At 40.3% G+C, this 141932-nt stretch overlaps 11 protein-coding genes and 2 long non-coding RNA genes across 21 annotated transcripts in view; 10 read left to right on the forward strand and 3 right to left on the reverse strand.

The window, feature by feature from the left end:
* The first annotated feature begins 269 nt into the window (after positions 1-269).
* LOC119501579 lies at positions 270-14112 on the forward strand. Its single transcript, XM_037792030.1, has 5 exons — positions 270-315; positions 8196-8262; positions 8438-8882; positions 8987-9388; positions 9745-14112. The coding sequence occupies exons 3-5, from the start codon at positions 8439-8441 to the stop codon at positions 13645-13647; spliced, it is 4749 nt and encodes a 1582-aa protein (XP_037647958.1). The 5' UTR covers positions 270-315; positions 8196-8262; position 8438; the 3' UTR covers positions 13648-14112.
* Positions 14113-18096: 3984 nt separating this feature from the next.
* LOC119501586 (3-mercaptopyruvate sulfurtransferase-like) lies at positions 18097-22585 on the forward strand. The gene is made up of 2 exons (XM_037792036.1): positions 18097-18724; positions 21633-22585. Exons 1-2 carry the CDS (start codon positions 18136-18138, stop codon positions 21914-21916), a joined length of 873 nt encoding a protein of 290 aa, XP_037647964.1. The 5' UTR covers positions 18097-18135; the 3' UTR covers positions 21917-22585.
* A 2515-nt stretch (positions 22586-25100) lies between these two features.
* On the forward strand, positions 25101-29356 carry LOC119501583 (3-mercaptopyruvate sulfurtransferase-like). Its single transcript, XM_037792035.1, has 2 exons — positions 25101-25719; positions 27470-29356. Exons 1-2 carry the CDS (start codon positions 25128-25130, stop codon positions 27766-27768), a joined length of 891 nt encoding a protein of 296 aa, XP_037647963.1. The 5' UTR covers positions 25101-25127; the 3' UTR covers positions 27769-29356.
* Positions 29357-31238: 1882 nt separating this feature from the next.
* Positions 31239-37195, forward strand: LOC119501587 (SUMO-conjugating enzyme UBC9-like). Its single transcript, XM_037792037.1, has 7 exons — positions 31239-31571; positions 31834-31919; positions 32214-32297; positions 33110-33182; positions 34102-34211; positions 35283-35362; positions 35726-37195. Exons 2-7 carry the CDS (start codon positions 31854-31856, stop codon positions 35787-35789), a joined length of 477 nt encoding a protein of 158 aa, XP_037647965.1. The 5' UTR covers positions 31239-31571; positions 31834-31853; the 3' UTR covers positions 35790-37195.
* Positions 37196-37848: 653 nt separating this feature from the next.
* LOC119501588 (testis-expressed protein 33) lies at positions 37849-39738 on the forward strand. 2 transcript variants are annotated; one of them, XM_037792038.1, is made up of 4 exons: positions 37849-38053; positions 38140-38284; positions 39323-39433; positions 39552-39738. In XM_037792038.1, exons 1-4 carry the CDS (start codon positions 38018-38020, stop codon positions 39632-39634), a joined length of 375 nt encoding a protein of 124 aa, XP_037647966.1. In that variant the 5' UTR covers positions 37849-38017; the 3' UTR covers positions 39635-39738. The 2 variants fall into 2 exon arrangements, with proteins under 2 accessions (XP_037647966.1, XP_037647968.1); XM_037792040.1 differs by having other exon boundaries at positions 37861-38053; positions 38140-38272.
* A 4432-nt stretch (positions 39739-44170) lies between these two features.
* Positions 44171-53164, forward strand: il2rb (interleukin 2 receptor, beta). The gene is made up of 10 exons (XM_037792031.1): positions 44171-44484; positions 46393-46491; positions 47307-47451; positions 47584-47650; positions 47882-47975; positions 48429-48574; positions 49870-50068; positions 51302-51404; positions 51503-51581; positions 52143-53164. The coding sequence occupies exons 2-10, from the start codon at positions 46413-46415 to the stop codon at positions 52902-52904; spliced, it is 1674 nt and encodes a 557-aa protein (XP_037647959.1). The 5' UTR covers positions 44171-44484; positions 46393-46412; the 3' UTR covers positions 52905-53164.
* A 4016-nt stretch (positions 53165-57180) lies between these two features.
* Positions 57181-70175, forward strand: c1qtnf6a (C1q and TNF related 6a). 3 transcript variants are annotated; one of them, XM_037793434.1, is made up of 3 exons: positions 57181-57374; positions 66780-66983; positions 68445-70175. In XM_037793434.1, exons 2-3 carry the CDS (start codon positions 66788-66790, stop codon positions 68996-68998), a joined length of 750 nt encoding a protein of 249 aa, XP_037649362.1. In that variant the 5' UTR covers positions 57181-57374; positions 66780-66787; the 3' UTR covers positions 68999-70175. The 3 variants fall into 3 exon arrangements, with proteins under 3 accessions (XP_037649362.1, XP_037649360.1, XP_037649361.1); XM_037793432.1 differs by lacking the exon at positions 57181-57374 and adding an exon at positions 62346-62603; XM_037793433.1 differs by lacking the exon at positions 57181-57374 and adding an exon at positions 62479-62789.
* Positions 70176-75218: 5043 nt separating this feature from the next.
* LOC119501865 (carbohydrate sulfotransferase 12-like) lies at positions 75219-84205 on the reverse strand. Of its 3 annotated transcripts, none has more exons than XM_037792550.1 (5): positions 84032-84205; positions 79867-80561; positions 78312-78464; positions 76877-77056; positions 75219-76470 (listed from the first exon to the last, which is right to left on the reverse strand). In XM_037792550.1, exons 2-5 carry the CDS (start codon positions 80230-80232, stop codon positions 75922-75924), a joined length of 1248 nt encoding a protein of 415 aa, XP_037648478.1. In that variant the 5' UTR covers positions 80233-80561; positions 84032-84205; the 3' UTR covers positions 75219-75921. The 3 variants fall into 3 exon arrangements, with proteins under 3 accessions (XP_037648478.1, XP_037648476.1, XP_037648477.1); XM_037792548.1 differs by having other exon boundaries at positions 79867-80571; XM_037792549.1 differs by having other exon boundaries at positions 79867-80571; positions 84022-84205.
* LOC119501868 lies at positions 77070-95940 on the forward strand. The gene is made up of 3 exons (XR_005209941.1): positions 77070-77542; positions 87128-87366; positions 95803-95940. It is a non-coding gene; the product is annotated as an uncharacterized LOC119501868 (long non-coding RNA).
* On the reverse strand, positions 86897-115760 carry card11 (caspase recruitment domain family, member 11). The gene is made up of 25 exons (XM_037792540.1): positions 115383-115760; positions 106264-106463; positions 105392-105529; positions 104784-104960; positions 103500-103648; positions 102655-102834; positions 101171-101317; positions 99531-99656; positions 99253-99444; positions 98970-99125; positions 98290-98347; positions 97999-98201; positions 97721-97818; positions 97523-97563; positions 96134-96251; positions 95840-96041; positions 95424-95550; positions 95090-95333; positions 93804-93885; positions 93430-93525; positions 92859-92979; positions 91637-91819; positions 89847-89968; positions 87857-87972; positions 86897-87326 (listed from the first exon to the last, which is right to left on the reverse strand). The coding sequence occupies exons 2-25, from the start codon at positions 106451-106453 to the stop codon at positions 87122-87124; spliced, it is 3471 nt and encodes a 1156-aa protein (XP_037648468.1). The 5' UTR covers positions 106454-106463; positions 115383-115760; the 3' UTR covers positions 86897-87121.
* On the forward strand, positions 95932-96426 carry LOC119501869. Its single transcript, XR_005209942.1, has 2 exons — positions 95932-96073; positions 96178-96426. It is a non-coding gene; the product is annotated as an uncharacterized LOC119501869 (long non-coding RNA).
* Positions 115761-118681: 2921 nt separating the features above from the next.
* Positions 118682-129607, forward strand: ap5z1 (adaptor related protein complex 5 subunit zeta 1). 4 transcript variants are annotated; one of them, XM_037792544.1, is made up of 18 exons: positions 118682-118700; positions 121506-121643; positions 121969-122149; positions 123382-123532; positions 123639-123751; positions 123871-124045; positions 124133-124279; positions 125669-125809; positions 125974-126011; positions 126588-126750; positions 126920-127098; positions 127240-127382; positions 127504-127622; positions 128178-128305; positions 128416-128513; positions 128608-128740; positions 128938-129152; positions 129243-129607. In XM_037792544.1, coding segments are annotated over exons 2-18 (2379 nt in total). In that variant the 5' UTR covers positions 118682-118700; positions 121506-121641; the 3' UTR covers positions 129496-129607. The 4 variants fall into 4 exon arrangements, with proteins under 4 accessions (XP_037648472.1, XP_037648469.1, XP_037648470.1 ...); XM_037792541.1 differs by lacking the exon at positions 118682-118700 and adding an exon at positions 119575-119718; XM_037792542.1 differs by lacking the exon at positions 118682-118700 and adding an exon at positions 119575-119718 and having other exon boundaries at positions 124232-124279.
* A 2287-nt stretch (positions 129608-131894) lies between these two features.
* The window catches only part of LOC119501866 (monocyte to macrophage differentiation factor 2-like), an 11917-nt gene continuing 1879 nt past the window's right edge, over positions 131895-141932 (reverse strand). The window contains exons 2-7 of the mRNA XM_037792551.1: positions 139104-139185; positions 136885-137045; positions 134886-134960; positions 134709-134810; positions 134455-134524; positions 131895-133184 (exon numbers count right to left, since the gene is read on the reverse strand). Of these exons, the coding sequence (XP_037648479.1) occupies positions 132984-133184; positions 134455-134524; positions 134709-134810; positions 134886-134960; positions 136885-137045; positions 139104-139185 (691 nt within the window). The 3' untranslated portion in view covers positions 131895-132983. The remainder of the gene's footprint in view (positions 133185-134454; positions 134525-134708; positions 134811-134885; positions 134961-136884; positions 137046-139103; positions 139186-141932) is intronic.

Here is a 141932-nt window from a genome sequence, read left to right on the forward strand (position 1 = left end):
TCAACAACCCAACAGTAAGAGCTTTGTTCCAGTTGTAGATGCTCAGAAACACTGTGGAAAGCTCCATCTGAGGCTGCACGGCACAGGGACAGGGGGGTGAGTAAGGGGCTGATTTGAAAAAGTCACATGGTTTGCAGTAAATGAAGGGTTCCAGTTTCAATTTGACTTAGGTGGGTGGCTTTGTGTGTGTGTGTGTGTGTGTGTGTGTGTGTGTGTTGGTTGTGATGTGTATATAAAGGCTGGTATTATTATTAGAGAATGTTCGGGCAGCCGTATCTACCAGGCATCAGACACACAGAGACACCAAAGAAAAAAGTAAGTTTATTTCTATTGCTTAGACTTAGACTTTTTTTCCAATGTTTGTATTATATTATAAAATTAAATATTTTATTTTCTTGTGAAATACTATATATATATATATATATATATATATATAATAGTACTTTAATTAAAGAATGACATTTTATGACATTTTAATGAAAAATATATGTTGATCCCAAAGGCACTAGAAAATCTAGTAGGCCTACTGTAATGCAAATATTGTCATAGTTAAGATTAATTTGTAATGCACAATAAAAATAGATAGCTTGTATTTTTTTATTTAAAACGAAATCAAAATAAAATATATATTTTTATCTTGTGAAATACTATATATATATATATATATATATATGCATTTTTACACCTGTAATCTTTTACTATGGCCTTTAAATTGGATTCTGTCTTGATAGTATTTTAATTAAAGAATGACATTTCATAACATTTTAATGAAAAATATATGTTGATCCTGAAGGCACTAGAAAATCTAGTAGGCCTATTGTAATGCAAATATTGTCACAGTTAAGATTAATTTGTAACGAACAACAAAAATAAATAGCCTAAAATTTAAAAAATAAAATTGCCACTATGGTCACTATGGAAACGAAATAAACTTAATGAACACATTTCAAGCTGTTGGAGAGTCGTGTGCATATTTCTCCAGTTGTTATGTATCTACTTTTTTCCCTTTTGATTACAATTTCCTGCAGAAGCACGGTGAGGGCTCTGGTTAATGTGACTTTATCTTTATGGAAGTCTCTGAATCACATTAAGACTTGGGCGAAATCACTGAAAAAAAATGCACTGATCTATAATTATATCAGACTTGTCATTATTTGCATTAAAGCTGAAGCTATATGGCAGGACGAATTCACATATCAACAGTTTCATGAATCTATCTAATGAAACAGATTATAGTAATTAATGGACCTAAGTTACTCAAAAACAAAAATACTCAAGCTTAGTTACAATACAGCTGTAAACCTGCAGGTGTGATAAATTACCATTAATTCGAGGCTACAGGCACCACAGTGGCTGTTAGCTGGGTTAGTTATTTCACTGGGCACAGACTGATCTAAAATCACATTATCTTCAGTTGTGATAACTACTCGTGTGTATCAGTCTATCAGCCTGTCACTGAGTGATGTGACAGTAAATGCAGATGTTGGCTGATAAGAGAGAGCAGTAATGATAGAGATTATTCACCTACTGTGTGTGTGGAGATAATCTGAAAACTGACAAAGGAAAGTCTAATTTTTGCTCATTTCATCACAAAGTGTGGTCATTTCTAAGAATGCTGGAAGAATGTGACTGTTGTTACGGCTCCATGTGGAACCTTTTGCAAAATTTAGGTGAGAAATGTATATATTTTGTTTATAAGGCATTGCTTGACAAGTTACTCCTCTACCTCAGTTCTCTTTGAATTTGTATCCCTTCAAACTCCTCCTCAGATCCATACTGAGTTTAGTAAGTTAGCTTTTAGTTTTTCTGCACCAAATAAACGGAACAAACTACAAGAGGTATTGAAATTAGACTGGTGTGTGTTGGTAGATCTATTAAAGTGTATGCTAGATGATATGGTTGCAGTGTTCCTGCCTTGGTTAATTCACAGACATGGTTGTTCTTTATAGTTTTCAATTCACATCTCAACATTTTATTGTTTTTATTGCTGTTGAGGTATATCCTTCCTTCTCGTATATTTTATATCCTTCCTTCTCGTATATTTTATATCCTTCCTTCTCGTATATTATATATCCTCCCTGCTCGTTTGAATGTGGTTTCACGGCATTGATGTAAAAGCACTTAATGCTCAGTCAATTTTCCCTGAACAAACAATGGTTTGACTATGACATCATGATCATGTGTTCCTTTAGAAAAATTTCACAAGTCACTGACTCGTCCTTATCATTAAATTCATAATATAATAATGGCTCTCAAATAAATGTAGCGGAGAAGTAGCATGAAGTACTTACAGACGTAGGCAAAGTTGTTGGTAACGTTCCGTTAAAGAGAGAAAAACCCACAATGATCACTGAAATAACTTGAAACTGACAAAAGTAATAATAAATAAAAATTCACTGAAAATTAACTAATGAAAATCAGATATTGTTTTTGAATTATGGTTCAGCAGAATCATTTAAAAAAACAAACTAATGAAACTGGCCTGGACAAAAATGATGGTACTCTTAACTTAATATTTTGTTGCACAACCTTTTGAGGCAATCACTGCAATCAAGTGATTTCTGTAACTCTCAATGAGACTTCTGCACCTGTCGACTGGTATGTTGGCCCACTCCTCGTGAGCAAACTGCTCCAGCTGTCTCAGGTTTGAAGGGTGCCTTCTCCAGACTGCATGTTTCAGCTCCTTCCACAGATGTTCAATAGGATTTAGATCCGGGCTCATAGAAGGCCACTTCAGAATAGTCCAATGTTTTGTTCTTGGCCATTCTTGGGTGTTTTTAGCTGTGTTTTGGGTCATTATCCTGTTTGAGGACCCATGACCTGCAACTGAGACCAAGCTTTCTGACACTGGGCAGCACATTTCGCTCCAGAATGCCTTGATAGTCTTGAGATTTCATTGCACCCTGCACAGATTCAAGACACCCTGTGCCAGATGCAACAAAGCAGCCCCATAACATAACCGAGCCTCCTCCATGTTTCACATTAGGTACAGTGTTCTTTTCTTTGGATGTTTCATTTTTGCGTCTGTGAACATAGAGCTGATGTGACTTGCCAAAAAGCTCCAGTTTTGTCTCATCTGTCCAAAGGACATTCTCCCAGAAGCTTTGTGGCTTGTCAATATGCATTTTGGAAAATTCCAGTCTCGCTTTTTTATGATTTGGTGTCCTCCTGGGTCGTCTTCCATTAAGTCCACTTTGGCTCAAACAGTGACGGATGGTGCGATCGGACACTGATGTACCTTGACCTTGGAGTTCACCTCTAATCTCTTTGGAAGTTGTTCTGGGCTCTTTGGTTACCATTCGTGTTATCCGTCTCTTCAATTTGTCATCAATTTTCCCCTTGCGGCCACGTCCAGGGAGGTAGGTTACAGTCCCATGGACCTTAAACTTCTGAATAATATGTGCAGCTGTAGTCACAGGAACATCAAGCTGCTTGGAGATGGTCTTATAGCCTTTACCTTTAACATGAAGGTCTATAATGTTCTTTCTGATCTCCTGAGACAACTCTCTCCTTAGCTTTCTGTGGTCCATGTTCAGTGTGGTACACACCATGATACCAAACAGCACAGTGACTACTTTTCACCCTTTAAATAGGCAGACTGACTGATTACAAGTTTGAAGATACCTGTGATGCTAATTACAGGACACACCTTAGTTTAATATGTCCCTATGGTCACATTATTTTACATCTTTTCTAGGGGTACCATCATTTTTGTCCTGGCCAGTTTCATTAGTTTGTTTTTTAAAATGATTCTGTTGAACCACAATTCAAAAACAATATCTGATTTTCATTAGTTAATTTTCAGTAAATTTTTATTTATTATTACTTTTGTCAATTTCAAGTTATTTCAGTGACCATTGTGGGTTTTTCTCTCTTTAACGGAACGTTACCAACAACTTTGCCTACGTCTGTAGGTGAAGTACAAATGCCTGAAAATTGTAGCCTACTGTATATCTGTATGCCAAAAGAATTACATGTAAAGAAAAGGGTTTATTGTAATTTGGGTACATTTATCTTGAAATAATACAACATAGTATGGATTTGACTGTAGCCTACATATACTGTATAGTCAAATACAGTGGAGGTGTGAGATTATAAGATACAAATCCATCTGTTTAGGATATATAATCAACAACCCATCAGCAAGAGGTTTGTTCCAGTCGTAGATGTTCCTGCTGATGCTGCACTGCACAGGGCGTAGTGCACGAGTAATGCACTGATTAACAAGGAAGACAAAAGAAACATCACAAGATTGTGCGTAAATAAAAGGCTGAGTATATCGCTTGAGTTGGTGCTGGTTGTGTGTTTGTGTGTGCGTTCATGTGTGAAAGTGTATCATCTTTGCTGATACACAGTAGAAAGGTGTAACAGCACTGCAATGAGGAAGAGACTTACAGACAAGGAAGAACATAGGAAAAATCCAAGAATGTATGCAAATCAGTCACTTGAGCTGGTGGTGGTGTTCGGTGTTGTAGATGACCTTAGATAAGACTGCACTACAATGAAGAAGATCCTGATTTACAAGGAAGAGAAAAATGAAAGGTCAAGGGCCTTCACTTGATTGTGTGAATTGTGATGGAATTTGTGTGTGTGTGTGGGTGTGGGGGGGATCTGTAGCCTATATAAGGGCTTGGGTGTACATTACATTTACAAGGTGACAAAGAGCTGCACAGAGACACAAAAGAAAAATGTAAGTGTATTTCTATTGCTTAGACTTTTTGCTTTTTTTCTATTTGTAGTACAAATTTAGTTTTTGCAAAACTTCTGAGTTAATGTAAATTTGGGCTTTTGCAAAGTAAAATTACATTTTTCATTTGTGATTTATATGTAAATGGTCTTAGATTTACGGTGTATGACCATTCTAACAACAAATATATGTTAAAAGTAAAATATTTCTTGTAAAATTACAGTAATAAAGGCTAATTATATAAAGATAATTACTGGGGTTTTTTTTACAGTTTATTTATGTTAATTAACGGACAGTATTTTTCCGTTTTTTAACAGACATTTTCTGGCAGAAGAGTTAGTTTAGCTCTGAGAATATCTAGTGAATGCACAGGGGATGTTTGTGCAGAAATAAATGCTGCAGCTCCTCCAGACCAACAGAGCTTTCCCGTGTCTTGTGAAGTGACGGAGCTCTTCAGAGAGTTACGTTGCCTTCTCGTTACCAACCGGGTGCCGGTGTCTCCCTGCTCTCTCCGGCTGCGGGCGGAGAGAGCAGGGAGACACGCTGCAGAGCTCCGCTGCTTCAGCCTGCACTTAGGCAGGAAAAGCCAACACTAGGATCAGATCTAAATCATGTTCATGGAGAGACCTTCGTCTGGTCAGCTAACATTACTGCCAAGCAGCTGAAATATAGAGTGATATTGTGGTTTTAGCTGACGTGTGTCGCCTCACTGTTTTGAGCGATGCTCGTTCAGGTATATTTAGAGCGAGCAAGCGCGAGCCTGACGCTGACTTTCGTTGATTTCACGGCCACAGGTGTCGCTGTTAACAAGCAATTCTGAAAGTTACAAATAGTCCCTTTAAGAATTGGGCGAAATCACTGAAAAAAAATGCACTGATCTAAAATTATATTAGACTTGTCATTATTTGCATTAAAGCTATAAAGCTATGGCAGGAAGAACATATCACATATCAACTGAACAGTTTCATGAATCTGTCTAATCAAACTGATTATAGTAGTAATGGGGAAAAAAATACTCAGGCTACAATACAGCTGTAAACCTGCAGGTGTGATAAGTTACCATTAATTCGAGGCTACAGGCACCACAGTGGCTGTTAGCTGGGTTAGTTATTTCACTGGGCACAGACTGATCTAAAATCACATTATCTTCAGTTGTGATAACTTGAGTAGTTATCTGTATACATTATATGTATATATATATATATATATATATATAAAAGAAGAGAAGCAATGTCTTTTTTTGTACTATGAATACCTCAATAAATCCTGTGTTGAAAAACTACTTTTTTTCATGTTTAATATTGCTCCTTTATGGTACATATATGTAATAATCCTATACTGTTGGGTTATTTGTGTTTTAAACTTCCACATCCTTGAGGTGGAAGATCTGTTATTTTACCTTTTGTAAATTGTTTTTCATACTCAATTTGGATGTAAATACTGATCAATTTTACAATCAAATGTTATAATTTACAGATAGGCCTTATATATTTAAATGTTACATTGAAAGGTCTTAACTATACTGTGAAATCTGCATTACACAGGATTATCTCCACTGTGGTTTAGTGAAGTTTATATAGTACTGCATTCCAGAACGAGAATGTGACATGGGGATTCTTAATTCTGTGATGTCATGTATGACGTCACAGGGGATGTCAGCAGTACTACAAGTTATTGGACGGGGCTTTGTTCCGTGACGTCATATGTGATGTCATATGTGATGTCACGGGCCTCCCAAAAAAGTTTACTTATAGGACTGCTTTCTGTCATTAAAATAACCCGCTGATATATGCCAGGCATGTGATAATGTCTCACTGAGACATCCCTACAGTTTGGTTTCCACTGTAGTGATGGACTGTACGGGTGCCTTATTTAGGCACCAGAGTCTATCAGCCTATCAGTGGTTGCAATAGTGAGTCTTTCATGGCTTCAAGCCTGAACTCACAGGAACCACCCAGGGAGACGCTGCAGGGTGAAACTGGATACCCTGCAGATGAGAATCCGGCATATGGGGTCTTTACTCTGTCTCTCTCTCTCTCTCTCTCTCTCTTCTGTCTCTCTTCTGTCTCTCTCTCTCTCTCTCTCTCTCTCTCTCTCTCTCTCTCTCTCTCTCTCTCTCTCTCTCTTCTGTCTCTCTCTCTTTCTCTCTCTCACCCTCTCTCTCTCTCTCTAGCTGTCTCTCTCTCTTTCTCTCTCTCCCTCTCTCACTCTCTTTCTCTCTCTCTCTCTCTCTCTGTCTCTCTCTCTCTGTCTCTCTCTCTCTGTCTCTCTCTCTGTTTCTCTCTATTTCTCTCTCACTCTCTGTCTCTCTCTCTCTCTCTGTCTCTCTGTCTCTCTCTCACTCTCTGTCTCTCTCTCTCTCTCTGTGTCTCTCTGTCTCTCTCTCTGTCTCTCTGTCTCTCTCTCTGTCTCTCTGTGTGTCTGTCTGTCTCTCTCTCTCTGTCTGTCTCTCTCTCTCTCTGTCTCTCTCTGTCTGTCTATCTCTCTCTCTCTCTCTCTCTCTCTCCCTCTCTCTGTCCTTGATGTCCTGTCATATCTCTACTGTCTGTAATAAAGGAATACAAATGCCCAAATAAATCTATTTCAAGTTGTGTAATAAAAAGCTGTCCAAGGTCCGGGGTCCGGGAGCTGTCCGGGGTGCTAGTTGTCTAAACTGTCAGGATTGCCGCCAATAACAACGCGTTTGAAAACGATTATTATATTCTATAAATTTCAAAAAACAATACTGAGTCTTGTTGTGAGTCTATTTAACAGGTCACTGGAAAGAGTTGTAATAAACTTGAAATACAGTGTAATAATAATAACTAAAACTAACAATGATTTATATAACTTTCCTTCTGAGTTTAGTTTCTGAACTCCTTTCTTTTCTGAAGGTATTTCAGTATTGATTCTTTCCCATATTTATATATTGTATTAGGCTATTGGTTCATTTATTTATTTATGTCTGTGTTTCACTGGAAATTAACGAAGGAAAAAGTTACCAAACATGAAATTCAGTTCATTTACTCTCCCAGTATGAGGCAGGAGGCAGACAGACAGTGAGTCTGAGGAATGTCTAAAGGCGCAAAAAGGAAATTGGAGTCACTGGCTCTGCATTACGGGGACAGTTTTGTAGTAAAAAAACAACACATGTCCTCTCTGATGACTCTTCCTCCCTCCTTCTAACTGGATAGATCTTGGAGAAATATCCAAATTAATTTAAAAAGCTTGAGATGAATTTACAACATAGTATCTGATCATTTGGGCGCTCTTTTGTCCTTTGTAAGATCCATAGAAAAAGTAGTTTTACAGAAAACACAAGAAATATAATATATAACTTAATAATCTTTACTAAAGTGAGGGAGGAATGTAAAAGGACAGACCACAGGTTGTAGAGCACCTCCAAGACATTTGTCCTTAATCATTTAGGGGACATTATGTCTGCATCTATTATTATCTATGTAGATATATTTCTGTTTATTGCTTTCTATTTCTATTTGTATTTATCTACTTATGTTTGTCTTCCCAGGTGGTGAAACAGCTTTTGGTGATTTGTCTATTTTACTGCTAACTGCTACTGTATAGCTAAACACCGAGTAAGTATTTAAATGCATGATAATGTATGGTCACACTAACCTGGCAGACTTATGAGCCATGCTGCTGTCAGAATGTTTTAACACTGCTTGCACTGAAGTGCCATCGAAGCAAAGTGCCATCACAGTGACACAATCTCTCTCTCATTTTCTCTCAACCAAACCTCCACATCAACAGGATGGCCCTTCTCAACTACCCTGTCCCAGAGTTGGATGTCACCTTGCAAGAAGTGAGCCGAGTCCTGCAGCTCACTTTAAGTCCTGACCTTTACCCGGAGTTCAAAAGTACACTGGAACAGCAGAGGGAGCTCCTTCAAGAGGCCCAGCAAAAATTGGCAGCCATTGCTTCAGGTCAAGAGAACTGGGTGACGGAGCAGTTCAAGAGAGGTCTGCTGTCTTGTGCTGAACCCCTGCCGATCTCTACTGCCCTTCCTGTTGTTCTGCGTTCGTCTAAGGCAAAGAGATCTACCCAACTGGGGAGGGCAGCCGCTCTGCTCTGGGCAGCAGCAAAGCTATACAGTGAGCCACTGTTACTGGAAGGCAATGTGCCAACGGAGCGCACACAGCAGTCTGAGGTATTCGCTGCCACCAGGATTCCTGGAAGGAGTCAAGATGAGATTAAGGTGAGATTACTTGTGCGGTCAAAGCAAAATTAAAACTCAGAGGCTTTCAATTATCAATATGTCAGGTTGGCTCTATTTGTAATTTGTTGCTTTGTTATCTCCAGGTCTACCCAGATAGCCTCCATGCCATCGTCACCTGTGTTGGAGGAGTGTTCCCTGTTGACATACTGGAGCGTCCCAGCACTGGTGGGCCGGTTTCTGCTCGACCGTTCGTTGACATCTACAACCAGCTGGCTCAGGTGATGGATCAACCCAGTGCAGGAAAGCAGAACGATCCCTCTGTCATTTGCAGCCTCTCGGCTCTGGAGCGCAAAGTCTGGGCTGCCACCAGAGAAGAGATCCTGGGGCAAGGAGGGGACGCAGCAGCATCACTGGGGCTGATGGAGAGTGCCGTGCTGACGCTCTGTCTGGAAGACTGCAACGCACCCTCTGAACTGGCTGATATCCTCAATGCAGTGAGGATGGAAGAAGGAGGAGACCGTCCATGTCTGAGATACTGTGACAAGGTATTGGATAGAATCTGGATAAAGACTGCATGTGTCGACCATCTGCTTCATTTTCCATTTTAATGTTGCAAGCAGATCGCTCCTTTTTGTGTTCACATGTCAGCCAAACCATACAATTGGGTGACACAAACTCATCAAAACATATTTAATACTGCTAATATAGTAAAGCAATTTATAAAACATGTTACTTCTACTCCACTACAACAAACAGTTAGGACATCAAGGCTCAAGGCTGGATGTAATTAAGCTGAGCTTCCATATGTTTAAAATAGCAAGTGAAGACAAAGGAAAATGTTTTTTACTGATAGACCACTAATCACCATCAAATTATTTTTTTTTCTTCTATTTTTCAACAGGTGATGAGCCTTGTGGTGTTCAAGGACAGCACAGCTGGGATGGTGTTTGAGCACAGTGCTGTGGATGGGATGGTGGCTGGGCTTGTGGCTGAGCATGTGTACAATCTGTCTGAGAGTGCTGACTTAAACGTAGTCCATAATTACACTGAATATGTGAATGGGTCTGTCACTGTTAATGGTAATTCTGTTTGTCCAACTTCCCTTTCCTTCCCCTTGCAAGAAGTAAACATCCCGAAGTCAAGCACTTCCTTGCGAGCAACTCATTCAGTTCTCACTTTTGATGTTTCCGCCTATCCTGATGTCTTTTCTACTCTCAGAGAGCAAAGAGGCCTGTATGATGCTTGGATCAACTTCTCATTGCAGCTTTCCCTGAGGCAGACTCTTGGGGAATCTGCTGCCAAGCACATGCTTGTCACACCAACCCATGTTCGCCACTACAAACATGGCCGATGTGATCCTACATACTCCATCACCATGCATTCTCACAAGTTAGTAGGTGCCTTGGCATCTTGCATTGGCTCAGATAACAAAATCCAATACACAGCTGACCTCCTACGCTTGTTCCATGTTGCCTTTTTGGAGCATAAGAGCCTCATCAGAAACACCAAAAGTGGTCAAGGAGTTGGTCCCCATATAGCCGTCCTGCGTCGATCATTGCCATCTGACAACCCATTGAAGAAGTACCTGGACCCCTTTGGATGTCCATCTGTGTACCTCACAGGTAGAGATGTGTCGGAGGGCGTGGAGTGTGGAGTAGGGAATGTTTATGCCCAAGATCAGCTGGCTATAATCTACCTTGGGAAGACAGACAAGGTTCGCATTGCGCTTAATGGAAAAGGGAGCTTTGCTCTGGCACTGGAGAAGCTTCAAGAAAGCCTGAAGATAAACCTGAAGTTAGTGATGCTTCTAGCTGTTAGGTATGCCGTTGCATGCCAAATGGGAGCCCTGGAATGTCTACAGAATCAGGGTCAAACAGGGAAAATGAATGGAGAGACAAACCACTGTCCAGAGAGTCCAGACAATGGCAAAAAAGCTGTTGACTCCACCTCTGGCATGAGCACAGACCACACTCTGGTGATCCATGGTGGCGCTGGAGAGGAGATGATGCTGAACACCGAAGTCATTGGGGTTATTGAGTTTGCTCTACAGACAGCCTTAACCCTTGGATCCCAAGTGCTTCAACAAGGTGGAAGGAGTCTGGACGCAGTTCAGAAGTCAGTAGAAGCTCTGGAGGACTGCTTCCTGTTCAATGCAGGTAAAGGCTCAGTGTTCAACAAAGATGGAAAAAATGAAATGGAAGCAACCATTGTGGATGGCAATGCAATGAAGTCAGGATCTGTTGCTTGTGTGCAAAGTGTGAAGAACCCCATAAAGGCTGCCAGATGTGTCATGGAGAAAAGCTCACATTCACTCATTGTGGGAGATGGGGCTGAGGAGTTTCTGCAAGGGTTGGAGGGGAAGGAGAAACCTGTTGGGCCTGAGTATTTCTACACTGATATACGCCACAGACAGTTAGCTTCAAAGCTCACTGTTGGAAATACCTCAAAAAACAATCACCCACAGACAGTTGGAGCTGTGGCCTTGGACCGTTGGAGTGGGTTGGCTGCTGCATCATCCACAGGTGGGGTAGTAGGAAAGCTGAAAGGGCGAGTCGGGGATACAGCAGTAGTAGGGGCAGGAATATATGCTGATGACAAGTTAGCTATTACCTGCTCTGGAGATGGAGATGTATTTCTGAGGCAAACAGTTGCACAGAAAATAGCCAGTCTCTACCACCACACAGGCTGTAGCCTCAGGCAGGCATGTAGAGACGTGATGGCTGAAAATCTAGATGGGATCTGTGCAGGAATCATTGCTGTGGACACTAAAGGTGAAGCCATCATTGAAACAAATGCTGGTGTGATGTTTGTGGCCTCAATGGTAGATGGCATTTCCCGAGTAGAGGTCCTCAGGCCCCTCAAGAGCTTCTCTCATGTGATCTGGGAAACTGATGAGCTGGTTGCCTACCTGGATCCCAACCCCTGGATCCCTGGGTCAACCATTCTGACTAGAAAAACTCTTAGTGGGGCAAGCAGCATCTTCCAGTTGGCTACACCTGATTTTGTGGCTATGCTACAAGGAGCAAGAGCTGTGTCGCGGTTGCTTTGTGAGCAATTGGAAGTGCAGCGCTGTGCCTTGGTTTTCAAACCAACCAATGATCAGCCAGCACAAATCAGACTGCTCCCGCTTCATGGCCTACAGCCAAACTGGCAGCCCCATCTTGCAAATGAAGAGGAGTCCCACACTTGCGATCCTGGCTACTGCACCTCAAAAAGTGGCCCATGCTGGGATGATGAGGCACTGGCCCAGGTTCAAGCAAAGATTAGAAACGGACTGCCAACACCAAATGCACCTTCTTGCTTTGACTTTTTTGGAGACGCTTCCAATGATAACCTGTTCAGTCGTATTGTACGTGGAGAGCAGCAACAGTGGAGAGTCTGGGACGACAGCGAGCATGTTGCCTTCCTCACACCGTACCCAAACACTCCTGGACTAACTGTTGTGGTGCCACGCAAACAACTGTCCAGCGACATCTTCAAACTGGAGGAAGCTGACTACAAGGCGCTGATCTTAGCCACTTCTAAAGTTGCCCGACTACTAGAAGAGGGGATGAGAGCTCGAGGCGTTGCACTGATCTTCGAGGGCTTTGAGATTGATTATGCTCATGCCAAGCTGATCCCTCTGTTACCTTCACCAGATGGCACTAAGTCTGCTGATCTGCAACCAGAGTTCTTCCAGAGCTACCCTGGATATGTGTCATCACTGGATGGCCCAGCTGCTGACCCTGAGGCCCTCAAAAAGATACACTCAAAAATCACCCAGTGCAGGGCTCCCCGTTCATGGCAAGACCCTCAGTCTCACTCAACAATTGCCATCAAGAGCCAGTGGTATCACAACCTGTTCCAGATTCAAAACACTCTTTTCCACAGCACAGTGGAATATTTCCACACTTCCCGCCATTTCTCCTACGCTCTAACCCCTCTCACCACAGACACCATCTCCTCACCAATGGGCTTGGGATCTGACTCAGAACCAGTTTCTGTTGACCTGCTGGGCCAGGACATCTACCTGGCTGATTCAATGCAGTTTGTACTTGAATACTTCCTTCGTTTCCAGGAGAACCTGCCGGGAACGTACTACATATCTCCCAGCTTTAGAGGCGAAGATCCTGATGCTACACACTTGAACCAGTTCTACCACGTGGAGTGCGAACTGTTGGGTGACATGGACAAGGCCATTTCTACAGCAGAAGGATACTTGGCTCATCTCACCAAGTCCATGTTGAAGAAACACTCTGATATTATCCTCAACACTGCCGGGACCCTTGCACACGTCAAAGCCATGCTGAGTAAGCTGGATGGAAAAACTCCACTCCCACGAGTCCCTCTAGACCAGGCCATTCCCATGATGCCCTCTGCTGACTGCTCAGAGTGGGTACAAGATGGCCAGCCACAGTTTGGCAGAAAGCTAACACGCAAAGGAGAGCGGGTCTTGATAGAGAAATATGGTGGTGCTGTTTGGCTGACTGAGATGGACCATCTAGGAGTTCCCTTCTACCAGGCCTATGTGGAGGGCACTGGGCAGTGCAAAGCCAAAGCTGCAGACCTTCTCCTGGGGCTGGGTGAGACCTTGGGTCTCGGTGAACGTCATTCCACCCCTGAGATGGTACAGGAGGCCCTCAGGCACCATGCAGTGCCAGAGCAGTCCTACAAATGGTACATTGACATGCGACAAGTGAAACCACTCCTCACCAGTGGATGGGGCATGGGGACGGAGCGCTACTTGTGTTGGCTGCTTCAGCATGATGATGTCAGAGATATACATATCATTCCTAGGATGAAAGGAATGAAGTACTTGCCCTGATCACAAGTACTCCACAAGTCTACAGGCCATTAGATGTGATAGGATAGATGACATGATATGATTAGTTTAATTTGAGGTCAGAGCAGAACAAACTAGAGATGTAATCAGAAAAGAAATGTCTCAAATTCATTTTACAAGAAAATATTAATGGTGAATATTGATTATTTTCAGACGTATCTTCATATATATGCCTTTTTGTGTGATTCTTGGTGATACAGTATCATTGCTTTTTTTCGTTCAAATGCTACTAATCAAATCAAATACCAATCACAAGCAAATTGTCCATAGATTCACAACTAAGAAAATATGTTGGTATGCTTTGATAAATGTACATATCTGCTATAATTAGATCAGATGCATGACTTTTTTTTTTTTTTGCAAGCAGTTTTTTAAATTTTGATTCCTAATAATGGATGTATATTGTATTTGTTGGTTGTGTTGGTAGTACTGCAATGAAATCATCAATAAAATCAATCAATTAATCAAATTTTTGTCATTGCCATATTGAGCCAATTTTAAGAAAATGTTTCTGGAAAACTTTAACTTTGAAAGACAGTTCTTAAAATGCACATTCAAATTAAGATTAATTATGATTAACTCTTAAATGTTTTACGGTCAGAGAGGTATTGTTAGGGCTACTATTAAGGCTCTGACGTATTATCTACTTGTCATTTTTTATATATTCTAAATTACAAATATGAATCAATATTCTGTTATGCCTATTTCTCGCATAAAATGTTTTCAGAAACATCTTGTAGTGTACTGTTTAGCTGTAAAATGAGAAAGCTTACGACCCGGCAACCATGTTGAGATCAGTTGAGGAAATAGAAATGACCTGACCTGTGATTGGCCAAAGTCTTAGATTTTTTAAAGCCTGAAAACAGAGCCATGAGGAGGTGCAGAAGTCTAGTTATCTCTCAGAACACTTGAATTACAATATGCTGAAAAGTTATTATGAAATGTTTGCCCAATGATGCCAAAGACATTCTGCCTACTGCAGGTTTGATACAACATCATGCAAAGCAGGACATTTAGAAAGCAGGCAATTAATACAAAACAATGTGGGCATAAACAGTTAAAATCACATTACAGAAGACATAGCACAAGCAGACAATCAGCATAAACAGTTAAAACATTTTTGGGCAATTTTTGATATTATGTGCAAAGGAATGATAAGAGATGTTATATTTAAAGGTAAAAGCTGTAAAAGGTCGAAAGATGTTTTCCTCCTTGGGACAGCTCTTACTCTTGATCTGGTTAATCTATCTCCAACATTTTCTGACAGATGAATGTGGTAAATAGGGGAGGTGCTAATTCATTAAGAATTATGATTATTAAACAAGCATTGTGAAATTTGATAAGATTTTCCCAGCAGAGGAGACCATAACAGCGATGGTAGCTTTTAGGTTTATTATCCAGGACCTTGAGGGCTTGTTTACATCCATATTGTATGGGCTTTAGTATTGTATCTGTCGCAAGACACCAAATGGTTATACAGTATATGTTATATGCAAGAAAATCATAGCATGGAAATGTATCTTAGCAGCTTCAGGTACTTTTGTTGTTGTTATATTTGGGTTGAATTTTATTTTTTTTTCAACAACTAGCTTGACTTGTTTTTTTGAAGCACAGAGTTGAGTCTGAGATGACACCAAGGTATTTGAAACTGGAAACCACTTTGTAGCTTTTCACTTGATACATACACTGAATGTTGTTGTACAGACTGACTGTTTTTTTACAATAAGATCCAATATATATATACGTATATACTGTATATACAGTATATATATTACGGCTGTCAATCGATTACAATATTTAATTGAGATTAATCGCATGATTGTCAATAGTTAATCATGATTAATCTCAAATAAATTGCACATTTTTTATTAGTTCAAAACAAAATGTACCTTAAAGGAAGATTTATCAAGTATTCAGTCCTCTTATCAACATGGGAGTGGGCAAATATGCTAGATTTATGCAAATGTATGTATATATTTATTATTGGAAATCAATGAACAACACAAAACAATGACAAATATTGTCCAGAAACCCTCACAGGTACTGCATTTAACATACAATAATATGCTCAAAACATAACATGGCAAACTGCAGCCCAACAGGCAACAACAGCTGTCAGTGTGTCAGTGTGCTGACTTGACTATGACTTGCCCCAAACTGCATTTGATTATCATAAAGTGGGCATGTCTGTAAAGGGTAGACTCGTGGGTACCCATAGAACCCATTTTCATTCACATATCTTGAGGTCAAAGGTCAAGGGACCATTTTGAAATTTGCCATGCCAGTTTTTCCTCACCAAAATTTAGCTTAAGTTTGGAGCATTATTTAACCTCCTTTGTGACAAGCTAGTATGACATGGTTGGTACCAATGGATTCATTAGGTTTTTTAGTTTTATATGATACCAGCATCTTCACTCTAGCTTTAAAACTGAGCCCGCTGCAACCTAACAATCACGCTATTATCGCGTTAACGTTGACAGCCCTAATATATAAAGTATATATAATTATTATTATTATATATATATAATTATTATATATAATATAATATAATATAATATATATTTTAACTAAGGTAAACACTAGCATTCCCCCTAATAGTAATTAAACTTCTCACCATGCAAAATAGATTCTCTGAGTTTCGCCCTCCTGACACCAAATGTGTCCATTGTGAAAGTAATTCGGTAAGTGGATCAGTTCCATTTTATATTACAAAGTCAAATTTTTTACTTTAAACTGTAATTTCCATCAGCCTTTTTGGTGTTAACATTAACAATGGCTCTGTTCCATTCAGTAAGTCATGACAGTGTCATAGTGAGTCAGCAATATCAGAGGATATTCTTATGTGGACAACTTAGTAAAAACAAAAAAAAAACATTTTTATGACATGTTTCATTTGAAAAGTTGTATGGCTTGGTCTATAACCGAGTCCCCGCCAGTCTGTAAAATGTGTGCCTGAGTTTTTAGTAAGAGAGTGTATGACGGATTGAAGGTAAGGTGGCAAACGCAGTGAGAGGAAGAGTGAGCTGGAAGATGTTTTTATAGAGTTCAAAGAAAGGTTTTGTAAAAGGATGTACAGGAAGAAGCAGGGTTATATCAAGATTAATAATAAAAAAGCACAATATTTAAAGACTTTACACAGAAAAGTGTGACTTTCTGTGAACATAAAAAGATATTACACCATGTAGGCCCCCATACAAAAATCTGATATATGGCCATATATGAACATATATATTAAATACTGGTACATATATGAACATGCTTGTTATTCAGATATTTGTGTTACACATATATTTAAAGTTATATGTGCAAACATGCAGTAAACATATTTGAGGTCTCTCATATAAGGTGACATACAGTATATGTGCATATAGATTCCATTATTTATTTTCCACATATATGGAAAACTTTAAGTGTGGCATATATAATGTAATGTTTGTAAACACACGTGCATTTTAGATATATGTTTAAAATAAGATGTGCAATAGTCAATTATTTAATTAAAAAATATGTAGTTAACATATTAATATTTTGATGCATGTATTTTTAGGCAAACCAGTTCCCACAGGTTGTATATATACAACCTAAACTAAACTAAAATATACTGATTTATTTATGTCTTTATTGTATCCCATACAAAAATCTGATAAATGGCGATATATGAGCATATTAAATACTGGTACACATAACTTTACATATATGAACATTTTGTTCAGTTTGTGATTCAGATATTTGTTTTCCACATATATTTAAAGTTATATGTGCAAACATGCTGCAAACATATTTGACATATACAGTATGTGCGTATACTAGATTCCATTATTTATTTTCCACATATATGAACTTTAAGTGTGGCAAACATATTTGTTTTGCACATATATAATGTAATGCATGTAAACATACATACATTTTAGATATATATTTAAAATAAGTGCAATATATAGTCAATTACTTTTAGCTTATTTATTAGTGCTCTTAATTATAAGTTAATTACTTTATAGTTTTCACCAATTGTTTTGCACTGAATTTCTGAGTGGTGGATGTAAGAAACACAATTTCGTTTTTATGTGGAGCATAAAAATTACAAATAAAGGAATCTTGAATCTTGGATCTTGAATCTTGAATTATTTAATTCAAAAATATGTAGTTAACATATTAATATTTTGATGCATGTATTTTTATGCTAACCAGTTTCCACAGGTTGTATATATACAACCTAAATTAAAATATACAGATTCGTTTATGTCTTTATTGTATATATAACGGTAAGACACTTCTTTATTAGGATATTATGGTATTAATGTTTATATGTCTAAGATACAGTATGATGTTGAGAGACGAGAAATCAACTTAATGCTGTTTTCTATTGAACTCCAGACCAGCTGGTGGAGGTAATGCACAGACTCTTTGTCGTCCTGCCCACTACTAGGTATCAGAAAGAAAAGGCCTGTGTTCAGTTTGGATCAAACAAACATGGGGCTGCAAACTCAAGCTCTCGTTTCTGCCAAATGGCTCGCAAACATGGTGAACCGCAACCTGGTCGGACCTCGTCTGCGGATCCTGGACACGTCCTGGTACCTGCCGATGATGGAGCGAGATGGCAAGAAGGAGTTTGCCCAATCTCACATCCCGGGAGCGTCTTTATTCGACATAGACGAGTGCTCGGACCGGACCTCAGAGTTTGATCATACGCTGCCGACCGAGCAGCTGTTCGCAGACTATGTGGGCAACCTGGGCATTGGAAACGACAGCCATGTGGTGGTTTATGACGCCAGTGACTTCGGGTTGTTCTCTTGCACCAGAGTCTGGTGGATGTTCCGCTTGTTCGGCCATCCTCAGGTGTCGGTGCTGAACGGGGGGTTCAGGGACTGGGTGAGGGGGGGCTACCCGACCACAGGCGCCTCCAGCCGGCCTGAAGCAGCCCGCTTCACCGCCACCATGAACCGCTCCTGGGTCAGGTCGTTTGAGGACGTCACAGAGAACATTGAGTCTCAGCGGTTTCAGGTGGTGGATGTGAGGCCTCTGGAGAGGTTTAAAGGGAGAGAGCCGGAGCCAAGAGAGGGTAGGGACACTTTATGTACAATATTTACACTCTTTATTTTCACTATTTTTAAGACTTTCTTGTGAACTTATGGGAATGTATTTGATTTTTTAAACACCCTATAAATAAATATATATATATATATATAGGAGATGTGTCAAGTATTTAATATTATTATCAACTTGGGGGTGGGCAAATATGCTGCTTTATGCAAATGTATGTATATATTTATTTCTGGAAATCAATTAACAAAACAAAACAATGCCAAATATTATCATTGTGTAATATTTGCACTCTTTATTTTCTTTATTTTTAAGACTTTCTTGTGAACTTATGGGAGTGTATTTGATTTTTTTAAACACCCTAGGTTTTGTTTTAATCCATGTTTAAAGGACTGCAAGGTTTTATATATATATATATATATGAAGTGATGTGGAGGCAATTTCTGTAAAGAAGGACTCGAAAATGAAGAGAGAGTCTTTTAAAGGTTTAATAAACACTTGCAAGTGGGCAAACAACCATCAACATAAATGTTCAAGGCTGAGAGCCAGGAGGCTCTCCGTTTCGTGACATTTGTACCCTTGCGTGCAGGCTCACATTCATATATCTCACATTGTCTGTCTGACTGACACTTCTGTCCTTTTTTCGGGTTACTTGTCCTCAAATAGGATCTACAAGTTCGTTGACTATGTGACCGACACCGAAACAGAAATAGGCCTTAAGGGCAATGAGTGTCACCTTAGGAATGTGTACATGTTTGTATTTTTCCAACACAACTGACTAGACTATGTCAACCCTCGCTTTCTCTCTTATCCTGGATATATGTATTCTGCTTTTGTGAAACAGGCCCCGCACACACTTAACAATACACACTGATGGGATTAGAAAGAGAAGTAAGTGATCATTTCAATGTACACTGTAAGTATACACAGTAACACAATGTACTCATTGCTGTGTGTTTCTCTCCCAGCAGACCAGTGATCCAAGAAAAATAATATAATAAGTTAATAAGTATAATAAGTTCAAAGCATTGTGGTGTCCTCTCCCTGTTGTTTCATGAATATACAGTACACTATATAAATAGTTACTGGTCCAGTGAACTTTATCAGACATTTCTAATCAATAATATATTCCTCAAACCTCTAACAACAATATGAACAGCAGTCTTCATAAACACAATATAACTGTAATAATGATTATCACATGAATAATTAGAAAAATAAAAATGAATGATGATCACAATGTAAAAATAAAAGTACTGAACTGAATGGTGGTATGTATTCAGTTAGTACTTACTTTTATTAGCCTGCATTAAAATATGGTATTTTAATGCAGGCTAATAAAAATAAGGCAAAATACATGCATAAGAACGTGGACTAACTGTAAAAGACACACTGGTTTCTGATCGGGGTGGCTGCTGACTGAACAGATAAGACACCAGGATAAATGAAGCCTGGCTGTTAGCTTGGTCTGGAGAAGGCTAGCTGCACAGAATAAATCTCCATGGTAACTTATGTGCCACTGCGTTTGTGAAACCGAGTCAAGGCTAAACTGAGCCAGGGTAACTGGAAAACCCCGGTTTAATCCATTATCTTGGTTTTGTGAATCAGGCAACATCTGGTCCAACATCTGAGAGGGGTTAAAGCTCATTGCCTTTATTATTGACCATTTACAAAGTCCAGGTATTTCCCTGCTACTGAGCATACTTCGCCCCCCCCCCTCCCCCCCCCCCCCCCCCCCCCCCCCCCCCCCCCCTCCTTGGTTAATGAGACAGAGAGACCAATGCTCATACGTATGCTGCTACAGTCCCCAGTTGACCGAACCATACAGTCACTGGGAGCAAATCCGCAGATTTTCCTGCGCAGCATAAGAGCTGTTTGAATCCAATCTGCATCTGATGTGGGGAGATCGTACAGTGGTAGGGGATCACCCAAAATGTACAAACTAGGAGAAAATGGAACACCCTCACCAATGACCAATTTAATGTTTTCATGAATGGATGACCAATAATCCAACCAATCAATCATTCTCGTTACACGTCCTCCAGCACTCTGAACTCTCCAGCAAAGTCCAGTAAATGTAATTTATAATCTTAAACTGGACCAGTCTTGTTTTAATCTCCCTGGACTTTAAATTCCTTAGAATTTGTGTCCAGCACGCCTCCTCAGAAAATGACACAAACAATACACAGATTTAAATTTTGAACAAACACATCCTCATTAGTTGTTTTTTAGGGAGTTTAACAGTCATAAAGCGTGTTTGAGTGAGTTTATCTGTTTGTGTGTGCTGGGCAAAACACAGTTTTTTTAAAATAACATTTCATCAATCATATTAATCTGCCGATTTACATGAAAAGAAGACGTTTTAGAGGGAGGTAAACCGCTGACAGATTATGAAAACAACCAGAATCAACATTAAGAAAGTATAGCAAAGGTATTGGTAAGTTTTGAACAAGTATAAGGACTCTGAGCAGTCCGGCTTCATGAGGGCGTTTCAGGTTAAAAGATTGTAATATTTGATGACAGTGTTGGGTGGAGATGACAGAAATAAAATAGATTATGATTACATCATACTGTCTGCATCAAAAGTCCTTACTTGTCAGGACTGTGTGGGTGTGATTTGATGGGATTTGATTGCCTAGCAACAGAAGCAAACAGCCACACAGCTGTCATCAGATTCACATTCAAATGCTGCTAAATCACGATTGGTGCACAGAAATCGCAGGTGACCTGTTTTTCCTACTGAGAGCAAACGAAAACACAAATATCCTACAGAAATCTCTCATGTGAAATAACCAAAACTGTTGTAACTTTAGCAGAAAATGTTCATGAAAGACCCCCATCACTTATAGTAAGAGAATAATGAGAAAATAGTTTCTTTGTGTGTACTTTTGTGCAACGAGGTGAACTAATATGTCATCGCCCCACAGGTGTCCGGTCAGGTCACATCCCCGGCTCCAAATGCATGCCTTTCTATGACTTTGTCGACGCTGACGGCATGATGCTCTCCAAGGAGAAGCTGAAGAAGTTCTTCGAGGAGTCAAAGGTGGACCTGAATAAGCCACTCTGTGGATCCTGTGGCTCCGGTGTGACCGCCTGTCACATGGTGCTAGCCGCCCATCTGTGCGGCGCCCCCGGGGCGTCTGTGTATGATGGATCGTGGTACGAGTGGTTCACCAAGGCCCCGCCGGAGCATGTTGCCACCGAGCTCTGAGGAGGACGAGGGCGCGACAAAGCTTCACTTGATTAATCACACTTTATAACCTTGATCACAAATACAAGAGCTGAGATATAAACCTTAAATCTACGCTGTGTGTGCTTGTTACAGGAATGTGGATTTAACACATATTCTACATTTGAATGTTAAACAAGGCTCTAGATAATGGACTGTTACTCAGCTTGATTTTTGTTGGATTGAATGTCATGATTTTCTTGTATGTTGAAAGACGTTAAAAGAAATGACTATTGCTGCTGTTCCTCTCTGTGCCTCTATAAAAGCCTTTCCTCCCATTATTTGAATATAGACACAATTTAATATGAATAATTATATATTCTGAGCCGTTTTCCAGCTCATTTGAGATCATAATTGCAACCAAATGTTGTATCTGATAATCCTTCTACTACTCAAACAACTGCCCTCTGTGGGCTTTTGAAGAAATATATCCACATGGCACAGCCTGCTGGGGATTTAGAGGAAGTGCACTTTAAAAAAATGTGCCTTGGAAGACTTTGTAACTTGTAACTGTATTTTGTGCGGTTTGTATGTCCTCTATTTCACAGTTATAAGCTTCCCTTAGATTTGTTCAAATGAGTTTTGATATGTGATTTAAAATGAATCTATTTTTAATGTTAATACTGGCTTCTTATTAAAAGCAAGAAAGAATGTGTGCATCTTTTTTATTTAGCTTGTGATGTATTAACAAAAAGCTGCTTTGTCATTGTATGTTTCTGAATTTTAATATAGATATAAAAGTTAGTTGCGGGGCGTAGGGGAGACCGGGGGCAATTGTAACGTCTCAAATTGCACTAATCAGAAGTGAGACAGAACCATGAAAGTCATTATGCACATGGATTGTGACGATGCCTCTCTGCCTGCTAAAGGACAAGTCGAACTGATGTCTCATACTTGTCAAAGTTTTTCTGCCAAGACTCATTTTTGAGGTTTGAAAGTAAGTAACTTTGGACAGGTCATTCCAGAGAGAGAGCGTTCCTATTGGGTGTGCTCCTGCCGGAGTGGCAGTGCTTGGTATTTCTTCAACTGATCTCAACATGGCGTCACAAACTTTCTAATTTTAAAGCTAAACAGTACACTACAAGATGTTTCTGAAAACATTTGAGGCGAGAAATAGGCATTACAGTAACAGAATATTGATTCAGATTTGATCAGCATTGCGTAGTTTGACCGTCTGATCGGAGTTCGTGAGTGATTGACAGCTGCTCAGAGACGGCAGGCTCCAGCTCGGCTCTGATTGGTTGTTTTCCTCCGGTCTGTGAAATCTTACAGATGTCCTTAGGAGCACTGGAGGACACAGAGGCACATGACTTTTTTTTCCAGATTGCTTGTCCCGTGTGTGGTGGAATTTCTGATAAACAAGTTAACTCAATAGGAAGGAAGAGGCCCCGGAGCTGTTGACGTCTTACACAGAAGGTTTATTGAAGCTTGATCAAGGAGCAATGGTCAGGTCTTCACCATTGAGCTGCTCTCTGCGTGAAGGCCTCACAACTCTGCCCTTCCTCCCTGGTGCTCAGTGTTTTACCCTTATCATGTTTTGACTGTTCCTCTGGCATCTCTGACCCTGGTTGCCCCAGCAACTGGCCCTATGGTCCCCACTACAGACACAGCTGTACAGATAACAGCGGCTCCCCTAGACAGGACTCCAACCCAATAATGTCAACAGAGGGACACTGAGAAACACTCCGACCTCCCGACCAAGAAGAGAGGAATTCCATCACACCGTGTACTACTGTCTGGATCTATAGTGACTGTTTTATAAAATAAAAAAAATATTTTGAATGATATTTGCTCCATTTCTGCCCACTGCAGCTTTAATTGCTCAATGGATATTAAATGGTTATAACTATATCTATATTCTTGGTAATTTATTATGGTCCTTGGTATTCTTATGAAGGTATGTGTGTTGTTACAATCCACCCTGCACATGGGGGTAGATACTGTATAACATTTGACTTCTAGTGTTTTAGTCAATATTGTGACTCTAACATAAAAAAAACATGTGGTGACTGTTAATAAATAGAACATAAGTACAAGTTACCTCCATAAAAATGTTATCCAAATAGTTCAAGATTCAAGATTCACTTTATTGTCATTTCACTGAGTATTTGCATACACAGAAGTAAACGAAATAGTGTTTCTCCCAGCTCCCGTCAGTGCATTAAAAAGGATAGAATAAATAAGTTTTAAAGGGACTGTTTGTAAATTTTTACAAGTATAAATCTACCGGATCGGTTTCCAATGCGCGCTCGCATATGCCGCCTCGCGTGTGGCTATGCTGTTCAGACTCAGACTCCAACACAAACTACACGGACGCACCAAAACCGCAAAGTTCTATCTAGTGAAGCCTGTCTTGCAAAACGGTGTTGGCCGCGGTCGGAGGACGCGGGGGAGACCGTAGCTTTGGTCTCCAGGGCCAGAGTCTCTGCTGTACTCAGCACCTCTGCTCCTCTGCCTGCCTGCTTGCCTTCACTCAGCTCGCTCCACTTCACGTGCATGCGCGCACACTACACACTGCAGAAGAGTAGGTAGCTCTGAGAATATCTAGTAAATGTAGTGGACGTTTGTGCAGAAATAAATGCTGCAGCTCCTCCAGACCAACAGAGGTTTCCCGTGTCTTGTGAAGTGACGGGGCTCCGCAGCGAGAAACGTTATCGTCTCTGACCGGGTGCTGGTGTCTCCCTCCGGCTGCGGTCATAGACGATAACGTTTCTTTTCAGCCCCGGAGGCTGAAGCAGGAAAAGCCAACACTAGGATCAGCATTGATTCATGGGGAGACCTTCGTCTGGTCAGCTAACATTACTGCCAAGCAGGTGAAATATAGAGTGATATTGTGGTTTTAGCTGACGTGTGTCGCCTCATTTTTTTTGAGCGATGCTCGTTCATGTCTATTTGGAGCGAGCAAAGCGCGAGCAAAGCGCGAGCAAAGCGCGATCCCGACGCTGACTTTCGTTGACTTAACGGCCACAGGTGTCGCTGTTAACACGCATTTCTGATTCTTACAAACAGTCCCTTTAACATACCTAAAAATAACAATAAAAAAGATAAGTAAACATTTCAGACACAACTAGTAGGTTAATAATAGGTTTTTGAGTTTGTTAAAGTTGTCCCCGGTCTCCCCTACATGGTGCACAGTCCCTCACTGTGTCCCTCTAGCGCTCAAGTATTATTATTATTCTCTAGTTGCCTCGTCATGGCGGCTCAGACCCGGGCTCTGGTGTCAGGTCAGTGGCTGGCCGAGGCTGTCAGAAACAACCTCGTCGGACCTAAACTTCGCATCCTGGACGCGTCATGGTACCTGCCGAAAACCAAGCGAGACCCGCGGGCTGAGTTCACCCAGAAACACATCCCGGGCTCCTCCTTCTTCGACATAGACGACTGCTCTGACAAGACCTCCGCTCTGGACCACATGCTGCCGACTCCCAGCCACTTCTCCCAGTACGTAGGAGACCTGGGCATCGGCAGCGACACGCACGTCGTCGTGTACGACACCAGCGACTTCGGGTCGTTCGGCGCGCCGCGGGTCTGGTGGATGTTCCGGCAGTTCGGACACAGCCTGGTGTCGGTGCTGGACGGAGGGATGCGGAACTGGCTGGCTGACGGATACCCGGTGACAGCTGACTACTGCAAGCCGGAGTTCAGAGAGTACAAGGCGGCTGTGGTGGATGAGTCGTGGGTGAAGAGCTATGAAGACATCCTGGAGAACATGAAGACCAAGAAGGTCCAGGTGGTGGATGCAAGGTCAGCAGGACGCTTCAGGGGGCTCGAGCCGGAGCCCAGAGACGGTGAGCAAAGGGGTTGAACCAGAAGTGATGCCATAGATGTCAAAAATGTCTATAATAAAAATGTGTCATTCAGGGGAAAATGTAATAAGTGCACAGCCTTATTCTGCAAGTTTTAGCAACGAATTTCTGGTTACACAGTTAGTAACATTTGAGCATTGTGATGAACACAGCTTAGAGTCTAAGTATATAGTATATAAGTCTAATGCAGTGAGGGTCAAAGGGCAAATGTACTACAGAGTATAAGGGCCACATTGAGGGAAAAACATCAGAGATTTACAGAATAAAGTCATAATAAAAAAAGTAGTAACTACGAGAATAAAGTCATAACTTTACGAGAAAAAAATAAAACAATATTTAAAATTACTACTTTATAATATTACTTTATTCTCATAATACTACGACTTTTTCTCTCGTAAACTTCTGACTTTATTCTCATAATATTATGACTTAATTCTCGTAAACCTATGACTTTATTCTCCAAATCTCAGATTTATTTTTTTCCCTCAATGTGGCCCTAATACTCTGTTGTACCGTCCTACCATAGACCTACAACAATGATAAATAAAAATGAAAATGTAAACAAAAAACAGTTATTCATTTCCATTTTGTCAATGGTCAAACTTGTAGCACTAGTAGGCTGGTATGACATAAAAAAAATATATATATATATATATATTCACTCAAGGTCCAACTTATTAGATTTCTTCCAGGACTTCCAGCCACATCTCATGGTCTTCATCAGCAGACAGTTGTCATAGAGATGCTGTGTATTCCAATACCCATACTACCTTACTATTTAGTATGCCGGAAATTGTGTAATTTTTCTTTTTACTTTTAGTACGTACTGCAGCTTCCCCCACAAAGTACGTACTGTTGCATGCAGTATGCATACAATTGCGACTTCTTCATAACATTGTGCCTTGAACTTTGACCCTCGGGCTCATACATCTATCCGCTGCACAGAGGATTGTGGGTCAGAATAGCCAGAAAAGAATGCTGGCTTGCATACTGCAAAATGCAACTGGATATGTATTAGGACATCCTGGTATGTTTGGCATATTGCACTTGACATACTATGATTTGGGACATACACAATATTTTTCTGGCCTACTAAATAGTAGGGGTACTGGAACGCATAGTTAGTATGTCCCAATACATAGTATGTCAAATTCAGTATGCCAAAAATACCAGGATGTCCTACTACATCTGGTTGCACTTTGCAGTATGAAAGCCAGTATGCTTTTCTGGCTATTCTGACTCACAATCCTCTGCAGAGTGGATATACTGTATGAGCAAGAGGGTCAAAGTTCAAGGTGCAACGTTATGACAAAGTAGTATGTCCCAATTGTATGCATACTGCATGCAACAGTACGTACTTTGTAAGGGCAGCTGCAGTATGTACTAAAAGTAAAAAGAAAAAGTATGAAAAAGAAAAAGGATTTGAAATGCAGCCATAGTTTTATTTGCTGTTACATCAAGTACAAGCTTGACAGTACAAGTAGGCTAGTTTGACAAAATAAAATATTTATTTCAGCTACATCTCATGGTCTTCATCGGCAGATAGAGTTTGCTTTGTTATAATAGAGATGGTTTAACTGTCAGGGATGACAACTGAATCTACCAAATCTCCATGACAACTAAGCAAACTCTATCTGCTGATGAAGGCTGTTAGTTGTGGCTCCAGGAGAAATCTTAAGTGAACCTTGAGGGTCATTTTAGTTATTTAATTTTCTTGCCCTCGCCCTCACAGACACGCTGCCGGGCCACTTCCCCGGTACAATCAACATGCCGTTCCCTTCCTTCATGGACGCCTCTGGGAAGGAGCTGGGAACCGAGGAGCTGTCCAGACTGTTCAGCGAGGCCGGGGTGGACCTGGAGCAGCCGCTCTGGGCGACGTGCGGGTCCGGTGTCACAGCCTGTCACATCGCTCTGGCCGCTCACCTGCTCGGGCACCCCGGGGTGTGCGTTTACGACGGCTCCTGGTCTGAATGGTTTAAGAGGGCGTCTCCGGAGCACATCATCTCAGAGGGAGAGGGGAAGAAGGTGTGAATGAAAGGTGGACTACTGCAAGGATGGGAAAAGCAGTTAGTGCTGCCAACAAGAGCAATACATCATAACTATAACGCTAGCCGCATAGTATAGGCTATACTTTTTTACTAATGCTGAGGAGATGCTGTACAAGTTTCAGCAGGTGTCAGATACCTGTAGTGAAAATCTCCTCTTCTTATGCAAATTTTCTGACGTTCCTTTATAGGAAAGTTGCACATTTTTAGAAAGGTTTATATAATATCCTGAAATAACATAATGGGTTTTGGTTGTCAGTATTTTTAACAAGTTCAAAATGGTACAGTTTACAGGACATTTGGTTCATGAAACAAGTGCACTTTTTTGATAGGAAGAGGTCAATGTGGGTATATTGATGAATTATTTTACAAATGTTACAATAAACGGTGAGCGTCTTGTTTTGTTGCGCTACACATGGGTACAGAGTCATATCTTTTTTTCCCTGTAAAACATGTCATGACATGGAGGAAAACTCCTTCATTCAGTAACCAGAAAAGTGCATATTTAGCTTTGTTGGAGGGGCATGGGAGACAAAAAGGGCAAAGTACTGTAAATGGAAGAAATACCGATTGACCAAGTCTCCCTCACAATTCATGGGATTGATGATTTTGATGATTTGATGTGAAAATATTTTGCTTTTTTTGTTTCTCTTTATAACATCTTTAATTGTTCCAAATTTACTAAAATATAACTTGGTGTGAATCCAGAAATTAAAAAAAACTGAAGCAGATAATAGGCCAACAAAAAACCTCTTTTGTTGAGATGCCATACAACACATAAAAAAAAAAAAAAAAAAATGGGATGCTGACGCAGAGGAAATCAAAACCAGTTCAGTCCGGTTCCTGTGCTTGATTTGAGGTGTCTGGCAATATGCCCGATTTTCGGAGCAAAGTTTATGTATTTTAGCTTTTGTTACACCATGGTGGTACTATGTGCAACAGTACAATGCACAGTATTTAACTCATATGTGACCAGAAATGTGTACTAATGTTCAAAATAATTTAAAGATTCCCATTTTGAGAGTGGCTTAGAAAATTGCAGTGAAAGCTATGCATTTATTCCAACCTGCATTATCGTCTTTTGTTACAGGAAATTTGGCATCATTGAACTGTTAAACATGCATGGTATGAGTTATGTTAACCATTGTTTATGATGTCAGCTGTTACTACGCACTATTGGAGTAGAAAAGAAAAAAAGAAAAAAGAACAAAAGAGCATTACCACTGGGCAGAAGAGAACGATCTACTCTTTTTGAACGATTCTTCTCTGTGAACTGTAGACTTTGCTTACTGTATCTGCAGATGTACGTATTGCTTCAAATAAACCAGACTTTCCTCTCTGTGACTGAGAGCAGCTTCAGTGTCCATTTGGCGTCTGACCCTCATCCACTGACACACAGGTCGGCGTAAAGGCAGAATCAGAAGGATTTTCCGAAAAAAAAAAAAAACACTATATAATGTATTGGAAATCTGCCTGTATTTTCCTATTTTACTATGTTAGGGACATTTCTGGTCAGTGTAGGTCACACTATGACAGCTTGACAAAATTACATAATAAATTATTTTCATGACTTACACACTGACCTTGACTTTTACTTGACTTCAAAATGTAATGATAATACTATGGAATCCCATGTACTTATTAATAACATTTAATAACAGTGTACAAGCATAATGCATAGTACCCAGATATTAGAAATACAAGACAGGTTGCTGTGGGAAAAAAAATCTGTTAAACCTGCAGTAGGCAGAATATTTTTGGCATTATTGGGCAAAACAATCATAATAAACTTTCAGCATATTGTAATTCAAGTGTTCTGAGAGAAAACTAGACTTCTGCACCTCCTCATGGCTCTGTTTTCAGGCTTTAAACTTTGGCCAATCACAGGTCATTTCAGAGAGAGAGCGTTCCTATTGAGCGTTTCTATTGGCTGTGCTCTGGCTGGTGGGTGGTGCTTGGTATTTCCTCAACTGTTCTCAGCATGGCTGCCGGGTCACAAACTTTCTCATTTTACAGTTAAACAGTACACTACAAGATGTTTCTGAAAACATTTTATGCGAGAAATAGGCATTACAGTCACAGAATATTGATTCATATTTGATCAGCGCTGCCTAGTTTGACCGTTTGATCGGAGTTCGCAAGTGATTGACAGCTGCTCAGAGACGGCAGGCTACAGCTCGGCTCTGATTGGTTGCTTTTCTCCGGTCTGTGAAATCTTGCAGATGCCATTAGGAGCACCGGAGGAGACAGAGGCACAAGACTTTTTTCAGGTTACCTGTCTCATGCACTACTGTCAAGATATAATGATCCATATATATAGCGTTTAAAGGGACTGTTTGTAAGAATCAGAAATGCTTGTTAACAGCGACACCTCTGGCCGTTAAGTCAACGAAAGTCAGCGTCAGGCTTGCTCTTGATCGCTCTACATAGACATGAACGAGCATCGCTCAAAACAGTGAGGCGAAACACGTCAGCTAAAACCACGATATCACTCTATATTACACCTGCTTGGCAGTAATGTTAGCTGACCAGACGAAGGTCTCTCCATGAAACAAGGCTGATCCTAGTGTTGGCTTTTCCTGCTTCAGCCTCCCGACCGCGGTGAGACACCGGCACCCGGTCGGAGACGATAACATTTCTCGCTGCGGAGCCCCGTCACTTCACAAGACACGGAAAACCTCTGTTGCTCTGGGGGAGCTGCAGCATTTATTTCTGCACAAACGTCCACTCTACATTTACTAGATATTCTTAGAGCTACGAAGTCTTCTGCAATGTGTAGTGTGCGCGCATGTGAAACCAACCTGGTAGATTTGTAAGAAGTTACAAAGAGTCCCTTTAATAAATATAACTTTTTTAAATTATATATGTGATGGAATAATTGATACACAAGTTATCTTTGGAAGGAAGAGGTCCGGAGCTGATGATGTCTTACAAAAGAAGGTTTATTGAAGCTTGATCAAGGAGAATTGTCAGGTCTCCACAATAGATGCTCTCTGCGTGAAGGGCCTCACAACTCTGCCCTTCCTCCCCGGTGCTCAGTGTCTTACCCCTTATCATGTTTTGACTTACTCCGTTCCTCTGGCATCTCTGACCCTGGTTGCCCTAGCGACTGGCTCTACGGTCTCCACTACAGGCACAGCTGTACAGATAACGGTGGCTCCTCTAGACAGGACTCCAACCCAAGAATGTCAACAGAGACACTGACAAACACTCTGACCTTTCTACCAATAAGACAGGAATTGATGGAAAATTCCATCACAATATATACTCCAATTCTACCCACTGCTGCTTTAATAAGCAAATAAAAAACGGAGAGTGAAAAGCGAATCGTTTAGGGGTTGCATGTTGTCAAAATGACTGAATCATCCAAAAAACGTGAACTCCCCCAGAATGAACGCCACAACAGAGATGGCCGGCCGCCTCTGACGTGTGTCACTCGGGCGTCCAGTGAAGTGCCTGAGGGTCCTCACGAAATAAACAAATTGGGGTCCTTCTCTTGCTCGAGAGGCTAGCTGTGGAAACAACGGTGTTACTGGTCACATTGTTTTAACACGGCTGTGTGTAAACTGTCCAACAATAACACCGATATAAGTCGATTGAGTTTGCTGGAGGGGATGTTGATGAAAGCGCAGTTCGTCTCGGTTCGGTCCGGTACGGCCCAGCTGGCCCAGTAGAGCCGCGAGCTGCTTCTGTTCTGACCGACGGAGGAGTCAACAGCGTTAGCATTAGCATCAAGCTAACGGCCCCAAAAACAGCGTATTTCTGATATTTAGCCAAATAAAACAAGAGGTAAGTCGAGTTGAAATGAAGCCGTGCGTCGTTTGGTGGTGTTAAAGAAGTTTAATAGTATTAGTTTTTATAGGATTAGCGTACAGTGGCTACATGTGACGTTACCATGGTAGTAGTCTCATAAACATATAACGTCAACGTCGATGATATGTCGTAAAAAGGCCAACATTTAACGTTACTGCGTTCTCCAGAAGGTAGTCTGGTCTGAACAGTGTTTTTTTTTAATTGAATAATTGTTGTGTTTTGGGTTGTTTTCCCACAGGGAGGCGTTGATGAGCAGCAATGTCTGGCATCGCTCTTAGCAGACTGTCCCAGGAGCGCAAAGCCTGGAGAAAAGACCACCCGTTTGTAAGCATCAACATATTCACTCTCATTCAACAACAACTGTTACTGCACACTTTATTAGATTTCATAGGTTTAGTTCATAAGTGCTGCTGACACAAAGTAGATTGCAATTTTAGTCAACGAGCTCTCAGGTTATTTTATTCTAACGTTTTTATCTATTCTTTTGTTATTATACTGTTTAACTTGCACCAACAAAACCAAAGCAAATTCCTAGTGTATACCTCTTACACCTGGCATGAAACATGATCCTGATCCTGATCCAGTGATGGTTTGTGTGTTTCTTTTAAAACCACACAGGGTTTTGTTGCTGTGCCCACTAAGAATCCTGATGGGACCATGAACCTGATGAACTGGGAGTGTGCCATTCCTGGGAAGAAAGGAGTAAGTTAGCTACAACTACAGTCGCATATAAAAGTGGACCAGCCACTCTATGTGTCTCCACCAGTAGACCCTTTGAATACATTATATATATATATATATATATATATCAAGAACAACATACACATATGATACTCATATGACAGACATAAGCAATAAATTGTAATACACAAAGCAAATTTTATCTTTTAAACCATCCATCATCTGCAACCGCTTGTCGCGGAGGGGCTGGAGCCGATCCCAGCTGACATTGGGCAAAGGCTGGGTACACCCTGGACAGGTCGCCAGCCTATCACAGGGCTGACACATAGAGACAGACAACCATTCACACTCACATTAACACCTACGGGCAATTTAGAGTCAACAATTAACCTAACCTGCATGTCTTTGGACTGTGGGAGGAAGCCGGAGTACCCGGAGAAAACCCACGCTGACACGGGGAGAACATGCAAACTCCACACAAAAGGGTCTTAAGCCGGATTCGAACCTGCGACCCTCTTGCTGTGAGGTGCCAGTGCTAACCACTGCATCACCATGCAGCCCCATCTTTTAAACCTTACAATCTAAAAAAAAAATTGGGGGAAATAATAAGCGCAGCATTTAAAGTTCATAGTTTGAAGGACACTTCCAAGTGTTGTTATTTGTTTATTTATTCTTTAAGCAAGGCGTGCAGGATGCTTGCAAAACAGAAAATTGCTTCGGCCTTCATACAGAGAAAGGCCAAATACACAAGGCCATTCTTGTATCTTTACTTTTGTTTAGTCTCTTTGCAGTTGTTTAATAAAGCAGTTATTGTTTCCTTGTTCTCTCGTTAGACCTTGTGGGAGGGAGGACTGTATAAACTCAGAATGCTGTTCAAAGATGACTACCCTTCCTCACCACCAAAATGTGAGTACCACTCCACACCCGGTACACGGTTTCATTCTATGTTGAAGGACATATATTTACATGCTGCTGTCTATTTAAAACTTGAAAATAAGAGTTTTGGCAACTAAGTCAGTATACCAGGTTTAGTCCGTACACCACCTGGTGTAAAACCCTGAGCAAAAGATGACGGTATTTTAAAATAGTTTTGTGATCCTTGCCGTTTTCTGAGATTGACGCTGCTGGCACATTTCGATGACGTCATACGCGGAGAGAGTGAGCCGGAGTAACATTTAACATTTCTTAACTATTAGAGTGCTAAAAAAAAATACATCCATATAGCATTTGCCGCGCTGAAATACATGGTGCACATTCATAGTATCGATACAATATATTATTTACCTTGCAAATCCATTTGAGATCGATATATGTCCCCCCGTGAAGGACAGCTTGTCGAGTACCTATCGATGTAGATGGATCGTTGATGTAGTAGATGAATCATTACACCCCTAGTGCTTTAAATATCCAAAACATATTGTATGCTGAAATTGCATAAAACTTTGTATATAATACCCCGTCTGGTAATGATAAATGATGCTACAGTAGAGTATGAGGGTGCAGCGCTACTAATCTGTTCTTTAAAGGTGCTAAATACGATATTCAGTTCATTTCTAGTACATCCACACGGCTCTTAACATGGCGGCTAGCAGCTAACATGTTAAACAACGGCAACAGTGCTGACAGAAATAAGTGTTAACCTGGGGGGGAACCAGAGGGTGGCCACTACGCACTAAACAGATCCTCTTGTGTTTTAGAGATATTGACTTCAGATAATGGCAGCTCTCTTCAGGAACTATATTTTACTATGTAAATGAAATCTTCAGCGGTCCCCTGTCAGTCTTGCTTTAAAATTCTCACTTTCTTTTCAATGACTTCCACTCAGGCAAGTTCGAGCCACCAATATTCCACCCAAATGTCTACCCATCCGGCACCGTGTGTCTGTCCATCCTGGAGGAGGACAAAGACTGGAGGCCCGCCATCACCATCAAACAGGTCTGAACTCTCCACAGTCTCTCTCTTTTTTCCTACTCCTATCAACAGTTGGTGCACTTTTTCACCTGTTTATTAATCAAGCCATACGCTACTGTGGCCTTTTGACGGGTGAGTAGAGTCTAATTGTACACTGCAGAGACTGAACGCAACATTTTTATATTATTACACTGTATATTACACAGTACCCAGCCCCGTACTGTTCTCTTCTGGTTTATCTTGTGTAACGGAACTGCTGCTAGATGGTTGATGGTCGTCAGCTTCCTCTTGGTCCTGAATTCCTCCGTGCTAGAATTACAGCATTGACCCTGCACTAATTTAGATATAAAGGGAAATTAATTAGCTTATACAGTCAGAGTTGAATATGTTTTGAAACTTCAGTAATTAACTGGTTTGAAGGTTTAAAAACAAAATAGAACAAATCTTACTATAAATACTATTAATCAAACAATTATGTATGCATTATATTATTCAAACTCAAAACTTTATATTTTACATTTACATTCAAAAAGGAAATGACAACATGATTAAGGGCTACAACTTAAACAAGACCTTACATTTCTTGATCTAAATAAAACATAATCCATGATGGATAAATTAAAAATGCATACAAACCTATATAAAAATGTGTTTATGAAAAACACTTCCATCGTCTTCTAAATACTACTATTATAAAAAATAAATCTGAGAAACAAACCAAAAGTGCAGTTGCATTCAGTAACAACTATGTACTCAGATAAATAACTCTAATAGAGCAGAAACTTCTGATTCTCACAGCACACTGTACAGTCACCTCAGCTTCAAACAGATTGTAAAATGATGCAAATAGCAGTTATGAAATGAAAGTTCAGTTTATTATACATACATCTGTCTGAATGACCTTATTCTACGGTACCACATCAGCTGGTTCATCATGACATTGACATTGCCACTCTGACAGTCTGACAGTGGATCCAGGAGGGCTAACTGCCGTGAAGCAGAAAATGAAAGCACAAGTAGTGAGGTTTCAAATAAACCAGTAGACTATCACACTTTGCTTCACACTGACTGGAGGATTGTTGACTGTGTTTTCAGATCCTGTTGGGTATCCAGGAGCTGCTGAATGAGCCCAACATTCAAGACCCAGCACAAGCAGAGGCTTACACAATTTACTGGTGAGTCTGACTGCTTTCATGACTTCGCTTTACCCACCCAATAGCCTACAATTGAAGCCTGAATGAAAGTTGTTGGCTTTTTACGTTTTACTAAAATCTTTACCAACCCTGCCTTTTAAGCGTCCTGGTTTTATTCCAACTTTGATTCAAGTTGTAATTTCATTCCAAGGTCATGAATTGTAAGGTCAAAGATAAGTCATGTCACAGGCATTTTGTAGACCAAAGGCAAGTCATAACACAAAAGAAGAAAAATATTTCCTGTTCTTTCAGTACTTTATACGCTGATATGTTATCAGTTATGAAATGGGACCTTTTAAATAAAAACATTATTATGGTTAAAATGTCTTTATCTTTGTGTTTCAGTCAGAACAGGATGGACTATGAGAAGCGGGTAAGGGCACAGGCCAAGAAGTTTGCCCCCACATAGAGAGGAGGAGAGCTGGCCTGGATCCCGCCTGAGCAGCCTGAACTGATGGAGGTGACACACAGGAGGCAGGCAGCACATGATGGACCACTCCAATAAGAATCCAGTTTTGAGTATTATCATACTATTATTACACAGGTGACAAGTGAGCCTGTTTTTCTCTCTTTTTTTCTCCTTTCTTTTTTAAACAACAAGTTCAATAAGGTCATAATTTTACCATCAAGAAATATTTATAGCTGATGACCCTAGAACTCTGCTGTCAACACGACCGTTGCTATTTGTAACTCTTGTATAATCCACATCTCCAGTTTTGTTTGAGTGCTGCTGAGCTCGCTCATGCCTCCATTAATACTATAAGTCATAATAATCTCTCAACAGAGCCGTAGAAATAAGATGTCCAAACCACTCTGTGTAGTTTAGTCCGTTGTGGCAGAGGAGGAGATTTTGTTTATTCTTAAACTTCCTGTTTTTTATCGAACCCCAGAAGTATTGTAGCTAGTTCATGCTTATTATGGGCATGGACTGGGACAAAGCAGTCAGACGCACAGTGGAAGTCAGTCCTCCCGTTGTGCTGCGCATCCCTCGTTTCGTTCCTATCCCACATCCCTCACATCCGAGTTCCCAGAAAAGCATCAAAAGAATACAGTCAACGCGTTAAATTCAGGTAAAAGACAATCCTGCCACTTGTATATTGGTTGTAAGCTTAACTATGGTAGTTAATGTTGACAGGAAGTGGTGCTCTGTCCACCTCAGAGAAGGGACAATTTACAGGAGGGCACATTGGGTCAGGGCTTTGCTTCCACCAATGAGTTTAAATCATCTTTTATTGCAGTGGCGCCAAGATAACCTTCAGATTCTTTTATGTGAATCCAACTGGGAGTGAAACTATTTACAGTGTTTTCACTTCCTGCACATTCAACACCAGTTTGTCACCTGCTTCTGCGATAGTACGAGATAGAGGAGACGTTGCATTGTAAAACTAACAAAAGCTGCTGCTGCGTGTGTTAGTTTTTAGAGCTCGATCCATTAGAAATAACATACCATCACTTTTCGTTATTTTATCCCACAAACGCTCACAAAATAAACACAAACCTGTAGGCTATAAATCAAAAAAAGCTATTAAATCCTCAAGTCGATCTGGCAAAACAGCAGCTGAAGGATCCTCATTGGAATGGCCTCTCAACCAGCAAGGAAGACGGACGAAAGTGCACTTGAGAGCGAGCGAAGGCCTGAGATTTTTTTGCCTCTAAATATATGAGTGCATGTACATAATATAAATACTGAAAAATTGTGGAAGTTATGTTTTATATTGTTTTAGCCAGTTGACATTTGTGTGTGGTATTATAACAAAGAACACAATAAATGGCATAAAATTGTGAAATAAAGTTGAATAAAAGAAATAAAAAATGTTTTGTTTTTTTTCCAGTGAATTACTTTTAAACAACACAAACAAAATCCAGTGTTTGAAATCACGGAGGGAGTCGGGGTTCTTTGCTTCAAAAGTGACAAAATGTTGGTCTTGAACACTGATAAATACCTATCAGGAATTAAATAGGGCTGCAACTAATGATTATTTTCATTAGTATTTTCTAGATTAATCATTTGGTCTATAAAATGTAAGAAAATAGTGAGAAATATTCATCCCAGTTTGTCAAAGTCCACGGTGATGTCTTCAAATGTCTTGTTTTGTCAGTCCAAACCCCAAAGATATTCAGTTTAATATGATATAAAAACAGAAACGCAGGAAACCTCCATATTTGAGGGGCTGAAAACAGCATTTTCTGACATGAAACATTACTTTCATGATAATCGAAATAGTTGGCTACGACTAATTGTTGCAGCTGTAGAATGATATATATGTCCTATGATGGAGAATGTGTGCATTTGCAAACCCTCTGGATTTCCGTTGTCACTGGTTGGGTATTAATAAAACCATTTATTGACATCATCTGACAAACTGTTCTTCCAAATAATTACTTGATTTCCGCCCTCACCATTCTCATCAAAGCAACAGGTGTCTGGCTCTGAATAGAAAATAACATCATAATTGGGCAAACTAAATGTGTGTGCAGCTCATTTCTCTTTAAATGTCACAAGTTTTTGTCTTCTTTTTTTTTGTCTTGTCCAGACATGAAACCTGACGTAACCTTCTCGGGTGTCTTGCATGACATTCTAAAGAAATTTAACACCTTTTGTTTTGGCTCACCTCTCCTGCGAGTTATTATCTCAGTATGACCTCAATTGGCCAAAAAGACACAAAGAAACAGGTAAAAACATTTTTTTTTTTTTTTTGCTGTTGCGTGTTAACAATGTGTTGTTGGTTATGATTTCCTCTGAACATGCTGTGTTGTAGGTGAGGGCAGTAGAAAGCCCCCTGGTGCCGTCCCTGTCGCTGCCTCGCTATGTTGATCTTGGATCCGCCTTTTTGCACCCCCACCACAGCTATCACAGCCTGGGCCACTGTCTTCGCACCAACATATTCCCAGGTCTGTACATCAGTATGTTTTAACTCTATAAAAGGTCTCCTTTAATATAAATGACCGTGGGTGTGAGTGGGTGGACAATACGTCTTTCAGCTGAGAAGATATTAACCAGTTATTCATATATACTCATCTGTCAATATGTTGTTAGTCTAACATAACATTAACATTATTTTACCGGCAGTGGTCACCTGGACAACATTGATAGTAAATCAAGAGAGTAGTTGAAACGTGATCGGTCTTATCCTGCTGAATTATTCAGCTGTGCATGTTGCCATGTGTCCTGTGTGACACGCGAACTTACTCTCACTCACTCTGTTTGCTCGTGTGCCAGGTGTGATACGTTGTTGTTTGGCTAAATCAAGAAAAATAAATAGTAGTAATAGTAAATAACACAGTCTTCCTCTTACAAATAAAAAGTTGAATTAGAAAAAAAACACCCACTTTCAATAAAAAGGGGAACGTCACCTAAATTAAAAATTCCAATATGTTTTTACACAACGTAGTCGGGGGGGTTTATAGCGCTCCGCGTATCCGTCCTTCTGTCCGTTTGCGTTTCACACTTTAGTTTCCGGAGCAGAACTCAGAAACTATTTAACTTAGGACCTTCAAATTTGCTATGATGGTTGACAGTGAGGTCTAGTTGTGCATTTTGGGAGTTAGAAGCCCAGGGTGCCCAAAATTTCTGACATTTAGGCCAAAACATTTAATTTTTTTCAACTCCAATTTCCTTTCTGGAGTGGAACTCGAAAACTATTTCACTTAGGAACTTCAAATTTGGTCTGATGGTTGACAGTGAGGTCTAGTTGTGCCTTTTGGGAGTCCAGGGTGCCCATTAGTTAATCAGTTAATGCCTATTAATTCCATTAGTTCCAAAAGGGCAAAACCTTTGCCCTACTTTAGCAGTGGTCAAGCGGTGAGCATGCCTAGTTTACAGTCTTTTTTGTAAGGGCATGTTAGCATTGACATATTGAACATGTTAGCATTCTTAGTTAATTTTATTCCCTTTATCACCCTTTTTCTTCACTTTCACCTCTTTAAATCCTCTGTCTCTAGGTGCTCCTCTAACATGGAAATCCCTCTCCAGGGACTCTTACATCAGCCACCCTCCGGCTGCCGGGCCTACCGACCCCCATCTCTGGTACGGCCACAAGACGGATGAAATGGGTACGTCGTACTCTCTTTCCCCCTGTCCCTCTTTATTTCTCTTTCATTGTTCATTGATGTGCTTAATTATACCTTTCACTGTTCACAACATGCATTCATTTCTGTGGCTCGTCTGCAGTCCAGTGGACGGAGAGAAACATCTTGAACCAGAAGCTCGACAAGACACTGGCAGAAATGAAAAAAAAGAGCAACGCAAAATGAGGTCCTGCTTCCTAGCCGTGAGACCACAACACACACTGCGCCCTTGTGATTCACACCGTGGGTTTCTTTGGAAACTCTAAAATAAAGTGTGATTTGAAACTATAGATGCTGTTACCTTGTTGCTTAACAATAAACAAACAAGAGGGAGGGTTATGGTAGAGGTGAAATACCACTACAAGATTACTGGTTAGACAAAAGATATCTGTGATAACCCTTTGGTTGAGGCTAATCCAAACTATGTTACAGGTGCTTTAGAATATTGTGTATTTTTAACGTCTTTTTTCATCTCCATCTACCTTGAGATGATATATTGATGAGCGCTGTCTAAAGTTTAGGGCACATAAAACCCTAAAACCCATAAAAGTCCCTTCTCAGACTAAAACTAAAGGAGCTAAACTGCTGAACGCTAGCAGCAGCTGAAGGGGTTACTCGTCTCTCGGTGTGATGTGTAAACGCAGCAGAAAGGTGGTTTCAACAAAAACCACTGAAACTTGCTTTTTTGTCACAACCTGCCTCTCCTACCAAGCCAGACCTATATGATGAGTATCTGTAGTAGTAATCTGATCCGTTCTACACTACACAGAGGAAGGAGGTTGAGGAGACCGTTTGAAGTCACAAAAAAATGATTCTACAACGCAAACTGATAACATCAGTCAGCACTGATCTAAATAGCACTGACTTGTTGTTGAAACTCATCTCTGTTATACACATGGAGCTAATGCTATAGGTGAAGTTGGGTTAAAGCAGTTCTCATATCATGTCAGATGATTTATAACGAGGTATTGAAAAATAGCCAACACTTAACTATTCAGAATTACATGTCAATCGTATGTTTTAGTTCCATAGGTTAGCTTATACATGGTTTTATGTCGACATGTCTTTGCTAGCCTCCATTTAGCAAAGAATATGTGGATTAACTCACATAATGATCATAGAATAATTCTGAATTTTTAGCCATTTTATGGTAAAAATTGTAAATTGTCCAATACTTAGTGGTTTTGGACTCAATAGTTGCAAAACTATAATTACATTCCCATCAGCCTCAGCTATAGGCCTACTTGTGCTTTGTGCTAATTACCAAATGTTAGCATGCTCACAATGAGAATGCTAACCAGTGTGCTACCTCCATGGTCTGAAAAGTGAAGCCAATGCTGAAGTGCCTTAAACCTGCATTCTTTCTAATAGCCAGCAGGGGGCGACTCCTCTGGTTGCAGAAAGAAGTCTGATTGTATAGAAGTCTATGAGAAAATGAGCCTACTTCTCACTTGATTTATTACCTCAGTAAACATTGTAAACATGAGTTTATGGTCTCAATCGCTAGTTTCAAGTCTTCTTCAATACAGCGTGATGTTCATTTAGTGAATTATGGTCCCATTTAGAGTCAAATAGACCATAAAGCAGGGGATGCTTTATGGCGTGGCTATCTTGTGATTGGCAGGTCGTTACCATGGCGTTGTCCGTGTCGTCTTACAACTTTAACCCTTTCACAGTGTGTTTTCAGTTCATAAAAGTTCAATTTAACCTCTTGGTCACCTAAAAATGTCTTATTCAGCGTTTGGTTTTACTTAGCCTCACCCTCTCGTGTCACTTGTGGTTGCAAATAACCAAGACGGCGACGGCCAAAATGCCAAACTCAAGGCTTCAAAACGGCAGTACACAAACCAATGGGTGACGTCACGCTGACTACGTCCACTTCTTATATACAGTCTATGGTGCCAACATGCCGATGTTCTATCTGATGAACATTGGCATGTTAGCAGGCTAACATTAGCATTTAGCTAAAAGCACCACTGTGCAAAGACAAGTACAGCCTCATTGAGCTTCATCAACTCTGGCCCCTACTTACAGGAGTTGAACATACTCAAGTGTTTGACTATTCCTCTATATGAGTCAGTAAAACGTGTAAATTGTAAGAGTTACATCATGTTTTTCTATAGACTTACAGGGTCTTTCAATATGAGTGTGCCCTCCCTTGTTATTGTTCTCACCTTCTCACCCCCCAACCCCCCCTCCCCCCGTCTTTGTGGTCTGTTGATGGAGACTGTTTTCTTGTTACCTTCCGAGCACAAACATCACTATGGCCTTCTCAGCAGCTTCCCGCCTCAGGCTCGGCGGACTTTGACCTTTCGGCGAGTGATGCGCGCTCTTCTTCCTCTTGCACCTCCTCTGCACGCTTCAACCCTCCCCTGCCCCTGTCTCTCCTCCTGTTACCGCTGCTAGCTGATGCTGACACCTAAGTAAGTGCATCAGATCACCCTGTGTCCCACTGCAGACCTGAAACCCACTCAGGCACCCAAACCAGGCGTCTGCTGACTGCATGAGTTCAAACATATTGTGTTGCAACAGTTGTTGTTGTACGCGTGGATGCTTTGTGGTTTGTAGGCCTATATGTACAGCGTGGATGAGTGTTGCACAATGGCCCTTCATTGAACTTTAAGACTGAGATGAACACTTGGAGATACTAGAACATCGATCTTACCTAATCTGCGCCAAACTTACTGCACTCACATTTTGCCGTTTGACTATAAAGGTAAATGTAATGGGTTAAAATATACTCTTACAAATGTTTCTCTGTTTCGCCATCCCTTTTCTTCCCTATCCATCTGCAACATGACTATTTTCAGAATTTAGTTTGATTGACATTCAGTTGCATGGATAGATGTTAATTAAAATCTCCAAGCAGCACGCATGAGTCTTATATCATATATTGTTGCATCACAGAGGCCCTGGCATGATGAACAAAGCACGTTGTTGATAATTAGGGACTGTATGGAAATTATTGGCGTGGGAAGGGGGCTGAACTTTATGTTTGACTTTTAAAAATATCAAGATCCTCCTCAGGCATATTAATATTTGGTTTGGACCATAGACTGTATATAAAGATGGTACGACACTTGCTCCCACTGTAATGAATTGAAGCCGAAATATTCCGGATACGGGAGCTGCCGTCTTGAGATCTTGACGTCATTTGGAGCCAGAGTCTGCGCAGTAGTGATCGGGGGGGCTGGAGCCGCGGTATCGAGGTCACCCAACTGAACCAATCACGAGCCGAGCACGGCCGCAGCTTGTCATTGAGAGAGACTCACAGCTGCCAATCATGACGTCTCACTCCCTTATTATAGCCTCAAATAACTAATTAAAACCAAACTTATCAGAAATATGAACACTTGAACATCCATCAGTGTGACAAGAACTACCTGAAATGACAGAAACCATCTTTGGGAAACATTTATGTAACGTGTTCTTTGACTTTTTAAGTTTGGCCCATGTCCCATCCGCTAACATGGAGGAGGTAGGATTTATGACCTATACTGCAGCCAGCCACCAGGGGGCGATCGAGATGTTTTGGCTTCACTTTTGGGGAGCTGTCATGTCTTCCTACTTTATATACAGTCTGTGGTTTGGACCCTACGTTTGACGTGGGGAAAAAAATTGCATCCAAAGTAGATAACCAATCAGATGTCCCAATAAAGCAGTACTATCCTGCACGTCGTTGTCGGAGAGTTTATGTATAAGACACTAACAATACAACAAGCATAAAACCCCCCTTATTTATCAACTCAACTCAACTGATTTCAAGCTGAATATGTAAAGGGAACAATAATTCTTACATAGCCCAAATAGTAGTGGAATTAGCATTTGCAAAAATGACGGTAAACGTGATAAATGGTGCATCCTGTTTACCGAGCTCACTGTGACTTAATAAGCAATAGGAGCACACACGACACAAGGCGTGTTTTTCACAAAATTGTTTTGGTGTAACCATTCAATCTTTTTTTTTTTTTTTTAGCAAATCTAGCAAAAAAAGGGTAACATTTAATATATATTTAATTTAAAAAAGAAAGTAAAGTTAAAGACCCTCTCCTGCCCTCCAAAGAAAAATCTGACTACCGTTCCGTTTATAATTTTCATACAGCCCCTTGTATCTTAGTCCCCTCTCATGGCCAGGTGTCTTAGCATTTGAGACGAGAACGTGTTTAACAGAATCATAGCAATGAACGAACAAACTAACAATCAGGGGAAATCTTGAGGCCTGTGGCTACAGAAATGAAATGTTTCGGTGACCTTTCAGTTAAGAGCAGGCTGCTGCCTTAACCTCCTTTCCTCTTTCTCTCTATAGAAGCACATGAGAAGTATATATATATATATGTGTGTGTGTGTGTCTGCAGTGGTTGCGGCTGTAACAGCGGCGGTTTTGACGCTGCACAACTTTTTGTGTGCGTGTGCGTGTGTTTGTATCTGAAATAACCCCCATGCTTCTAAATCTGGTAGCTTTTAGCCACTTTAATCCTCTGAATCTTCAGTTTAAGCTGAGTTTCATTGACAATAAACCACTTCATAGGACAGCGTGCGAGTTTCCCTTCATACAACCCACTTTAACGTTGTGATTGAAACAGGATGTGGCATGCGTTGTATTTCTTGTTTTCAGTGCCATTATTATCTTAACGGCGTCCAGGTAGCTGCTGCTGGTGAGCAGGAGGAGCTCTACGGTCCCCCACCATCACACCCACCCCCCACCCCACCACCACCACCCGTCCTCTCACACCATCACTCACAGCTTCATGAGGCTTCCTGTGAAGCCCCAGACACAGGCTGTGGTTACCAGTGGAAAATGTCACTGGGCACTTTAAAGAAGAGAAAGGGGCGAGAATGAAGAGACAAAGGGATGAGCGACAGAAAAAGAGAGATAGAGAGAGGGAGGGAGATTGCACAAGAGAGTGAGACAGTGATGTGCTAGTAGCAAGACAGAAGAAAAAGGCAATCTTCTAAACTCGTCAGTCCAGCAGAGGAGATGACAATGTGTTTCCTCTCAGGGACCCCCTGCTACCCTCACTGACCAACGCTCAGAGGTACTGTATCACTTTGGTTTTACTCAAATAATACAAGAATAATGTGCAAGTTGTACCAACTCAAGTCTATATATTCTACTACTTTCATTTATTCATTTACTACTTTACATTCTTCAGTGTCTTTTCACACTACATTTAGATGATGATGTGTATTTTTCATGATCTGCTGTTATTATTAGGAACAAGTGGGGTTTGTTTCCCCTGTACATTATATTATAATGTCAATTACGGTGACACATCTGCACTTTCCATAGAGTCACTTACAGTACAGTCCTGCTCAGTTCAGGCGCTGACGGAAAAACACCGTAACGGCCGATGACTCAGACTGGTGACAAAATGTGTGTCTTTACGGAAAATAATGCTCTTTTAATCATAATCTGTACAATGGTACATCTACGTAATACTTTAGTATGTCAATTCTATTCTTCACTGTTTTATTAGCAGAAATGCACGACCACCTGTCTACACAGAGTGTGAAACATGAAATTAAACTAAATTCAACTACACATTAAACTAAATTAAGTAATTATTATCAGTATGACCAATAAGAAGCTCTTATAGTAGTAGTATGTAGCAGTACATTTCATATTTTTCTCTGTCGTGCAGCGGCACAGGTGCCAGTGTTCTCTGTCAGGTTTCACTTCTAACTGCTTGTTGCCGCCTTCTCGAGATGACTATTTAGCTCAGGGTGGATCAAGTATTGTTTTCTCACCCTCAAAACTTTATACAACACTCTGCTGAGGATGACTGGCTGATGCAGTTTCACAAATGAGGAAAAAAAGAAACATTTTCATATGGAGGTAGAAACTGGTATGGGTAACTGTTCTCAATCCGCCGCGTTTCAATTCAATATGCTTTATTGGCATGGATTTAACAAGGACAATATTGCCAAAGTGTCAAGTGATAATGGGATTATAGAGAAAAAGAACAAAGTTTCAATTCATAAAATCAAGATAATGACATTAAAAGTGAGGGATAATGTACAGCGAGCCGGTCATTGTTGTGAAAGAATCCTCGATAGGGCGAAGCGACGCGACGGGGAGGGGTCTCTCATCACCCTGAAGGGGATTCTTTCACAACAATGACCCGTTATCTGTACGTTATCCCATTTATTACACGGCTACTTACTTCATAAATCAATAATTTGACACATAAACGGTCCGCCAGACTCCGACATCAGAACTGCGCCCATAGCAACGGTCTGCTGTACATAGCAACGGTCTGCTGTACATAGCAACGGTCTGCTATACATAGCAACGGTCTGCTATACATAGCAATGTTCTGCTATACATAGCAACGGTCTGCTACACATAGCAACGGTCTGCTATACATAGCAATGTTCTGCTATACATAGCAACGGTCTGCTACACATAGCAACGGTCTGCTTTAAAGGAATAACAGAACGTAGAACGCCATGATTGACCAATCAGAATTGAGTATTCAACAACCCCATGTACTAAAGAAGTCATAACCACCACTTTGTCTGAGTGGGAGAAAAAAAAATAATTCAAGTTTAAACTAGGGCTGTCAAAGTTAACGCAGTTAAGTTTTCTGTTGTTTATTGATTTCCAATAATTAATATTTACCTATATTTGCATAAAGCAGCATATTTGTCCACTCCCATGTTGATCAAAGTATTAAATACTTGACAAATCTCCCTTTAAGGTACATTTTGAACAGATAAAAAATGCGCGATTAATTTGTGATTAATTATTTTAATCGATTGACAGCCCTTGTTTAAACGCATGTTCCCAAACTATATGGTAAGTGCTGCTTTTGCCCTTTTTGCTTCTTAAGTTCCGCTCTCATGTGTGAACATTTTTCTGCCGAATATGTTAATCTCTTTAACACTATTGATTCCTATTCTCATTCTGATGAACAGTATGTGTTTATCCTCTCTGTTCACAGTCTCATTGTGGTCGTTTGCCATGGAGATCCTGGTGTCCTTATATGTCCTGCTGGTTCTGTTTCCAGTGCATGCAGCCCAGTCTCACAAAGGCTCACAAGGTATAATGGACCACCGCCGTAACTGAAACTGTCTCTGTCTCTGTGTTACTGTCTTTTCGGCACAAGGGATAGAAAATAAAAAAAATATCTGTCATTGATATATTTAATTTAGTCTTCCTGGTGAATCTGTAATTTTTGAAGCAAAGCACAGCGGCACTGTCTCTTTTCTGCAAGTCATGACATATATTAATGAATTACAGTATATGAAAGGTGCTCTATATGATATTCTGAGCTGATAACTACTAGCTACTGTATGTAAAGATATAGAGGAGTAATGTCTACCTGAGCAGAGAATGAACACTCCCTCTGTGTGTGTTGTAATCAGGGCTTCTCTGTGTTTTGTTGATATAGCCAGGCCAGCCACACGTGCCTTTTAATGCATGTTGTTGCATGTGAGCGTGCATCTCACGGCCGCCGCTCTGCACTGCTCTCATATGATAGTTACAGATGATAAAGGTGTCCCGACCGATTGTGGCATTGCAGAAGCGTAGCACGCACCCTGAGGTTCCACATCTGGTTAACACTGTTATTTCTGTCAGCACTGTTGTTGTTGTTGTTTTCACTGTTAGCACCGTTAGATGCAAGCCACTTGCTCAGCCGTCGCCAGGTTGAGAGCCATACGGAGGCAATAGATATGCTCCCAATCTCACATTTAGCACCTTGAAGTTGAAAACAAAATCCCTCAAAAGGGAATTTTACGTCCAGAGATCACTGGTTTATCTGAATGTCCTACATGAGGGACAAGGCAGTTGCACTGATAAAGAGACACCGTCCTAATCTCTTTTTTTGTTGTTGTTATGTCTCTGTCACTCAAGGACTCTCCTGCGTAAATGACTTTGTCAACAATGTCAGCTGTACGTGGGACCGCTCTCCAGTGGCTCCTGGTGTGGACTGCTTGATTAATGGTGTGACGACAACCTGGATCTCCAAGAACAACGGGAGACATCGGATAACCATTACGTAAGATGTTAAAGATATTATTTTATTTGGTGCTTCAGAGATGAAAACATGATAACGGCAGCTCTGTCAGTTGATGAAATCTGCAACAGTTCAGTGCTGATTTCTGTCCTTTTTTTCTTTTTCTTTACTTAGTCAAAGATGCAAGCTGAAACAACACAGAAACTCTCCTCCAGGCTGCAGTTTTGTCTTTGAAAATGAAGTAAGTCACTAACGTATCATTGTTAAAGAAGAACATGTAAACATCTCATGGATGTCTCTGCTGAATCACTGTTTGATTTTTTTAATATTTAGATCAGCCATCATCGGAAAAATGTTTCACTGAAATAAAAAATAAATCCATAAGAATAATCTACAGTCTTACTGCAGAGTTAAATTACCCATATCATTTCTGCCTTCACTGTTTCATTGATTATATTATGGGTCCCTCCAGGAATTCAACGAGTATATAGTTATGCCCTACATCAGCGTGGAGTGTAACGGGACGATGATGGAGAACCTCACAAAATACATACCATTCGATCACAGTGAGTGGCTTTTACTTATATATATTATATATATATATATATACATGCATTTTTTTAATTAAATTGTATTTTATTTTATTAACATTTAACGTTAAAATTTAATAAAAATATTGGAAAAAAAGTGTTTTTTACTCCCTCAGTAAGCTGTTACTTTTTTAGTTGCTCTTGAAAAGTTATTCATAAATGTAGTTAAAAAAAGACATGTGACATAATTTCTCATTTATTACAAGAGAATGTTGGAAAAAAAAAACTCACTGGGGTAACAGGTTTAGGAGGTAATCTGAAACACATTATGACAAAAAAGCAGCTTCTGTTAATTCTTGTATCAGTTATTTTCACAGAAACATCGTTTAAACATCAGGAATTAATTAATTGCATGCTTTTCTTTCCGCATGTCTGTGTGTGTGTGTGTGTGTGTATGTGATGTGTGTGTGTGTGTGTGTGTGCATACAGTCAAAATGCATCCTCCAGGTGTCCCCACTGTCCGCAGCACTACCAATGAGACCAGGATATCATGGAGTCCAGGCAGCCGTCCCTCTGACTTCTTCGTATCTTTTCACTTCGAAGTTCAGATCAAACAGAAAAACAAGACATGGAACGTGAGTGCCTGAGCGCATGCATGCATGAATGGGCATTATATAAAAATTAGGGCTGTCAAAATGAACGTGATAATTACACCTTAACGCAATTTTTTTTTAATGTCACTTGTTTTTTTTAAGGCATTAACACAATCGATCTTTCGGAGGTTGTAGCGGGCTCAGTTTTAAAGCTTGGGTGAATATACTGGCATCATATGAAACTAGAAAACCTAAAGAATCCATTGGTACCAACCATGTCATACTAGTCAACATGTCATACTAGCTTGTCAGGAAGGAGGCTAAATAATGCTCCAGACTTAAGCTACGTTTTGGCGAGGTAAAACTGGCATGGCCATTTTCAAAGGGATCCCTTGACCTCTGACCTCAAGATATGAATGAAAATGGGTTCTATTGGGTACCCGCGAGTCTCCCCTTTACAGACATGCCCACTTTATGATAATCACATGCAGTTTTGGACAAGTCATAGTCAAGTCAGCACACTGACACACTGACAGCTGTTGTTGCCTGTTGGGCTGCAGTTTGCCATGTTATGATTTGAGCTTGGTGTCAAATTATGTTTTCTACCACGCTGGATCTAATTTTGATAGTTTTAACAATTTTTAACAGCAATATGGCGAGCATTTAGTGGCTGTTTAGTGTCTGCTTCTTCATGAGAGCATGGGGGTCACAGCATCCAGCGACCTCCTATTGTTGCTGATGGCTTTGTCTCCTTGTGTCGCAATGACCGTGCAAGATATTTCAGCTTCACACACACTTTCATCGGCGGGAAAATGAAACGGCTCGGTCTTGATGCTTGATTCCCTGGCCGCCATATTGCAGTTAAAAATAGATCCAGCATGCTAGAAAACATATAATTTGACACCAAGATCACTCAAATCGACCAAGTAGATGAATTTCTACGAGAGAAACCATTATCGACAGTTTAATTTGGCGGCCATCTTGGATTTTCAAGTGGCCAATCGTTTATATTAGCTTAGTGACCCCTCGGCAATCATCATGCCATATTTGGTGCTTGTACAACTATTTGCACGATTTGACTGAAAAATTGATGTTATCCGCTCCACTTAGTTTGTCAATCTGTCACTTCCCCTTCCACTAAAGTTTTATCTTAACGTGTCATGCTTGTGTTTATTTTGGTTCAATGCTCTGCACAGCAGTGCTTGGTTTCACACATTGGTCAGAGAGATACAAATGCAGCAGAACTGATGCTGCTAATGATTGATATCACTTTGACAGATCATGTCTGGTTGTAAAGATACACCCTAATTATGCGTCAAATGTTCATCCGTTACCAGGAGGCCAGCATTAGCTCCACACAAGAACGAGAGCTGAGGATCCCTGCCTGGCAACTAAAGGGGTATTGCCAGGTCAGGGTGAGAGTCAAACCCACTGATCAACCGCACAATAGCCACTGGAGCAACTGGAGTCCAACAACATCCTGGGTGGCGACAGACACGGTGGCAACAGACACGGTGGCAACTTCACAGGATGAAGGTGACTTAACATTTCGCTTTACCATGTTGTTGGAGTGACAACTAAAAGCAGCTCACAGGCTTACAGAAATGCATTTTAATGAGGAAATAGATGTTTACTTTCTGGGGTTCCAAAAATGATCCCAGACCTTCTGGGAAATGTAGTCGCCCAGTCAGGTTCAGGGTCTTCATCATGCACTGACAAAAGAAAGGTACATGTGGGGTTGCTTCCTTATAGGGTAGGGGTCTGGTGAAATGTTGTACCTGTGGAGTAAATCAGACACAGACATTTTATGAGTTTCTCGTATTTGAAATCCTTGATGAAATAGATTGAGGAACCATTTATATGATACATCTTCCCCTTAAAGGGATAGTTCAGGTGTTTTGAAGTGGGGTTGTATGAGGTATTTATCTATAGTCAGTGTATTACCTACAGTAGATGACGGTCAGCACGCCCCCAGTTTGGAGAAACAGACAGGAGTTACCACACGGAACCAGAGCAAACGTATTTTAGACGCCCTAAAAGAAAGGCCCACCTAAAAAAAATCTATATCAATTTAAGTGTAAGCTGTTTTTAGAATATTTTCACCGCTTTACCTTACCGTCAGACCGCCCTTTCAGACGGGGAACTGAAGCCGTTGTATCCATCTATGCTGTCACCAAAGCCACCAGACTCCATTGAAAAAAACTGTAATTTTACCTTGCAGAACACAGGGGTTGCTGGTCTACCACTGCCTTGATCGGCTAGTTTGTTTGTGTTATTGCGTGTCTTTGGTTAGTTCGGATTCACCAAAGTCTCACAATAACACAAACTAACCAAAATTACAGTTTCTTTCAATGACGTCTGGTGGCTTTGATGAGAGCAAAGACAGATACAACGGCTTCAGTTCCCCGTCGGAAAGGGTTGTGTGACAGCAAGGTAAAGCGGTGAAAATACTGTAAATATAGCCTACACCTAAACTGATATTGGGGGATTTTTAGGCTGCTTAAATACGTTTTGCTGCCGCCCCCGTCCACAGCAGCACATTGCTTTGCTCCCGTGCAGTAACTCCTGTCTGCTTCTCCAGACTGGTGACGTGCCGACCATTATCTACTGCAGGTAATACACTGACTATGGATAAGTACCTCATACAACCCCACTTCAAAAACACCTGATCTATCCCTTTAAGGTGCACAAGGGGCAGAAAAGGCAGCTTTGAGTTGTAATGGTGAGGAAAAAATGATTAACTTGTACTGTACATGCTCTTTGTTTCAGAGTGGTTTCTGGGTCAGATATCACCAGTAATGCTGGGAGTGATGTTCAGCTTGGGTCTCCTCATTGTAACGCTGGTCCTTTGCAGGAGTTGTGCGAACAAGAGGTGAGTATAATGTTAACTTGTGTGTGTGTGTCTGTCTCTGTGTGTGTGTGTTTGCGTACAGCATGTCTAATCTAATGGCTCCCTTTTGCCCGTTTCAGGCTCCTCAAAGGGAAGCCACTACCAAACCCTTCGAAATACTTCCACACTCTCCACTCTGTCCACGAAGGAAACCTGAAGGTACAAATAAATGTTCTCACCGAGCGTCAAACATTTTTATCACTATGTCCTCACCACATAGAGCATTTTGACAGATGTGCCTCACAGACTGCAGACTTTACCACACAATCTTATGAACTATTTATACACACCAGGTAACATCACTCTGTAATACTCACATGGCTTGCAACAGTCAAGTGTGATTAACTTTTCATTTGGATTTCTTCCGTCTCTGAGCAGCTGTCAATCACTCGCAAACTCCGATCAAACGGTCAAACTAGGCAGCGCTATTCTGTTACTGTAATGACTATTTCTCACCTCAAATGTTTTCAGAAACAGCTTGTAGTGTGCTGTTTAGCTGTAAAATGAGAAAGTTTGTGAGCCAGCAGCCATGTTGAGATCAGTTGAGGAAATACCAAGCCCAAATATGCCTCTTGGTGCGGTTTGACACTGACAATAAAGTCACACTACCAGAGAACTTTCTGAAAATCAGACATTCGCTCACACATGACTACAAATGTCACTATCGTGTCTTTCTTCAGTTTTGTTTCCTGCTCTGAGTCTCTCTTTCTTTTTCCCCAGAAATGGCTGAATCCTCTGTCAGCTTCTGAGTCATTCTTCACGGCCCAACCACATGACCGCATCTCCCCGGTTGAGGTGTGCGAAAGCTGGGATGTGGTCCCCTCCACCTCTCCCTCCTCCAGCCTCACCAGCGCCCTGCTCCACTTCAGGAGCTACCCCTCCGGCTCAGACACCAGCGGGGTCATCGACATTTCCTCCTCTTCCTCCTGCTTCTCTAACATGGGCTACTTGATGTCCAGCTCCTCCGGCAGCTCGGCTCGAACCGACCCCAATCCTGCCTACTTCACCTATCAGGATGATTTCCACAATCTGCACAACGGCCACAACCTCCATCTCTCCCTCTGCCCTTCCCTCGACACCTGTCACACCTACGAGAGCCTGAAGAGGGAGCCGCAGAGCCCAGACTCTGGCTTTGGCATCGGGAAGGAAGATGAAGAGGGCATGGGAGATAAAAGGGTCATGGATGTAGAAGGGGAAGAGTGTTCGGATGATCACCGTAGCCCTCCTCTTCTCATTCTGGCTCTCCATCTTCCTTCCCAGATGTTCTCTGCTCCACCCCCTCCCGACGCTCCCAGTCTAACTCCGATATCCTCCGATAGCGAGCAGGTGGATGCACCTGTGGCAGTTGCTAGTGGCAGCTTCACAGCCTGGCCTATGGCTGGTGCCATGAGCAGGTCTTCCTCCATGCCTGTGGAGACCTGTAAAACTGGGTACCTGACCCTCAAAGAGCTACAGACAACATTCAGCAATAAATCCATCTAAAAACTTGTGATGTATCTGGAAGAATCCCTGTGCCCATCATTTTGAATTGAATGTGTTTACATCACAAACAACCTGACTGATTGTTTAGTCTAACAGAATATATATATATATATATTGTTCTTGTGCAGTTTTGACGTAGATTTTTTTTTTTTTCAAATTCCATGATTTTTATGCTTTAAACCTGCACTGATTCATTTGTTGGTCACTTGGTGGCATCAGAATGAGCTGAAATCACATAACTGACATATTGTAACCTTATTAAGTTTTCATGGGGAACATCTTAGCAAATAGTTGCCTATTTACACCATCCAACAGACACAGAGCTATATGAGGTGGCTGTGGTTCAGCGGGTAGAGCAGGTTGTCCACCAATCGTAAGGTTGGTGGTTCGATCCCCGGCTGCTCCAGGTCACATGTCGCTTTGTCCTTGAGCAAGACACTTAACCCCAAATTGCTCCCGAAGGCATGAATGAGTATTTAGATTAGATCCTGATGGGCAAAGTTGGCACCTTAGCAGCCTCTGCCATCAGTGTATGAATGGGTGAATACTGACATGTAGTGTAAAGCGCTTTGAGTGGTCGGAAGACTAGAAAAGCGCTATATAAGTCCAAGTCCATTTACCATAAGCATTTATTTTCAGTCGTGTTTTAATTGATGAATGGATTTCCAATATTCTCTTATTTTTGCCCTGTTTTGGTCTCCACCAGCTCATGAGGGAAATATCTAGCGTCCTAGCTGCTAAATGCTCCGAAATGTTCACCAGCTAACCACTAACTTTGCCTGCTGTTTGAGGCTGGAATGAGGAAAAAAAACTGCTGCTGCAAACAAGGTTATTGAGAGCGGTAAAGAGTGAACCAAAACAGTGAAGTTGTGGGCCGGAAATCCAAAACAAGGAGCGAAACACGCTAGAACGCCCCATATAGCCGAGGGGAACTGCAGAGTCGGGTGATAATTCTGTTCCGATATGTCTCAATGAGTGACCCCTTTCATATTATCACATATAAAAAATGGTTTGATTTGATTGGAGCAGCTTTAAAGAGGACCTTTTATGCTTTTGTGCTTTATTTCCTTTCCTTTAGTGTGTTGTATAGTTTTTTGTGCATGTAAAAGGTCTGCAAAGTTACAAAGCCCAAAGTCCACGCCAAAGGGAGTTACTCTCCACCACAGAAACTCTGCTCCTGAACTGCCTGAAATGCCTTTTCCTCCGTAACATGGTGATGTCACCAAGTAACACATTTGCATAATACCTGCCTTGCAGCTAGTTTGGCACGCCCTCAAACAAAGCTAGTTAGAGTGGAGCTGGAGCAGAGTCCGAAGAGTTTGATTCAGTTGACCAATCACAACAGAGTGACCAATCAGAGAAGACCGGGCTTTTCGCCGGAGTTTTTTTTAACTTTGAAGCATGTAAACATGTTCTAGTAGAAACCCAAAATACAAGTATGCACCTGAAAATGAGCATTACAGGTCCTCTTTAAGATAACTTATACAATTTTACATCATTCTGACTTTTGCTGTAATTGTTGCTATATTCACTCCTAATCAACATTCAGTTTACTTTGCTTACTAAGAACAATAGTTGTACAGGAATTTGTCTTTATGAGATTAGATAGAAAATAAGAAGGGATAGAGCCAAATATATCAGTGCGAGTACAAATCAAATTATTTGTGTATTATTATTAATTGTTGAATTACTGTGGGACTCCTAAGTACCATTTTTTGTTGTTGTTTCAATTAGCTTCATTAGTTTTAAAATACATATAAAATAACGTTGCAAAGCATGAAAGTAGACGTTACTTTAAACTAAATGCTACTGTCAATTATAAATGATTGTGTTTTTAAAATGCGGTTTTGTAGTTTGCTTTTTATTACTCTAATTTAAATCTCACTTGTATGCTGTCAGAGCTTTTTTTAATCTACTAATATCAAAAATCTTCACACCTGCAGGCAGATCTGGGATTTTGAAAGCAGTCAAACGTGATTTTAAAAGTGTTTTGATGATGTATATAGTGATGAACTACTTTTAATAAAGAGCATATGAGCATTGCTTTAGAGTCAAATCATGTGAAGACATTGTGCTATGTGATGTCTGTTATCGCTTGTGTGACAAGCTTGTGTTTAAGGGTATGAAACTGACATTTAAGTATTAAATCCACTGTTTTTAGTCTATATACTGATCAAAAGAAAGGCATGATGTTTTCTGTTAGTCAATCTCATTTGTTTGTACATCTTTATAAATGATTTCATGCTGTTTAAGAGACCTAATAATCATCATTAAGCATTATTTCACAAACAAATCATCCACCTGGTAAAGTGTTACGATCTACAATAAAGAATTGTGTTAATGTGGGATAATATTTATTAGATCTCTATTTCTAGATTAATGTAAATCATTGAGGTCAGTGGTGAATGTCGCTGCTCTTGTCTCTCATGCAGTATATTTCCGTTGCACTCAGTGACATCTGTGCAGAGACCAAACAGAATAAAACTTCTGGTAAAAATGGGTCACCCTTTGACTTCCTGTGTCGTTGTGGAATGAGGGCTGAGGGGTGGGCATGTGTGCGCCGACAACGTGAGAAAGATGTGTGTGTGTAGTTTTGAGTGTTTACATGTCCTGTCAGGTGGTCCTGGTGGTGTGTGTGTGTGTGTGAGTGTGTGTATTAGAGTGTGGTTTGACATTTAACTCTGACACAGCCAGCAACATCCGCTCACCTCACAGAGAACATACGATATTTAGCCACGTCAGTAACAAACAGCACAGATGTTGCTCTTCATCAGTGTTTCTACATCTCCTAGTTCTTTCCATGTCACGAGAGCACAACCTGCTATACTTCATTGCGATATTTGTAATACAAAGAGCACTTTGATGTTTTTCTGCTGAGTGTCTTATCACTCGTGACCTATTTGGTGGAAAAATTATGCAATATCAGTAGAATTGGCGTTTTTTTGTTAACCTTACCCAGAAAACCCAAGACAATGGGTTATTTTGACCCAGTTTTAGTGCTATATTTTTTATATTAATAGTGTGTCATTTCCCCAAACTAACATATTATTAAAGTATTAGCTATTTGTGAGCCGGTGTTGGACACAACAAACTAAAGTTTTCCCTTTTTGTCACAAATGCATACACTATACAACAAAATACAGCAAAAAGTGATGAATATATATATAGATATATATATATATCTATATCTATATATACAGTATATAGATATATAGATATATATAGATATAGATATATATATATAGGTATATAACGCTTTTATACTTTTGTAGATATATCAAAAATAACTCTATTAAACCCCATGAAGCTCAAGATTTCAAAATGTATCTCCTTTTACAATGTTTAAACTAGACACTACAACTTCTACTATAATAGATACTGTTGTTACCACTGTTGTTTAATACAGATTTTTGAAATTCTTTTTTAAGTTTTTTAGTTATTCTCCTTTTCATACTCTCCATTCATTCCCTAGGTAATTTGCTACAATTTATAAGATAAGAATTTAATTAAATAAATTAATAAATACATAAAGAAAGAAAGAAACAAACAAACAAAAAAAAAAAACAAAAAAACAAATATATAAACTAAATAAAGAAATAAAAAAAAAAATGTAATAAGATACAAACACCTACACACTTATACACACATATATACACACTCCCATACCTTTATTTATATCTCAGGTAAGACTGACTCCATACTCCAACTTAAAAACTAAAAAGAATTTCTGTAAAGTCTGTATAAGATCTATATTAAAAAAAAAGTGGTAACAGTATCTATTATAGTGGAGCTTTGAGTCTATAGTTTAAACATTGTAATAGGAGATACATTTTAAATCTTGAGCTCAATGGGGTTTAATTGAGTTAACATTTTATTTTTGATATATCTCCAAATAAAAGCAATAAAAACTGTTTATTTTTGCATACTTTGTTACATATTAACAAGAGGAAAAAAAGCCTTTTACTCTTCACTTTACACATTTTGCTTTACTGCAGCACCTTTATTGTTTTTGTACAAAGTTTCTTAATCATGATGGCCTGAACTGAAACACACCATCATGTGTTATCTTAAAGCCTCTGAACAGCCACACAGGTGTTTTCAGTTAATCAGGCTGATCAGACCTCTGCTCAGGACTGTGTGGGTGTGTGCAGACTGACTGAGTGACATCTTACTGAGTCTCCTGCTGTAGCATTGTTGAACCTGTTAGGGCGGGACTAATTACACCGTTATCATTCTTATTGGTAGATGGAGATTTGTGACCTGATAAATTCTCATCAAAGCTTCGGCCACCTTCAACCTGAGCAGAGGTCTAAGCAGCCAGAATAACTGAAAACACACGTGTATGTGTGTGTGTGTGTGTGTTCAGAGGATTTAAGCAAAACTCATTTTAAAAAGATGTCTGTGTGAAATGTCTGCCTATGACAACACCATCTCTAGAGTAGTTGTTTTCTGCACTTCTTCACCTATGGGGTGAGTCAATATATGGATCAATTTCATCACTTTTTGCTGTAAACAATGTTTTTGTTACCCGAATCCCCGTTGACGATTTGTACCTGTAGAAATAACTATGTCCCCCTCACCTGTGAAATCAAAACTCCTGATCAGAGGTATTAATGCATATGGTGGGATGTTTTTCCCTAGATATTTTATCATAATATCACCAGACTTTGACAGCATTGCGAATGACAGGATTATCCATAATTTCGGCAGTTGTCTTTTTTCCGGCGTAGTGTGTGAGTTTACTTAACCCTCTGAGACCCACACTAGACCTGTTTTTGTCTTTTTTAGGGTGGTACAGGGGGTCTTTAGGGGGAGATAGCAGGTCAACAGTAGCTGTCACATAGAAGTGGTGTACATCATCTGAAAGCTGGGAACCTGGAGATTAATTTGAGATGCAGCTCAGCACTGTGTGTCAAATTGTTCTAGTCATAGATCAGAAATAAACATGAATTAATGAATTGATTAATTAAAATAAATTGTCAGTTGCCAGTTTTTCCTCACCAATATCTAGCCTAACTTTGGAGCGTTATTTAACCTCCTTCCCGACAAGCTCACATGACACGGTTGAGCCTGCTACAGCCTCTGAAAGACAGTAAAGTCGGTCGGGATCGTGGGTTTCAGGGGCAAGGAGAAGGAAGTGGGGAACCATCCATCTATCATATTCTAAATGAGACTGTAGCTATTCCCAGACTATGTGGGCATGGCAAGCCCAATTGTAAAATCTCATAAAATGCATTGTTGATTTAAATTTACTACAAGGTAGCAAAAGATAATGAAAACGTGCGCATGCAGGGATGGATTTATAACGTTCAGGTTGCTCAGCATCAGATTTGTCAGCAAGCTGTTTTAAGATTCTGAATTGCTACAGTATGCTCGCTAACCAACTCTTTGTTTTTCCTGAGCTGAACCACAAGAATGTTTCGAGGTCTGACATTTCAACTCACTTCTGGTTTTCAACTCTGAATGCAATGCCCCATAATTATGTCAGCCACTAGCATTTGTTTTTTCCTGGGAAAATGGGGGCAGCATTGTGGGGGGGGGGGGGGCGTATACAATTCTGCTTTGGGCCCCAAAAGTCTCCACCAAATAAATCTGAGATTTCGAGAATAAAGTCATATCACAAGAATAAAGTCATATCACAGAATAAAGTCATATCACAAGAATAAAGTCATATCACAAGAATAAAGTCATATCACAGAATAAAGTCATATCACAGAATAAAGTCATATCACAGAATAAAGTCATATCATAAGAATAAAGTCATAGGTTTACGAGAAAAAAAGTCGGAGTATTATGAGAATAAAGTCATAATATAATAAAGTAGTAATTTTACGTGTTATTTTAGAGGGGAAATAGAGCAGCGTGCCGTGTGAAAATGAGAAATGTGGAGCATCTTGTGAAGTTATACTTTAGTTTAGGTTTCACAAATAACAAAATACTTAATCTTTTGGCACATTAGCACCACATTATCATCAGTATTAGGACCTTGAAAAGAATATGCAAGAAACGGCGTTTATTCCAAAGAAAGAACCACACAGACCTGAAGGGGAAACTGCCTTAGATTACTTTTTATCTCATAAAGTTATGAATGTATTCTCGTAATATTACAATGTTTTTTCTCGTAAAGTTATGACTTTATTCTTGTAATATTATGACTTTTTTTCTCGTAAAGTTATGACTTTAGCACCATTAGCAAAAATATCAGCAATCACTACGCCCAGAAAAGCAAATGGTTCACCTGGAAGGTCAAAGGTCATCACTCCGAGGTCAGCGAGAGGAAGATGTCTGCGATAGTGTGGCGTTTGTGAGAGATGCTGCTGCTGGAGCTCATAAAATGAATACCAAACAGAGAGATTAAAGAGACTTCTGATTCACGACTGCGACGCTTCCAAACAAAATACAACCTGAAAGAACAGCAGAGGAGGATTGTGGGGTATTACGGGGTCAGACAGACCGAGAGCGACGGCTGAATTATGAGCTCCCTGGGGAAATGAGCGTCTGATTCCCAAAGACAACAGACAGTAAATGTTTACACAGCGATAGCATCAGGTGGTTTCAGACGAGTCTCCTAATGGTTTACATCGGCCCGGAAACCCAGAGGAATGTTCTCCTGATGTAACGGCAGAGCAGCCGATGAAACCTCAACCCTCGGGACCCGAAGGCAGTAATGTTCAACAGCTGTGCTCATGTTACACGTGTGCACAACTTCTGCCTCATCTTCCTCTCGTTCTCTGACAGGACTACGCTCTCGATGCAAACATCTGCAACATGATCGGGGTCATAAAATGGATAGATGGAGTTATTTCAGCCACCTCTGCATCCTCTGCAATGTTCTTCAATAAGGAGACAATGGATGTGTATAGCTATGTATGTATTTATGATAATTTCTGAGTTCATCTTTGCACTGCTCACCGATATGAAACTTGTGACCGGGGGTCACCAGTAAATGTTGCTTTGCTCAAACAGAATAGTTCGATATTTTAGGAAAATACACTTACTTGCTTTCTTTCTGAGACTAAGCCAGTTAGCTTAGCTTAGCTTAGCACAAAGACTGGAAACAGCTAGCCTGACTCTGTCCAAAGGTTAAAAATTTAGGATTCAGGGCATGGTCACACATGCACGAAATAAACATTAGAAAATATTTGCTCTATGTGAGGGAAAGGGCAACAGTGGGCAACCTCCGGGTCTGAAAAGTGAAGCCAATGCTGAAGTGCCTTAAACTTGCATTCTTTCTAATAGCCAGCAGGGGGCGACTCCTCTGGTTGCAAAAAGAAGTCTGGTTGTATAGAAGTCTATGAGAAAATGAGCCTACTTCTCACTTGATTTATTACCTCAGTAAACATTGTAAACATGAGTTTATGGTCTCAATCTCTAGTTTCAAGTCTTCTTCAACACAGCATGATGTTCATTTAGTAAATTACGGTTCCATTTAGAGTCAAATAGACCATAAAGTAGGGGATGCTTTAGGATGTGGATACTTTGTGATTGACAGGTTGCTACCACAGTGTTTTCCGGTCTGGGAGTTGTCCGTGTTTTCGTCTTAGAGCTTTAACCCTTTAACAGTGTGTTTTCAGTTCATGAAAGTTAATTGTAATATTTTGGTCGCCTAAAAATGTCTGGTTCCGTTGTACTTAGCTCCTCCTTCTCGTGTCACTTCTGGTTGCAAAAAAACGAGATGGCGACGGCCAAAATGTTAAACTCGAGGCTTCAGAACGGCAGACCACAAACCAATGGGTGACGTCATGGTGTCTACGTCCATTTCTTATACACAGTACAGTCTATGATTCATGCAAATGTGACTGTGCCCTAACACGTTATATTGTTTAATCAGTAGAACAACCAAAGTGTGATAACAACCAGATACTGTTTCCACCCTTTATGCTAAGCTAAGCTAACCAGCTGCTGGCTGTAGGCCTGTATTACCAGACAAGAGTGTGATCAATCTTCTAATTCCTTTGCAAGAAAACATCCAAAAAATGTTGAACTATTCCTCTAAAGGGCCAAAAATGTTGGGAGGCACTGCCTTAAAATATGATATCATTCAAATGTGGCCTATTTAGCTGTACGGGTAAGAAATTCCACAGGAAAAAAACCCTGCCTGGTTCATATGCTTTGACTTTTGGTCCAGATCTTCAGCATGTTGTTCTCTATGGTGGACGATAGAGGGCCATCACCAGACCACTCTATGAAGCCAAGTGGTAGCAAGTCCAGGAAACAAAGCATTTTTCATGCATTCATTTTTTATAACGTGTGATCTGCCAAGAGGCAGCACGGAGCAGCGGTGTTACTGATGGTGATCTGGGATCATGTGGATTACTCTGGTGTCCATGTGGGACATTAATTATGAGAGGACAAGCCCATCATATCCTGCAGCAGGCTGGAGGTTCCTCATGCTTTACATCTCTTTCACTGCAGCTGCTGTTCCTCAATGTATCCCCATATACTGTATATACTGTATATACTGTATATACTGTATATACTCTGTATGATCACGTTTCACTGCCTCTCTCCAAGGAAAACATTGGCTTTAATTCAGGTCTGGAAATATAGATTACAGCTTCTCTCTCTCTCTCTCCCTCTCTCTCTGTTTCTCTGTCTCTCTGTCTCTGTCTCTGTCTCTCTCTCTCTCTGTCTATCTGTCTCTGTTTCTGTTTCTCTCTCTCCCTCTCTCTCTGTCTATCTGTCTCTGTCTCTGTTTCTCTGTGTTTCTGTGTGTCTCTCTCTCTCTCTCTCTCTCTCTCTCTCTCTCTGTCTCTCTGTCTCTGTCTCTGTCTCTGTTTCTCTGTGTTTCTGTGTCTCTCTCTCTCTCTCTCTCTCTCTCTCTCTCTCTGTCTCTCTGTCTCTGTCTCTGTCTCTGTTTCTCTCTCTCCCTCTCCCTCTGTTTCTCTGTGTTTCTGTGTGTCTCTCTCTCTCTCTCTCTCTCTCTCTCTCTGTCTCTCTGTCTCTGTCTCTGTCTCTCTCTCTCTCTGTCTATCTGTCTCTGTCTCTGTTTCTCTCTCTCCCTCTCTCTCTGTTTCTCTGTGTTTCTGTATCTCTCTCTCTCTCTGTCTCTCTGTCTCTCTGTCTCTCTGTCTCTGTCTCTGTCTCTGTCTCTCGCTCTCTGTCTGTCTGTCTCTGTTTCTCTCTCTCCCTCTCTCTCTGTTTCTCTGTGTTTCTGTGTCTCTCTCTCTCTGTCTGTCTCTGTCTCTGTCTCTCTCTGTCTCGCTGTTTCTCTCACTCTCTGTCTGTCTCTGTGCACGTGTGTGTGTGTGTGTGTCTCTCTCTCTCTCTTTCTCTGTCACTGTCTCTCTCTCTCTTTCTCTTTCACTGTCTCTCTCTCTGTTTCTTTGTCTCTTTCTCTCCCTCTGTGCTTCTTTGTCTCCCTGTCTGTCTCTGTCTCTCTCTCCCTCCCTCTCTCCCTCTCTCTGTCTCCCTCTCTCTCTGTGCAGCTGCAGCAGATAGGGAGGAATGAAGGAATTCCGAGCTGAGAGGAAATGCAGACCCAGTGGGGGGAACGACCAGCAGTTTAGCGAGTCTGTAATTAGACCCTGGAGGGTGGTCTACCAGAGTTATGCTGCAGCACATGCTGCTCCACTGTACACTGCTCCACATCACAGCTGTTGGTGATGGTGTTATCCAGTCCAGATAACAGAACCAGCATTACTGCCTTCAGTAGCTTTAACACACTTGTATCTTCAGATCAGGGGCCATCTTTTACAGGTAACAACTGCCCCAGATGTTATTGTCAAATAGGCTGAATGGGCAGACACTTGTTGCCTGAGTGTGCATGAAACTAGGAGGGATCTATAGGAAACAGAGAGAGGGAGAGAGGCTGTGGTGACTCAGGGATTTCTCTCTCCTCTGTCTCCTCCGGAGGACTGAAGCGCCTGCAGAGACGTGAACGAGGTGAGATTAACATTCAGATTAACATCTCAGTTATCAGGCGGCTGGTTGCATGAGCACTGAGTAGTTGGGATTATAGGATGAACTTGTGATTGCACGAGACCACAAACAGATGGAAACACGCTTTTTCTAATGCATGGCAAGCTGCAAAATGTTGATATCAGTGCTTGTGTCTTCTACACTGTAGTTTATAAATGCAGAATTAATAGCCTACAATATATCACAATTGGAAAACAAGAGCGTGTAAATGTGAGAATCAAGCCTGTTGTGTATTTTACGCACAAGTTTCCATTTCCAGTGGGGTTTTCCATCAAAACCAGTTATGTATGAGCCATATGAAACCCAGTGAGTGGCCATCTGGGGTTCATTTGGAAATCCCAACAGAACCACAACACAAGGAGCAGATTTCCACTGCAACATGAATGGAACCAGATAAAACATCATCAGGACCAACTAAATTTATAATATTTTTGATTCAATGTGCACCGTGCAGCTGCAAAACTGCTGCTGGAAATACACACACACACACACACACACCTCTAAGCCGAGTGAAGGTAAAATCAATGTGGAGAGCATCAAAACTGACTTCATGACTCTTCCCTGATCTAACTGCTGTAGTTGGTCCCCAGTGGACTTCTTTATCAAGTTTTGTCTCTAAGCTTTTTCAATGTTGTTTATTTATTATCTCCTCAAGAGGTTTGCACACAGATATATATGGTAAAAATAATAATGGTCCAAAATTATGTGAAATTGCATATTTTTAATTGAAAAACGTAAAAAAATAAATAAATCTTGGAGGAGGGCAGAGGGCAAATTTGGTCCCCCCCACCCCCCAATGTTGACTCCATGGCTATGTCTCTTTGTAATTGTTTTATGTCTCTTTGTGGTTATTTGTGTCTCTTTGTAGACTAATCATTTTGCATCTTTTTGATGTTGTTTTGTGTCTCTCTTTAGTCATTCTTCATGTAGTCATTCTGCATCTCTCTGTAGACATCTTGCATCTCTTTTTGCGTCTCTTTGCAGTAATTTTATGTCTCTTTGTGGCCATTTTGCATCTCTTTATAGTTGTTTTGCGTCTCTATGTAGTCATTTCGTGTCTCTGTAGTCGTTTTACGTCTCTTAGTAGTCGTTTTACTTCTCTTAGGAGTGGTTTTGCATTTCTTTGTGGTCATTTTGTCTCTTTGTAATAATTTCATGTTTCTTTGTAGTCGTTTTACGTCTCTTTGTGACCATGTTGCATCTCTGTGTAGGAATTTTGTGTCTCTTTGTAGTCATTTTGCATCTCTTTGTTGCCATTTTGCATCTCTTTATAGTCGTTTTGTGTCTCTTTGCAGTCGCTTTGCAGTCGCTTTACGTCTCTTTGTGGCCATTTTATGTGTCTTTGTAGTCATTTTGCATCTGTTTATAGTCTTTTTGTGTCTCCTCATTTTATGTCTCTTTGTGGCCATTTTATGTGTCTTTGTAGTCATTTTACGTCTCCTTGTGGCCAATTTGCCTCTCTTTATAGTCATTTTGTGTCCTCCAAATGACCAACATTTCTCTGACACAGTTTCAAAAAACTTTCCAAAAGATAAAAAGTTGGACTGTATTAGAGTGCACCGCACCTAATAAACTGGTAACTCACTGTTAAAGAGCACAAAACACACTCTGGTCCAGTTTCAGAGTTCCAGTGTGAGGGAACAGCGTCGATCCAAGTTGTATTTGGTCTGTTGATCATTGCAAAACTGCAACAGTCAATGCATTTTTTGAACGTTTAGAATATGAGTTTGTTTTCTTTTCCTGAGTCGTCCAGTCGTGTATGAAGGATGCAATAGTCAGTATGGATACAGCTGTCCTGTATAAACACAGCAACACACCCTGTTCTAGTTACACTATGCACATACTGGCTGATCACTGAGTCTGGCAGACAGCCATCGCTTTTCCATTGAAAACTATACTCCGCTTGGCTCTCTGACTCCACTGACTGTGTCTGGATAAAAGCCGTGGTGAGGAGTCAACCTTTCCTGAACTAATTGGTGATGAATTATGGGCTGCCTGCAGGGTAATTTTTCATGTGATTTATGATCCTTGTAACCATGCCCGCTCCCATTATTTTGACATTTTCTTTACTTTTGGGATTTGGATGAGGAGCGCATTAGTGAGTCTTTGACCTCTCAGAGTCGGCTCTGCGGATGTTTGAGGGCAGAAATCTTCCCATTTCAAATGCCACTGTGAAAGCACGGCCAACTCATAAACAAACGTGCTTATTTTGTAGAAAGAATGCTTCACTTTAATAGTTTTTTCCACAATCCCTGACTCCTGTTTTTTCTCTAAATGTTCTCTCTGGCTCAGGGTTGTAGATTTCTTTTTTTCCGCTCTGGGAGTGACATCCAGGACACATAATGATCACATTTTCTGAGCAGCTGCTGAACAAGTGATATTTCAGCTAGTACATGTGTTTCATAAATTGAATGGAATCACTTCTGGGGATTTTTTCCTCTTACCTTATGTGAACTGATGATTCTTTAATTTTTTTTTCTTTTAGGACTAATTCAAATGTATTTAAAAGGCAAAATTCTGCATGATTCCTATCAGATAGTGGTGCCTAAAACCATATAGTGTCATGTATGCCTTTATCTCCTCCTGCTCTCATTACTTCCACTCTCCATTTCAACACTATCTTAATTGTTATTCAAGCTCTCCATGGTTTTGCCTCCTCTTATACAGCATTCAGACACATTAACTCCATATTCTGCACCAAGACCACTTAGATCTGTTAACCAAAGGCCTTTAAAGGCTCTGCAGTCCCGGCTCAATTTACTGTTACACTGTTAGTACCGATATAGATAGTGTGTGTTTATATACTGTATATAGACCATAGACTGTATATATAGATGGACGAAGCGTCTCCACTTCCTCCCACTATACAGAAGTGAAGCCAAAATATCCCGGATACGGGAGCTACCATGTTGAGATTTTGACGTCATTTGGAGCCAGAGGCTGCGCAGTAGTGATCGGGCGGTGGAGCCGCGGTATCAAGGTCAACCAACCGAACCAATCGTGAGGCGAGCATGACCGCAGCTTGTTAGCGAGAGAGACTCACAGCTACCAATCATGACGTCTCACCCCCTTTTTATAGCCTCAAATAACTAATTAAAACCAAACTTATCAGAAAAATTAACACTTGAACATACATCAGCGTGATAAGAACTACCTAAAATGACAGAAACCATCTTTGGGGAAAAAAATGTACTTGATTTTGACTTTTCTTTTTAATTTGACCCATGTCCCACCGCTATACTGCAGCCAGCCACCAGGGGGCGATTCAGATGTTTTGGCTTCACTTTTGGGTAGGTGTCATGTCGTCCATCTTTATACACAGTCTACGGAATAGACTGGCTTTTAGCCATGCTACCCGAATGGATCTATGGGTGCCAATGTTGGTTAGCTCGCTCAGTCCACCAATTTTTGTGCATACAGAAATAGCTCATCAACTATTGGATGAATTGTTATGACATTTTTATATAGACATCCACGGTCCCCAGAGGATGAATCCTAATGACTTAAGTGATCCTCAGACTTTTCCTCTAGCTCCACCATGATGTTGACATGTGAGTGAACCGTCTAACTATTGGATGGATTGCCATGAAATTGGGTTTACTATATCATTTATTACAGACATTATTTATTACTTTGACTTTCATGTTCCCCAGATGATGAATCATAATGACTTGATCACGTAACTTTTTTTCTAGCGGCATCATCGGGTCAAAAGTTTAATCCATCCAATACTTTGCTTCATGACCAAAAACCTTCAGAACTAATGACATTCCCATCAGCCTCAGCTGTACTGTGGTGATCATGGTAAACATTACACCTGCCAAACATCGGCATGTCGGCAAGTCGCAGTGGACGATGATCCAGATCCACCAGCAGAAATGAATTCAAACCTAAAGAGACAAAAACATTGAGGCTCTTTCAATCATCTGATTGTGTCCTCTGTTCTTACTGTAGGCACAGCTATGTTGGGCGTCCTCGTCCTCCTGTCCCTCACCTCCCCGGTGGCCCTGGTGCCTCCTCCGGGTGCTCCCCCTGTCCCCTGCCGGCGCTGCTGTGATCACTTGGAGCCAGCAGAGGGCAGCGGAGCCGAGCCTCTCACAGGAGGGGTCAGCCAGGTGCCAGAGGTCCGCACCTACATCAACATGACCATCCTCAAAGGTAGGCTATACTATGTCTATGTCATGCCACTTAGCAGCATTTACAGACCTCCCCCCCCAAATACTATACATGACCACTTTGTCTCTTGGTGGATGCAGTTTGTCCACCATAAATGGCCAAATCTTAGTTGTCTTATGCTGCTTTAAAAGTTTCCACATGCTGATTGGCAGACAGAGGTTTTAGAAGATTTAAGAGCATACTGCAGGTTTTTTAAAATCATGGTAACAAATGTAATATTTTGGAGCCACATGGACTTTCAAAACCTCGGGGTTCACTTTATGAGATGGAAAAAATCTAGGAAGGAATCTTGTTTGATAAACGAGCTCCCACAGATTTCCTTTAAGTGGAATTCAGTACCATTTGCAGGAAACTTAAAGGAACAGTGTGTAACATTAAGGGGATCTAATGGCAGAAATGGAATATAATATTGATAAGTGTTAGGGCTGTCAGAGTTAACGAGATAATAAGGTGTTAATGCAAATTCGTTTTAACGGAACTAATTTCTTTGACACATAAACACAATTTACGATTTCTAGATTGTAGCGGGCTCTGTTTAAAAGTTAGAGTGAAGATACTGGTGTCATATGAAACTACAAAACTTAAGGAATCCATTGGTACCAACCATGTAGCACACTGACACACTGACAGCTGTTGTTGCCTGTTGGGCTGCAGTTTGCCATGTTATGATTTGAGCATATTTCTTATGTTAAATGCAGTACCTGTGAGGGTTTCTGGACAATATTTGTCATTGTTTTGTGTTATTAATTGATTTCCAATAATAAATATATACATACATTTGCATAAAGCAGCATATTTGTCCACTCCCATGTTGATAAGAGTATTAAATACTTGACAAATCTCCCTTCAAGGTACATTTTCAACAGAAAAAAAATGTACTATTAATTTACAATTAATCGTTATTAACTATGGACAATCATGCGATTAAATATTTAAATCGACTGACAGCCCTAAAAAGTATGTTTTCTTTAGAGTATTATCACTTGAAAATAAGAATCGTTGTGTTTTAGTTACCTTAGAATGAGCCGTTTATATCTACATAGGGAGCGGGTCCTCTTGAGCCGGCCGCGATGTTTCTACAGAAACCACACTGGCTCTAGATAGGGCCATTCGCTTTTTCACATAGTTCTCCAACACGCTTGGCACACAGGAGAAGCTTCACTTGGTTGCGATCTGCAACCTCACCGTTGGATGCCGCCAGATCCTACACACTGCACCTTTTAAAGCCCTCAGCTCCTTTTCAAGACATATTTATGAAGCCACTGGTCACTGGACAGCTGAACCAAAAGCAACTCCACACCAGGTCCAGAGTTTCTTGACAGAAAGCTCCAGCCTTTATACCTCAGTATCCAACACGTAACCCCCAAAACATATCAATAGTTATTGTGAATTGAACTGAACCAGTGAAGGAAATTTCTCACAGACTAATATCACTCTGTTCAGGTGACAAAGGAGAACGTGGCGACAGAGGAACACCAGGTAAAGCTGGACAAGAAGGCCCTTCAGGCTCTAGAGGTCCCGCGGGGTCAAAAGGCGCTAAGGGCCAGGCAGGCCTCCCAGGAGACCCCTGTAAAGTCCAGTACTCTGCCTTCTCCGTCGGGCGACGCAAATCCCTCCACAGCCTGGAGTCCTACCAGGGGCTCGTGTTCGACACGGTCTTCGTCAACCTCGACGACCACTTCAACATGTTCAACGGGAAATTCCTCTGCCAGGTCCCGGGGATCTACTTCTTCAACGTCAACATCCACACGTGGAACTTCAAGGAGACGTATCTGCACCTCATGCTCAACGACACCGAGCAGGCCATCGTGTACGCCCAGCCCAGCGACCGCTCCATCATGCAGAGTCAGAGCCTGATGCTGGAGCTGGGGCTGAAGGACGAGGTGTGGGTCCGCCTGTACAAGAGGGAGAGGGAGAACGCAATCTACAGCGACGATGTGGATGTCTATATCACTTTCAATGGATACCTCATCAAAGGAAGCGCGGAGGGAAACTGAATAGGAGAGGCTGAGGATGAGACTGTTGAGCTCAGCTGGATGGAAAGCAAACAAATTGAACATGACATGGCAGCAGAATGCAACCCACTGTAATATAGTCCTCCTCTTCCTTTTATATTCGGTGCTCCGCGGTGGAGCTAGAATGAAAATGGTTGCCAGAGAATGAGCAATACCTCTTTGAGAAAATGTGAAGAAATAAATTGAATACGCTCCATCATCACCCTAATAGAAAATTGTCAGAATTATGAAAGCAGGTTCATTCTCTTTATGCTGCAGATATCACAACAACATACACAAGTTTCAGTAAAGGAATCATCCAACATTTGGGGAAATATAATAATTTATTTTCTTGTCAAGAGTTAGAAGAGGAGATTGATGCCACTCTCGCCTCTGTATGGTACATTTGTAGCTGGAACCAGCAGCCAAAAAAAGACATAATTTGTCATGCATAATTTGTAATTCTTTTTTACTTTCAGTGACAGAAACATTTTTAATTGAAAGATGTCTGATATTTAGTATTTCTCCCTCTGTAATGAAGAAACTAAGCAGTCGTTTATGTTTTAAGATATGGTAAGAAAACTGCACTTTTGTACGTGGTGCTACTAAAAGACGGTGCTATCTGAACTTTTGTTTTGGAGTTTGTGAAACTGCAGGAAGCATAATGTTCTCTCCGAGTAAGATTTCATGTTTTGGATTAACTGATATTTTATTGACTGAATTATTTTTACTTTTAAAGTTGAAAACTTGAAAGTTTGCGGGCCAAGTTTGCACCCCTCTCTCCCTCCCTTTTTATTATAATACCATCATGTCAAATTTACATGATGATATATTCACTTTACATTATGAAGATAAACTTTGCATTGTACATAAACTGGAGGCTCAACTGCAAAATAAAGCAGTAATAGGTAATCTGTTAATAATATTAAATACACTCATGTCAACTGTGAAACAATTACCTGCAATTAAAACAGACATCATTAGCAGTGGTACTAACATAACTATAAAATCCATTATTGATACATCAGTATAATCTGCATAAATGCCTGTTTACGATTGTACTAACATGATCATTAATACCATTATTGATAATACAAAAGAACAATAATCCGTATAAATATGGCGTTACATGATAATTTCATGGTATTTCTGTTTGTATAAATATAAAAAGCAAAACTGATGGCTGTGTTTCTGTTTATTTAAAGGCTTATATTGTTGTTAAGGTCATAATTGATAACCCTAAAAGTCACTGATATGATGGTAGCTGTCTGCTTATGTTGTTTTTTTTTGCCTGCTAGTCATTTAACGCAGCTTTGCAATCTGTGTTTAATGGCATTTGATTTATTTAAAGGGTACAAAGTCATTTCTGATAGTTTGGGAAACACATTTATGTCAGTTCAATGTTAGTTGGTGGGAATCCAGTGAGGGATCACATCCATGTTGCAGATCTTGCCGCTCTCCCAGCTTGGTCTGTCTACACTAGGGTTGAAAATATTGACTATCTCAATATCATGTTTTGTGATACTGTATCAATTCTCAAAAACACTATTGATTTTTAATTAATAGTTTACATGCAAAGATGAACTCAGTCAATACTTTATTTCATTTGCAAAATAATGCGATAAATGCAGATCCCATTGTTCTGATTGCATAGATTGCACAGATTTTATGTATATGGCGGTGTGTCCTTTATACCATGACAGTTTTCCTAAAAGTAGATTTTAAAAAGTCACAATATATCGCCTTGCTTACAGTATCGCAATATATTGAATCGTTACCTCTGTATCATGGTGTGTATCGTATCACCTGATTCTTGTCAACACACAGTCTACATGTCTCAAAAAGGTCTCGTAATGAAGATTTTGATAAAAAAAAATGAACACAGTGACACCTTGAGGATGCCATGGAGAGTTGCTTAGTAATGAACTGGCTCCCCTCTCAAAATTCTGTTTTTGTATTGTAGCTACAGCGTTATCCTAAATCTTCTTTCTTTCCGATGACAGTTGTTTGGTGTCTCACATACGATACACATTATATACATATATACTATCATGAATGTATCATGAAGACGGTATGTGTGTGGCAAGTCGGCAAGTTAACTTTTCAGGCATTAACATTTCTTTGAGTTTGCTAAAAGAAATTGTCTACATTTCCTGTTAACATTTTTGTGTGCTGCACTTTCCTGTTGTTCTGATAAGAGATAATTCCCTCCCCCATTTCCACAAGGCTTTCCTGTCAGTCCTCACTACACAAAGGGATAATTCTGCTTCAAGGTGCTGAGAAAATAACATTATTACTTATTTGAGGGACATCTTTGTGCCAATATTATTGTATAGTAGGGCTGTATATTGGCAAGAATCAGACGATACGATACGCATCATGATACAGGGGTTACGATTCAATGTATTGCGATATACACTCACCGGCCACTTTATTAGGCACACCTGTTCAATTGCTTGTTAACACAAATAGCTAATCAGCCAATTACATGGCAGCAACTCAATGCATTTAGGCATCTAGACGTGGTGAAGACGACTTGCTGAAGTTCAAACCGAGCATCAGAATGGGGAAGAAAGGGGATTTAAGTGACTTTGAACGTGGCATGGTTGTTGGTGCCAGACGGGCTGGTCTGAGTATTTCAAAAAATGCTGATCTACTGGGATTTTGACGCACAACCATCTCTAGGGTTTACAGAGAATGGTCCGAAAAAGAGAAAATATCCAGTGAGCGGTAGTTGTGTGGACGGAAATGCCTTGTTGATGTCAGAGGTCAGAGGAGAATGGGCAGAGTGGCTCGAGATGATAGAAAGGCAACAGTAACTCAAATAACCACTCGTTACAACCAAGGTATGCAGAATACCATCTCTGAACGCACAACACGTCGAACCTTGAAGCAGATGGGCTTCAGCAGCAGAAGACCACCCGGTACTAGCACCGGCCACTTTATTAGGTACACCTTGTACCTAATAAGGTGGCCGGTGAGTGTATTGCGATACTGTTAGCAAGGCGATATATTGCGATTTTTTTTAAATCAAATTTTAGGAAAACTGTCATAAAGAACAAACCACCATATGCATAAAATCTGAGTAAAAAAAGTTTACCTTTTTATGCAATCAGAACAGTGGGATCTGCATTTGCATTTATCAGTCCCCGTAGCATCCAACATCATCGCACTACTTTGAGGGACACATATCTTTGCAAATGCAATAGAGTTAATCTTGGCATGTAAACTTGTAAACTTAGTTAAAAACCGATGCAGTGTTTTTTAGAATTGATACAGTATCACAAAACATAATATCCCAGATATTCAATATTTCTGATATTTTCTCACGCCCCTATTGTATAGTGTCATTATATCATATAATACTGATGTACAATGCATAATTCACAAAAAAAAACACAGTTTCCATCATGCCCCACAACCTTTATTTCTCTTGTACGAAGACCAGATGATGCATGACACCATAATACTGATGAAACTGAATGAATACTTTTGCATTTTCCCCAAAGTCTCTTGTGACTTTATGAACTATTTATACGTGTTTTACAAAAAACATGAATCACAAAAATAGATTTATTTTTTTTGGTTTGTGACAGCGATCAATGTTAGGAATTGGCATGAGGTCAAAATGTAGGAAAAAGATGATGTGGCACTGTAGCTTCAAAGAGACACTTAATCTGTTAAAAGCATCAATGCTGTTGAAGCGTCAGGTCACCAGCAGTCAAACTCTCAATCCTCACAAAGATCCATTAACAACTCCAAGACTGATTTTCCCCATTACAAAAGCAGCATGTACTCATAGGTTTTATTCTGCCAATAAATAAACCGTTTCTTTTTCCCTTACAAAATGATTCCATCTTACGGCATCGCTGTTAAAAGTATAAATACAGCCAAGAGCAACATTTCTGACATGGTTCACATCAGAAACATAAGAAAACGACACAACAAAAATACAAAAAGAGATATGAAAATGACAATCCAAACACTGGTGAAGTGGGAGTGTGTGATGACTAGGTGTGTTTTCTTTCCTCTTCTTTTTTTTCCAATTTTTCTGTGTGTATATTTAGGCCCACATGGAAAAAAAAACGCATCACGTTGACAGACTTTTGGGAAAAACCAGTCGCTGATGCTGAATAATTCCATCCTGACTGTGAATTAAAAATGCCCCACACTTGTACAAAACAAACCAAAAAGGCAGTGAGACAACAATGAGTCAATAGTGTGAACATGTACATCTTAAGAGACTTGCAGAATAATTGCATACAGTACAAACCACACAGTAATCCTGTGTTAAACAACAACACATGAAGCAATCCACTGGACACAAGCACACTGAAAGAATCATGAATCACACAAATTCCCCGTAAAGAGTTTCTGCTGAAGGGCTCTGCTGTTTTCCTGTTCTTTCCGAAGAATAACCACACAACATAAACAAGGCCCAGTATATCAAATATACCTTGTGGCTTCGTACAGCTCTCACTGTATTGTGTTCAAAGTAAAAAGTCCATCTACAAAAATACTTTTTTTTTTTTGCTGTGTAAACTTTTGCAACCAAAGGCACTATCTTATCTTCCCGCTCTTCTAATATAAAACATGCAGCCCCGATCCGTGCTCGCATCATGATGTGATTTATCTTGACTCACACCTTTCCTTGTGACATTAATACTGGCATCATCTTGCATCAATCTCTTTGTGGAGTGATGTGCACATACTGAAAAAAACACTTCTTGTTGACTAATGTGCTCAGCTCTGTGCTACAAAATACTGCGTCCCGTGAAAATGCTGCCCTTGAAATGTAATAAAAAAAAAAAAACATATTTAGGGGGGTGGACAACAACACTGTTGCAGTCTCCAGGGTTACCCGATGTAGGTCAGTGTTAATAGCTGCAGTTTGTGCGTGAAAACACATGAAATGCTGATGAGAACAGCGTCACGGCAACACAACAAGCAATAAAAGAAAAATGTTCCCTTTGGAAAACTAAAATACACAGACGGAGGCTGACCTGTGTGCATCCGGCTGAAATGAAAAGAATGTAGAAACTCCAGTTTTATGCCTCAAAGACAAGCTGAGACAAATCCAGCTGTGCCGTCTAATGTTCACTGGAGCTGCTGTGTGCTTCTAGACGATGAGATGCTTGCTCAAATAAAGCAAGCTGCTAACGTGTTGTCTGTTTCTATTAATATAATCGAATGGATTTCTCTACTCTGAAAGCTAATGTGCCGGGTCTGAAGAAGCAGTAGGGGGTTGTTGGTATGTGTTACGTAACACACGAGTATCCTCTTAATCTGTGTATGAGGTATAAAAGAACCTGTTTCGGATGCGGATAGCTGAAATTAGTATGTCTTTTTAAAACACATACATCAAAATCCCTTTCATGCTCGACATAAACATGGCACTTACACAATGTGAAATAAATTAGATGACAACTTAACGCTCTAAAAACTAATCTAGTAACACTTTGTTTTTTAACTGGTCGCCCACATTTCCCTGTCCATTGCATCTGTGTCGGTGTCACGACCAAAAGGGTTCCTGTGACATCACAAACATAGAGTATGGCTCTGTGACATCACTTCGGCATCCTGCTACGAAGCCTGTGTGATCGTCACGGTTAGTCACAACCAGCCCCGTCTCCACAAAAATCACGTTCCCACACAACTGAACTTGCATTCTCAATTTGGAGGGGAAACGTATTTCGTCGCGGATTCGTCTTTGATGTATCACAAATACATTCGCGGAAGGCCGCAGCAAGTGACGCTGTACAACGAGTGGCGCGCAGAGCAGGTGATGTTGTATATTACGTTACGTGGAATAATAACGTTATTGAAAATGACGGGGTATAATGAGTATGACAAGCGAGAAAATCCACTACGGGTGGGCGGGAGGGTCAAACAAACAGGACTTTCCACCAGGAGACCGCTGTTCATGTCCCGTGTGAAAGTCAACGTTCACTTACGTAGTCATTTTAAAGGTCTTATTGATAACGTTTTTATGTAGACAAATATTTTTTATAAAATAATACATCCACAGAGCTTGTCGAAAGGTACCAAATAAAATAATGGCTTTTCCTGAAAAAAATATCATGATTGTGAATTAATCACTTTTTTTTGGTGGGTCCAAAATGTATGTTTTGTTTATATTTGTGGAAGATATCTGACGTTTGGTTCCCACTTCTAACAAGGCTTGTGAGCCAATAGTAAAACAACGTTGGCATCACGTGGTGTCTCTGGGTCGTCATAAGTGGCTGCAATTGACGGTAAGTGTCTGGCAACGACTTGTTGTAAAGTAAAAGCAATGGAACGGGGGAGATAGTGACATCTAGCGGCTGAATGTTATCAATGTTATCAATAGCATCTTTAAGTCAAACAATGTTTTTTTTAATAAACCTAACAAAGTAGTGTTGTTGCGTTTTTTTCGTTTTGTTTTGCTTCAATTTACAAAGTTAATGTTTAAAATTGTTTAAAAGTGCGAGAGTAATCCAGGGGAAATTACGTAATTGAGAATGCGGTTTAGTTGTATGAGAACATCATTTTGTGGGAGACAGGATTGTCACAACACAACTGTGACATCACAAATGCCAGGCGTGGCGTGACATCAACGTTGGGAGTGCTTGACACTCGGCGTGGAGTTTTGAGTTAAGGACTACACTGAATGTACAACATGTTAGGGACACATGCTGTTTGCACTCTTACTTGTGTGCTTCTTGTTATCGTTGTGATTGAATAATGGCTATTAACCTGGCTTCACCTCATTAGTGTGCTTCCTTGGAGCAGTGAGTGTCCTTAATAACGTGCACATTCAGTGTAGGACACACAAGACCGGAGGACACGTCTGCAAAAGCCCAGAACAAAGGGAGGTGTCACTGTTGTTGGAGTGTAGTATTAAAGGACATGTTGTCTGTGTGTGTCTGGGTCAGTTATGTAGAAAGTCACTCATTGAAGATGGAGTCCGGTCTGTCGTAGCCAAAGAGCCTGAAGTCAGGTTCGTACAGCTTGTAGAGTTCTCTCCGAGCCTCGACGGGCACCGTGCTGAACCAATCGGACTCCCAGCTGCTGGCTGTGAGGTTCCTGTGGGAGGTGGGGAACTCCACCACGTTGTCCACTCGCAGCTGGCGCAGCAGGTGCTCTGCGTCCTCCTCCGCGGTCTCCAGGTGGCCCACAAAGTCGTACTGAATCTGGCAAGGGTGGCAAAGCCGATACACTTGCCGCCAGTGCTCGTTGAAGGGCATCTCCTTCTCCGTCTGAGGGTCCAGGAGATACTGGATGAAGTTGGAGAAGGAGGGGTGGATGCCCACGCCGAACGCCTCGTCCACAGAGGCCGGAGGCGTCGGCTGGTTGCCGTAGCGGCGCAGCATGACCTGTGCAAAGCGTCGATAGAAGTCCTCGTTGCGCAGCTCAAATTTGTTCCGGTAGGCGGAGATGAGGCGCACGAAGGGGTCCCGCACAAAAATGAACTTGGTGTACTTCTTCAGCTTCACCTTCAAAAGTGGATTTAAATTGTATTAACACGTAACATATTATCATCACACATATATATATAAAGTATAATGGACAGTTAACTGAGATGATGGAGGCTAGGGCTGGGTATTGTAGTTTCGATACCATTTGGTACTGAGTTATTTCAGTCGATACCTTAAAAGTATCGAGTACCATCACCCAGCCCTAGTGGAGGCAATTGAAAATAATATTGACTTTTTTTTAAATCATTTTGTGGCCTGAAGCACACAGTGACACAGGTTGGCTTTTCTCTGCAGTTCCACCAAAACATGTCTCCAAAAATAAAACTGATGTCCCTGTGTGGGAGGTACAGAATCACCAAGAGTGAATTAAAGCTAGCAGATGTAATAATATGATATGGTATTATGGTATAGTATTTGAACAGACCTTCATGAGGTGCTTTGCAAACTTGCCGTAACGTTTCCAGAACTTGTTGAAGGTAAAGTGCATGCTGCTGTTGTGGACCAGGTCCCTGGGGATGGCCAGCGGGTCTCTCTGGGGAACGCCGTCCCGCAGCAGGCTTTCACTGAGAACTATCATGATGCGCTTCCAGTTACTGCACGCTACCTGAGAGGGGGAGTCGATGGTCAGTTATTACAATGGAATGGGTGCAAACTGAAAGAAATAAAAACTATACCTCAATAACATTTGTGCATGTGTGTGCGTGTGGATTGGACATGGACATACTGATCTGTTTCTTCTTTTGTCTAATGAAAAAACTACAGCCAAGTGTTCCAGCTCTTGTCGTGGTCTTGAGTTTTTGTTTATGTTTCCTGTTTTATTTTGAAAGTTACTCTCCCCGTCTGTCATGTGTTTGGTTTTACTTCCTGTCTTTGTGTGTTTTCCCACCTGTTTGTGTTTCCTCTGTTGATTAGTCCCTTGTATCTTGGTGCTTCCCTCTCCTTGTGTCAGTTCGTCGTCATTCCTTGTTTCCAGTGTACCTGCCTTAGTTTGTTGTTTCTACGTTCCAGCGTTTCTCCTCGTGTTTAGCTTTTCAGTTCCTAGTTTGTGTTGGATTTACTTCGGTTACCTGCCTGTTTTTGGACTCAAGCTGTAAGTAATTTTTCCATCATTGATACTCTCCCTGCTGCCTCTGCATTTGGATCCAAACCTGCTTTCCTGACACCGTGACAGCTCTTATTTACAATCAATTGAAAACAGCACATATCTCACCGTGAATGTAATTTAAAGTATTTGATCATTTAGAAAGAAAAAAAACATGTTTAAGTTCTTCCAGACTTGCATCATAAGTAAATTAAACTTGAGTGGGGAAAAAATCAATACAGCACAGTATCGCGATATTTTGTGTGGCAATATTGTATCGATAACAGATGTCAAGTATCGATCTTTTATTATATAAAAATGGCTGATATTCTGTCTTCAGAGGTTGTAGCAGGCTCAGTCTTAAAACTAGAGTGAGGATACTGGTATCATATGAAACTAGAAAACCTAAACCATGTCATGTTAGAGTTACACTCCAAAGTTACGCTAAATTTTGGCGAGGAAAAAACTGGCATGGCATTTCATGGCCATTTTCAAAGGGATACTTTGACCTCTGACCTCGACATATGTGAATGAAAACTCTGAGATGAACAGAGTGAAAACTGTATCTTATTAGATAAAACGGATGTTGACAAACTGCATAATTTGCAGTTAAAAAAACCTAATCAATTGCAATATATCTTATCGCAATACTCATAAATATATATATGTATATATATATAGATATGTATATATATACATATCTATATATATATACATATCGCAAAATGTTAAAATCGCAATAAGATCGTAACGTAATGTTCACAAAGCGTTTGCGTACCTTGGGAACATAGCAGTAGATGATGCCATGCCTGTCGTCCACGATAAGGTGATCCAGCTCCCTGTTGGGAATGTCGTCAAACGAACGGTTCTTGCCAGGAAACACCACGCTGTCATTGGCGCACATCTCCTGGAGTAACCTCCGTCGCTGCTCCTGATTGTACCATTCGGTGAAGCACGAACAACACATTTATTATTAGTAATTAAAACGATAAAATGTTCATCATACACACATAAAGGAGACATTCAAAAACCTTGACTCTTTTATGTAAATATGAATGGATCGGTACTGTTGGGTTAGATTCATCATCTTGTTACTTATACTTGAATCAATAGATCCTGACTTTAAGGTCCTGTACACCCACACAGGTGTTTCAAAGTATTCTGGCTGATTAGACATCTGCTCAGGTTGAATTTGAGTGGAGCTCTGCTGGAATTACAGTACATGACGAACCTACACGAGCCAGTAACCAACGATAAAGCTGTAAAGTCTCCCACCCAGACAGGTGCAACAAAATGTGCCCATGCAGTCCTGAGAATGAGTCTAATTAGGCAAAATCTGTGAAAACACCTGTGTGGTAGGGCCGTGGGTCTTTAAAAGATTTGTTTTATTTTAGCAAGTTCGTGTCAAGTCTGCTTGTATTAAGACAACTCTTAGCAAGCTTATGTCATCAAAACATGATTATATTTCTCAAAGTAAAGAAAGGGGATTTTGATATTTGTAGTGAAACACAAGTGAGCTGATCCAAATGCTTCGAAGCTTCGACCATTGCCATGGTAATCGACCTCCAAATCAGTATTTGAATGCTTGTTTTATTGGGGGTTTTTTTAAGTATAAATCCCAAAATAGCCCATGAAATAAGGAATAATCCCACAACATTATTCATATTTAACACTAATTATTATTAGTTATTCTCAGACAGATAATGCTGTTTGTTGTGTGATGAGGAGTGTGTGTGCGGTAGTGCGTCGCGAAGCTTTGAATACCTTTGAATATTTCTCACCGAAGCTTCGAAGCCCAAAAAATGGTATTTGGGACATACGGTGTGTATATATATATATATTTATATATATATATATAACATGCAAAGAAAGATACCCAGCCCTGTACATACAACAATATAAGAATGTTGAAATCCAATTATAGTTAGTTTAGTTTCAAATTAGTTTTGTCATAAATCCATCAATATTACATAGCTTCATTTCTAAACTTGCTCCAATTAACAAATCACAATTCAATCAGATTGCTCTGAATATGAGCACTACGTCCTCCCACGGATCTTTTTTCATGGCCGACGTTTTGACTTCTGTAGCAGGAAAAGCAAAAGAGAAATTAACGACGGCTCTGTTCTATTTAAGTACTGTAGTGAGTCGGCGTGCAGCTCGCTCACTTCCACACTTAAATATGATTTATGAATTTTATTATTAATAACTGTGCTTTTCCTGCTATGTGAAAAAAGGAGTATACATTCAATAAGCCCAGCCCACTATAACAATTAAATTGAATACTACTCGTATTATTAAAGGCATTGATAATAATAATTTCAGATATTAACCTGTCTCTCACGGAGCTCGGCCGCCACTGGAGTCAGGTGAATCTTCCACTCCCGCCGCGGTATATACCGTTCCTCTGCTTTCTCTGATTGGTTACTTGTGTCGGCGGGGACGGGGTCTGTGGGCTCGCCGGTTCCCGGCTCTAAGAATTGGTTGACGAAGGCATCGATGTCGGACAGGAAGGACGGCGTCCGGGAGGTCTGAGCTCGCTGATGAGGCGGGGGATGTGGGATCTTGGGTCCCGGGGAAACGGGGGTGTGCAGATACAGATGTGAGGCTCCGACGTCGTCCCAGTAAATGATGATCAGGAGGATCATGAAGGCCGAGCCTAGGACGACGAAGATGCGGAACATCCTGGACGTTCCCATAGTGAGTGTCGCTGCTTGCTACAGGATCACCATAGCAACTGACTACGACTTTACAGGGTGTCTCTACACCGTCACCATGGCAGCAGATTGAAATAGTTACCTGGGTCTTTTTATGTGATCACCGGGGCAACAGATTGGAGTCATAAGGTTCTTGCTACAGGGTCACCATGGCAACAGAGTCAAGGTCCAGGAGCTCTCTCTCACCATGGCGATAGATAGATAGATGGCAGCTATAGCAGAGTCTGTGGTGGGCTTATCATGCTGCTGCTGCACTGCAGGAGTGTAACTAGCTGGCCATCCATGGATAAACTCTCACCTCTGCTCCATGCCTGCAGCACCCTGCACACAGAGAGAGAGAAAACACTGTTATATATTCCATCTTTCTTAGAGTTAAATAACAAACTCAGTTTCTAAAATCAGATTATGTGCTTGTCACATCACTGGCCAGCATATCGACGCCAAAAACAGACGTTATTTCATCTAAATTGGATTTGTTTTTTGTAATTTTGTAAGCACGTTTGAACGAGACGAATCACTGCCAGAGAGAAACGCAGCGAGAGAGAACAAAGACACTTTAATGACAAACCAAGTTACATGTAAAGTATAATAATAGACTAAGGCTGTCGACCTTTTGAGATCATTTAAGTGTTCACAAGTGTTGCTGAATTCCTTGTGTTTTAAAAATTCCTCCTCGTCAACCATCTGAGGTAGAGTTACACTTACAAAAGCATGCAGATTATCGGGGCAAATATAAAAATTCAGTTCTTCTAATAAGAGCTTGAGCACGTCTGACAGTTTATTGGCTTCAACTTTTTTGAACTGAACTTCTCCTTCACCTCTCTGAGTTGACTCTACTCCCACTCCCAGCAGTAAAATCGCGAGTGGTTGTCAAATGAGTGCGTGCCAGCGGGCTCTCTGCATACCATAAAGTAATAACTTTTGCATTGCACAAGCATCCCGCTGTACCCATAGCAGGCGTCCTATGGATTATGGTACAGCATCAGCACACTTTAATACTGAGCACCCCCTGAAGTAATAAAAGCCTCTATGTTAGCAACCTTTTGAAAGAGGGCCAGTAGCAAATATTTTACACACACCTAACCAAGAAGATACTTTGTGCATGTTGGAAAACACACTGAAGCTCACTGTGCTCATGAAATGCACAAAATAGCCCATATTACTTTACGGAGAGCTGCAGACAGATGGTCTGTGTCTGCTCTACCTGTGGCTTATCTCAATCACAATTCATGTTTCTTAAATCCACTTTATCTCCAGTCTATCTTCCTGTGCAGTTTAAAAGTCACAGATCGTCGCTTTTTCTCTCTTCTAAATTTGGAGCTCTGGTGAAACAGTCCTCATATTATTTCCTCTTTCCTGAAGCTGAGAGGGGACCATTGACATGGAAAATCATTATTCCTCTCTCCAGAGGCTGCCGACTATACTCCTCCTCTTCCTCTCTGCACACCAACGAATTAACTGCTGTCCCATAATCTGCATCAAGTCAGGCATATCAGGGGCAGAACATATTAAAAATGTTCTGTCAGCGGTGGAGCGTGAAAAGTGAATTTACTCAAATAAGAGTAAGAAAAGCAGAAAGTGCTATGTAATAGCAGCCTACAATTTAGAGTATTTCTACCGCAGTTTAGGGCTCTGGCGATATGGCCAAAATCTTCTATCACGATATACTGTAGGTGATTTCATATCAAACGATATGTATCATGATCTAGCATGATTTCTGGTAAATCAATAAACAAAGAGTCCGTATGATGAAATAACCACATAAAGCCTAATTTTGTATACTCATGAGAAAGTACTGAGTATTTTCTTATTTAATTAAAACTTTAGTGCAAAATGTAACATAAGTTTCAAGTGAAATTATGGAGAAAAAATAAATATTTCCAGATATACATCGTGTTTACATACATGCACACGAATACAGAGTAATCAGATTTGATCAGTTTGATCCGGTTTTCTGAGAAATTTGAGGTAGTATCTGCCTGTCATTATCAATTTACATGACGGAAATGTGTATCATGATATATGATTTCATCACGATACTATTCCGTTGAAAGATTATATATTATCATATTTAAGTATCACCCAGCCCTACTTCAGTTTATACTTGAACTCCACTACAATTAAACGCTATCACTTACAAATTTAGATTTTATGTACAAGACATGTGATGATTTTAAAAACTGCGATGCATTGTTATAAATTAAAGTAACCAACAACAGTATATGAAAATTAGCTACACCTCAACCAACTATAGTAGTAAAATGCTACTTACACATTAATGCATTATTGATAAATAACCCAATAATGTATCATAATCAGAGCTGCAACGATTAGTTGACTAATCGATTAATGATCGACAGAAATAAAGATGTTCCGATACCATTTTTTCCTTCCCGATACCGATTCCAATATCTGAACTTGCGGTAGCGGAGGTTTTTTTACAGTGTGGTAATTGTTACTGAAGTAATGTAGCTGAATACTTCATCACTACTGTCTGCTAGGGGTGTAAGAAAATATCAATACACATGAGTATCACAATATTATGTTGCTCGATACTGTATCGATTCTCCAAAACACTATCGATTTTTAATTAACCTCTTAAAAATCAGACGTCCCGCTGTCGGGCCCAGCCACTATTTGATCTTTCTGAGGTTATAGCGGGTTCGGTTTTAAAGCTAGAGTGAAGTTACTGGCATCATACCAACATACCAACCATGTCATACTAGCTTGTCGTGAAGGAGGCTAAATAACGCTTCAAAATGACGCTACATTTTTTTTAGCGAGGAAAAACTGGCCCGGCCATTTTCACAGGTGTCCCTTGACCTCTGACCTCAATATATGTGAAAATGGGTTCTATGGGTACCCACAAGTCTCCCCTTTACAGACATGCCCACTTTATGGTAATCGCATGCAGTTTGGGGCAAAAACCATGCAGTTTTTATTCTACAGTATAAAATTTGTTCTATTAAAATTGTTTATTTCTGTTCTTTATAATATCGCAATTTTCCGATTTTTTTTTTTTTTAAATATCGCAATATATCGCCTTGCTTACAATATCACAATATATTGAATCGGTTCCCCTGTATCATGATACTTATCGTATCACCTGATTATTGCCAATGCCTACTGTCTACTGTAGCCATGGACAAAATAGGGTGAAGTATTTAATCAATATTTTGGATTATATAAATGAGAAACATCCTTTTTGTGTTGACATCAATATTTTTTAAGATGTACACTAACATCAACAAGTCTCAATGTGATGTAAAGTCCCTCATCAGGCTGTTAATGATCATTTATTAGTGGTTAGTTGACTCGTAATAACTGAAACGGACAGATAAAGCCCTACAGAGCAGCCTGTAAATCACACACCGTCCTGTCCGCAGCAGCCAGCAGCGGATGCCAGAGAGCAGAGAGCAGAGAGCGGACACAATGTAGCCCTTTGACGGGGTGGCAGAGCAGCGGGAACGGGCTGTTCCTCACACCGGGAGCCTTCTCCGGTACATGTGTTCCCGGTTCACCGTGGAGCGGGTTATTACGTGGAGATAATGCAGAGCAGCGGAAAGAAAACACCGAGCTTCCGTCCAGCCTGTGGTCGGTTTTCTCCTGTCAGCGTGCCTCTGTAATAGCGGTGTGTCTGGGTGTCAAAGTAGTGCACAGCTCTGGAGCAAAGGTGCATGCAGAAAACACGTCGTTGCTACTGAGAGGTTGAAATGTGAACTTTTTAAGATTTTTTGTTTATAATAAGAAGAAGAAGTATAAAAAAAACACCTTTTCTCACCTCTTTTCTGTGCCCGCCAGCTCCCAGCGCCGCGTCAGCTGAGCCTGTGATGATGCGAGTCCTGGAGGAAAAGATGGAGCGAGAGTAGGACACCAAGTATCGCGAGAGTTTGTGTAGTTGGGAGTTTTTTGTTTTTTTTCAGCAGAGCAGAGTGAGCTCATGAGGGGAAAAATTCACTTTTCTGGGTCAGCTCCAGTTCCAGCACAACATGTCTCTCTCTCCACACAGGGATGATTTATGTAGACAGTCACCCCCCCTCCTCCTCCTCCTCCCACTGCTGGAGCTGAAAATAACCTGCTGTACCTGCAAAAAGCAAAATGTCATCTTCACTCAAAAAACATTAGAGCAAAGGGATGATAATAAGGGAAATGTGGCTGAGGGGGATAACTGTGTCTATTTCTGTTGCCTCAGGGCTGATGCGGTTAAAATCCTGTTATTTGTGAACTCTTTTCATCCTGTGACATCAAACATAGCAAGGAGCCCCTACAGAGCAGCTGATTCACTGACTGTGCAACACACACACACACACACACACACACACACATGCACACACACCATCATCTGCTTTCAATCAGCGTCACACATTTCACCCCCACTCTCTCCTGATTTCACTCGCAGCGCTGTGTTCTCATGAATTTGCTTAATATAACTTTGTACCCTGGCAGTCATTCTACTTTAAACACACACACACACACACATGCAAGAAAATCTCAAGAGAAGGAAAAGAAGAAGATGAAATCCAGACTATTTCTATATAGCATCATTTCTAAGCACTGAAAGACATATCATGCATCATATTACATTATCATTACATATATTTTATTACATTTCACCATAAAACAGTGAAAGTGTAGTGGGAGAAGTATAAATATTAGTTTTTATATTTCACTCCATGGAGCAAAAATGCAGTGGTATTTGCTAAAGTGAGGCTGATAGAGTGTTTTGGGTTTGTGGATGATTTGAGCATTTTTGGGAATATTGCTGTATGCATGTCTTTCCTCGCAGATGAGGAGATTATCTAGCAGCCTTATGAAACGGGTTACTCTAAATCCCCCTCTGGCCTGCCCATTTTTTGCCAAATTTGGACCGTCTGCTGTAGAAATCAACGAAGTGAGGTTTAGCGAGTTATGGATAATATGACTGAATATACCCAGAAATCATCTTTTTCATGAGTCCGTGTTTCAGATTTGAAGGAGTTTCAAGGTTTTACTCAGCAGAGTTATTCAGCTAGTTCAGTTTAGTTTTAAAAGCGGTGAGTTGGGAGGATATTTTGTTGACAGTTAACTTATTTAAAGGAACAGTGTGTAACATTACTGGCAGAAATGGAGTATAATGTTTTTTTTTGTGTATAATCACCTGAAACTAAGAATAATTGTGTTTTTGTTGCCTTAGAATGAGCCCTTTATATAGAAAGTATAATTAGTAAATATAATTAGGCCTAGCAAATTAGTCTATTATTATATTCTATTAGGCTACATTATGATATGACTATATTAATGGGTTATTATCATTAACGCATTAATGTGTAAGTAGCAATTTACAGTTGGTCGAGGTGTAGCTAATTTTAACTTTTCATATACTGTTGTTGGGTACTTTAAAGGAATAGTGTAACAGTTAGGGGAGAAATGGAATATAATATTAAGTATGTTTTCTTTAGTGTATAATCACCTGAAAATAAGAAATGTTGTGTTTTCGTTAGCTTAGAATGACGTTTATATCTATATACGGAGCAGAGCGGGTCCTCTTCATGGAGCTGGCCGCCATGTTTCTACAGTAGCCCAGAACGGACAAACCAAACACTGACTCTAGAGAGGGTCATTCACGTTTTCACGTTTTTTGCGTCAGATAAAGTAGTTCTCCTTCACTCTTGGCACTCGTGAGAAGTTTCAGATGGTTGCAATCTGGAACCTCACCACTAGATGCCACCAGATCCAACACACTGCACCTTTAAAACTTTAAATAGTGCATATTTGTATGAAATACATTGTTGGCAATGAACGGCAACAGTGCAAAGAGTAAAGAATAGACAAGGGCTTCAATACACAATTCATGATATAAAAACTCAAATCACGTAATTGCAACCAGCTACCACTTCCAAAACTGAATTCCAGGCCTCTTAAAACACACACTAACACAACCCAAAAGCTGAAAACTAAGTTTATGTTAAGTTATAAAGAACATGATTTCTGATGCACAAAACGATGTTTGTTAATCAGACTTTTTTTCCAATCTTTTACTCTTTCTTGTGAAATGCTGCATAGTTTTTCCTCTTTAAGACCTCTAAAAATGAAATCTGAGAAGAGAAAAACACTTTTTGACCGAACTGCTTACAACTTACAGAAATTCAACTGGTGCTGAGGGGTCACAAGGAGATATTGCTTCATATTAAGAGGTCACTAATGAAAAAAAGCTTCAGAACCACTGGCTTACATCACTAATGCATTTGCTTTTATGAACCTTTAAAACCCTTGTGATCGTGTAAAGCTGACAGTCACGGTTTCTTGTTGCCTGATGTGTTGCACACTTGTAATGTGTTCTCTAAAACATCAAGCGTTCAGTTCTAGTCTACTTTATTCTCTTCAAACAGCAATGATTTATCGGTTTATGTAACATTTCTATTTCTGCAACATCTTTAGGAGAAGCACTGCATAACAAATTTGCTCCAAAAACGTCCTATATAAATAAATAAAAGGTTAATGTGATTTAATTTGATTTGACTTGATCTCTATAGTGTGAAAGGCTGACATTCACCACCAGAGGGCGGTATAATCAAAGTTAAATTGGATCAGACTGAAATTGAAAGTGCCCCTCACAGAAGACCCTTTAAAGGCTGAAGTTTAAAGTAAAAAAAAAAAAAAAAGGCCCTTTTTAAAGTTTTCCATTTGTTTATTTCTCTAAATCAAAGTCAAGGCAAACATTTACAAAATATATAATGCATTTATGTTATAGCAGTGCGAATGTCCACATGTGCATTTTTGAGTCTTGGCATAAATATGCATAAAAGCAGAATGTACATGGGTGTTTTTTACGGTGCTCAGCTACAATACACTATTTCCCTGTACAGACCGTTGTGTGTATCTGTGCGTGTGTCTACAGGAGGTCCTGCTCCACCCAGATCGTCTTCTTCTGCTCCTCCAGGATCCGATCTTTGACGACCCTTATGAGGTCGTCCGTTCCTGCCCAGGCCTCGGGCTCCACGCTGGCGTAGAGGCAGGGAATGCCCTCCAGCTCCTTCAATTTCGCCCGACACGACTTCACAAACTCCTCCTCCGACTCCACGCGCAGAGGCAACTTCCTGTGTGGACAGGAAACAGGAAGGAAGCAGCGCTGCGGCGGTGAGTGTGGTAATGTTCGGAGCCCATTATCTCTGATCAAATCCTGTAGACACTTTGCAACAGTGGTTTGTGTACTTTGTTGTAATCCTCACAGAGGCTGACAATAATGGGTTCATAGACTGTTTGTCTATTTAAAGGCACAGTCCACATTTATATGACATTATCATCAACACACCAGACTGAAACGCCACAGGACATATTGTATTTTGAGTAAGCTTCCCAATTCTCACCTTTGCGGACAAGAAAAAGCTCTTGTTCAGCCGTTACAAGTTCACAACTATTGTCTGCAGGCTGCAGTGAACCTCACATACATTACATGCTCAGTTTAAGAGAGTCAAACAGCAGACTTGTCCTTTAGTGGGTTCAATCTCACCTCCCGCTTGGAATCAAAATGTCATGCAAGGATTGACGTATTGGCGTTTGGAAAAAGAGGTTGTGGTTCGCAGCTGTGGGTAAAAGTGTGAAAATGAGGGAGGTTTGACGGGCCTACCGTAACTTCTTGACATTCTTCTCACAGATCTTGACGTAGATGATGATGGGGTAGATTTCTCTCCGCAGAAGGTCTTTGACGCAGCTCAGCTCGGCCTCCAGCAGGCAGTGTTTGCCCTGGTGAGGGGTTGAAACAATCGGATTTTACAAATAAACGCACATCTATATTGTGTAGTAATGACACTTGCGTACATGATTGAACGCACAGATAAGCACACAACACCTCACATAACCATGAAAAACTTTTTCAGAAGGCATTTTGCCTGATTGATCAGATTTAAAAGGACATTGTGGTATTTGGCCTCTGATGGCCAAAGACGGAAAATAATTGAAATCATGCATGAATTTATGAATTCAACAACAACAAACTAGAAACTAGAACTAGAATTACCGCTTCATGGATGTATGCAGGGTCTGAAATTAGCACCAATTGAAATTAGCAATTGTTGGCAGTTGCGGATAAAATCCTCAGGCCATCCGTGACTTTGGCAGACAGGGAAAACGCTGGGGATGGGAGAACCAGTTCCCGTTAAGAATGGGTTCTTACTTGTCCAATTCCTTGGTATCTCATGCTTTTGTGACTACTCGATTCCTCTGAATTGATGCTTTCCCACAGTTACGCATACACAATTATAGTTACGCAAACGCACGCTGTATTATGTTTCAGTTCGTTTGAGACCGGAGCCACGGCGGAGAGAAAAAAAGCAGCGCTGTGAACAACAAACCTGTGTTGAAATCAGCAGGAGGAGAGTTAGTAACGTTACCTGCAGGTGGGCAGCACAGTCCTGCTTGGCTAAATAATGGAGCTACTAACGTTAACGGAGATGCCATTGAGTTATTATTATGAGGCATTCAAACTCTGCTCAGGAAAAATTACTATTGGTCGAAGGTAAATTACAACATTATCATGATGTGTTCAAATGTAACCTCGTAAAATTAGGTTTTTGGCGAGAGAGAATTTTTTTAGAGAGAGAATTATGACCTGAGCCTCTAGGCAGCTTGCCAAGATTTAAAGATCTAAAATGTTATTCCTTTTAGTTTATAACCATGTCTGTCCGAAATGTCATCACTTCATCATTTTATCCCGATAGACGTGTGTGAAATTATCATAATTAGCATATGAATTCTCGAGCTATGGCCACAAACGTGTTTTCTGAGGTCACAATGACCTTTAGACACCAAATTCTAAATTCAATTAAAAAAAAGGATTACTTCAACATTTTGGAAATTACGCCTAACAGCTTTCTTACAGAGACTTATATGAGTAGATTGTTACCACTCTCACATCTGTACAGTGAATATGAAGCAAAAACCAACAGCCGGTTGGCTTAGCTTAGCACAAAGACTGAGGGAACTGAGGGAACTGAGGGAAAAAGCAGCCTGGCTCTGTCCAGCGGTAACAAAATCCACCTACTACAAGCATCTCTAAAGCTCACTAATAAAAACCTATCTTTGGTAAGACAATACATAGGGCCTATATTAAACTCTTTCCTCTTGTTAAGCAGTTTCGGTAAGAGATTACTGAAAACCTGTCATGTTTTTTTCATATAGATATCAAACCTTGTCCGGTAACTTGTATACTAGGTGTGAAAACGGCCATTAAACAACCAGAATTGTGCACTGTACTATAGCTGTGGCCTAATAGCAGCCAAGCGGATTATTTAAATGAACTGGAAACAACGTAAACCAAACTTTTAGCATGGAGAACTGTCGCAATGACCCCCCAGTCTTTGGTTCTGCATTAAAAATTATAAATTAAAAAAATAAAAATCTCTCGACAGAACCAGGCTGGCTGTTTCCCCCTGTTTCCCGTCTTTATACTAAGCTAAGATAACCGGCTGCTGGCTCCAGCTCCATATTTACCATACAGATGTAAGACGCTTCTAATAATGAGGGAAATTTTTCAAAAGAACAGACACATAAATGCAGGTGCGTACACACACACTCACACACACACACACACACACACACACTATTCAATAACAGCCTACCTTAGAAGCGACAGCCTCTATGTTTTCTCGGGTGATGCATTCAAATGTGGTGTGTTTCTCTTTGTAGTGAATGAAGGGCTCCACATTCTGTTTCAGATGAAACTCATCTTTGGACAGGGTGTCTAAACAATAGAGTATAATAGAGTAAAATACATTAGTATAGAAAGAAAAAATATGTATACATTTGAAAAAAAAATGTTCAGAAACTTAGATTAAAACAGAAGGAACAGAAACTTTTGAGGTTTTGGCCCTGGGGAGTCTCCTACGTAACCAAGATATCACACGGTGTCTTGGCCTGCCAGATGTTTGACTCTGTGTCTGACCCCACTGTACTGGGAGCAGTTGGTTTGTCATGGGACTGGAGTGTTAATTCTCTGTATCCCTAAATAGAGTGCTGCAGGGATGACGTATTTTTGTAGGTCAACAGGGAAGTCAGCATCGCCCTGGTTCCCTCGACCAAAAGCCAATGGGATTTTTCCATTGGATTCTGGATTATTGCAGAAAATAAGCTCAGTGGCAAACAAACATTTATGAAACTTACACATTTTGTTCCATAAGATGGTCGTCACAAATGAACATCACTTTTTTAGAGAGGGATATTCACTGATCTATCTAAAAACCCATTCAAAAAAAACATTGACTTTGAGACGAGGGAACCAGAAGTGCAAAAATGCTAACTAACTTCTGGGTTTTAAAGGGACTGTTTGTAAGAATCAGAAATTGGTTGTAACAGCGACACCTGTGGCCGTTAAGTCAACGAAAGTCAGTGTCCTGTTGCTCGCGCTCGCCCATGTGCACGAGCTACTTTAATGTGAGCGAGCATCTGTCAAAACAGTGAGGCGACACACGTCAGCTAATACCCCAATCTCACTCTATATTTCAGCTGCTTGGCAGTAATGTTAGCTGACCAGACGAAGGTCTCTCCATGAATCAGTGCTGATCCTAGTGTTGGCTTTTCCTGCTTCAGCCTCCCGACCGCGGCCGGAGGGAACAGGGGAGACACCGGCACCCGATCGGAGATGATAACGTAACTCGTTGCGGAGCCCCGTCACTTCACAAGACACGGAAAACCTCTGTTGGTCTGGAGGACCTGCAGCATTTATTTCTGCACAAACGTCCACTGTACATTCACTAGATATTCTCAGAGCTAAACTAACTCTTCTGCAGTGTGTAGTGTGCGCGTATGCACGTGAGGTGGAGCGAGCTGTGAGTGAAGGCAGGCAGGCAGAGGAGCAGAGACTACGGCCCTGGAGACCAAAGCTAGGGCCTCCCCCGCGTCCTCCGACCGCGGCCAACACTGTTTTGCAAGACGGGCTTCACTAGATATAACTGCGGTTTTGGTGCTTCCGTGTAGTTTGTGTTGGAGTCTTGTCTGAACAGCGTAGCCACACGCGAGCTTGCATGGGACACCAACCCGGATTGATTTATACGTGTAAGAAGTTACAAACAGTCCCTTTTAAGACTCAGTCCTGCAGCACTCTATAGAGATTTAAACTCCTCTGTGTCGTCATCCGCATCATCATCCACCATCCATTATCAACTTGGCCATCTTCCTTTCCTGCCCCCGCCGTATCTCTGGTTACACGCCTTAACATTTACACCACAGTGCAGGACAATACCTGACCTGAATCCCAATAGTTGCTTCCTTCTTCCCCCTTAACTACTTGTTATCCACTATCTCCTCCATCTTTGATTCACAATAGGTGAACACACTGGGAATATTCCAACAAGAAGGAAATACTCCTTGTGAAGACATTAAGATGGTGTGTTTATTCCCATCATGCACAGACCTGGTTTGCAGATGTCAAACTCCATGGCTGCCCCCATGTTGAGTATTTTCTGGATAATGGTTTTGGCGAGAGCAGTGGGAGTGAATAGGACCGGTCTTCTCCTCTGGGTCCGCTGGGGGGTGACAGTACTGTAGGGAATCAGGCTCAAACTCCTGCTCAGCTCACTGTCTGGGTCAGCAGCATCTGTTTACAACCAGGACAGCACACACACACATAATGACACACTTATCTGCAGAAAGACAAAGTAGCCTTGATGTCCACGAGGTTATTTCATATTTATATATTTCAACTGTGCACACACTTCAGCGCTTCCACTTCAACTGAAGTTTCAACATTTTTTACCACTTGGACATCAATGACAATTCGACTGATTTCACCACTTTCACACATCAACTGACATTTTAACTGCTTTCATCTGACTCTTCAAATGACCTTTCAACTTCTATCAATGCTTATTCTTCAACTGCCGCTTCACACACTCTCAGGTTTTGAAAAACAAAAATAAACAAAAAAAGCTTCCAGAACTGCTTTCAATGCTCACACTTCAGCAGAAACTTCCACTGATATGGTCTTTCGGTTCACACCACACTTGCACTTCGATTGACACTTCCAGCTCTATTCATCATCTATGCTTTGACTGACATTTCAGCTCTTTACAGTGCTTGGACTTCAACTTGAACAACAACGTGATTTTATATTTCAACTTTATTCAGTGCTCACACTTTAACTGAAACTTTCAGCACTTCTATTTGAACTGCTAATTCAACTACTTTCAGCATTTGTATTTCGGCTGCCACTTTATAAACAACAGTTTCAGCATTTCAAATATTTCAAATGGTTCAAATGGTAATTGTTCTTTGGTCTTAGTCGACAAAAATCTCTTTAGATTATTAGTTGTTTTTTATACTTTTTCATGCTGAATGACATATTTCTAAGAAATGATAAGTACATCTCTGGTAAACACAAGATTTAAAGTGGTACTTTTGTGTGATTCTTTGTGGAGAAACTCAGTTTGACACATCTGTCGATTAAATCAACTAATCGATTAGTGGATAAAATCGTATGAGTGTTAGTCGACTAATAATTTCTTTGGTCAAGGACTAGAATTTTCAGTAATATGCCCGCGTGTATTTTTTGTTTTCAGAAAATGTTGCCTTGTCCAGATGTTTCTTCTGGTTGCTCATGTGGAGTTTTTTTTCCTCCTGCATCACTTTGTACTCACCTTCTGGTCTCAGCACCTCAAAACCTTGTCTGGGTAGTGTTGTTGGGCTGCCTGAGTTGATGATCCGAACGCGCTCGTTGCTGTTCATTCGCTTGTACTTGATGTCCACCCGGCTGACAAACTACAAATCAAAACAGACACAGAAAAGTATTAATGGAGGCAGAGTTGAGCTAGCTCTTTGTTCAGTAGTGCTGCACAGTCATTTTAGGAAAACAAGGTTGTGAGATTACTTTCATGTTATCAATAAATCCTTGGGACACCATTTAAGTTGGAGAGTGGCATGGTATACTGAGCATACAAAATACCTGAGTTATTACGTTTTTTTATGGATGTTTTGATATTGTTTTGCAGTTGTAACGGCTACCACTTTACAAGAATGTGGTTTCAAAATGTGTCCTCTTTAATTAGAGGCTTTTGGGTGTAAGCAGTTCATTATAAAATAATATCTTTTGGGGGAAAAGTGAAGTATTCCCTTACAGAGAGGGATCGGTGCGTTCAAAGAGGTGCACCATTGCACTGAAAAGACACAAGTCTTATTCTACAACAGGACCTTTTGTTTGTACTTGATTACCTGCAGTATCTGAGTTAGGAAGATGCTGGCTCGAGACAAGCGTGGGCTGGCTTTAGTATCAGGAGACGGGCTGGCTTCTTCTGGCTGTAAATTGTTCTAAACAAGCACATACACACGATCAAAAAAATATTTGTTTTACTCTGACTTAGAGTAATACAGAATTTGTGAAATAGTAAAACGATTTCTAAATAGGATATAAAAGATATTAGTGAAGGGGATTGTGACAAGTAGGCAAGTGACTTTGAATGATGTGCGTCCGGATGCAGCTGAGGGCTTAAGCATTTTTGCTTTAGTCAAATGTGAATGTGTTGACATATTAATGGTGTATATTCAAATATATGTACCTGATTTTTTAACCTCAGGAAGTTTCTTACCCTATTGCGGTTCATCTCATTCTCTTCTCTCCCCCCTCGACACACAAACTTCTGAATCTTTACCAGGAGTAGCTGCTGGGCCCTACAGTCACAAACACATAACATTATCAAATTCATGATTTTGACACAATTGGAAAAGTAAAAACGACGTATTATCATTAAGAGTGTCCTCCATCAAGCTACATCCTGTGCTTCTCGATGGGTGAGAACAACAGGTTGTGGGACTCAAAGTGTGAAAATGTGCAGAGGTTTGACTGTTAGTGTGTGAGTGAGTGTGTGTGTGTGTGTGTGTGTGTGTGTGTGTAGCTGGTATTTGCTACAGCGTTGGGGCGATCAGAGAAACTTCACACTCTAAAAGCAGATGTAGACCCCTCAAGACCCCTGCTAAACTTTGCATGGTTGCTCAACTGTTACATCACCTTTGCATCCTGCTCAGAATGCTGCAAACCAGAACAGATGCATGATACTCTATTACTCTATTAGCATTTAAATGGTCTTTGACACCACGCTGGTTTGTAACATGTGCTTCATATCCTAAAACAAAATGTTTTATCCAACTGTCAACTCTGAATGGCTTTTAGTTAGGGTAGTCAAAGTTAACGCGATAATAACACGTTAACTCAAAATCGATTTTTAGATTGTATCAGGCTCAGTTTTAGAGCAGTTTTTAGCTAGAGTGAAAATACTGGCATCATATGAAACTAGAAAACCTGAGGAATCCATTGGTACCAACCATGTCGTACTAGCTTGTCGACAAGAAGGTTAAATAACGCTCCAAATTTATACAAAATTTTGGCGAGGAAAAACTGGCATGGCCATTTTCAAAGGGGTCCTTTGACCTCTGACCTCAAGATATGTGAATGAAAATTGGTTCTATGGGTACCCACGAGTCTCTCCTTTACAGATATGCCCACTTTATGATAATCACATGTAGTGTGTAGTCAAGTCAGCACACTGACACACTGACAGTTGTTGTTGCCTGTTGGGCTTGAGTTTGCCATGGTATGCTTTGAGCATATATTTTATGCTAAATGCAGTACCTGTGAGGGTTTCTGGACAATATTTTTCATTGTTTTGTGTTGTTAATTGATTTCCAATAATAAATATATACATACATTTGCATAAAGCAGCATTTTTCCCCACTCCCATGTTGATAAGAGTATTAAATACTTGACAAATCTCCCTTAAAGGTACATTTTGAACAGATAAAAAAAATGATTAATCGCGATTACATATTATAATGAATTGACAGCCCTACGTTTAGTTTTAAAAGATCTTCTCCATACCGTGAGTTGCTGGGTATGGTGCCGCGGTCAGGCAGGTCGGAGCCGCTGTAGGGGTCGACACGAGCGCACAGCCACTCACAGTGACCGTGGTGCCTGGTGTCCAGCACGTGCACCACCTCATCGCAGTGCACGCTCAGAGAGCAGCTGTCTGATTGGCCGGAGATGTTGAGGTTAACCCGTATGTGGAAGGAGTCGCCGGAAACCAACGGGCCTTCCGCTAGGTCCCTCTGAAGGCGTCGATAGGCTAGAGCGCACATCCACACGTATGAATTTACATACACAGTATATGTATAATACATAAATACATATGCACAAGTCCTTTACAAACACTTACAGTCAAAGTTGGCTCGATAGTGCAGCCTGATTAGTCCAGAGCAGTGCTGCAGCGTCCAATGGGCTTCTTCCTGAGTGCTGGTATCCAATGAAATGCTTTGGTTCTCGTCACGTATGCATCCCTCAAGCTGGTCAGCCAATCACAGCACAGGACAGATGAATAACAGATTAAAGCATTCATGTTTTTGGAGTTTTATGTCAAATTTTTACACTTTAACAAATTAGTCCATCGAGAGTTTTAGCCTCTGGATTTGTTACACTTTCTTCTGGAAATGTCCATGTACGTTTGTCAGATGTCTTACTGGTTCTCTTCCGTTTGACCAGCTAGTGGTTTTAATTCGACAAAGATTTACCTCACTGAACTTTTACTCCTCTTACAGCCCCGTGTGAACCTGGACCGGCGAGTAAACTACATACCAGTAGGAGGTGGTGGCCCTCTCGAAGCCCCACTTTCTCAGCGATGGAGCCCGACTGGACGGCTGAGATGAAAATCCCGCTGTCGTTGCCGCCGACCAGGGTGATGTCCTTCAGCAGGTTGTCGCCTTGCAACGACAGCTCCTGCACCGGCTTCAGGGAAGCGCTGATCCTGGAGAAGGAAGACAGAGACGGACGGAACGGCCTGCACACAAAAGAAGAAGAAGGTGTTAATAGGTAAGCTTATAACTTTCAATGATTCCTGCGTATGTGAGTGCATGAGTGTCTGTGCTGTACCGCTCCAGAGAGAGTTTCCTGAAGATACTGTTGACCTGCTCCAGGTCATAAGTGTCCATCCCTTCTGACTGATGCGATGAGGAAGATGAGTGGACAGAAGATGGACCACGCTCGTCCTCTAAGGAAGGGACGGACGGACAGAAACAGACAGAGAGATTATTTAAAAAAACGGTAGACAGAAGATAAATAAGGTCATTCAGTTCAGAAACTATAAAAAAAAATGTATATTTTTTAAAAATACATAAATAAATATATGCAGAAATAAATGTGAAAATAAATGAAAATGCTTCTAATTATTCTTTGTTATTTCTCTTTATATTCCCACATTTATTTATTCTTTTCTCTTTTTCTTTTTAAATTTCCACATTTATATTTACTTATTTATTCTTTTATTGATTCCTCATTACATTTCCTTATTTATTTATTTATTTATTTATTCACTTATATATTCGTTATTTTTTTCTCTTTATATTTACACATTTATATTTACTCATTTATTCTTTTATTAATTTCTCATTATATTTCCACATTTATTTATTTACTTATATATTCTTTTATTTTTTTCTCTTTTTATTTCCACATTTTTTATTTACTTATTTATTTTTTATTTATTCCTCATTATATTTCCACATTTATTTATTTACTTATATATTCTTTTGGATTTTTTTCTTTAAATTTCCCCATTTTTTATTTACTTATTTATTTGTTTATTTATTCCTCATTATATTTCTACATTTATTTATTTATTTATTTACTTGTATATTCTTTTTAAAAATTTAAAAATTTCCCCATTTTCTATTAAAGGGACTATTTGTAACTTTCAGGTTCAAGGCTCCGTCACTTCACAAGACACGGAAAACCTCTGTTGGTCTGGAGGAGCTGCAGCAGTTATTTCTGCACAAACATCCACTGTACATTCACTACGTATTCTCAGAGCTTAACTAACTCTTCTGCAGTGTGTAGTGAGCGCGCGTTCACGTCTAGAGGTGGAGCGAGAACGCGCGCGGTGTGAGTGAAGACAAGCAGGCAGAGGAGCAGAGACTTCAGCCACACGTGAGTACGCGCATATGCGAGCGCGTGGCATTTGCGAGTGTGCATGTGTCCCGATCCGGTACACTTATACGCTTAAAAAGTTACAAACAGTCCCTTTAACTTATTTATTCCTCATTATATTTCTAAATTTATTTAATTATTTACTTATATATTCTTTTATTTTATTTCTCTTTATATTTCCACATTTATTGATTTACTTATATATTCTTTTATTTATTCCTCTTTATATTTCCACATTTATTTTCTTATTCTTTAACAGATTTATTATTTATTATGGCACTCCTAAGACTCCATACATTAGTACGATTTTGGGCAATGTGTAAATGTATACTTTACCAAACTCCATTTCCATGTTGTCACTGTCGAAGTCCGAGAGGCTAAAAGAGACCAAGCATCAGACTGTTTTGAAGCCATTTATAACAGGAAATTAATCTCAAACCAGCCCAGATTCACAAAAACAGGATTAAATCAGTGTGGCACATTTACATTTATTAAACGGTATAGATGTATAGTCTGTTATGGGGCTGTGACTACCTGCGGGGATGGAAGTCATGTTCCTTCTCCCTCTCTCTGCGGTAAAGCGATGCTTTCTCTGGTGGCTCAGGCAGCATGCTGTCGTTACGGTAACGCAGCTGGAGATTTTACAAGTGAACAAAGCAGAAGTTCTAAATACAGACTCGGAAACTCATCTATGTCACGTCAAGTGGACAATGTCTTATCAAACACAGTACAGCACCATTTCTCTGCAATAACCTGTGAGATAAGTCTCATATGTATGCATATATATATATATAATTTATATAAAACCTTACCATGTTTGGCCTGTTGGACTGTTCAACCACAGTGAAGGGGAGCGGGGATGGAGACGGGGAGGGGGAGGAGGAGAGGGGGTGAGCGGAGAAGGGTGGATATGTGGGGGACATCAGGATGCTGGGGGAGTTAGGGAGGGAGGTGCAGTTGCCGTGCGAGTTTCGCATCTGGATTTCCAGAAAGTCTCCTCCGTTGACTGACGGAGCTGAAAGTTGGAGACAAATGTGAATAAACTAAATGTGACTAATATGGTGGAAGATAACGTCTGAATGAACTATATGATGGTGTGTTACCTGCAGATTGAGTTAAGTTCACTTCTTTGGGGACACAGACTGGAGACTTAACTCTGTTCTAAAATACAAAACATGAAAGTTACTGTTAAAAACATTATACTTAAATCATTCTACTATATGTATACCAAGAGCAGCGTTCCTGCTCCATTTGGGTTTTCTTTTTAATTCCATTTAATCTTTATTTCCTGTTATTTCATCTCTATGTGTATATATAATAAAAAATATTAGATTGTTAATTTCACATGGTCATTTCTACTGGAGATACAGTATTAACGATTTGACACAAATGAAATGAACCTTTTAAAATAATAAAATTAGGTATGTTTTTTTGCAAAATAACATCACTGAGTCAAATGTAAAGATTTTACAAAAGATGTAACAATATGGCTGATGTAGGGCAAATCTTTAATTGGCTGTTACTGCTCTCATACATGTGATTAATCATATGATCACTTAAGAGTTGCTCTTAAAGGTTACTCTTAAACTTAAGAGTAAGAGTCTTAGAGGGTAAGTAGCTTATTGTGTGGCATGGTGGTAAGTAAGAACTTTTTTTCTCCTAAGCTGGGTCTTCAGAATAATTCTCAGAAGTTTGATAAATACTGGCCCTGGCCTTTGCCGTAATGTCCAATAAGTAAGTAAATAAGTAATAAAGTTAGTGTGAGTAGTGGACAGTGGCTGACCCCTGCTTTGAGGTTGGGTCTGCGTTTGAGACGAGGCTCATCAGATGAGAACTTCTCCCCCGGCGACTCATCGCTGGACCACTCTGCTTGGTCCTGGACGTGTTTAAAGTCCCCCGCTTGAGAGATGATGGTCGCAGGCAGGTCCCTCGGCAAACTCTGCAAAAACACAGAGGAACAAATTATGAAAATGGCACTAAAATATTGGCAAATTTTCAAAATTAGTCACTGGAAATACTGCAAGTTCCAGAGATGCAATGTGAATACTTATTGTGCTGTGTCTAACCTGATCCAGCCCAATTTCCTTCGTCCGTCGTAGGCGAGACTCCAAGGTGACCAGCTTGGCTTCTTTGCGTACAATCTCGATGTGGAGCTCATCGCTCCTCTCCTCCAGCTCTCTGATCTGCTTGCGATATTTGTCTTTGTCGATGAGGCTCTGGGAGAATTGGTGCTGGGCCTCGTCTCTAGCTCGAAATGCCTGTAACACAGGGGGAGTAGAAATAAGCAACACAACGATAACAACAACAACAGCGACAAAACTGTGTACTGTGTGTGTGCTTTCACCTGGTCCCTCTCCTTCTCCACCTCGTCTAGCTGGACGGTAATGGTGTCCATGCGGTTGCGGTACATCTCACAGTCCTTCTGCAGTGTGGAGGACTTCAGCTCCAGATCCTCCTTCTCCTCCAGGTACTACACACACACACACACACACACACACACATACAGTGGAGTTAATGATAGTTTATTAGACAAAGACAGATACGGGAAGAGAAACACAGAGGGAGAAAGAAGAAAGACCAGGTTACATAGAGAGAGGGACCTGAGATGGGGTTTTTTGCACAGGGTGTGTTTCACAGATGGTCTCATGGGCATTAGGCTCTCTGGTCATGGGTTTGTGTTTCTAGGGTCTGTTTTTTCTAACCTTTGTTTGCACTCCGCTTCACATTTACACAGTTTAAAATAATCATACAGTAAGGATTCAAACAAGCAAACAAGACCACCTATCTAACTTCCACGTACCTTACTGTAAGCTAGTTTAAACTACTTTATTTATAGTCAGGTAGTTTAGTCTACTGGTTACCACGGGGGTCAACCTCTCCAAAGGGTTACCAGATACATCTGAGAGGTTGTGAGATGATTAATGGGGAAATGGAAAAAAAAGAAAACATTTTTTTGAGACTTTTCTCTCATCTTCGATTTAGAAATTTTGGATAGCTGCAGTTATTTAAAGACCTGAGAAGTTTAGAGGGGAAGTTGGTCTTAGGTGGAACTGCTGACAGCTCAGAGACATCTGTGACAACGGGCTCCGACTAGACACATGTACATTTGCACATGGTTGCAAATGGTTGAAAAGATTTAACCGTTGACAATGTATTATATTTTATGAGTTTATCATGTGTTTTCTTACGTTAAACCTTTATTTGAAAAGTAACTATAGAGATCATGTAAAATGGAAATACTCAAGTAAAGTACAAGTGCTTCAAAATTGTTCTTAAAGTGGCAGTAGGCAGTATATTTTTTGCATCATTGCGCAAATATTCCATTATAACCTTTCAGCATATTGCAATACAAGTTTTCTGAGAGAAAACTAGACTTCTGCACCTCCTCATGGCTCTGTTTTCAGGCTTTAAAAAATCTAGCCAGGAGACTTTGGCCAATCACAGGTTATTTCAGAGAGAGCGTTCCTGTTGGCTGTGCCCCGGCTGGTGGGTGGTGCTTGGTATTTCCTCAACTGTTCTCAACATTGCTGCCGGGTCACAAACTTTTACAGCTAAACAGTACACTACAAGATGTTTCTGAAAACATTTGAGGCGAGAAATAGGCATTACAGTAACAGAATGTTGATTCATATTTGATCAGCGCTGCCTAGTTTGACCGTTTGATCGGAGTTTGGGAGTGATTGACAGCTGCTCAGAGACGTCAAGGCTCCGGCTTGGCTCTGATTGGTTGTTTTCCTCCGGTCTGTGAAATCTTGCAGATGCCATTAGGAGCACCGGAGGACACCGGAGGACACCGGAGGACACCGGAGGACACAGAGGCACCTGATTTTTTTTCAGATTACCTTTCTCATGCACTACTGTCAGGATATAGTGACTGTTTTATAAAAACAACTTTTTGTAGTCGTATTTGCTCCAATTCTACTCACTGCAGCTTTAAGTATAGTACTTCAGTAAATGTACTCAGCTTGCGTGTGTTTTTGTTACCTTATCTCGTAGTTCCTCTGCCTGCCGCACTTCTTCGTGGAGATTGTAGAGGCGGTTGACCAGATCCTGTCTGTCGTCTAATGCTTCCTGTCTGTCATGCTCCAAAATGTCAAGGATGGCCTTGTCTGATGCAGGTAGTGGGCCCGGCTGTGTATTAAGAAACACACACATTGTTGGGTATATGAACTGTGTATAAGTGGATAATTTGCATTGAACAGTCACAGGGTCCTAGAAGAGAGGACAGAATCTCAACTTTGTAGTGATGACCCCAGGTCCCATCAGCTCATTGTTTTGGTTTTACAGCCAACAACTTCACTGTTGTCGTTCACTCTCACTATTCTAATTAGCTTAATTTCAGCAGCACTCAGCTGTAAACCCTCTGTATACTACCTGCCTAGCACCAAAGGCAGACGTACAGTTAGCAGCCAAAGCAGCTAAATAGGTAGATATTTTTCACGTGAGTTGGTGGAGACCAAACACGGAGATAAAAGAAGACTTATTTGTTTGCTTGCCAGAAATAAGACTCCAAATGGATGCTAATGTTGCTGAATGTGTAAATAGGTGATTGTTTGCTGACACGTTAACATATCAACTAGGGGTGTAAAAAAATATTGATACACTTGAGTATCGCCATAATATATTTTGTGGTTGTGTATCAATTCTCAAAAACACTATCAATTTTAACTGATAATTTACATGCAAAGATTTGTATTGTGTTTAAACTCCCGATCGCTAGATAGCGTTGTTGTAATCTATCTTCAGCCATGTGACTCTTCCACTCCAACGTAACAACGTAAACTGAGACAGGAAGAAGCGTAAGGGTGAACCGCTAACGGGTTTTTTTTTAACTCCGATTTTATGCATATAGTGGTGTGTTCTTTATACTATGACCTTTTTCCGAAAATTAGATCACGATATATCCACTTGCTTACAGTATCGCAATAGCCTGTATTGAATCGTAACCCCTATATCATGATACATATTTTATTGTCAGATTCTTGCCAATACACAGCCCTGATATCAACATGTTTACAGTTTGTGCACTGCCCCAAAGTGGCCAAAAGAGGTACTTGCTGTATATCATTATGTACACATAAAGAATACAGATAGCTAATAGGAGGCTACTTTGTTAAAATCATCCTCAGCTCCTGCCCTTGAAATGACTGTAGTTTATAGAATGCAAAAATACTTTGTACAATGTAATTTGCCAGTCTTGTTCCTGCCAGTCTTTATAAAATAAAGGCCAAAGCATTAAATAGCTATTGAATAAAATGGCGGACAGAAGTCAGAGGCGCTCTTATACCAAATCTTCCATCCATGCAACATATCACTGATATCTCAGTTGCTGAAAATGAGAAGAGATTGCCCTGTAGTGTTTATCAGCCACTGTTCTGTATCCGAGGATGGCTTATACTGGCCCACTGGCCCACTTCTTTTATTTGCATATATATCTTGTGTGAGTGTGCGTTTCAGGCAGGCTGTACCTGTATGATGGACTGTAACTCCTGTACTTTGTGCTTGAGCAAGTCGTTCTCTCTTTCCAGTTCAAAGATCTGCTCTCTCTTCGGCCGGTTCTCGATGTCATTCTTCAGCTTGAGACTCTGCCTCCTCTCCATCTTACACTCTTCCTCCAATTTGTTCAGCCTGTGCTTCAGCTGATCAACCTATACAGTGCAGACAGTGACGACGCAGAATGAATTAGTGAGATATCCACAGATGTCCACAGATGTCCACAGAGACAGGTGGAGACAGAGCAACATTTCCTGCTACAATGTAGGACATGTGAAGAAATTAGGAAAAATTTCTTTACAAAAATTAAATGTAAACTACAAGATTTTGATTCCCTCTCTGACCAAAATAAAATACAACATCTACTTGGAGAAAATAGTGTCATCAGCATAGAAGCTGCAGGATATGTCAGTGCATGTCACAGCCTGAGAGACAACCACAACAACACGTAATAGATCCAACTCACACTGTTTTACTGACACAACAAACATTAATTATGTCTGCATTGTTTTCTTCCATTTACATGCATGTTTTTTTTTAAATATCTATATATTGTAATTTGCTTAATGAATTGTATATATGTATATACATGTTTTTGTTTTTATTTTGTTCTTTTTTTATTTATTATTGAATTGACGCTTTGGCAGTATTGTTCACCTGACATTCATGCCAATAAAACATATTGAATTGAATTGAATTGAATATAGATACTATAGCATGTAGCTGAGTGAGCGGGTTACACCCCCTTATTAAAGTCCTCAAATGCCCACATTTCCTCCAAGTACACAGTGTTTTCATGCATCCAGGTGTCCCTCAGTACCTCTAGCTGCAGGTCTCGGCTCCTCATCACAGCCATGTTCTTCTCCTCGCTCAGCGTGGCGTACCTCATGGCCAGTTTGTAGTTTTCATCCTTCACTCTCAGCAGCTCGTCACTGTAGGTGTTCCTCTCCTCCTTCAACTTATTGTACCCTGAAGAACCAAGCACAGTCATTTATACAGTAGTAGGCTACATGAGTGAGTTGTTTGGGACTGTTAGGTGGTAACCAGCTGTCCGTTTTAGCAATCTTTGCAAAATGTAAAAATGTTACACTTTAAGGTGAATATAGAACACTTAGCTAAATGGCAACCAAAAGAGTTCATTATTAATTAATAAATAAATACATTATGAATAAGCAAGCTCAACAACTATTACCAAATTGCGCCAGCTAGCTTCTGTTAGCCAGAGCAACAGCAACAATGTCAAAGTAGTTCTGAACCAACTAGCTGCTGTAAATAAACACAGACACAGTAATTTAACCTTCTTTAGTATTAAAGCTTAATGCTAGCTTAACAAAGCTCGAACACAGAAAAAGACACTGTCTTTTTGATCTTGATTTCAAGCCTTCAGTGATTTATTAAATGGCTGCACATCAGCTATTGGTTATGCTTTTTCTGATATACTGACCAACATACTGAAAGTAGGGGGGTAGTAAGTGGGGAATGGGCCCCCCACACTTTACGCCCCTGGCCTGATTTGGCGTCACGGCTGGTGTGATCCCGAGATGGTCTCTAGTCGCTTTTTTTATTGTATATTTTTAAGCCATGGGAGTTTAATCTCTGTAAAAACTTTTTCAAAGCCTGGATGACGTCACCGCTGTGTATGAGCACGCCGGCTGGGCCAGATGCATGATGGGATTAACACTACTGTGTATATTAATTGGAACACCGGAAGTAACCCGGAAGCTGAAAACTTTTTTTGGCAAATGCGCCAGGTGAGCATTCTCATTAGCCTGAATAGGCACCATTTGGGGTCCGGTATCCAGTCCGTGGTGTACACTGAAAGGCTTTCCGAGGAACACGAGTTGACCTGGCCTCAAATTATTTTTAGCATTTGTTTAAACGTGAATGTGCTTGTTGTACCAGCTACAGGTTTTAAGTACACAGGACACACATAGGCCTACCACAGTGCCCTAATTTCATGAATAGACTTGGTAGACAACGTGATTGGCAACTTTATAAACCCAACTGTGGTGCACCAAGCAGGGTAAACCAAGCATGTGTGGTGGAGCAGCAGTTTGCATGTTATGATCAGAACATATCTTAAAAGAATAACGTGTATTTTTACTCTGTTGGAAGGTCTGAAGCTCCTGATTGGCCAGCTGTAGCTTCTTCTGCTTGTCCTCCAGCGTGCAGTACTTCCTGCTGAGCTCGGCCCGCTCTATGGTCTTGACTTTGGACTGCTGCTGCAGCTTAGTCACCTCGTTCATCAGGAACTGGGTCAGACCCTCGTGACCCTCCTCCACTGAAGTGAGGAAACAGGTGAGAAATGACAAATCATATACTGTACAGTATAATACATCATCTACTCTACACAGTGTAACAACACTGCACTATGAACTGATTTGGACGAATGTCAAATAATACTCTCAACCAGCAGAACAAGATCTATGAAATGTGTTATTGTACTGTTCCTCCTTGAACAGAGCTGCAAAACCAGCTCTACATCTGGCAATTGTAACTGCTGTAACTCTTCTTCTCTAACTTACTTTTCATTTTTTCAAAAGCGATCCAGTATTCAAGGTTTCCCTGTATCTTTTCTTCACTTTTTGGCACTTAATTTGATGCAAATAGCTAAACAGTATTGGTTGCTTCAGTTTAGTAATACAGCATATTGTTGCCGTGTGTCCATGCATACGTGTGCGGTGTGTCTGCACCCAAAAGTGCTTGTCTCACCTACGATGGTGGAGAAGCGTCGTGTGGGATCCTTCCCTGTGACCAGCTTGTATAGCTCAGGGTAGTAAAATTCCAGACTTTCCAAAAATGCCACATACCCCCGCTCTCCTTTAGTGTGGAGGATGTCAAGTAGACGGCCTGATAGAGGATTGATTGACATACTGTTAAGTTCAACACACAGAAACACAAAAGTACCTACTTTCATTGCACACAGGTTAAAGAGGACCTATTATGCTTTCTCCCTTTCCTTTAGTGTGTTATATACAGTTTTTTGTCCATGTAAAGGTCTGCAAAGTTACAAAGCCCAAAGTCCACACCAATGGGAGTTACTCTCCCCCACAGAAACACTGCTCCTGAGCTGCCTGAAACACCTCGATTGAAGTCCTGCCTTTTCTTCCATAACGTGGTGATGTCACCAAGTAATACATTTGCATAATACCTCCCTAACAGCTAGTTTTGCAAACAAAGCTAGTTAGAGCGGAGCTGGAGCGGAGTCCGAAGTGTTTGGTTAGGTTGACCAATCACAACAGAGCGGACCAACTGACCAATCAGAGCAGACTGGGCTTTTCGGGAGGGCAGGGCAGGAGCTCAAATACAGAGTTTCAGACAGAGGGTGAAAAGGGGTGTTGCAGCACAACCGGTATGAGAAAGATAAAGATTTTTTTTAACATTAACTAGCATCTAAACATGTTCTAGTAGAAACCCAAAATACAGGTATGCACCTGAAAATGAGCATAATAGGTCCTCTTTAAGAGGATGAGAAAAGTATTGCATGAGAGACAACACGACTAATACAAATACACTAATATAAAAAATACAATCATAAAAATACAACAATGAAGACAAAAGCACGCACACATCCCTCCACCTACTTGTGCGGTTGACTTTGGAAATCAGCAGCGGGGAGCTGAGGATCTCGTCTTCGTCCTGTTCATCCAGGCCTTTGCACTGGCGGAGGTAGGGGGTGAGCTTCGCCGGTGTGATGGTGCGACACAGCTCATACCGTTTGCACTCCACCTTCTCCCACAGCGCCTCCACGTCGTCACACATCCCGTTCTCCATCTCTTACGCCCTGAATAGTAGTGAGACTTTTATTTGTTTATTTCATTTTTTCATCTTCACAACGGAATCAAAGAGATGCTCACTGCAAGGGAGACGAGCACTACAATGTGTCTGTCCATGACTCTATGACAGATAACAGGGCTGCATTACAATCAAGTATATTTCTCCTGTATTATATTAAAACGTTGGCAAAAAACGGTGAATGCAAAGTAAACAGGAACACAGACGTTATTTATTTTGGGCTCTGAGGAACCACAAGCTGACATCATGTCTGAGTTTACACATGGTTAGTTGTCTGCAAGACTAAGGGAGATAACCCAAATCAAAAAATGGGCCCTGAAATATAATCTGTTCTGTTTTGTTCTGCTATTTCTGAAGGTTTTTCCTCTTCCTGCTTCGAGGCTCAGGTTATCACAGTCACACAGCTAAAGACAGTGGTTTTAAAACATGCTATTGAAGTATCCCTATACGTTTTCATTCATGCCACAGTGAATATTTATAACTATGACTATATGTTTTAGCTAGAGTTAGGGTGAAATGTCTCAACAACTGTTGGATGGATTGTCATGAAATTTACACATTTACAGTGTGTCTCCCTCAGGATGAAGTGTAAGCGTTTGGTGACTTTGATTACATTTTAAAGTCCAACAGTAATTCCCATTTAATCGTCCCTCTATGTAGTAAGAAATACTGAGTTTTAAATGTATTATTGACACTAGGAAGAAAAAAGGGGAAATAGCAGCAGCTAATTAGATATCAGGTGCATAGCATTCTTAAATAGGATAGGATTTTTAATTCACAATCAGAGTGCCTTGGATGTTTCCAGACTGCCATCAAGGACTTCCTTTCAAAGTAAACTGCACAGTCACTGTTTTTTTTATTGTTATTCGCTATCTAGCCTTGTTTGGTCACTCATTCAACAAGCTAAGGTGCAGTACAAGACTTGTGTTGATGTCTGTAAGTAATATATTATTCTCAAACTTAATTTCATTGGTAGCCGAATGGCTACAGCGCATGCCGCCTAACCGCAATGTCCTGGTTCCATTCCAGCCATGGAACCTTTGCATGTCATACCTTATCTCTCTCCTCATTTCCAGTCTGCCTTTGCACACTTTCATCGGTCCAATAGCCGGCTCTCATTTCCCAGGGCATCAAATACAAATGCTTTGTCATGCCCCTCGGCGTCAGATACCGCCGCACAAGGCACCCTTTAGTGCCTGTATGAGATGCACCAGGCTTTCAATTAACTACATTGTAAACCCATCCACATCAATATGAGTGTGGTGATGTAGTTTAAAGAGCGAGAAAACACACATAGGGGAGGTGGATGGATCCAACAAACACAAGGTTTTCATCCGGGAGATCGCTGTTCCTGACCCGTGTGTTAAGTTTCATTTTCACTTTACAAACATAGTAGTTTTAATCCAAATGATGATGTTTTTACCTAAACCTAACTAAGTGGTTTTGTTTGAATTCACAACGTGTTTACTGCGACCGTAAAGTGACGCCAAACATTCCTGACAAAGCGTCAATGTGACGAGTTTGGATGAGAACATGTTGGTCCAATAAATGCAAAACATGCACTTCTGTACTGTAATGTCGGCCACCATTGACACAGATAAGGATAGAACTGCAAAAGCTACCATTAGCATCAGCATTATTTACAACTGACACGCTCCTTGTAATATGATCATTGATAATTATCTGCAAAAGAAGCATGTGAGGCTTCATGAAGTATAACAGCAGTGTAACGCTTTGCTCATTTGTGTCCCACACATTCATTCGTTTCCCTTATAAACATCAACTTTAACCAACTGACGTCTTTCCTTTACCTCTCTTTATCTTCCTCTCACTCCCACTTGATTTCCTCTCTTTTATCATTTCACACAAACACAAACACACACACGCTGTCCGTGCATCTCTGGGATTTGCATGCCGCCCGGCATCGTGGGTGTTATCCCACAATCCTGCTTTGTGCCTTGCAGCCTACATTTAGGCAAATCAGTTGCTATCTGATGCCATTACTTGTGTAAACACACACAATCACACACACACTTTTGCATACAACTGTCATGTTGCCTTCACGCTGCAGATTAACACACACACAGACACATGCTGGTTAAATTGTGAGCAAAGGATGCATCATCTTCAGTCAAATTCAGCTCATTTCAGTGACTTTCTCTATATCATATATTTAAAATATTTCGACCCTCAGACAGTCAGTGAACAAGCTGCTTTTCAAACGCAGTCCAAATATCACACCCTCTCAACACTTGAAGCTATTATTTCTCTCTACAGTGTGTATATACTGCCACAGTCACAGCAGATGATGAAACCGCAAGCGCTCGCACCAACACACACCCATGCACTCATGCAGAAGTACACAGTGCATGCACGTTGAACACACACACACAGCCGTGTACTTCTATCTTTGTGAGGACACTCATTGACATAATGCATTACCTAGCCCCTTACCCTAAACTTAACCATTACAACTAAATGCCTGACCCCAACCCTTACCCTAACCCTAACTGAAACCTAATTCTAACCTAGAACTTAAAACCAAGTTTGAACCCTCAAAAAGGCCTTTGAAGGTCTGTCCAAAGGTGAGAACCGGTCAAAATGTCCTCATTTTCCAAAAATGTCCTCACTCTGAAGGTATAAAACTCAAATTGGGCCTCACAAAGATAGCTGTACAAGAACACACACACACACACTTAACGCACAGACCCCTTCAGTAACCACATGCATGTTTCCTCTTCTCTCTTCTCTTATTTTGGAGTTCATTACCGAGAAAGCTCATCCTTGCTTCCTCCTTTTCAAACCAGATGTGAGTAGTAGCTGTCTTCGTCTGTTCTGTTTTAGTCCTCTGAGCCGGCCGCTTTTCTTTTTAGTATTGTGGTCAAGGGAGTTGATTGTTGTTTTAGAGCTAGATTTAACCTTTTATTTTCCCTTTTTTTAGCAACTGCAGACTTAAAAGTTGCAGACACACAAACACAACTGATGCACTGAGCCACGTGGTTGTTTCCATTATTCTTTAACACCCTGCTCAGTGTTTGAACTGTTTACCACCTCGCCTCACTCTGCCTTCATGTCTCTATATATCACAATTACAGGGTTACTATACTGTTCATTACATTAGCACTCTGAATACCAGTTACCCTGCGAGTGTAAATTCACACTCGGTGTAAAACCTTGTTCGTACAACAGGTTATATGTAATCATACAGCGCATAAGGTGCTGTGTGATTACATATAACCTGGACTGACCCCATGTTTGAATATGTATCATTATTGCCAAAATCAAACTGCTGTAAAAACATTACAGACACATAATTTGTATTCCAAAGCATACTTGTGTCATTTCAAATGAAACTGAGGGTGAAATATTTCTGCAGATTTATACATTTTCAGACACTGAAATGAAAATATTTTTTTGCAGTATGCACGTATATGAGAAAGTGAAAAATAAAATTTGCTCTAATGATTGCTATTGACTAAAAGTCAGTTCTCAGCTTTTGCGGCACATTGTCTAAACGTAAATAATTGCAGTCGATTGTGTGTCAGTTTGTCAAATGATGAAATTTCATGTTTTTTTGTGTAATATGAAGTATCAATATCTCACCCCAGATTATCAGTCATCAAGCTTTTAGGCGATTTAAATGATATCTGCACTGAAAAGCAGTGAGGTCGGCTGGAAATAGTGACCGTATAACAAATTGAAGCAAACAGTTTTGAAAATATAATGAAAAACATAGAATTAGTGCACATTAGTAGTGGGGCAGTTAGGTTGAAATATTCATAATAATTGTGCATTTTGCGATAAAAGCAACACATTTGGCACAGATGTTGGTATATCCGTTTGTTGGGACCACAAACTGAAAATAGTTTACATCAGTCCAAATCAAATCTGTGCATATGAACATTTCATGAATGAGAACCAATGACTGCTGAGATTAACCCTTTAAAGAAGAAGCCAAATTACTTGAAAGATGGTGCCACCGTGAGCTTTTTGAGATCTCCAGAGAGTTTGACGTGTATGGATCAAGGTCCATGCATAACTGAGTATTAAAAGAGTTTATTCCAAATGGCAAGAACAAATATATATATATTTTCTTAAATGCAGGTGTTTTTATATCTTCTTTCCTAATGTGATCAAAATCACATAACATTTCCAATGTCCAATCATAGATTTCTTTCTTTACATAACAGATATGATAATATAGACTATGTATTGTCTTTCTAATATGATTAAATGGTTCAGAACTATTATAGTCTATTCTTTGTTTGATGTTCGATGCTCCATGTAACATCCACATCTATAAGCCTGGGTTTTGTAACAGCAATAACATTGTAAGTGAAATTACTGAACATGGGATTGCACATTTAGCCTTGAGTGTTTCCTATATTAATTAAGGTGATTTAGGTCTTTTAACACACTTTTCAGTGTCCCACATTTCTGACATGACTGTCCCACATTGGGAAATAAAGATTTGTCTGACACAACTTGGCACTAAGAGTACTAATATGTCTAGCATTTCTTTTATGAGTGTGATATCTGCATTTTCTTTTTTGGTTTGATTAGGACACATCCTGGTGAGTGGATTTAATGTATTGGCTTCATAATGCATTATATTCGAGTCTGAAATGCAAAAAATGATTTGATTAGTTTATTGCTTTTCATATCTTATTCTATGTTTTGTTTGTCTTTAATGCTTTTGCTGTTATTATAACATCCTTAAAACAAGGATCAATAACTTTGGAATTATTGGTTCAGTGCTTTTAGAGGAGACGTTAAAGTAGATGTTCAGTGGAAATTGATTCCCATTGATTTTCCATTATGCAGACATTATTTTCTGCAGCTACTCTAAAAGTCTTGTGACACCTATAGACGTTGTGCCTGAAGGCGTGACACATACTTCCTTGTGGCGAACAACTCTATTCATGTGATGATCACTCTCACTTTAACTCGGTGACTGGACTGTGTGAGTTGTGAGTTGGCACAAATATCAGTTTCCTTTTCACCAAACATGTATTAGCTTGTCTGACAAAGTAAGCATCATTGCATCAAAACAGATTTATTACACAACCATGGCTATGTTCTGCGTACATACACAAACTGAAGGAAGTAAGTGAGCTAAGATTGAAGTGTAATCCAATCCAACATCACATAGTGCACCAAATCCACAGAATTTATAGAGAGTGTTTAGCTTCCCACTGTACAGCACATACAGTTTATATTATTATGTCCCTGTACATGTCTATAGTACATACATGATCATGTTTTTCAGGGTTGAAAATAGTGGTTTGACCTCTCTAATAAGTCCATGTCAGTGAGACATGACTCAGTGATCCTATCGAGGCTGGTTCCGTACTGGACTGGGATTGGCCGGCCGGCTAGCTGATAGGCAGATATGATTGGCTCAGGTGTACAAACCATCATAAAGGCTCCATTGTCCAGCAGAATAGCTGGGGTTTATATAGGAATCTGATATGTGGGCTCTGTCCATGCAGAGAGAGGGAGGAGAGAGTAGAGGCTCTTCTAACGGCTGACATGGGCTGTTTGTATAATTTGCATCATTTAAAAAAAAAAAAAAAGCATTCATTTAATATCATACAGGAAAAAAAAGGTGTATTTTTCCAATTAGGACGTTTTTAGAAGTTGCATTGATATCCAAAAGGAACTGAATTATATATTCCTATGGAGTATTTTCTGCTTAAAGCAGCAGTGGGTAGAAAAAGTTATTTTTATTAAACGGTCGCTATATCCTGACAGTAGTGCATGAGACAGTTAATCTGAAAGAAATCATGTTCCTCTGTGTCCTCCGGTGCTCCTAACAGCATCTGCAAGGTTTCACAGACAGGAGGAAAACAACCAATCAGAGCCGAGCTGGAGCCTTGCCGTCTCTGAGCAGCTGTCAATCACTCACAAACTCTGATCAAACGGTCAAACTAGGCAGCGCTGATCAAATATGAATCAATATTCTGTTACTGTAATAACTACTTCTCACCTCAAATGTTTTCAGAAACATCTTTTAGTGTACTGTTTAGTTGTAAAATGAGAAAGTCTGTGACCCGGCAGCCATGTTGAGAACAGTTGAGGGAAAACCAAGCACCACCCGCCAGCTGGAGCACAGCCAATAGGAACGCTCTCTCTCTCTTTGAAATGACCTGTGATTGGTCAAAATCTCCCGTCACGGGCTAGATTTTTTAAAGCCTGAAAACAGAACCATGAGGAGGTGCAGAAGTCTAGTTTTCTCTCAGAACACTTGAGTTACAAAATGCTAAAAGGTTATTATGGAACTTTTGCCCAATGATGCCAAAAACAGTCTGCCTACTGCACGTTTAATAATAGGGATGCACCGATACCGATACCGGATTGGATATTGTGCCGATACTGACTCAAATACCTGGATCGGTTATCGGTGACAATGGGATTGATCTATTCAGTTCAGTTCTATGTTTATATACTATACACATTTTATACTGGAATTTTAATTCCTGTTACGTATCTATGTATTTATTTGTTCCATTTTGTTTTACAGAGTTAAGAAAGCAATGTTTAAGTCCAGCCAGATGTTTCCTTATACACATGAAAGAATGATCCCAGTCACTTCCACTCAGTGAGGCATACAGCTTATTAATTAAACACTGGTATCGGATCAGTATTCGGTATCGGATAAGTACTTGGTATCGGACGATACCCAAAGCCCAGGTATCGCTATCGGTATCTGAAAAAGTTGGATCGGTGCGTCCCTAGTTAATAATGTTTGAAAGGTTAATGCACTGGTTTTTAGGTGGAATGGATTGTTTTTCTGGTGCATAATTCTTTCTATTGTTTAAAACATCTTACCAAGTCATATTACAACACACAGTATTTCCACAAAACAATGACACATTTAAAAAGTTGCAGAACAATGCAATCCTATAAGCACGATACAACCACGTCAGTGTGAATGCACCAGCTGTTCATGACCTTGTGTGTCCCTGATTCTTCCTCACTGGACCCCATTGTCTCTTCTGCACCTGCTATACTGGAATCCCAAATATTTTGAAGATGCCAGATAAATGACCCCAATGATGACAAGAAGGTTCAGCTATTGTGTTACAAAAAACTAATAAACTCCTTCATTTACAAGCCAAGAAGATGAGATGTCAGTGAAGGGAACACCAGACATTCATTAACTACTGGATCTGCTGCATTCATCACAATTTTTCAAGGGTCAAACTTGCAGTTATTAAATGTCTGCTGCTGACTTGTGTGTAGCCCGTATTACTGTAGATGATAGCATAACTGAGTATTAAAAGAGTTTATTCAAAATGGCAAGAACAAATATATATATTTTCTTAAATGCAGGTGTTTTTATATCTTCTTTCCTAATGTGATCAAAATCACATAACATTTCCAATGTCCAATCATAGATTTCTTTCTTTACATAACAGATATGATAATATAGACTATGTATTGTCTTTCTAATATGCCTAAATGGTTCAGAACTATTATAGTCTATTCTTTGTTTGATTTTCGATGCTCCATGTAACATCCACACCTATAAGCCTGGGTTTGGTAACAGCAATAACATTGTAAGTGAAATTACTGAACATGGGATTGCACATTTAGCCTTGAGTGTTTCCTACATTAATTAAGGTGATTTAGGCATTTTAACACACTTTTCAGTGTCCCACATTTCGGACATGACTGTTCCACATTGGGCAATAAAGATTTATCTGACACAACTTGGCACTAAGAGTACTAATATGTCTAGCATTTCTTTTATGAGTGTGATATCTGCATTTTCTTTTTTGGTTTGATTAGAACACATCCTGGTGAGTGGATTTAATGTATTGGCTTCATAATGCATTATATTCGAGTCTGAGATGCACATCAGGCTAATTCACCCTACATATTCTTACTTATATTCAATTTGATTATTTTATTGCTTTTCATTTCTTATTCTATGTTTTGTTTGTCTTTAATGTTTTGCTGCTATAATAACATCCTTAAAACACGTGTATTCTTCACTGTTAAGAATTTCCCAGTAAAATAACAGTAAAGAACTGGCAGCAGGGTTGCCTTTATGTTAATGTAAAATTAACATTATTATACTGTTGCTGAAATTTACAGCTTTGTACTGTTAATGACAAAATACTGTTTTTTTTATTAATTTCACAGTATTTTACAGTTAATTTACTGTTTAAAGATACATTATATACCTGTTTTTCACCTTTCTTTTACATTATCTTACTGATTTGTTTTAATGCACTATTTAGGTTGTATTTTTTACATACATTGTAATAAACATTATTTTTTGCCTAGATGAATAGACTTAGCAGGTTACAGACATAGGAGTAGTCACACTTAATACAATTAAAGGCACTTGTTAGGAAAAATGCTATAATAGACTTGTTGACACATTTCCCCAAAATGTCTGTCTCTAGCTGGCTACAAGCACAGAATGCAAACCAGAACAACATGTGAGTGAAGAACAATAAAGCTAATTCACTGATTTTACAATCATGTACAATGTACAAGCCTCACATGTGCAGATCAGGTCCCAGAATTAAACAAATACTGCATGAAACTGTTACTGATGATACTTTAGACAGTTGATCAGCAGTAAAGTGCTGTTTTTAGCAATAACAGGTTAATACTGTTGAAATCCTGCTGTAAATTAACAGCAATTGTTTACAGTGTAGTAGTACACTCTATTCCTGTAGATGACAGACACCGTGACAGCAGGTTGTCTCCACTGCGGTGATAAGCGGGTGTGTAGCTGATATCACTTCTCGGCTTCTCGCTTTTTTTTCCATTCAATCTCACGCAAGATTACAAGCCTGTTCGGTCACTTTTCTAACATATTTCTGGATTTCTGAACTGATCAACACTTCACTTTTACGCGTAAATGTGATTGGAGTTATTTGTGCCTTACCTGAGATGCGGTTTATGTTGTCCAAAGAATGGAAGGGAAACTTAGCCAAGGTGTAGCTGTTGTTGTTCTTTTCTTGTTTGTTTGTTTGTTAGTTTAAACCGGTTGGTCCAGCATTAATCGCAGAGGCTCAGGTTGTCTCCATTTATCCAAAAGAGAGGTGACTTTTAAAGTAGATCTTTGAGGTGTGAGGAGCGCATGGGCGCACCGTGTGAGAGACAGAGAGACATAGACAGAGAGATAGAGAGAGATAGAGAGAGAGAGATAGAGAGAAAGAGAGAGATAGAGCGGAGGTGGGCGGTGTGAGCTCAGATGGAAATAACAAGTTGAGTGCAGAGCAAAGAGGTGAGGAAGAGCCTCTGTGACCTGTCTCTCTCTGTCTCTCTCTGTCTGCTCTCACTGTGCGCTCTGCGTCTGGCAGCAGGTAATCTACTACTGTAGGATGAAGGTAGAGCCTATATCCATTCAGTCACATAGAGACTTTTAAGTTTATAAGTTTATAATCGGTCAGTATATTTCTTGTCTCTCAGGGTTTTTCATCTAACATCATTGTTTACTCCTTCAGCTGCATGGCAGATCAACACAACAGGCAAATGATTTCTTGGAATATAGGAAAGTATTTGTAGTATTGTAGCTTGACGTCAGTATTTCCATTCTACGCTCCATCTGTCTGACAGCTGTACACTGTAAACAGTTGCTGTTAATTTACAGCAGGATTTCATCAGTATTAACCTGTTATTGCTAAAAACAGTGCTTTACTGTTAATACAAAAGAAAGCCTGTTAAATTACGCTCATAGGCCGTTTTTTAACTGAACTATAATGCATTCTTAAAAAAACAGCACTTTACTGCTGATCAACTGTCTAAAGTATCATCAGTAACAGTTTCATGCAGTATTTGTTTAATTCTGGGACCTGATCTGCACATGTGAGGCTTGTACATTGTACATGGTTGTAAAATCAGTGAATTAGCTTTATTGTTCTTCACTCACATGTTGTTCTGGTTTGCATTCTGTGCTTGTAGCCAGCTATAGACAGATATTTTGGGAAAAGTGTCAACAAGTCTATTATAGCCTTTTTCCTAACAAGTGCCTTTAATTGTATTTAGTGTGACTATTCCTATGTCTGTAACCTGCTAAGTCTATTCATCTAAGGCAAAAAATAATGTTTATTAAAATGTATGTAAAAAATACAACCTAAATAGTGCATTGAAACAAATCAGTAAGATAATGTAAAAGAAAGGTGAAAAACAGCTATATAATGTATCTTTAAACAGTAAATTAACTGTAAAATACTGTGAAATTAATCAAAAATAAACAGTTCAAACTGTATTTTTCATTAACAGTACAAAGCTGTACATTTCAGCAACAGTATAATAATGTTAATTTTACATTAACATAAAGGCAACCCTGCTGCCAGTTCTTTACTGTTATTTTACTTGGACTTAGTTTATAAGTTTATAATCGGTCAGTATATTTCTTGTCTTTCAGGGTTTTCATCTAACGTCATTGTTTAGTCCTTCAGCTGCATGGTATATCAACACAACAGGCAGATGATTTCTTAGAATATAGGAAAGTATTTGTAGTATTGTAGCCTATACTTCACGTCTGTATTTCCATTCTATATTTTACTTTTTTACTCCATCTATCTGACAGCTGTAGTTTTACATAGAAAAAACACACAACGAGCTTATAAAATATGGTGCGCTGTTATAGATTATTATAGAACAACATCAACAAAAATCCTGTTTATACATTAATGCATTATTAATATCAGCCTAATCCTGTAATTTAATATAGGCTATAACAGTATGACAATCACATGGGACATTTTTCTGAATTATTAGTACTTTTACTTTAATTACTTCAAGTGCATTTAATTGCTTGATATTACTTATGTAGCCTACTTTTACTTAGGCTGAGTTACATTTCCAATACTTTAAATGCAATGAATTATTTTTATATAACAGTATTGCTAAGTAAAGGTTATGCTATTCTGCATAATGAGTACTTTTACTTTTAATATTTTTAGTCTACATTTTCTTTCCAATATGTGTGTACTTTACAAAAGATCTTCCATCTATCAGACAGCTGTAGTTTTACATAGAAAAACACACGACGAGCTTATAAAATATGGTGCACTGTTATAGATTATTATAGAACAACATCAACAACAGTAAAATCCTGTTTATACATTAATGCATTATTAATAGCAGCCTAATCCTGTAATTTAATATAGGCTATAATAGTATGACAAACACTAGGGGACATTTTTCTGAATTCTTAGTACTTTTACTTTAATTACTTCAAGTGCATTTAATTGCTTGATATTACTTATGTAGCCTACTTGTACTGAGGCTAAGCGACATTTTCAATACAGCACTTTAAATGCAATGAACTATTTTTGTATAGCAGTATTGCTAAGTAAAAAAAAACACATTGTCATTCTGCATAATGAGTACTTTACTTTTAATATTTTTAGTCTACATTTTCTTTCAAATATTTGTGTACTTTACAAAAAATACTTACTTACTTACTTTTTACATAAGTAAAAATCGGATTGGCTACCATTCAGTGGTGGATTGAGATTTGAGACTTGAGACTTTATTTTTTTTTTATCTACAAAGTGCGGGGATAAGATAAGGAGTAAACATTGAGTAATCTGCATAATATTATATCTGAAATATAGAATTATAAGGTATCAAGAATGGAAATAGTAAAGTGCAATTACCTAAAGAGTGCATTTAAGTATAAATTGCCTAAAAACAGCCTGTTTCTGTAGTGTTTTAGTAACCTTTGTAAAACTGGGTGTAGAAGGAACACCTGTAAATTATAGGTGTTATTCCTCCAGGTATCAGTGAGGGTAGACATACTAAACCACCAGCTGTAAAATACAGGTTTATTTCTGATTGATCCTCATGGAATGAAAAGAATAATGCAGCCTGGGGGATAATTTGTATAACAGTAAAATGCAGGTGTTTAACTACATTTTTAGACAATTAAATGGATGAAGAAAAATAAGTACAAATGTGAAACAGACATTTGAAGTAACTAATATGAAGTAGCCTAGCTTTAAAGTGAAAAAAACAGGTATTTCTAATAATATATTGGATATATATATATATATATATATATATATATATATTATTTTTTTTATCTCATTATTTTATGTTGTATGTATCAGATGGAAATAACAAGTTGAGTGCAGCTCAAAGAGGTGAGGAAGAGCCTCTGTGACCTGTCTCTCTGTCTCTCTGTCTGTCTGTCTGCTCTCACTGTGCGCTCTGCGTCTGGCAGCAGGTAATCTACTACTGTAGGATGAAGGTATAGCCTATATTCATTCAGTCACATATAGGGACTTATAGTTTATAAGTTTTATTATCGGTCAGTATATTTCTTGTCTCTCAGGGTTTTCATCTAACATCATTGTTTACTCCTTCAGCTGCATGGTAGATCAACACAACAGGCAAATGATTTCTTGGAATATAGGAAAGTATTTGTAGTATTGTATTCTACTACACGTCACGTTTTAGTAACCTTTGTAAAACTGAGTGTAGGAGGAACACCTGTAAATTATAGGTATTATTCCTCCAGGTATCAGTGAGGGTAGACATACTAAACCACCAGCTGTAAAATACAGGTTTATTTCTGATTGATCCTCATGGAATGAAAAAAAATGCAACCTGGGGGATAATTTGTGTAACAGTAAAATTCAAGTGTTTAACTACATTTTTAGACAATTATATGGATGAAGAAAAATAAGTACAAATGTGAAACAGACATTTGAAGTAACTAATATGAAGTAGCCTAGCTTTAAAGTGAAAAAAACAGGTATTTCTAATAATATATTGGATATATATATATTGATATATTGATTTTTTTGATTTTTTTATCTCATTATTTTATGTTTTATTTTTAATCATTTAGTTCAATATTTTGATTGAATTTTAACATAACATGATAAATACACAATCTTTAACCAAGCACTAATAATCCATACTTAAATAATTGTAAAAAAAATAAATAAATAGTAATAATAATATAAATAGTAATAATATATATATATATTACTGGTTGTTAAATATGATCATCGACTGGAGATTATGGTTTTATGCACAACAGTTTATGGCGTACAGTATTATAGTAAGTGTGAGTTACTCTATAACGCCTCCGTAGTGAAGGCGGAACTAAAGTGACGGTCATGTGATTCCAGTCAGGACTTGATTAGCGACCGCACTGTTTACCTTCCGCTGCAGACAGAAATAGCAGAGAGGGGGAATGCCCGACTTTCTCTCATCATAATGTACTCTCACAGTTCAGAGAGCTTAATTAAACAAGCGAGGTAAGAAACACATGAAAGAAAAACTTCCTCGTCAGCTGGTTTGCTCCACGGATGTATTTAAAGAACACACCGTGTCAGCATTTCCTCTGCTGAGCTAACAATGCTAAAGCTAGCTAGCCTGTCAGAAGCTCACTGCTCTGTTGTGTTACTCCAACTCTTAATGTTTACCTTCATTCAGCGTCACTTTCACAGCTGTTCATAGTCCGTAAGACTGATAACAAGTGTTTACATTTTACCACCTGTTGTGTTTTTAGTAATGCAACTTTATTTACTGTAAAATGTCAAAGAAGTGTTCAGTTTAAAAGAGTTGCTGAGATTGTTGAGAGTTGTTGAGAGTTGCTGAGAGTTGTTGAGAGTTGTTGAGAGTTGCTGAGATTGCTGAGAGTTGCTGATAGTTGTTGAGAGTTGTTGAGTGTTGCTGAGAGTTGCTGAGAGTTGTTGAGATTGCTGAGAGTTGCTGAGAGTTGTTGAGATTGTTGAGAGTTGCTGAGAGTTGTTGAGAGTTGCTGAGAGTTGCTGAGAGTTGTTGAGAGTTGTTGAGATTGTTGAGAGTTGCTGAGAGTTGCTGAGAGTTGTTGAGATTGCTGAGAGTTGCTGAGAGTTGTTGAGATTGTTGAGAGTTGCTGAGAGTTGTTGAGAGTTGCTGAGAGTTGTTGAGAGTTGCTGAGAGTTGCTGAGAGTTGTTGAGAGTTGCTGAGAGTTGTTGAGAGTTGCTGAGAGTTGCTGAGAGTTGTTGAGAGTTGCTGAGAGTTGTTGAGAGTTGTTGAGAGCCAGCAACACGAGTGTACCTATCTTTTGCTTTTCTTTTGGAGTTTTGTGAATATATCTTTGAAGTAAAAAATATTTAAATACATTTATGTTTTTTTAACAATTTAGTTTTGTGTGTTTTCTGTCACGTATTGTGATCTATTATTTGGTGTTTGACTCATTTATTACACAGGTATATAATCTATTTATTGAGGAAGGTGAACTCTTTTAATGTCAGTGAGAGAATCTTAATTAACTTTTATTGTTCTTTTATCAAGATTCAGATTACTGGAGTCAAACAAAGAGACCTGTGTTCCCTCTGGGAGAATCAGCTGGTAAAGAAGGCAAAGAATATTATCAGCCAACCTCTTCATGTTCTGTCTCATGACTTCTCATTGATGCCTTCAGGCCGCCGTTATCAGGCTCCTCCGAGGAGAACTAAGCATTACATCAACTCTTTTATTCCTTCTGTTATCAGGTTATTAAACTCAGACGGTAGTCATTTCATGTAAGACTTTTATTGACAGTTCCCTTACATGATAATCATTTAACAATGTCTATTTATTATCTATTTGTTTTCTCTTATCTATTTTATTGCTATTTATTATATCTTATTAACTTATCTGCTGTCCTTCACCGACCTCTGTTTCTCAGTTCTACTGGTCTGTGATTGACATAACATTTTGGATGGTTGTCTGGATGTTGTCTGTGTGTGTTTGTGGGGTAAGCTGTGAATTGAATTGCCCTTCTTGGGATCAATGAAGTTGTCTGAATCTGAATCTGAACCTGAAAAAGGTAGAGTAGGGGTTACATTTTCTGACTACAGCCATCAGGAATAGTGACCTCATGTGTTGCTGGCTCTCTGCTGAGTCCACACATGAAAACCTTTGTGGAAAATAAATGTGAGCTGCTCTGCGTTCACAGATGTTGGTGTAACAAATATTGTGTCAAAATTGATCAGGTGGCAAAATGTTTTAGTAATAAGTGTCGAAGGACTTCACAGAGATAAAACCAGGTGCTCTTCTGTGTGTCATTTCTAGAGAGATCCAGGAGCCTGAGCTGCAGAAGTTTTACAGCCGATTAGGCAAGCTGCTCCAGGGGAAGGAGCTCGGTCATGAGACTGTGGACTCCCTGCAGAGGCTGCACCTCATCCTCTCTGCCAACAAGTACACCCGGATGTAAGAGCTCCAAACCACACCTCCCATACACCATACACGACCCTCTGTTCAGTCACTTCCTGTCCCCATTCCTTTCATTGTGCTCCATCATTATTCAAATCCTTCCCTCATCCTCCCTCTCTATCTCTTTCCTCTGAACCCCCATTTACTGTCTGTGGTGATCTCACCTGCTCTTTCATACAGCAAGCACAAACACACAATGTTGAGCTTCACCTTCCCAGTCATCAATTTTCTTCTATTCTTCTCCAAATTCTTTAATATTCAGTGTGAGCTTTTATTCACAACATTTCTGCCATATGTCTCCTCTGTTGTCATCGACCAAAAGGTTGCCTCCAGAGCTTCAGAAGAGGCTTCAATCGCTCCTCTCCTCACCAGCAGAGCAGTTTCAGGTGCTGAGCTCAGCTGTGCTCAGAGAGACACTGCCCCTCTCTGGTCAGGATGTGAACTACAACCAGGAGAACATCAGTCAACTGAACAGCCATGCTGCTGCACTGCTGCTCTCACAGGTGAGCAGTAATGCATGCATACGTCATGTCCGGCTTCAGTCATATTTATTTTGAGATGGTTTAGATGGTTTAGACCTTAAATCGTTGGTGTCTAATCAGACAACATGATGTTGATTTTGTGAAAATCCTTCAACAACGAAAGAGTTGTATAAGTTACAAGAGTAAAAACGTACCAGAGGGTTTTTGTGTGTGTTAAGGTAAAGAATTTTGTAAGAAAACTGTTTGTTGCCATTGAGAATACATAGAATGTTAGGTGGTCACGCACATCCAAAACCATAGTAGGCCGGTGCTGGACCAGTGGAAGACAGCAATGAAAAACGTAGACGAAGGTCCGCACACTGTAGCTCCCTATAAGTGCAATTTATCAGCACATCTTAGTGACTTTTTCGAGCAGATGCTCTTCTTCAGACTAATTTAATCTACACAGAGATGCCATCTTAAAGGTAAACGCTCTGGTCACATGATAGTTACATGATACCGCCAGTGGCCCAAGTATGCCACATATAATCAAACGTAATGTTACATGTATATTAAGAAAAACACATATATACATAATTTACAACAATATATACAAAATTTCATACATAAACATTTATCAATTAATAATATAGGTGATTACCTCTCAGCTCATCAGAATAACCTCAAGCACATGGCTTTAATACTTTTTATATGGCTAGAATTAAATAAAGGCGCCTCTATATTAAAAAAATAAGGATGTACCTCAAACATATATAGGAGCAGGAATCTATACACAAGAGCCCATGGATATAAAATCAGGGAGGGAACAGCATCTATAACTGGAGTCAGTGTCACATAATTATCACTATATCACTCTACAGTATGCAAATACAAATCATAGAAAATGGCCATCATATCATGTAAAAAAGACCCCAATATCACTTATAGTGAAAAGTCCAGTTCATCACAGGCGAGGCATCCACATCACAATACTGATCACATACACATGAAATATATACCGAAAGTGATTTGATGATTTAAACAATTCCATAACAAATACTCATCACAAAAACGTCACTAAGATTTGCCAATAAATTGCACTTAAAGGGAGCTACAGTGTGCGGACCGTCCCGATGTTTTCCAGTGAGAATGCATGGAGACACACCCACACTAGTCATGGATTCAGCTTCATAGTGACATATTAACACATAAAGGAGCTTGTTTTGTTTTCAGATGACCTGAACACTGTCTCTCGCATACTTAAACCCCAACAGGCTGCATCCAGGGCTGATCTGTCGTCTATCTGCGCTCAGCTCCTTCGCAGTCTGGAAAGCCGACAATCAGAAGGGCCAACCAGCTCGCTCACACAGACCCTGCCGATCCTCAACACCGTCCTCACACACAGCCCAGACTGCCTCACTGAAGGTGGAGTGGGGCAAAGTTTAAAGCTAAAATACAGAGTTAAAATAGACATCTAATCAGTGATCACATAAAGCAGCATCCTTTGTCCTTCTCTCCACCTGACTTACAGATCACGTGACCCTCCTGAGTAAAAAGCTTGTCGATTGGTTGCGTTATGCTAGCATCACTCAAGGAGGCGGCGCTTCCTCAGGAGGATTCTTCACAGGGCCCAGGTCACGTCAGGTAATCCACTTTCACTGATATAAAACGTGGGGAAGACATAGACATCACTTTCTTCTTCTTTTCAGGTTTTTTTTCGTCAAGCTTTATTGTTATCTTTTTATATTTGTGTTTTCTCTCAGCCGGTGCCGATAGCAGAGCTGGATGGGACGGTGTCGGGGGATTTCTTCACCGTGCTGTGTGTGGGCCAGGGCTTCACTGAGGACCAGTGGATGAACGTCTACTCCTTTTCTATGCTTCGCCACTGGCTCCTCACCTACCACTCTGTTTCCAACGGCAACAACGCAGCTGACACTGGTATGAGCATCCCACCAAAAAAAAAAAAAAAAAAACCACAACCTTTTGCCTTCCCATGCTAGAGAGCCTCATTGCTTCATGTCATAGCTACAAGGAACATCAGCCTCAAAGTATCAACTGTGAAGGCTGCAGTTCATTCATATCAGCCGTCTCAGATGACCTGCTCTGTGTTTTCATCGTCTCCAGCAAACAGGCTGCAGCTCAGCCTCTCCCTCTCCTACTCCTTTTCTAATGGTAAGACACGTGAGTTTGTGGACCTTCCCTGCATGCGTCTGCTTCTAAGAAGCTGTAAATAAGCTCAACTCTTACATCTTAACTTCGGGGCGGCACGGACTCACAACATTTGACATGATCATGACTCACGCTTGATCTAACAAACCTTCTCACCAGATATCCTGATCTGTGACTTCTTAACTTCTCTTTCACTGGTGGGTGCACCTTTTACCCTTCCTTTAATCTCCTCCTGAGTTTGTAATCATGAATGAATCACTAATAAACTGCTCTGACAGTGGCCACATTCAGATATTCATTGATATTACTAAATATACATTTGCCATAGAGCTACTGTACATGTTGCTTGTGGTGAGTGTATAGTCTGAGGAGCAAGCCAGATTCTGCCTTTTATGAGTTTGATTGTTTGCTCTTCTGTGATTTGATGTTAGTGGTCTTCAAGCCTACTTCGATCAAAGTGCATTGTATCCATAGAAATATCTATATCTATCTAATATGTTCATTCTGGTTGATTTGACTGAATGGCTTGGGGCTTTTTCTAAGCTTGGACCTTCTTCTATGCTATGTTATGTTTCCAACAGTTATGTTTTCATCTTTCTAAAGGGATGTGATTGTATCAATGGTTAACCTAACTGTCTCTAAATCTTTTCTAATGAACTCTGACCTAAACGTCAACAGCAAGCTTATGTTAAAGCTTCTTAAAGTTTAAAGCTGCAGTCGGTAACTTTGAGCAAATATGATAAAAAGTTATTTTTATACAACTACTATGTACTATATCCTGATAGGGCTGGGCGGTATATCAACTTTTTAAGTTATATTGATATATTTTCAACCGTGATATAGGACGAGACAAAGGCAACGTTAGGCGACGACTTAGTGTGTCCTGACCTTTGACTGCTCGGCTGTGATTGGTTCTGGGAAATCTTACAAATGCCATTATGAGCACAGGAGGACAGAGTGGAACATGTTTCTTTTCAAAGATTACCTGTCTCATGCACTACTGTCAGGATATAGTGACAGTTTTATAAAAATATTTTGACATCATATTTGCTCAAAGTTACTGACTGCAGCTTTAAGGTGCCCGCTGGAGATTTCTTGTACAACAACAAAGTTTCTGTTTACATAACAAAACTAAATCACGTAGTTGCAGATCATCATCTTTGTTGCTTCTGGTGGTTAGCATCAAGTTCCTCTTGATTTGAAGTTTTTGTTTTCTATAAATCGAGGCATTGGTCGTGATCTCTCCATAAACAAAAACCTTTCCAATCGTTATAACTGCGGCACTCTGTTCAGATTTAGTAACAAGCAGTTTGAGAATACATCATGCAGAATTTAGTAGTAGTATTTCTTTCAGACAGTTTTGAGTCTCATTCCTGACTTCCCATGTTGCAGATGACCGATCGGAGGTGGACGGATCGGTTGTTTCCATGGTTTCAGCAACTTCCTCCTCCAGCCGACTGCTGCCTCCAAAGGAGCGTCTGAGAGAGAAGGCTTTCCAGTACTGCCAACGCCTCATCGAACAGAGCGATCGCAGTGAGTGTGTTTTGAACTGTGCAGTGTGTGCAAAAAGAAAAGTAAGTTGTGTAGTTGTAAATCCAGATTTTGAAGATTGTCTTCTATTCTTTTGTATCTGTACATTATATTTTACTGTGCGTACGTGTGCCCAGTTGTGATGTGTATTCTTCTCTTTGCTTCAGAGGCACACAAAAGGACAGATGCCGACCTGCAGAAAGCGGTGAGCCCATTTATCATTTATTAGCACTATTGGAAACATATCGTACATTCATACACAAATACTGGTTCATTTTCTAGTAGAAACAAGCCTCCATAGCAGCATCCCACATGTCCTTTTAGTCCTGTCCACTATATATAGTGTATGGGCACTGATCCGTTTCAAACACCTTGTACTGAAACAAGCTGACCTTTACTAATACTAATAATAATTTTCCGTTTGGTGTATATTTCTCACTTCCAGTACGTGAGCGTTAATAACTGTCAGAGCACTTCTTAACTCTTCTTAATTTAGGGGAAAATGTTGCTGTCTTTTCTGTTCCAATACTGTTACTAATGCACTGTACACCTACACATGTAACGGCTTAATACAAATTCATGTCATTTATCTGAGAGCATTGTGGAAAATGTAGGAAATTTTCTAACCAGAAACATTCAGTAGAAATAGAATAAACAGATGAGACTTCTTGAAGGAAGATCGACACAGGAAAAAAAAAGTAAACCACAGCACTCCTGTTTTTCTTGTAAACCAGATTTTATACTGGTGCCCTTATTGTGTCTGTCCTGTTTCCTCTCTCAGTGCCTGGTGGAGGCGGTGTGTATCCTGGACTGTGTGTGTGAAGAGGACGCCTCGCTGGTCTACCGGACGTTCCCGTGCATCAAGGCGCTCTTTGGACGGCTCAGCTCAGAACTGTCGTTTGCCAGAGTCCTGCTGCCCATAGCTCAGTTCTACCTCAACCACGGTGTGTATACACATGTGCTCAACATCACATACGTCTCTCTCTTTCTCCAAACCCCACATGTACACAAGCATAAGGATTCATGCATAGAAGTTCTTACACACTGACAGTTCGGTAGCGGGATTCACGAAAGTGTTTGAATTTCTAAAACCGTGTCCTTGATCCTATCCAGGCGAGATGGCTGCAGTGGATTGTGAGAGCGTGTGGAAGCTGGTGTTTGACCGATTCCCTGCCGAGCTGTTCAACGACCACTTCCTGGCACATGAGCTCCTACGCTTCCTTCGACTGAACCTCGAGAGCCTGCAGCTCCGAGTCCCACAGTACACCCACTCCTTCCCAAACCTGCTGAAGGTGAAAATACAGAGATCATTTTGACTGTTGTGTACTCTGCACATACCTGCTTTAGGCTAGTGAAACGTACATGTTATACTAAGTGAGGGATTAACAGGCTTTCTGCTCTCCTTCTTTCTTTCTTTCTGTCTGTCTCTGTAGTTCCTAGCTTGGGACAGCCCGGCGGTGGTGGATGACTTTGTGGATCTCCTGCCCTCTCTGGTGACAGCTGGAACTGCAGTGGAGCTTCTCCACACTCTGCTGGACCTGCCCTGTCTCTCTGCCACACTGGTCCTGCAAGTCAGGTCAGCAAAACTGTCCAAAAAAAAATTCCAAACTGCCTACTAGACTGATTTGACTGTTCCTGTTTTTTACCACCATCCTACTGGGTTTGTGTGTGTGTGTGTGTGTGTGTGTGCTCTGCAGGTCAACTTCTTTGCCCATCTCCGAGCCAGGAGGGCGTGGCCTCCTGTCACTTGATGCATTTCGAAGCCAATCTTTCCGAGGGCTTTTCCTCTTCCTGCTCCGAGGGGAAGCAGGCTCAGGTAATCACATTCACACAATTAAAGGAATGGCTTGACATTTTGGGAAATACGCTGATTTGCTTTCCTGATAAAACGGGAATAAAAAGGTGCTGAATGCGAGATTGGGAGCATTTCTATTTCATTGCCTCCACACGGTTCTCAACATAGCGACGGCTGAGCCGGCAGCTCGCAGCTAACCGTGCTAACAACAGCAACACTGCTGACAGAGCTAACCGTATTTACCTGAGGGGGAACCGGAGGGTGGGTGCTACACTTTCACAACGATGTCGTCAGTCGGGACGGCGTTATCAGCTGTAACCACCGTATGAGAGCAGTGCAGAGCTCAGAATTATTCCTTTAAAGACCGTGCTTTAAAAATTAGTTTTTTTTAGCATTTTTATTCATGCCACAGTGAATATAATAATTTGCATGGATTTGATGTAGATTAGCTTTGACATAATGTAGTGTATTTCAATTTTCAGGAAATGTCGACGTCGGTTATTAAGACTGTCTATCGTTACAACCAGTAGCTCGAAAAACACGAGCTAATTGAATCACTTCTTTCTCCCTCCACAGGTGACACAATTGACCGACTGAGCACACTCCACGAGCTGCTAGCTGAGACTGCTGATTGGCCGCGAGTTGTTCAGTGTGCCCAGACGGTCCCTGTGCTGTTGCACATTTTTTTCAATACGGTCATTACGGTGAAGAGATTAAACGTTCTTTTATAAATTCATTACAACTGCACATCAGAACACTGGATGTTTAGTTTCAGCGTGTAAAAACAATCTAATGTGTGTGTCTGTTTTTCTAGGTAGCTGATGAGAAGCTTTTAGCCCACTTGATTCTGGTGATGCTGGAGAGAAGCAGCCTCCTCCTCAACATCCCCAAATACAATAAGGAGATACACAGGTATACCCGAACACACACACAGTGGAACTAAAGTGTTACTCTGCTGCGTATCTTCACCCTGATCTCATCCCTCTGTCTCTCTCTGTTTCTGCAGGGTGTTCAGCAGCCACCTGCTGAGGTTGTGCAAACTCCACGCGTCTCTGGTGGTGGACCAGTCTCATGAGCTGCTGGAGTTCGCCGGAACCACGGCCAACGTCTACAGCAAAGAAGAAATCTACACACACGTGGTAATGAAACTGTGTCAGCAGAGAGGAGGATCATGCTGATTTAAGGATGATACTTTTTCCTTTTCTGTGTGTTTTGGATCCTGTACGAATCTCAAGCTTCTGTCAAATCTCAGCATTCTTTCCTGTGTGTTGAAAATATCACACCAAACAATAAAATGTGCCAAAACCTGACACCGAGATAATATTGAACTTTTCAGGTGTGGGTGCTGGGAGAGTACCTCTCTGTGCCATGTGACTCTCGCTGCTCCGTGAGCCTCATCACTTCCTGTTTTGAGGCGTTGGAGGCGGTGCTGTTTGAGATCACTTCATCTGCGCCGCCACCCGGAGCGGATTGCCCCGCCCCCAGAGTCGTCACCACTCTAATGAGCGCTCTGGCTAAGCTGGCGTCACGATCACATGACCTCATACCCAGGTGACTGACATACATTTTTTTTTAATTATTTTTTGTTACTCATACAGACATATGTAATGTCATGTAATTGTGTATTTATTTCTATTTTAGGGTGTCTCTGTTCCTCTCCAAACTAAGAACGGTAACCACAGTCGGGTCAGTTGCCTGGTGCTCCGATGAGGAGGACCTTGTTGCCATAGTGACGCGAGGCGAGGAGTTGTGGTCGCTGCTGAAGGCCCCCGGTGTGGCTCAGAGCGTCCTGACCCCGCCTCCACACGTCACCACACCCCAGTGGCACAGAGACACCAACGTGGCCATGCCCCTGCAACTGCGGGCCCTCACCAACCTCACACTCACGCAGTAATACACACTGACATGCACACCCACATCATCATTTTGAATTCGCACTTTTCCGTCATATCCTAATGAATCGTTGCACATTATCTTTGTAAATAAATGACATTATGTGATTGAAACTCGATGTGATGAAGCATTTTCAGCATCCACAAAATACACGCACCCCTCCCAGTGTAATATAGTGTCTCTTCTTTAATACAGTGGAAATACAATTTTACAAAATAGATCATCTGATTTAAAAAAAATATATAAATGCTTACTTCCTGAGTAAGTGCTCTGATTTTTCTGTAACAACAGAAACAGTTTAGCTACTAGAGGTTAGGGGAAACCTGCAAGTGGGATCTATACAGTGCTTAAAGAAGTATAAACTGTAAAAGTACAACATACCAATGTGTTGATTGTGTCATCCTCCGAGGATTTTAGGAATTATTCAACGCTGTTGCTGATAGAAAAGTGCTCAAGGATACTGAAACAAAACAACTGGCAATCATCGTCCTCTAAACAAGATAATCACTGCGTACAACCTTGACATTCTTTGTGAATTTAACATTAGACACAGAATACAGTTAGTGTTACATTAGCTCTAGATTAGACTTTTCATATTTCAAATAACATAACAGTAAATTATGAGAATTGATTTTGAGGCAGATTCAAGAAAAAATCACAACAGAAGCAAAATCGGGCCGGTTCTACTTAGAACCGTTATCCTCAACAGTCAACCTTTATCTGGAATAAAAGAGGTCTCGTCTTCAGTCACTGATTCATATCCGTGTGTCACCAGCTAATCCATGATGACTTTAAGTCTGTCTGCAGGCTGCAGTCAAAGGCTGTGTTTGAAATCACATACTATTCATACTATGAGGGAGCGGTTCCTCTTCACGGAGCCAGCCGCCATCTTTCTACAGTAGCCCAAAACGGACAAACCAAAAACTGGTTCTAAATAAGGCCACACGCGTTTATGCGGCGGCCAGTTCTCCTCCACGCTTGGAACACGGGAGAAGTTTATGTTGGGTGCAATCTGCAACCACACTGTTAGATGCCACCAAATCCTACACACTGCACCTTTAAAATGATACTGGAAAATATTACATTGAGAGAAAGAAGTAATGTTGATTTACATTTACAATAACAGTTTTCATTCAACGGTAGATCAGCCTGGTAACGTTGTGATCAATACAGTCATGTGATGCGGAGAAGACGTATTGCTTGAGTTGACTTCAGTGTTAACAGTCTCCTGTTAATGGCATACTTCATCACTAATTTAGTAGGCAGTATGCAGTACATACTGACTGAGCATGTAGTGTGTAAGGCTGAACAATTTTGACAAATAAAATATCTAATTGCGATTATTTTGACTGATATTGCAATAATATTGACATCATAATAATATTAAATTTAATTTAAAATAGCATTTTGACACACATTTCACCTTTAATAAATATTACACCTCTTGTGATTTGAAAATTGCAGCAGGACATATTGCAATTTCGCTAACATTTGGATTAGTTGTGCAACTCTAGTAGTATGCAGTACGTTAGTATGCAGTACGTTAGTATGCAGTACGTTAGTATGCGATTTTGAACTCAGCCTAAAGCCGTGGGCACACTTCCCGCATGAGGCTCGCGTGGCGTCTGCGTCGCGTGATGGCTGCGTGATGCAGGAGTCTGGTGTTCACACTAGACGCGAGTTGGCTGCGTGTCGGCTGCCTGTCAGCTGTGTTTCTGCTGCTGCTGTCAGCCCTTTCTTTCTGCATAGAGTTTGCCTTTTAATGGCCATTTAACTTCATGATAAATATAATTTATATTTATTTTAGACAGAGAAAGGTTCAGAAACGTGTGGTAATTAGTAAATAATAGTAATAATCCACAATTAATACTCCGTACTGTATTCATTTATGACGCTTTCCAAGTCACTGCTTGTTCCACATCACTGTCCGGCACATATTTCAGAATAAAAGTCTTGTGTTAACAAATGAAGGAATTCTGTGCAAAGAAAACCCGCTTTAGGGCTTTTATTTCGAAATGAAAGCAGGAAGTGTTGATTTAAACCCCAAACTTTATCAATTCTTTGAGCTCTCAAAGTGACTGCGTGTTCCACAGCACTGACTGCTCATATTTCAGAATAAAAGCCTCGTGTTAACAAATGAAGGGATTCTGTCTATAGAAAAAAACACCTGAGGGCTTTTATTTTGAAATGAAAGCAGGAAGTGTTGATTTAAAAACAAGTTTACTTAACTTTACTTTTTTTCATCTCTGTAACATATTCTACAGATAGACATCGAAACTGTAGTAAAGTCTTGCTGGTATGAAGTTAATATACAGTCAATAGATCACTTTCACTGTCTGTGACATATTCTACAGATGTCTAGACATGTAAACTGCAGTAAAGTCTCATGCGGGCAGTGTGTTCACTCTAACCTGTTAACATAGACGCCGAAATAAAAAAACCACACGCTACGCAGCCAGCACGCGAGCCTCATGCGGGCAGTGTGTCCACCACTTAAGTCAACCTAACATGAGTGTGTTTGTTTATGAAACCAGTGGCAGCAAGTGTGTTGTTTGTGGTGCCAACTCTATATTTTCATATTTTGCCGCTGTGCAAAATGGACAAAACTAAAATAAAGTAACTTAAGGGCTAGCACCAATGTAAAGGAATGCCTCTGTGGTACATTTTGGCACATCACTTATGGTTGGAATATGGAAAGGGTGAAGTTTACTAGCCTAGGATAGTTTAGCAGGTATAGTCACAGACTGAATACCGACAGTTCTGTTATGTAAATGTGTGATTAAAGCAATAGTTCGCTATTTTTTATATGCTAATTTGCTTTCTTGCAGAGAGTTAGAAGAGAAAGTTGACACCACTCTCGTATCTATACGGTAAATATGAAGCAACCACCAGAAACGGCTTAGCATAGAAGCAGTGACTTCCTGGAGTCTCCACTGATTGCCTGACAACCTCAAAGTGATGTCAATCTTCACATCTAACTCTCGCCAAGAACATGATTAACCACATTAGCAAATTGGCAAACTATTTCTTTAACTGAATATTGTTCATCTAAAGTTGCTAGTTTTAGTTAGTTGTTATTTGTGCAAACATCTACCGTGAGGTGATGAACAAATTAAGATTGCTATCCAGGGCTGTTACTTATCTTTGTGATAATAACATGTCTTATACAGCAGAATTAGAACTGTATTTTTGCGTACGTTTGGTCCAGCCAGGCTAAATGTTCACTCATCAGTCTGTTATATAATTAGCATGTTGGAATGACTTTCAGTTAAACAGTAAGAGGGTTTGGTCTCGGGGTTTTGGCCCCAACTTTGGAGAATTTCATCTGATCTATAGCGGTCAGATCATCTCAGCACCATCTCTTCAGGCGTAGCCTCGTGAGTCAGGTTAGTGGTGGTCAAAACACAGTGGTCTCGTGACTAAAATGTACTTTTCTCAGTCAGTCGCATGGTGTGGAGCCATGCGATCTCACCATGTGAGAGCGGCTAGTCACCTCGACGTCTGCAGCAGCGGCCCAGGTAAGTACAGGTACCTCCAGATAGCGTAATAATGAATCCATGCTCCCGCTGCGACAAAAAGATGCCAGATGGCGTGGGCGAAAGGGACGAGGCCGTCACTCTTAAAGAAGACCACACCCATCATATAAAAGACACCTCCCACTGCCAGTTCACACACACCTGCACGCTCCACCTGCAACAGTTCACACAGTCAGACAAGTGAAGAGGTGGTAAAGAATATACAACTCTTTGATAGAGCATGTTTAACAAAATTAATTTCAGTTTTTAGTTGAATCAAAATGTGGATTAATCTGCGACAGGAAATAGTCCCCAACAAATGTCAGAAAATGGTGTAAAATGTCGATCAGTGTTTCCCAAAGCCCAAGATGACGTCCTCAAATGTCTCGTGTTGTACACAACTCAAAAAAATTCAGTTTACTGTCATAGCGGAGTAAAGAAACCAGAAAATATTCACATTTAAGAAGCTGTAATCAGAGAATTTTGAATTTTTTTTTCTTAAAAAAAAATTACTCAATCCGATTTATCGATTTTCAAAATAGTTGGCAATTCATTTAAAAGTTGACAACTAATGGTTTAATCGTTACAGCTCTATGCTCTTTACTCCTGTTTCGATGAAAAACTTCAGAGCCCATCTGCTTTACTAAATCATCTTGTCTTTTCACATTAAAAGAATAATTAAAATATTGTATATTTCTGATTAATTTTTAAAGATTTACATCTTCAGTATGAATGAATGGGGTTGAGGCTTAGAGCCACAGACGGGATAGAAAAGTATTGAGAGACCGACTAAAGCATTATTGGTTTTGGCCTTTTCATGGGATTTGTAGATAATAAGAAATACATAGAATAAATATAAGTACAATATAATATATTATGTAATAGATAATGTACAGCGAACCGGTCATTGTTTTGAAATAAACCCCGACAGGGCGAAGCCGCACCCCGACACGGAGCGGAGGTGCGGACCCCGATGCGATGCGGCAGGGTCTTGCATCACCCTGAAGGGGTTTATTTCACAACAATGACCCGCCAGCTGTACATTATCTCTCTTATTACACGGCTACCTCAGAAATTACTAATTTGAAACATAAACGGTCCGTCAGAGTCCGAGATCAGAACTGCGCCCGTAGCAACGGTTTGTTATACATAGCAACGGTCTGCTATAAAGAAATAACAGACCGTAGAGCCGTGATTGACCAATCACAATCAAGTATTCAACAGCTGAGAGGAAGTAAATTTTAAAACATACTTTTGAAAATAGTTATCGGTTAAGTTACAGTAACTAGATATGATTTGTAGGTAATGGACTAAAACAAACAGAACTAACCTGTTTGGTTCTTTAAATACTGACAGTGTCTGATTCTCACACAATAGCAGGAAACCTGCTGCAGCGGAAGAGGACTCACAGAAGAAAGCTTAAACCTCTGTGGGTTTGTGCTTACCATAGACAGGATGACCAAAGCAGGAACCACCCCCATGGCCACATACCCAAACAACTCCACCAGCTTGTACCTGCAGGGTTAAAAACAGACAACGTGAGAATACAACACCTCCATTGTTCTGTGTGATTGTTTCTGCTTCAGACAGCAGCCCAGTGTTTGCTGTAAACACTTGAGGACGGGAGTTTGGTTTCAGGTTGATTGTATCAAACCGGGACACGGAGCAGAGATAGAGACACAAAGACGGACTGGGTTACCTCTCGTGGAAGAAGAAGACATACATGGATCCTACGCATGCCATGAGCCATATCAGCCAGCGCATGTGGCACGCCCAGGGCCCCAGCTCCCTCAGCATCAACCTGAGGACACACATATCGGTACCGTCACTATTTCATCTACCAGCTATGTTGTCCACCAGACTGTATGTAACCCACCAGGGAGAGTAGGAGGCAGCTATGAAGAAGTAGATGGCCATTCTGTCACACATGTGGAATCGCTGCTCCATCGTCCTACACACAAACAAAGACAAGGAGAGATAACCTTTATCTAGTTTACTATACAGGACCCAGCCTGCAAAAAAACATTACTAAGCAAAGTATTGAGTTACTTATGACGCATTACAGAGTACTAAAGATTGTTTCAATACATGGCAGGTCCCACATTTTAGAAGGCAAATTTGGTTGTTGTGAAAACACACACCACAAAGGCAAACTCCCCCTGACCCTGTCCTTCAACATATAAAACAGAGCTTGTTGTGTCTTTCTTGACTATCATGTGATCTGCCAGAGGAGTTGCTTTTCAGAGTTGGAATCTATTCACCACATTCTCAGTTAAATATGTTAATAAAATCATAAAAATCACACTAACTTTTAAGGAGGATCTATTATGCTCATTTTCAAGTGCATACTTGTACTTTGGGTTTCTACTAGAACATGTTTACATACTTTAAAGTTCAATGTCCCCGAAAAAAAGCCCAGTCTGCTCTGATTGTTCAACTGAAGCAAACTCTTCGGACTCCTCTACAGCTCCGCTCTAACTAGCTTTGTTTGAGGGCGTGCCCATCTAGCTGCTAGAAAGGTGGATGTGTTACTTGGTGACATCACCACATTACAGAAGAAAAGGCAGGACTTCAAGCAAGACGTTTCAGGCAGTTCAGGATCAGTGTTTCTGTGGGGGAGAGTAACTCCCTTTGGCGTGGACTTTGGGCTTTGTAACTTTGCAGACATTTTACATGCACTAAAAATTATACAACACACTAAAGGAAAGGGGAAAAGCACACAAGGATATTAGGTCCTCTTTAAACTAAATTAATCTAGTCTTTGGCCTTGTTCTCCATACATGGATGACTGAGTTAGGTTCACTTAATTATTGATGAGTCTGGATTTCTCAGTTCTTCAAAGTCGGTTTAAATTAAATTATCTGGAGGTGTTGTCGTAGAAACAAGTCCTTAATCTCAAACCTGGAAAAGTACAGGATTGTTTGCAGTTAGCTAGATCATTAACTGGACTTCTTAGGGTGAACGCCATATATGATTATGATATAATGAAAATTCAGGTTACGGAGAAACCATTATGATCTTTTGGTGTAATTATCCAAATTCAAATATAATTTTTCTTAATTTCGATATGTTTATTTTACTTTTAAACGGTGTATTTTTTCTTTTTTTGATTATAACATTTTATTTATTTACCTATACTCCCACCGTAATGTTTTGTCAATTATGTTTTGTTAATATTTTCTGGCTGTCTGTCTATTTGTCTTACTATTGTTGAAAATCAATAAATACATTGTTTAAAAAAAAATTAAGAAATTTAAAAAATATCGTATGTAGAGTTAAATACCTATACTTATAAAATACATAGCAAAACGAAAAAGACCAGTCCAAATCAATTTAGAATGAACCTTCAACCTCAAACCTACATTAATATAGTTTGGGTTACAGTGAACAAAAAGGCATCACCTCAACTAAATGTTTCTGACTGTTTGTTATTAGACCAATGAGAGAATTAAAAATAATTTCAGCCTGATAACACGTTGGTCAGGATTAGTTAAACCACATTTCAAGAATATGGCTTTCTGAGATATATTTTTCATGGTTAAAGATTTCCATTAGGAGTTTTATGGGGGTCATGTCAGGAAAGTGGACAAAACTGATGTGTTATTTTCTATGTGAAGAGTGTGTTTGACTGTTAATATGTGATTGAATGCCTTTTAGAGGGTGTGAGTTGAGGAAATATTTTCATTACAACGTCACAACTGCCGTTTGCTCTCTGGCCTTCTGGCTCTGTCATAATTAACAAACTGTACGTCTGAGTGTGATGAGAATGTTTACCGGAGCGGCACATAAACACACACATGCACATCTGCCAAATCCCTGCCAGCGTTTTCCTGCTACACACACACACACACACACACACACGCACACACACGCACCGGTGGTGGCTGATTTTCCAGGCAGCGGTGTGGAAGAGTGTTGAGGTGACAAACAGGCCGGTGAGACCGCTCCCATAGAGCCAGGCAGCCACACGATGCCATTGGTCCACAGACAGGAAGTAGAGCACAGACCCGCCCACCAGACTGGGGAGGATCCATAACTAGAAAAGATCACAAAGATACACACACAGAATTTAAAATTCTATGAGACTTTTTTTGTAAAAATGTTCTGATTTCCTCAAAGTGCATTAACTCTATATAAAATAAATATGTTAAATCTAGAATTTGCAACCACAAGACATTTTAATTGGTCGATTTTCCTCCTTATTGGAAAATGATTCTGCATTTGTCCTGAAACGTCTTCCTAACATGTTCCTGACATTGTTAACATTCAATTCCTCTCTCGCTGAATACATTAGAAACAGCTGCAACCACTGTTAAAGGAATAATGTGACCACTCTCGTGGCTACCAACCGTAGTCGGTTAGCTTACCTTAGCATAAAGAATGGAAACAGCTAGCCTGGGTCTGTCAGAAGGTAACAAATTCCACCTACCTATGCCTCTAAAGCTCACTAATTAACATGTGGCATGTATGTTTTATCTATACAAAAACAACTTTGTAACATGTTATTAAGTGGATTTAATTACCGTTGGACAAAGCCAGGCTAGCTGTTTCCCTTTTTCCAGTCTTGATGCTAAGCCAAGCAAACTAACTGGTGACTGTCGCGTCATATTTATCATACACACATGAGAGTGGTATCAATCTTCTCATCTAACTCTCAGCAAGAAAGCAAAGCGCATTTCCCAAAATGTCAAACTATTCCTTTAAAGGGACCGTTTGTAACTTTTTACAGGTATAAATCTACCGGGTCGGGATCCAATGCGCGCTCGCATGTGGCTACGCTGTTCAGACCGCTCCTCTTCACTTACACAACGCGTGCGTCCTCGCTCCACCTCACTTGCATGTGCGCACACTACACACTGCAGAAGACTTCGTAGCTCTGAGAATATCTAGTGAATGTACAGTGGACGTTTGTGCAGAAATAACTGCTGCAGCTCCTCCAGACCAACAGAGGTTTCCCGTGTCTTGTGAAGTGACGGGGCTCCACAGCGAGAAACGTTATCGTCTCCGACCGGGTGCCAGTGTCTCCCTGTTCTGAACAGGGAAGAGACCGCGGCCGCGGAAGACACCAGCTGCGGTCTCTTCCTGCTTCAGCACTAGGATCAGCAGTGATTCATGGAAAGACCTTCGTCTGGTCAGCTAACATTACTGCCAAGCAGGTGTAATATAGAGTGATATTGTGGTTTTAGCTGACATGTGTCGCCTCACTGTTTTGAGTGATGCTCGTTCATGTCTATTTAGAGCGAGCAAGCGCGAGCCCGACGCTGACTTTCGTTGACTTAACGGCCACAGGTGTCGCTGTTAACAAGCATTTCTGAAAGTGACAAATAGTCCCTTTAACTGATCCCGTATTTAACAAAAGGTGAAGATGATACTTGATCCATCCATCCATCCATTTTCATCCGCTTATCCGGGGCCGGGACGCGGGGCCAGCAGGTTTAGCAGGGAATTCCAGACATCCCTCTCCCCAGCAACGTTTTCCAGCTCTTCCTGGGGGACCCCGAGGCGTTCCCAGGCCAGACAAGATATATAATCTCAGCGTGTTCTGGGTCTACCCCGGGGCCTCTTACCAGTTGGACGTGCCTGGAAAACCTCCAAAGGAAGGCGTCCAAGTTGCATCCTGATCAGATGCCCGAACCACCTCAGATGGCCCCCTTTCGACGCGAAGGAGCAGCGGTTTATACTTGATGTTTATGAGATATATTGCCCTGCGTAATGAATGAATGAATGAATGAATGGAACGAAGTATTAGAAAACCCCAGCCCATTTGAGGCTTTACAGTCATTACGGACATGTTTTCATTCCGTTTTTTCCATCCTCTGTCTATTTCATTCACTGTCTGTCGGTGGCGGAAGCGCCGCACAGGGATTACAGCAGATTAGGGAAAGCTAAAGGCTGAATCACAGATTATAGCCTCTACAGCACAGCCAAAAAATCCTACGTATTTCACCTCATTCCTCGCAATCCCCTCCATCTTTTCAGAGGCTTCTAGTCTGAGTTGACAGACTCACCAAACACAGAGAGCACGGGGGCGGTGTGGGATAGAGAGAGTTAAGCAGAAAAACTTGCTTTTACTCTGAAAATCAGTTTGGCTCACCCCGTGTGTGGCACAGTTTGCAGCATGTTCATATTCAGTGGGCTGGTATCTCTTACTGGCTGGGACCCTGCAGTTCATGAACCTGAGAGAGAGGTGAGGGGGGAGGCAGGGTGAGAGAGACAGAGGGGGTGTGTTCACGTAATGAATGCAGATCTAGAGGCAAAAAAAGGTACTGCTTTATTAGTTAATAAGTTACTGTGTGCTGAACCCATGAAGGCCAGCGGTGTGTGTGTGTATGTGTGTGTGTGGGTGTGTGATGGTCATTCTTGGAGGATTTACAGGTCTCTAATCCACATCACGTTGTCTGAATTTTAGTGTGCCTCATCGTTACTGGGGCAACTGTCTGCGTTGCTATAGTCACCGGCGATGTCTGTGCCTGTACTACCACAACAGGATACCACTGACCACTAACCATTAACTATATTTGCATTATTTGTTATGCTGCAACATACGACTGAGAAAGTTACTTTATGTGTGTGGGTGTGTGTGGGTGTGTGCGTGTGTCTGCATGCGTGCATGCATGCGCAAGCGTGTGTATGTGTGTGTGTAGACTATTTAATCAGCAGTAAATCTCTCAATCCCAGCTTAAAGGGAAAAACACATCTGGAGATGTTACGAAACCACATTTTATACGACAAGATGCACAAATACACACTAACACACACACACATACACACACAGATATACAAACAAACACACAGTAATTTGACTGCAGCCTCTCGTGCAGGGCCACAGGTGTGTCTGCGTCAGTCAGCTGTGTTATTTGATTACACATTTAGGCCGACGCACACAGACATCACGCCTCATTCGCAACACACACACACATGTCCCATAGCTGTTTGTTGTAATGGTCTATTAATTTTGAACAGAGAGGAGATAGTGAATCAGAAGAAGAAGAAGAACACCATCACTTGTCATAACCCTCACCTAAAAGTCTATAAAACACCCAATTACCAAAACACTCCTGTTAACATAGCTGGAAAAAGTCTTGCATAACACAACGACCTGACATCTGGCAAAAAAAATAAGTAATTTTCAGAGTCCAAATCTTTCAAGCTGCACACATTTTAGTAAAAAATAATCCTTTGAACGTGATTAGAAACCATTTAAAATATTCCGGGATCTCATAAAATAATTTTAATCTGCAAATAAAAGGAAACCTGGTTAAGATGTCAATATGTGATAAAAAGACATGCTCACTAGATTCAAAGAACAGACGCTACATATCTGATTTTATAATGGATAAACTTTATTTTATGGTTACAACATCCTGACCGTCAATTTTATCTTGTCAAAAACTGTCTGTGTGCCTGTGGTTTGGTGGACAGGAAAAGAATGAGAAAGTAAAATTTCAGTTTCAGCTTGAGGCGTGTTTGTGCACTCACCACCAGAACCCTCATAACAAGAATGTCTGTGTCTTCCTGTTGTAGGTCAGTACAAGGCATCAGGGCTCTCTAATGCACAAAACACTTCTGTCTTTCACACACAACGTCCACTAACACACACACTTTTTCTGCATCTTTTTTTTTTTTTTTATTACTATCACTAATATAGCAGAATCATTACATTAGTGTCACTCTCTTTTCTTCCTCTAATGGACTCTAGACGTCTTATCACTTTATTATTGTAATACAGACTCTTAATTACCTTTATTAAAGGTGCTAAATTCCAAATTCAGAGTATATGTTTTGCCCCCACACGGCTCTCAACAAGGCGACGGCTGAGCCGGCGGCTGGTCGTGTCTAGAAGTTAACCCACGAGTTGGGAAACTCTCGCGAGATGGTTATGGTTAGGCATTAGGGCTGTCAAAATTAACGCGATAATAGCGCGTTAACGCAAATTTGTTTTAACACCACTGATTTCTTTAAAGCATAAACGCAATCAATGTTCTGGGCTCCATTTTAAAGCTAGAGTGAAGATGCTGGTATCATATGAAATTAGAAAACCTAAGGAATCCATTGGTACTATTCATGTCATACTAGCTTGTCGCAAAGGAGGATAAAAAAGGCTTCGAACTTGTGTTAAAGTTTTGGCGAGGAAAAACTGTCATGGCCATTTTCAAAGGGGTTCTTTGACCTCTGACCTCAAGATATGTGAATGAAAATGGGTTCTATGGGTACCCACGAGTCTCCCCTTTACAGACATGCCCACTTTATGATAATCATGTGCAGTTTGGGGCAAGCCATAGTCAAGTCAGCACACTGACACACTGACAGTTGTTGTTGCCTGTTGGGCTTAAGTTTGCCATGTTATGATTTGAGCATATTTTTTAATGCTAAATGCAGTACCTGTGAGGGTTTCTGGACAATATTTGACATTGTTTTGTGTTGTTAATTGATTTCTTATAATAAATATATACATATATTTTTCATAAAGCAAGCATTTGTCCATTCCCATGTTGATAAGAGTATTAAATACTTGACAAATCTCCCTTTAAGGTACATTTTGAACAGATAAAAAAATATGTGATTAATCACGATTAACTATGGACAATCATGCGATTAATCGTGATTAAATATCTTAATCGAATGACAGCCTGAGTTAGGATAGGCCATCGGGCAGCGAGTCTCGCCAGAGTTTTTGCATGTTTTTGCCAGATGTTTTGCGGGTTACCTTCTAGACACAACCCCGGCGACTAGCAGCTAACAGTACTAACAGTGAAAACAACGGCAAAACACTGCTGACCGAGTGAACAGTGTTTACCTGGGTGGGAACCGCATTGACGCTGTGGGTCATGACGGCATTATCAGCTGTAACCGCCGAATAAGAGCAGTGCAGAGCGATGGCCGTGAAATAGCCAGTGGGACACGCTCACAAGTAATCAGATAC

The sequence above is a fragment of the Sebastes umbrosus genome, chromosome 14 (genome assembly GCF_015220745.1).
Source record: "Sebastes umbrosus isolate fSebUmb1 chromosome 14, fSebUmb1.pri, whole genome shotgun sequence".
NCBI classification, from domain to species: domain Eukaryota; kingdom Metazoa; phylum Chordata; class Actinopteri; order Perciformes; family Sebastidae; genus Sebastes; species Sebastes umbrosus.

Excerpts from the sequence above, each read along its gene's own strand:
- LOC119501579 (XM_037792030.1), top strand. The coding sequence starts at position 8,439 with ATGGCCCTTCTCAACTACCCTGTCCCAGAGTTGGATGTCACCTTGCAA. Across the intron at positions 8,883-8,986 it reads GGAGTCAAGATGAGATTAAG|GTCTACCCAGATAGCCTCCA; the intron begins GTGAGATTACTT and ends TGTTATCTCCAG. Across the intron at positions 9,389-9,744 it reads GTCTGAGATACTGTGACAAG|GTGATGAGCCTTGTGGTGTT; the intron begins GTATTGGATAGA and ends ATTTTTCAACAG.
- LOC119501586 (XM_037792036.1), top strand. The coding sequence starts at position 18,136 with ATGGGGCTGCAAACTCAAGCTCTCGTTTCTGCCAAATGGCTCGCAAAC. Across the intron at positions 18,725-21,632 it reads AGAGCCGGAGCCAAGAGAGG|GTGTCCGGTCAGGTCACATC; the intron begins GTAGGGACACTT and ends ATCGCCCCACAG.
- LOC119501583 (XM_037792035.1), top strand. The coding sequence starts at position 25,128 with ATGGCGGCTCAGACCCGGGCTCTGGTGTCAGGTCAGTGGCTGGCCGAG. Across the intron at positions 25,720-27,469 it reads CGAGCCGGAGCCCAGAGACG|ACACGCTGCCGGGCCACTTC; the intron begins GTGAGCAAAGGG and ends TCGCCCTCACAG.
- LOC119501587 (XM_037792037.1), top strand. The coding sequence starts at position 31,854 with ATGTCTGGCATCGCTCTTAGCAGACTGTCCCAGGAGCGCAAAGCCTGG. Across the intron at positions 31,920-32,213 it reads GGAGAAAAGACCACCCGTTT|GGTTTTGTTGCTGTGCCCAC; the intron begins GTAAGCATCAAC and ends AAAACCACACAG. Across the intron at positions 33,183-34,101 it reads CCCTTCCTCACCACCAAAAT|GCAAGTTCGAGCCACCAATA; the intron begins GTGAGTACCACT and ends ACTTCCACTCAG.
- LOC119501588 (XM_037792038.1), top strand. The coding sequence starts at position 38,018 with ATGACCTCAATTGGCCAAAAAGACACAAAGAAACAG. Across the intron at positions 38,054-38,139 it reads AAAAAGACACAAAGAAACAG|GTGAGGGCAGTAGAAAGCCC; the intron begins GTAAAAACATTT and ends GCTGTGTTGTAG. Across the intron at positions 38,285-39,322 it reads ATTCCCAGGTCTGTACATCA|GTGCTCCTCTAACATGGAAA; the intron begins GTATGTTTTAAC and ends CTCTGTCTCTAG.
- il2rb (XM_037792031.1), top strand. The coding sequence starts at position 46,413 with ATGGAGATCCTGGTGTCCTTATATGTCCTGCTGGTTCTGTTTCCAGTG. Across the intron at positions 46,492-47,306 it reads GTCTCACAAAGGCTCACAAG|GACTCTCCTGCGTAAATGAC; the intron begins GTATAATGGACC and ends CTGTCACTCAAG. Across the intron at positions 51,582-52,142 it reads TCCACGAAGGAAACCTGAAG|AAATGGCTGAATCCTCTGTC; the intron begins GTACAAATAAAT and ends CTTTTTCCCCAG.
- c1qtnf6a (XM_037793432.1), top strand. The coding sequence starts at position 62,510 with ATGGTGTTATCCAGTCCAGATAACAGAACCAGCATTACTGCCTTCAGT. Across the intron at positions 62,604-66,779 it reads TCAGGGGCCATCTTTTACAG|GCACAGCTATGTTGGGCGTC; the intron begins GTAACAACTGCC and ends TTCTTACTGTAG. Across the intron at positions 66,984-68,444 it reads CAACATGACCATCCTCAAAG|GTGACAAAGGAGAACGTGGC; the intron begins GTAGGCTATACT and ends CACTCTGTTCAG.
- LOC119501865 (XM_037792550.1), bottom strand. The coding sequence starts at position 80,232 with ATGGGAACGTCCAGGATGTTCCGCATCTTCGTCGTCCTAGGCTCGGCC. Across the intron at positions 77,057-78,311 it reads TCTACTGCTATGTTCCCAAG|GTAGCGTGCAGTAACTGGAA; the intron begins GTACGCAAACGC and ends TCCCCCTCTCAG. Across the intron at positions 76,471-76,876 it reads TTGCAAAGCACCTCATGAAG|GTGAAGCTGAAGAAGTACAC; the intron begins GTCTGTTCAAAT and ends CCACTTTTGAAG.
- card11 (XM_037792540.1), bottom strand. The coding sequence starts at position 106,453 with ATGGAGAACGGGATGTGTGACGACGTGGAGGCGCTGTGGGAGAAGGTG. Across the intron at positions 99,445-99,530 it reads TGGAGAAGGAGAGGGACCAG|GCATTTCGAGCTAGAGACGA; the intron begins GTGAAAGCACAC and ends CCTGTGTTACAG. Across the intron at positions 95,551-95,839 it reads AGGGCCACCACCTCCTACTG|CTTGAGGGATGCATACGTGA; the intron begins GTATGTAGTTTA and ends TTGGCTGACCAG.
- ap5z1 (XM_037792541.1), top strand. The coding sequence starts at position 119,678 with ATGTACTCTCACAGTTCAGAGAGCTTAATTAAACAAGCGAG. Across the intron at positions 121,644-121,968 it reads GCCAACAAGTACACCCGGAT|GTTGCCTCCAGAGCTTCAGA; the intron begins GTAAGAGCTCCA and ends ATCGACCAAAAG. Across the intron at positions 122,150-123,381 it reads CTGCACTGCTGCTCTCACAG|GCTGCATCCAGGGCTGATCT; the intron begins GTGAGCAGTAAT and ends AAACCCCAACAG.